Source organism: Aythya fuligula, chromosome 16, assembly GCF_009819795.1.
Source record: "Aythya fuligula isolate bAytFul2 chromosome 16, bAytFul2.pri, whole genome shotgun sequence".
NCBI lineage: Eukaryota > Metazoa > Chordata > Aves > Anseriformes > Anatidae > Aythya > Aythya fuligula.
This window is the reverse complement of record NC_045574.1, coordinates 14,486,377-14,622,391: the sequence shown is the minus strand read 5'-3', so window position 1 is coordinate 14,622,391 and position 136,015 is coordinate 14,486,377. Positions and strand designations below refer to the sequence as shown.

General features: G+C 58.0%; 7 protein-coding genes across 10 annotated transcripts in view; 2 read left to right on the top strand and 5 right to left on the bottom strand.

Annotated features, from left to right (window-relative positions):
* The window catches only part of UCKL1 (uridine-cytidine kinase 1 like 1), a 16,941-nt gene extending 8,043 nt beyond the window's left edge, over positions 1–8,898 (bottom strand). Inside the window, exons 1-7 of the mRNA XM_032198548.1 lie at positions 8,849–8,898; positions 2,863–3,056; positions 2,338–2,444; positions 2,021–2,191; positions 1,751–1,822; positions 676–865; positions 197–258 (exon numbers count right to left, since the gene is read on the bottom strand). Coding sequence (XP_032054439.1) covers positions 197–258; positions 676–865; positions 1,751–1,822; positions 2,021–2,191; positions 2,338–2,444; positions 2,863–3,056; positions 8,849–8,898 — 846 coding nt within the window. The remainder of the gene's footprint in view (positions 1–196; positions 259–675; positions 866–1,750; positions 1,823–2,020; positions 2,192–2,337; positions 2,445–2,862; positions 3,057–8,848) is intronic.
* A 4,736-nt stretch (positions 8,899–13,634) lies between these two features.
* On the bottom strand, positions 13,635–39,270 carry ZNF512B (zinc finger protein 512B). 4 transcript variants are annotated; one of them, XM_032198602.1, is made up of 17 exons: positions 39,199–39,270; positions 35,211–35,333; positions 32,161–32,240; positions 31,400–31,528; positions 30,921–31,093; positions 30,493–30,746; positions 29,710–29,781; positions 28,157–28,291; positions 26,936–27,060; positions 24,393–24,485; positions 23,453–23,551; positions 22,446–22,733; positions 21,664–21,855; positions 17,000–17,101; positions 15,899–15,961; positions 14,357–14,455; positions 13,635–14,040 (listed from the first exon to the last, which is right to left on the bottom strand). In XM_032198602.1, the coding sequence occupies exons 2-17, from the start codon at positions 35,329–35,331 to the stop codon at positions 13,744–13,746; spliced, it is 2,322 nt and encodes a 773-aa protein (XP_032054493.1). In that variant the 5' UTR covers positions 35,332–35,333; positions 39,199–39,270; the 3' UTR covers positions 13,635–13,743. The 4 variants fall into 4 exon arrangements, with proteins under 4 accessions (XP_032054493.1, XP_032054496.1, XP_032054494.1 ...); XM_032198605.1 differs by having other exon boundaries at positions 22,563–22,733; XM_032198603.1 differs by lacking the exon at positions 39,199–39,270 and adding an exon at positions 38,214–38,616.
* A 9,235-nt stretch (positions 39,271–48,505) lies between these two features.
* On the bottom strand, positions 48,506–56,106 carry SAMD10 (sterile alpha motif domain containing 10). Its single transcript, XM_032198445.1, is given in 6 exon segments — positions 48,506–48,654; positions 49,716–49,856; positions 51,323–51,491; positions 54,010–54,200; positions 55,958–56,039; positions 56,041–56,106. Coding segments are annotated over 6 exon segments (714 nt in total). The 3' UTR covers positions 48,506–48,589.
* A 10,483-nt stretch (positions 56,107–66,589) lies between these two features.
* On the top strand, positions 66,590–88,807 carry PRPF6 (pre-mRNA processing factor 6). The gene is made up of 21 exons (XM_032198269.1): positions 66,590–66,707; positions 67,171–67,339; positions 68,130–68,248; positions 68,419–68,497; positions 69,066–69,242; positions 69,858–70,013; positions 70,714–70,808; positions 71,409–71,565; positions 71,784–71,946; positions 74,638–74,756; positions 75,354–75,572; positions 77,158–77,280; positions 77,816–77,937; positions 79,040–79,178; positions 80,197–80,316; positions 81,434–81,610; positions 82,438–82,571; positions 82,867–82,958; positions 85,001–85,115; positions 87,165–87,291; positions 88,070–88,807. The coding sequence occupies exons 1-21, from the start codon at positions 66,637–66,639 to the stop codon at positions 88,220–88,222; spliced, it is 2,826 nt and encodes a 941-aa protein (XP_032054160.1). The 5' UTR covers positions 66,590–66,636; the 3' UTR covers positions 88,223–88,807.
* A 3,079-nt stretch (positions 88,808–91,886) lies between these two features.
* On the top strand, positions 91,887–95,679 carry C16H20orf204 (chromosome 16 C20orf204 homolog). Its single transcript, XM_032198546.1, has 5 exons — positions 91,887–91,892; positions 94,379–94,513; positions 94,604–94,666; positions 94,780–94,932; positions 95,545–95,679. Exons 1-5 carry the CDS (start codon positions 91,887–91,889, stop codon positions 95,677–95,679), a joined length of 492 nt encoding a protein of 163 aa, XP_032054437.1.
* Positions 95,680–101,518: 5,839 nt separating this feature from the next.
* LOC116495829 (ammonium transporter Rh type B-like) lies at positions 101,519–102,886 on the bottom strand. The gene is made up of 2 exons (XM_032198545.1): positions 101,825–102,886; positions 101,519–101,794 (listed from the first exon to the last, which is right to left on the bottom strand). Exons 1-2 carry the CDS (start codon positions 102,884–102,886, stop codon positions 101,519–101,521), a joined length of 1,338 nt encoding a protein of 445 aa, XP_032054436.1.
* Positions 102,887–122,104: 19,218 nt separating this feature from the next.
* On the bottom strand, positions 122,105–125,717 carry SOX18 (SRY-box transcription factor 18). Its single transcript, XM_032198328.1, has 2 exons — positions 125,131–125,717; positions 122,105–123,080 (listed from the first exon to the last, which is right to left on the bottom strand). Exons 1-2 carry the CDS (start codon positions 125,537–125,539, stop codon positions 122,230–122,232), a joined length of 1,260 nt encoding a protein of 419 aa, XP_032054219.1. The 5' UTR covers positions 125,540–125,717; the 3' UTR covers positions 122,105–122,229.
* Positions 125,718–136,015: the final 10,298 nt, after the last annotated feature.

The following is a 136,015-nucleotide window of genomic DNA, read 5'->3' as shown; positions in this document are numbered from 1 at the left end:
ATGGAGGCTGCTGCGGGACCACAGCGTGCAGCGAGGGTTTGTGCTCGCTGGGACGAGGCAGGCTCCTCCGGGCTGGAGGAGCAGGGCTCGGAGGAGTTGTTGGGGACAGCCCAGGAGCACGGAGGGATGCCAGCCCGTTCCCACCTCGGCACCCGGCACCCCGAGGGTCCCCCCATCCCTCACCAGCACCTCTTACCTCCTCCAGCTGGCTGTGGACGTGCTGCACGATCAGGTCGATGGCCACCGTGTTCCCACTCCCTGAAGCAAAAGCAGAACAGTTGAGGTGAGGGCCACAGCGCTAACCACGACAATTCCTTCCCCAAATTCCCCGCTATGCTCAAAAATAAACCCTACTCCTGCAAAGCATCATCCACCAGGAGACATCCCTGCTGTTACCACCTTGCTCTTTGGTAATTTATTACTGAATATCTAGAATATAGATAGATATTAGATATAAATAATAATATAGATATTAGATAGAATATCTAGATATCTTGATATTTTTTTAATTTCTAAGCTACTGGCGCTTGTAGGGCAGGACTAGCTGAGGGAAAAGCAGCACGAATTCCCCAGGAACCTGCTTTTGGCGAGTTTTTGGGTCTCTCGCCTGCAAAAACCTTTGCTTTTGCCACTCTCCTGCCCTCGCCCGCCGGGCCCCAGGCACACGGGCAGTACCTCGGGGCACCACGATGTCGGCCAGGCGCATGGTGGGCTGGATGTACTGGTCGAAGGCGGGCTTGACGAATTTGTTGTACTGCTTGATGACGCCCTCGATGTCACGGCCGCGCTCGCTGATGTCCCTGCGCAGGCGGCGCACCAGGCGGATGTCCGAGTCCGTGTCGACGAATATTTTCAGGTCCAGGAGCTGGAACGGGAGGGGAGGGAAGAAATCCCAGTGGGATGAGCATGGAACAGGAGCTGGCCTCCAGCAGGCACAGCCAGGAGGCTGAGCCCAAGGCACGGCACGGCTCTGACCGAGCTGCAATCTGCTCTGCACGGCTCCGGGCTGCAGTGAGCTTTGCCTTTACAGGCACTGCCAGTTCAGACACTGCCTCCTGCCCCCAAGGACCTGTCCTGCTCCAGATCATGCCTCTAAGCACCCCCAGAGCTTTGGTGGGACGGTATTTAAGGGCGAGGAGGAGCTGGAAGGACAGAGACCAGCGGGTTAATCCAGGAGCCACGGCTTGCTGCTGCTGGAAGGGAGCCAGGCACAGCAGGACAGCTCTGGGGCTGGGATCCCTGAGGCTGCCCCCAGCCTCCAGAGACAAAACCAAGGGATATTCGGAGGAAAAGCTCCTCGGGGATTTACCCAGCTGTCCACTGGAGGTCATCGTTGCTCCAGGAAAGCTGCAGCACAAACACTTGGCAGGGGAGCGAACTTCCTAGACTGAGCCTGGCGAAGCTTGTGCGTGGCTCACCCCCCCCCTGCAGCATTTTCCACGGACCCAAACACTTCCCAGGAATGCCTGAAGCTCTGGATGAGCCTGCCCTGGGAACACAACCCTCTGCAGAGCAGAACCTCAGCCAGATTTGCCTCTGGCTGTGCAAGCTGAGACGCGGGGTGGAGGTGTGCTATTTCTGGGCGTATTTACGCGCCGTCGCTGCCAGGGCCCGGGTCACCACTTGGCTCCTGGACACAAACAGCAGAGACCAAGGCCTCTGCTTAAATCCTGGGGCTCTTCCCCTGCTGCTGCAAGAGCCCAGGCCTGTTTCTCCCGCACCCTGAAGCTGGACGAGACACACAACTCACCTTCAGGAGCTCCTTGTCTGCAAAAGCCATGATGCCTTCAAAAATAATCACGTTGGCGCCGTACAGGGTTTTCTGCGGAGGCAGAATCGATGTGGTTAGAGCTCAGAGATCCCCCGTTCCAGCAAAAAAAAATAAATATAAAAACAAAAGAACGATCAGCTCCTTGTTTCCCAGGCTTTGGGGTGACTTTGGGGTACCCAAAACCCGCACCCTGCTCTCACCCCGGCGGTCCCCCCCCCACCCCATCCCGCGCCCCTCGGTGTCCCTTACCCATTCCTTCTTCCTGCTGTGGGTGGTGAAGTCGTAGATGGGGATCTTCACGCTCTTGCCTTGCTTCAGCTTCTTCAGGGTGGCGATGATGAGGTCGAAGTCGAAGGCATCGGGGTGGTCGAAGTTGAAATCGTTGCTGGCCGCCTGCTCCTGCTGCTGCTTGGTCAATACCTGTCCCCGGAGAGGAGTTTAGGGCTTGTGGCCGTCCCCCTTTTGGGGCAGCCTTCGCTCCTCCTGCCCCAAATAGGGCGAGGGGAAGCAGGAGGCTGTCTCTGAACCCGCTCCACGTTTCCCCATCAAGGCCACGGCTGCCTCACCTTGTAGAAGGAGTCCATGGAGAGCAGCACCACCCAGGGGACGTCCAGGGCCTCGATGATCATCGTGGCCACCGTGGTCTTCCCGGAGGCGCTGCCTCCTCCCAGACCTGCCAGAGAGAAGGGGAGGAAGCCCCCGAAATCCCCTCCAGACCCCAGGAGGGGCTCGGGGGGGCTGCTCTGATGCTGGGGGCACAGTGAAAGAGGGAGATGCTGGGCGAGGTGACCCCTAAAACGCCCAAAGGTGCTGGAAGTGCCAGCAACGCGCACGGCTCACGCGGTGCTTGTGTAACGAGGGGAGAGCTGGCACGGGAACAGCCGAGGCTAAATCCCTCGTGACCACTCAGGCAACCCACAAGCTCTGGGAATAACCACGAGGACTCTCCCCGAGGCTGAGCAGCTCAGGACGGAGCCAGCCTCCAGCTTCTGAGCAGGTTGTGGGAGCGCGGGGGAAGCAGGAACCCCAAATCAGGTCTCCAAGAGGACAGCACCGATGCTGCCGGAGAAATTCGAGCTGTTTCTGCCTACCTATGACGAAGGCCTCCTTGGACTGGGTGCCGTGCTCATTGTACCAGGGCGGCCGGCCCGCCGTGTAGATGGTTCTCTTGCTGGTCCTCAGCAGGGGCGGCTCCGACTTGCACTGGCTCGTGGTGCGCTTTCGGGGAGGTTTGGAGGACCCCACGGCCGGGTACAGGCGGTCCAAGGACTCGGCGCTGCTGTTGCTGGGGATGGGAAGAGGGAGCAGGGGTTAAATAAAAAAAACGAGGGCTCTGGTGAGCACCGAGTGCCATCACAGAGGGCGGCGGGGTGTCCCAAAAGATTTTTCTAAGGGATGGAGGCCAAAAACGAGCTAGAACTCATCCAAATTCTGCCACGCACCCCATGCACAAGCCCTCTCCTCGCAGCTTGGACGATTTCCAGCCTCAACCCTTCCTGGGGCTACAGAGCTGCTTGTGCCCGCTGTGCCGCGTGGGCAGGGCAGGGCTGGGAGCCCTGGAGCTGCTAAAAACCTCTCCCCGATCTGTCCTCCCACAGCAGGGAGCGGGGGGGAGCCCGGGGGCTCTGCGCTTGGCAGGGGCTGTGGTGTCTGCGAGGCGATAACGCGGCGGCCGGCCAGGAGATAAGCTGCAGCCCGCACCAGGAGGATGATTTCCACCCCCGGGGCACCGAGTTCTGCACAAGCAGGCTGTGCTGGAGGACAAATCCCAGCTGGAAATGCGGCTTTTTCCCCAAAATAACCCCCTGCAACCCCCCTGGCACGACCACGAGGCGCCTCCGGGAATCACCAGGTGGGGATAAAACCTCTGCCAGGGCACCGAAGGGTCAGAAGGGTTTAAACCTTTTTTTTTTTTGCTTGGTTTTAAGCCGTTTTGGTACGCAGATTAGTCCCCTCCTCTCCCGCAGCCCTTTTTAGGGTAATTCTCGATAATGACCAAAATTTGAGACCGGCCATCTGTGCGCAAAGCCGCCCGGCACCTCGCAGGGGGGCGAGGGGGGGGGGGACGGCCGTGGTGTGGCTCTGTGTGATCCTCCCAGCACCGTGCAGCGCCTTCCCCAGCACCAGGAGCTTCCACATCAGTGCCAGAGCCGTGAGCATCGCATCCGGAGCCTCGCTCAGCACCTCCAGAGCCTTGCTCGGCACCCCTGGAGCCCTCTCCCGTTTTCCCCCGAGTCTGCAGGGCCTCGAGGTGCCAGCTCCTGTCCCCGGTGTCGCTCAGCACCAAGCCCAGCCCCTGGTTTCTGGGGCTGAAATCACGATCCCCAAACCCAGGCACAGCCCCTGGATTGATCCTGGTCTCCGGAGAGGTTTCTGGCAGCCAGCAGCAGGCTGGGCTCTGCCTCCAGCTCGGATCCACGCAGCTCCGCTCCAGGCGGTGACAAGGAGGCTCTGCCCCCACGGCTTCGGCTGTGCCCCAAATTTCAGGCTGCTGTCAAGGTTTTCTTCTCCCCGAGGTGCCCGCAGTGCACCCAGGCTGCTGGCACCGAGGGCACGAGCAGCAGATCCATCCTCCCCTCGTCCTCCCCAACGCAAGGAGCGTTTTCATCCAATTCCCAGAGCTCTCCTTCTTCGCCTCTTCTCCTCCCAGCACGTCTGGACCTCTGCATAAATTGTGTTCCACCTCTCCAACTGCTGCCCCCCATGATTTATCCCAGATAAACACGGCTCCGGAGGGCGGTGACTGCTCTGGACTCCTGCAAAGGTCACGATTTTGCTCCTGGTGCCAACTTCAGGCTCTCCCCTCCGAAGGTCCCTCAGTCTCAGCTCCCTGATTTCCCCGCTGGGTTCTTCTTTTGCTTTGTAGGGCCAAAACCTCGCTCTCTGCACCTACTGAGGAGGGAAGAGCCCGGAGAAAGGCCACTATTTATAGCCAGAGCCCCTGGGCTGCTTCGTGCGCCCGGCGGCGAGCCCGGCCAGACCTTGCCAGGAGGGCAGGAGGGGAGCACAGCCCTCGTCCTCATCCTCATCCTCATCTTCATCCTCTGCAGCCCCGCCGTGCCAGGAGAGCGCGTCCCTGTGCCAGAACAAGGCAGGTACAGACAGAATCCCCTCCCTCAGTGCCTTTTTGGGGGCAGCCGCCCCCATCTGTCCCCAGATTTGGGGACGTTTCCCCTCCTCGCCGCAGGTGAATCCTCCCCGCTGGCACCGGCGCTGCTTTGCCAGGGGAATCCCAGCTGGGTTGGAGACCCCTCCATGCCCGCTCCCCACCTGGGTGAGGGCAAAACATCCAAATCCCAGCACCCCAGCTGCAGCCAGCGAGGGAAAACCCCAAACCTGACCTTGCCACCCCGCAGGAGAGCTCCTCCTCGGTCCCATGCCCTGCAGACACGGCGCCAGCCTTCCAAATCCTCCCCCTGATCCCCCCCCGGGGAAGCTGATCTTCCCTCCAGCTGCCAGCCACGATTTCGCAGCCCCCCACCAGAAGAAAAAAAAAAAAAAAGAAAGAAAGAAAACCCCAAACCCGCCCCAAAAAGGGGCAGAGCTCACCTGCCTTCGGGCCCGAGGGCCCAGCAGCCCGATATGCGGACGCTGGCGTACGCCGGGGGGCTGCTCATGGCCGGGCACCTCCCGGGGGGAATTTGGGGGGGAATTTTGGCTCGGAGGCTTTGGGATGAGCCATGCGGGGAGCGTCCCCGTGTGGCTGGGGGGGCACCGACCCCAGAAATAGGGGGGGGGGACACCACGGGGCTCGGTGGGAGGACGGGAGGCGTTTTGCTGGGAGCCGCGGGGCGGTCGGCACGCATAAGAGGATAGCTTAACCCAGAGATTACGTTCATTACCTGATATTAATAGCCCTGGCTTGATTAAAGAAAAAAAAAAAAAAAGGGGGGGGGCAGCAGGGGGGTGTCACCTCCTCCAAACGCCCCGGCGGCCGACGAACGGGCTCGTTTTGGGGCCGGGGCTCCTTCAGCTGCTTCTGACACTCAGCGCACGGCTCCGGGGCAGCTCGGTGAGCACTGGGGGGGGGGGCAGCAAGGGAGGGCTCCGGGGGGGGCACCGGGATGGAGCAGGCACCCCGGGGGGGCACCGATGGGGCTGCACAAGGCTCGGTGCTGCCTTACCGGGGCTGTGGGTGCGGGTTTGTCGCCCTCCTGTAGCCCCCAGGTGGGGGCCGGTTGGATCTGACCCCCCCCCCCCTTTGCCGTCCCCGCGAGCTCGGCAGCCCCGGAGTAAACAAGCCCTGGAAACTCAACACCCCCCAGGCTAAGAATAACGCCGCCACCGCCGCCGTTCCCGCTGTCCCCCCTCGTCCCCGTCCCCAAAATCTCCACCCCGGGTGTTTGGGGAGCAGCCCGCGGATTTGTTTTCCTGCGGCGCCTGAGAAATCGCCCAAAAAAGCCACGGCCACCGAGCACCACGGCCACCAACGGGACCACCACGGGACAGCCGGACACCGAACGGGGTCTCAGCGGCTGCCTCCTGGCCCTATAACGCTGAGCTGGCCCCGAAGAGCAGGATTTGACCCGGGGGATCAAAGCAGCCCGTCCCGCGCCCTGCCATTTCGGCACCAGCTCCCCTCTCGCTGGAAAAGCGCTCGCAGGAGTTTAAAAATGAAAACCCCTCTTCCGCAGCGATTTGGGATCTTCCTCAAAAAGAAGAAAAAAAATAAAAATAAAAAATAAAAGGGGACCAGAAATTGGAACCGAAGCTCTCTTTGCCCGTGTGTCACTGTTCCTTATCGCACGCTCCCCGCTGCCTTTTTTTTTTTTCCCTGCCTTTGTTTAAAGCCTCCGAGCGGTGGCACCGATGCTCCCAGCGGCTCTCCCGACGTCCCAGACGAGCTCCCAGGTAGGATGGGAATTACCCACGCCAAATTTTAATCCCGGCAGCAACAAAAATCCCCCCGGGGGGGCTCAGCATCCGACCGCGGGCACCGGGCGCCGCCGCGGCTGCGGGCACGGCGCTGGGCAGGGCCCTGGGTGTGCGCCTTCGCTTCCTGGTTCCCCAGCTCTCACGCAGGGCGAATGTTTTGGGACTTTTTTCTTCCTTCTAGAAGATTTTTTTTTTTAAGACCGTGGTCACAGGGCTGGGGCAGCCGGGCTTGAAATTGCGAGCGAAAGCGACGCGGCGAGGGCGGATGGAGGCGTGCTGGGGCGGCCACCTCAGCTCCCCGCGCCCCGCGAGGAAATGCTGGAGGAACGGGAGGCTGAAGGAAGCGTTCAGCCTAAAAACCAAATAACTTGAGGAAAAAAGAGCAAGAACAAGGCCGTCCGAATGCACAGGGGCTGAGACGAGGACGTTGGAGACGAGGATGTTCGAGATGAGGACGTTGGAGACGAGGACGTTGGAGACGAGGACGTTGGAGACGAGGACGTTGGAGATGAAGATGTTGGACATGAAGATGTTGGAGACGAGGACGTTCTCCACAAAAGGTGGCGCAGACTTTTGGGACTTCGCCTCTCCCGGGGTGCTGGGATGAAGCAGAGCCCCAAGCAGCTCTCCCCCCGCTGCTCACCACAACCCCAAAGTCACCACCAGGTCCCTGGGAGAGCTCTGGGGGTGCCCAAGCTGAAGCCAGGCGGCGCTGGCAGGATGGATCGGCTCCGGTGCCACCCCGGGGTGCAGTTTTCTGGGCTCTGCCCGCTGGCACGGGACAACTCCAAGGCTCCTTGGGATTTGGGGAAGGGCCACGGCAAAGCACAACGACCGAGACGGGTCCGATCCCGGACGCTGCCCTGCACCCCGCGGGGCTGCGCTGCCCCAGGACCCCCTCGTCTGAGCGCTGAGGGGGCTGCATCCCCCCTGCCAGGTTTTGGGAAGCCCGAAGTGCCCGGAGAGAGGTGGCGGCGTGGAGATGGGGGACGGAGGCAGCCCCAGGGGCACGGGGTGCCCCTACAAACCCGAGCAGGGCCACAGTTGGTGCCCCCACCTCACCCCGCACAGGGATGGAGTCAGCCCCCCCGGCGGGGCAGAGGGAACACCTCCCTCCTCCGATCCCATTAGCTCGCTGCTATTTATACCCGGCACAGGCAGCTCCACCGCAGCCTCCCGGTCAGTGCCCGCGGCTTACACAACCCCGCGGTGCCCTATGCCCCACATCCCGTCCCGTTCCATCCTATCCCATTTTTTTCTGCCCTGTTCCATCCCATCCTATCCCATCCCATCCATCTCATCCCATCCCATCTCGTCCATCCCATCCTATCCTATCCTGTCCTGTTCCATCCCATCTCATCCATCCCATCCCATCCATTCCATCCTAACCCATCCCATCTATCTCATCCCATCCTATCCCAATACACCCCATCTTTTCCAACCCATCCCATCTCATCCATTCCATCCCAACCCATCTATCCCATCCCACCCCATCCCATCTTATCCATCCCGTCCTATCCTGTCCTGTTCCATCCCATCCCATCCATCCCATCCTATCCTGTCCTGTTCCGTCTCATCCATCCCAACTCATCCATCCCATTCTATCTGATCCCATCCCATACATCCCATCCCATCTTGTCCACCCCATCCCATCCCACCCCATCCATCTCACCCCATCCCATCTCATCCATCCCATCCTATCCTGTCCTGTTCCACCCCCCCAAAATTCCCCCCCACCACCTCCACGTCCACCCCCACCCCCACCCACCCCCTCCCACCCCACCCCACTGCCCCCTGGCTCTTCCCCATCCATACCAACACCGGCAGAACCCCCCCAAAAAAATTTTACCCCCAAAAAAAATTTGACCCCCCCAAAAAAATTCACCTCCCCTTCCAAAGACCAGTCCCACACCCCCACCCGGGGGCCCCCCCATACTGATTACACCTCCCACCCCCCAAAAACCCCCCAAAACCCCCCCGGGACGCGCTCGCAGCCCCCCAGAGCCCATTTTTGGGGCCGAACCCCCCTTTTTTTTTATCCCCCCCCCTCCCCAAATTTCCGTATTCCCCGGCGCTGCTTCACCCCGGGGGGGCCGAGCCGGGTTCCAGCTCCCCCCCCTCAGCCACCCCCAACCCCTCGGGACCCCCTCGGGACCCTCCCGGGACCCCCTCCCGGTGTCCCCCCCCCCCCTCCCCCGGTACCTCCCGGCCGGTGCCGCCGGGGCCCCCTCGGCCGCCGGGGCCGCGGCCATGGCGCTGCCGGGGAGAGGCCGGGGCCGGGCGGGGCGGAGCTGGCGCGGGGGGGGCCGGGACTTGTAGTGAGGGGGGGAAATAGGGGGAAAAAGGGGGAAAATGGGGGAAAAGGGGGGGAAAAGGGGGGAAAAGGGGGGTGTAGGGGGGGTGAAAGGGGGGTGTAGGGGGGTTAAAGGGGGTATAAGGGGGGTTATAGGGGGGTGTAGGGGGGTACAAGGGGGGTATGGGGGGGTATAAGGGGGGTGTGGGGGGGAAAAGGGGGGTATAAGGGGGTAAAAGGCGGGTATGGGGAGGTTATAGGGGGGGAATGGGAGGCTATGGGGGGTAAAAGGGGGGTATGGGGGGTATGGGGGTGTGTAGGGGGGGTGTAGGGGGGTATAGGGGGATATGGGGGGCAAAAGGGGGGGAAAAGGGGGGTATGGGGGGTGTAGGGGGGTAAAAGGGGGATATGAGGGGGTAAAAGGGGGTATGGGGTAGTAAAAGGGGATATGGGGGGTAAAGGGGCGGTGTAGGGGGTAAAAGGGGTGTATAGGGGTGTAAAAGGGGGGTGTAGGGGGGTGATGGGGGGTTATATGGGGGTATAGGGGGGTGATGGGGGGTGTAGGGGGGTGTAAGGGGGGTATGGGGGTATAGGGGGGTGTAGGGGGGTATAGGGGGGTATAGGGGGGTAAAACCCTATATACAGGGGGTGCTGGGGGCCTGGGGGAGCTGAGGGGTTCGGGGGGTGCTGGGGGTTTCGGGGGGGGCTGAGGGGTTTGGGGCCTTCTGAGGGGCTCGGGTGGGGGGGGGTTGAGGGGCTCCAGTGGGTGCTGTGGGGCCCTGGGGGGGTGCTGAGGGGTTTGTAGGGTGCTGGGGGGCTCTGGGGGGTGCTGAGGGGCTCCAGTGGGTGCTGGGGGGCCCTGGGGGGTGCTGGGGTCATTTGTGGGTGCTGTGGGCACGGGTGGGTGCCACCCGGGTGCTGTTGGACTCCGTTGGGTGCCGTGGGGCACAGGAACGCAGCCCGGGGCACAGGTTACGGTGCCGGGAGGTGCAGGGGAAGGCGTTCCCCTCCTGCGGGGCTTGTGGTGCTGGGGCAAACATTTTAAGGTGATTTTAAGGCGATTTGAAGAGGAAACTCAACCGGGGGAGCCCCCTTCCCAGCAGCAAACCTCCGTGCCCCTACGGGATTTCATCACCCGGGAGGGGAACGGCAGCGCTCGCCGTGCCCGCTCCCTGCAGACCCCCCCCGGCAAACTGCAAAATAACGATGATGGTGATAATAAGAATAAAAAAATCAATAAACATTTATTCGATACAGCTGCTTTTAATACATACAGTACATAGAGTTATCCCTCCTCGGTGCTCGGCGGCGCTGTGGTTAATAGCTGCTCGTTACAGGACTCTCAAACTGAGGATTTGTCCAGGATTAACAAAAGAACAGATCGTCACAAATCGGGAGTTTATTATAAGATAGTTTACTGTTAAAACAATTTTATTTTTTTTGCAAATAAACACTTTTTTAATATATATATTTATATATTTATATATATGGTTACAAGTGATAAATTGAAAATTCTTTTTTTTTTTTTTTTTTTTTCTTTTTTTTTTCCGTTTCGCTTTTTTCCCCAAAATACACTTACGCACTAATAACTGGCGTCGACGAGAAACATTCGGATATGCCGTGGGATGGGTGGCACGGGGAGAGAAAGAAAAGAACAAAACGGTCCCGGCCCCGGGGGGGTGCTCGGTGTGCCCTGGGCGCACGTGCGGGTGCGGAGCCGACCTCGCCGGTGTTTCAGGGCAAATTTCGGCACTGGGAGCTGCCGGAGACATTTTTGGGGCTGCAAGGGCTGGGTCAGAGCCCTCCCGTCCCCAAGCACGCGGAGGTTTTTTAGCCCTTTCCTCGGTGATGTGCGGGTGCAGGCGGCGTGAAGATGAATTTGGGCAGCTGCGCCCCCGAGCCCCCCGCTGACACCGTGCGCATCCAAGCAGCGGGTCCGGCCGCTTCAGCCCAACCACGTCTCCAAATCCCAGCAGGAAAGGGGATAAAAGGGCAGAAAAATAGCTCACCGTGGAGCCAGCCTCGCCCCCCACACCCTGCTGCCCCCCACCCGCTCGGTTTTAGGTGCCCACCTCCAAGCACGAAGCAGCGGCACCGCGCGCCCCGGGGCAGGCAGGAGCTGCTGATCCCGTTATTGCTTCGGGGGTGGGCAGAGAGGGGCGAGGAGCCTCCCCCAAGCGGGTAAAGGAAAGAAAGATGCTCACGGAGAAGCAAAGCAAAAGGTTTTCTCTGCCCTCGTGGGAGGAAAAAGCTCGGGTGGACCCGGGACACGAGGGACGTGCGCTCACTTGGCTTTGAGGACCCGGTCACAGCGGGCTGGGGGCTGCTGCACGAACCCAGCTCCTTCCAGGGATGCTCTGCCCCTCGCCTCCCACTTTGGCCCCATTTCTCTTGGGGTCTGAGCCCCAGCTGGGAGCTCCCGGTGCCGGGCCGGGTCGTGTCCTCACCGCCGGCTGCGTCGACGCAACCAGGCTGGAGGAGAAATGTGTCCCTAGGCTGTTATGGCCACCAATGCTTTTTGCAGCTCTTTATGGAGAAGAAAGCGGTGGGAGAACAAATCCTGCACCGAGTAATGAGTAGCAGGGGAAAAAAATAATCAAAGGGAAAAAAAAAACAACCCTGAAGAGTTCAATTCCTCATCGAAATTTCCTTCTGACCAGGGAGCTGCTTTTTGGGCAAAAAAAAAGCAACTTTTGTTGCCGATTTAATCGATGGGAATCAAATTAATCGCGTGTTAATGAAGGCGAGCCCCGGGATGTTCCCCGGGGTGGGCGGTGGGGTTGCGAGGGGAACCTGGAGCCAGCGCGGCCGGGGCCAGGACACGGAGGAGCCTTCTCCCGATGCCACCTCCCAGCTTGAGAGCTGAATTCGGCCACAGCATTCAGAAATTTCAGCCACATCCCTCGGGGAAGGCGGATTTCTGAGGAGCAGAAATTTGCTGGGCTCCCGAGCGCGTTTTGGCACGCCCTGCCTGGAGGTGGGCACCGGCCCCACGGTCACAGCCCAAGAGGAAACCACATTCAGCTCCCAAACACCCTGATTTTCGGATCCAGCAGCTCCCTCTGACGTTAGCACGGAGCTGCCAGCTTTCCAGCCCTTTTGGGGGCACAAAACCCCTCCAGCAGCCTCTAAAATGCAGAAAAAACTCTTGGGACCGCGTCCCCGCGTCCCCACGTCCCCCCTGCCCGAGCCTGGGGCACCCCAGGTCCTGCAGCTCCTCGCAAGCCCCGCGGAGATGAGATTTGCACGGGCGATAGCATCAAAGCGAAGATGGGACGAGCCAACGGGATGAGCCGCCGTGACTAATTAAGCTTTCTCGCTAATTACTTCCAAGCCCGAGGCAGCAGCAGGGTTCCCTCACAGCGGGACAGCCGCTGGGGCATGAGGGCCAGCTCCCAGGGAAGCCACCCCGGCCTCGGACGGGCTTTTCACTGACCAAAAAACCAAAAAAAGCAGAAGCTCCCCTCCCCGTCACCACCTTCCCGAGCCCCAGGCGGGGGAACAGAACGGAGGAAAACCCGAAATGAGTTTTTTTTTTCTGTTCCACCATCAGAAAAGCGCCGCGGGTGCCCCGGGGGCCGCGTCCCGAGGACGGAGGTAGCCTGGTTTGTGTCTGCGGACGGACACCGCTGGCTCCGGGGACCTTTTCCTCCAGGCCAGAGCGAGGCGTTTGGGATGAGATCCGTGCGGGAAAAACCCCGAAAAGAAAAGCCGGGAAGGGAAGCGGCGCCGTGCCCGAAGGCAGGAGCTGTGATTGTCACTCCACGCTCACCCTGTGTCCCCATTGCACGCCCCACCAAGGAGCCGGGTGCCCAAAATGCTGCTCCCCTTTTTGGGGCCATCGTTTGGGGCAGGATGGGGGCTCCCCGAGGTGCGCAGCGCGTGCCACCCGGTGCATGAAGCCTCTGGAGACGCCGTGGCCGGGCAGTTTCGGGTCCTTCCCTCCCTGCGACCTTCTCTTAAACCCACAACCCCTCTCCCATCTCCATCCAGGGGTCTGTGGGTGCTCAGCACCTCCGGAGCCCCCTCCTGCACCCGGCAGCACCCAAGGGTCCCTGCTCCGTGCCACCTCCCCGCTCCTTCCCTATAATATGACAAAAAAAACCCTACAGCCCTCGCTTGGAGGCACCACGGGGCAGCCCCCCGCTGCGGGCAAAGTGCCACCAGGTCCCCCCCAGCACCCTGCTGTCCCCCCCAGTCCCTTCCCACCCCACGGGTCCAGCATCTTTGGGAACGTCGCCCCCCGAGGGGGGGCTGCGGCCACAAAAAGGCTTCGATAAGGGCAAGGGGGGGCTCGGGGTGAGCCCCCCGGCAGGGCGCAGAGCGACCCCGTGCACCGGGGCCCTGCTGCTATTGCACTTTTCTTTCGCTCAAGCGTCACCAGTTTCACACAGGGGGGGAGAAGGGAAGGCAGGGGGACACGGGGGGGGGGGACGGCAGCAGGGCCCCGTTGGGCTGGAGGGGTTGTGGGGGGGGTATGTACATGGGTAGGGGGGGGTGAGAAGGGTCCAGCTTGCTCGGTCCTGTTTGCTTTCCAGTGTGAAACAAGGTCCATGATTTGCTTAAAGTGGTTAATCGCTATTTTCCGTCTCTTTTTTTTTTTTTTTTTTCCTTTTTTTGTAAAAAGGGGGGAAGGGAGGGGGGCTGAGCGGATGGGTGGAGGGAGTGGGGGAAGAGGAAGGGAAAAGAGGGGGGACAGAAAACCGGGAGCAGCCCCCCCCCCCCCCCCCCCCCTTTCAACCTCACCCTGTTACCCTGGGCTGTAAACGAATCCGTGAATCCTCGCGGAGGAGTCTCTGAGCTCTCATTTTTCGGGCACCTTGCTGCCCCCCCCCTTGCGGTGCTGGCTCGGGGGTTTGGGGACGCGCTCGTCCCCGGCGGGGCTGCAGCGGGAGCCCTCCCAGTGCTCGGGGCTTTTCTTGTGATTAGTCTTTGCCGCCAGGCTCTCTTTGCCTTTGGGGGATATTTCCGGAGGCCTCTCCTTGGGTTTTCTCCCCCTTTTCTTCCCGTTTGTGCTTTTCTTTTTCTCCTCCTTGCTGGATGAAAGCTGCTCCCTGCTTTTCTTTTTCCGGCTGGCCTCGGCGGCGGTTCGGAACCAGTTCTGCATCCACGGGGTGATAACGGGGGCTGGTTAGGGACCTGCCTCGGCCCCAGCAGCCCCACAGAGCAGGCTCTCTCGCCCCCTTTTCCCAAGCCCCAGCTGCCCCATGCCTTTTGGCATCACCTCCCTGGAGGTTTTTGAGCACTGAGGCCCCCCCCAGGCTGGCACAGCAGCTCCGTGCCTTGCCCTGAGGCTGTCCCAACGAGGCTGATGCTGATGGGAGCTGCTGCGGGCAGATTTAAGGGGCTGGAGAGGGGCAAACCGAGCGCGGGCGCGTGGCAGCAGGGCCCCGGAGCAGCCCCAGCTGCTTCCTTACCTCCGAGTGAGCCTTGATGATGTGGTACTTGACCCCGCTCTCGGAGCTGAACTCCTTCTGGCAGAGGAGGCAGCGGTACTTGCCCACCGAGTGGTCCCCCTGCAAAGACACAGCACCGGCGGGCAGCCCCAGGGCAGAGCCCAGAGCTCCCCGAGCCTCCAAATTTCGGGTCCTGCAGGCTCGCGGGGCACAGCCAGCGCCCAATTTCGCTGCCCCTGCGTTACCCAGGGCGGCTGCGGGGCTGCGCAGACACCGTGTGGGGCCGCACGCCCCCGTTCCCTCGCTGTCAGCAGAGCTGTGATCTACAGGGACCGAGCCCTCGGCTAATTTACGCCCCCCAGCCTCACCTCGCTGCCCTCTGAGGCTGTCAAAGAGCTGCGGCTACCGCTGGGTTCCTGTCGGCACAGCCCTCCTGGGGGTGACTGATCACCCAGAGGGGGGGGGGGATAAATGTGTTCTCTTATTGACAAGGGGTTGATGGATGGCCCCCTCGGGCCACGCAGACATCGCTCGCTGGGAATTTCTCCCTGGCTGGCTCCGGGCTGTAAATCTGCAGCGGGACAGCTCGTGCGTTTTGGAGAGGGGCAGGCCCGGCTCCGTAAACCCTCCTGCAAAAATCAGCTCGGCTCCTCGAGCCCCACCAAGGACAGGGAGCTGCAGCGTGGGCTACGCCAGGCTTGCCTCTCGTGGGCAACGCAGCTGTGCATTTAGGGAAAATGATCCCGCAGGCCCTGGCTACCTTCTGTGCACAGGCACCAGAGCAGCGACAACAGAACCAGCCAGAAAACGCCTGGTTTTCGCTCAGAAACCATTTGCTGCTGGGTGCCCGGGTCTGCGAGCTCGCAAAGGAGCTGCCGGAGCCTCCTGCGCTTGCACTTTTATCCTGTGTAAATCCTGCTTCTTCTGCCGGGTCTCTGCAGCCCATTTTCGAACTGATCTCATTAGGGGCTGATGTTCCAGCTCGTGCGGGAGGTTGTGTTTTTAATAACCGTGGGGTGTGCGTTGGAGCTGCCTCCTGGAAGCTGCGTTCAACGCAAGCTGCAGCTGGAAACGTTTCAGGGCAGAAAGCTTTACGAGCTCACCCCGTTCCAAGGCGAGGGACCTACGCTGAGCTCCCGAGCCCTCCTCCTGTGGGGGCTGCAGGCCACCGCGGCCCCCCGGCGCTCGGCAGTGCCACCGCTCTGCCTGCCCGCAGCCCTGAGGTCTCTGCAGGGCTCCCAGCGGTGCTGGCCACAGCTGCGACTAAATCAGGGGCTGCAGGAGCTGTGCAGGGGCTGCTGCGGGTTGTCCTTGGGTCAGACGTTGGCTCAGGCAAGGGTTTTCCTCCAGGAGATAAAAGCTCTCCGCGACGCCCGCTGGGCTGCAGCCTCGCCACTTTTGGGTACGCAGGGCTGGGGGGTTGATCCCGCCCGGGTCGCCATCCTTTAACCCACGTCCTTTTTTATTTTTTTTTTTTATATTTTGTCCCTTGGCCTGCTTCTTCCGAAAGGACAAGCCCAAGCCCACCTCCGAGCCCAAGGTGCGAGAGGAGGCAGGACCTACCTTGGTGCAGTTGGCCAGGTGAGCTTTCAACCCCGAGACGCTGGAGTAGATGGCTTCGCAGCACTGCGGGAAAAGAAACACAGGAGGGTTGGCCACCTTTTGCCCTCGTCTCCAGGCCTTCCTCTAGCCCGTGGCCAGGAGCCCGCTGGGCCAGCGAGGCCACGGGTCCAGGCGGAGCAGCGGGAGGTTAATGCTGTGCGAGACGCCGAGGGCTCTGGGCACACGTTTCCTATTAGAGCTAATGGGAGCCATGTGGCCGCGTTCCCCCTGCAACGGGCTGGAAAAAAAAAGTCTCCCCTCAACGTCTCCGTGGAAAACGTCCATTTGCGAGCAGTCAGGAGGCCCTGCTGGGCTACAGGAGTTCTTGGAGCCACAGCAGACGCTTAACGGAGAAGGGAAATCACCAGGGCAGCGGCATGACCAGTTTCTGAGCAACGTCTTTTCAAAGCGCCTGTGTGTGTGACATTCATTAGCCAGTGCGTCTCCCCCGGCCTTGTGGTAACAGCCCCGCTCAAAATTCCCATTGCTGAGGCTTTGTTTCATGTTATAAATCAACGGCCCAGCACGAGGGTGGAGTTCACCTCCCTGCGAGCTCAGGCCAAGGCTGTTTTACAGCGAGATGAAGCACACACACCACGTCCCGGAGGCCTTTGCCTATCCCAGCGCTTAAAAAATAAAAATAAAATAAAAAAAACACGCACGAAAATACCCAAAACGACTTAAAACCAGCCCCGGCTTTACTCTGGGAAAAGCAGGTTCTGGGCAAAAAGGGCCTCCTAGGCACAGAGCACGCAGCCTTCGCCCTGTGCTGGTGCCAGAGCTCCCCAAAAGCAGCCCCAGCTTTTGGGGAGCTCCAAAACCTGCCTCCCACCAGCACCCAGGACCTGGGGGGTGATTTCCGAGCCCCCCCACGTGCTCGAGAGCCCTGGCAGGGGACGTGTTTCCAGCCCACGCTGCGTGGGGAGAGCAGCTCAAACCCGGGGCTGAGCAGCAACAAAACTGCCGCAGCCTCGGTGCCCGGGAACTTAAAGAACTGGGGGTTTCTGCCCCCAAAAAATTCCCCTCGTGGGGTGAAAGCAGGAGAGGAGAAGCGGTCCTTACGTTGTTGGGGCAGTTGATGTGTCCTTTCTCCTTCACTTCGTTCTTCCAGTTTTCCAGCAGCCTCGGGTTGAGCTTGGGAAGTCCCGGCCGGGTGTAGTTGAGCTGTGAACAAGGGGAAGGCGTTAGCAGAGCGGCCCTGTCCCGGGGGGGAGCCCCTGCTCTCCAAACGGGGTTGGACTCCCCCCCGTTCCCCCCAGAGAAGTGAATTAGGGTCAAAAACGAGCAGGGAAGCTTCCCCCGAGGATGTCCTCTCCCCTGGGCACTGAGCAGCACGGGGGTGGCTCTCCTGGAGAGCCAAGGGGCAGCGGGAACGGGGGGCGGTGGGGACGGCACGGGGCAGGAACCGCGGCCACCTCCAGGCAGAGCCACGAGAGAAGGTTCTAGATCCTGGGGCGCGCTCCCCACGGCTGCTCGGGGCCAGGCCTCGTCTCGGAGCAGCCCCTCGGCCACATTTTGTGACCCGCACGCTGGGCAGAGGGGACAGAGCCCAGCTGGAAGAGCCCCCGTGGCTGCCTCCCACCGGTTACCGGGCGCAGCCCCGTCGAACAATGAGAGCCTCTCGCCTCTCTGCCTCTCCTTCTGGCAGCGCTGCTCCTTCCAAGTGCTTTTAATTACAGCTTTATTAGCGACTCGGAGGGTTAGCTTAGCGGGCTGGCCTCTTCCAGCTCCGTTTCTGAGCGTTCAGCCCACGCAAACGCCTCCGTGGGGCGCGGGGCCCTACCTGCAGGGCTGCTGCCACCAGGGCGCACGGGGCTGCTCCTCCTGCAGCTGGAGCTGCCCTCGGCCATGCCACGATGCAGGCAGGAGCTGGGCGAGGACCACGGGGTGCTGCTCGCCTCCCCAAACCCTCGTTTTCTCGGTGGGACCCGTGAGGCTTTGGGGACGGGGGCTCCTCCAGCACATCAACGTAACTTTGCTCAGTGGAGACGGAGCAGGCTCAAAAAACACTTGCAGAGAGGTGCAAAAACCAGGCTGTTCCTTCAAAACATGCCCCCGGGCGTTTCACGCCAACCACAAAAGGCCCCCCCGGTGCCCCCCTCAGCTGGAGGAGGGAGGAGAGAGGCTCCACACGAAGGGCAGGGGCAAAGGGACTTGCGGAAGGGACGCTGGTGAGGACGGATGTGGAAAAATCCCCCAAGCCCCGGCGTGCTGCTCCTCCGTCACGCCTCGCGGCCACCAGGATGCCAGCAGAGCCCTTTGAAGCGCTGGGATGGGGGCATCCACCGCCCGCCCCCGTCCTCCCCTGCCCGGGGAAGGCGATGCCACCTCCAGGGGAGAACCCAGGAGGCTTTTTCTTGCCATTGATACCGAGAGCCGGGGATGCCAAGCGGCCTCCTTAATTAAAAGCCAATCAATCCCATGAACGAGCAAACATTAATGGGAACCGCAAGCAGCCCCGGCAACAACCCTCTCCCCCTGCGTGTCCCCGGGGAGGAGGCGGGGGGGGGATGTTCAGAGATGCGGGTTCTGCTGCTCCGGCTTCCCACTCCGGGGAAAAAAAGAAAAAATAAAATAAAATAAAATAAAATAAATCCCTCCCCGCTCTGCTCCAGCAGGCACTGCACAATGACATGCAAATCCCATGTCTTCCCGGGGCGCTGCGGTTCTGGGAATGTCAAAGCCATCTTTATGTCTCTATTAAGCAGGAGCCCCAGGCATGGAATATTTTATTTTCTTCCATTTATTTTCCTCAAACAGCCTGTAAGTGAAAATCTTCGGGGCCAGATCATTAAAAGAGCTACAACCGGGTTTGGCCGCGGCCCATCTTCCTCGGAACAGTCGAAGGATGCCGGGCTGGGAAGGCTCCTTTTCTGTGACGGGTGGTTTTATTTCCTTAACTTGCAGATTTCGATCCTCTCCGCTGTCCCCTTCCCCAAAATACATCGCAGCAAAGGAGAACCACGCACGCCAACACCTCGGCACAGCCCTCTGACCTCTCCGTGGTCCTGCCCCGTGCAAAATGCAGCTGATTTCACCCGGGAGGCAAAGCCAGGAGCTGTGGCCGGGCTCCTGAGCGAGGGCAGGGCACGGGGAACGGTCCCGGGGGGTCCTCACCTGAGCCCCCTGCTAGCAGCCAGCTCGGCCACCGCTGAGCCGAGTCCTCGGGGCTCAGCCTGGCTCCAGGACTTGCCGGTTTCTGCCCAGATGGCTGGGCCATTGTGTTGGGGGACAGACCCGAGCCAGATTTTTCTGGTCTGGGAATGCATTCCACTCCCAACGTGGGGTTTTCTTAAAAAAAACTCAAGCCCGCGGATGACTTCTGCCCTCGAGCTCGCTGACTGGTGCGTGCCAGCGCTTTGCTGCGAGCTCCCCGTCCATCCCAGCCCCTGTTGGGCTCAGCTCCCCTCTCCCTGCTCCTGCAGGACAGCAGCCGGGTCCCCAGCACCATGCAGACCCCCAGGAGCAGGCAGGAAAGCAAACATTTCCCCAAAAAGTGCTGGAGAGAGCAGGAAGGGCCGTGGTACCCGGCTGGAGCTGGGCTCGTGGCAGAACAAGACAAAAAAAAAAGCTCCAGGAGCACAAGCTGCTCCACGGGGGAGCAGTGAAGGCATCAGCCCATCACACAGCCGGATTTCCAAGGTGTTTTCTCCCTCCTTGCCTCTTTCCTCCGCTCTAGGAGGCTGTTTCCCTCCACCATGGGGTTCCCCTACCCAAAGGCTGAAGGCACCGAGGCAGAGCTGGGCCTTGCTGCAGGTAGGGGCTGGCTCCAGCAAAGGCCGGAGGAGGGCCGGGGGGATTGGCAGCATCTTCACGGAGCTTCTGGAGAGGAGATTTTTTCCCAGAAAAGCAGCAGGGGTGTGTGCCCTTCCCCAATCTGACATCCTCAGCAAGCGGCCGTTGTGAAATCCCTCATCTGGTTCAGCTTATCCAGAGGCAAATAAAGATCGGAGCGAGAAAATCAGGCTCCAGTGTATATTTAGAAGTGCTGGATCTGGTTAGCGCAGAAGGAAGGCATTGCAAGGCCTGGGATCCGAGCAGCAATCGTTTATTCTGATGCCATGGCTTTGGTGAGAAGGAATCCATCCTCCCGGGGGGGAAGGCGAAGGCGTCCCACCACGGGCCACCAACGGGATCCCAAAGCAGCGTCCCAGCCCGGCCAGGGCCGGCTGCGGCACGGCCACGGTGGGCACAATGTGGTGGGGGGGCTGCAGGGGGGCACCCGGAGGAGATTTGGGAGAGGCAGGATGCTGCCAAAGGAGCTGCCAAAGGAGCTGCACGCCCTCCCCCGAGGAAGAGCTTGGCTGCTTGGAGAAGGACGGAGCAGGGGGTGGCTTTCTTCATCGCCTCCCTCAGCGTCTCCGCGGGCTGCTGGGGCCGTGGCGTGTCGCTGGAGAGCTCGGGGACAGAGCAGGTCCTGCTCTGAACCAAACGGTGAGCAGGATGGGTGCTCCCAGTGCGGTACTGGCTGGAACTGGGAGCACTGGTACCCTCTGGGGCCCTGCAAATCCCTCGGTGTTGCTGCGAGGTGCGGCTGCAATCTGCCACCGACCCCTGACATCTCACCTCCAAGGCAGGGAAGGGGCCTGCGGGCTCAGCAGCGTGCTCCAAAGGGTGGAAACTTCTTCTTCTTCTCACGGTTAAGCAGGATTTGTCTCTTTGCAGCCCCAGTGCCCGCTCCCTGGGAAGGACGAGCACCGTGGGGGTGCTCAGCAGGAGCACCGGGCGACGCGCAGGGGTGCTGAGATGCTGCCCCCTGCCTGAAGCCCATTCAGAGCAGAGGGGGAATTCAGGAGCAGATGAGATTTCAGCATGTTGTCAAGGCGAGATGCACCCACAGATAAACTCTCACAGCTCCACACACGTCCACTCACCGCGCTCTGACCTCTGAATTCATCTCTGCAGCGAAACCGGGTGCAGCTGGGGCCAACAGAGGGCTCGAGGTCCTTGTTCTCCAGCCCAAAAGCCTCGCCTGGCACCTGGGAGCTGGGCTTGCTCCCCACTTCTCATCTTCGACGCCAATCTGCTGCCACCAACCTCGCAGCAATTCGGTTTTCTTAGCGCTGGGATGGAGCTCACGCGTTCAATTTGAACAATTAGACCACGAACACAAGAAACGTCTCGTAAAAAAACACAAAGGGAAGTTCATGGAGCTGTTGTGCCAGGAGCTGGAACCTTTCCGAGGTCTTTGTGTGCCGGCCTGCACATGGGCATGCTGGCCGGGCCCCTCCCTCAGCTCAGCCACAAAATACCCAAAGTCAAGAGCAAGGAGGAAAAGAGGAATGCAAATACCGAGTGGGAGAAGAGAGCACAACGCCTCTCCTCCTGGGAAGAGCCTCCCAGAAATGAAGCAGGAGAGATGGAAGGGATGAAATTCTGCCTGGGGAGTCCTTGCTCTCCGACGAGGTGATTGTTTTAGACCTGACCTGCTCTCTGTGTGTGCTCCTCGCTTGTCAGCCTTCACCTTGCCACAGACAACACACCTTCCTTCGTGACATCCTCGGGGCCAGATCCTGATCTCCCCACTGCTTGTATGGAGCCTCCAGGTCATGGAAGCAGCTCCGGGGCTCAGCCAAATTTCTTCAGAAAGAAATCTGCCATCCCTGCTAATTCACTGCACACACCGAACACGAGAACGCGAGGCCTCGGCCACCTGGGGCCCCGCTGCCGTGCCGGGCTGTCTGCGCACGAATAGCTCAAAGTGAGGAGAAGTAAAAGCCTCTTACCCGCTTTGTTTCGGGTACCAGGTCGTCCTTCATCCTCCGCTTGGTCCAGTCCCTGGCGAGCTCATCCTCTGCTATCTCCTGCAGGTGGAAGACGGCCACCTGAGCCGACGTGCGACGGATGCGGCCGCTTGGGGTCCTTTCAAAATCCTCCACGGGGCTGGGCTCTGGCTTCACCTCTGGCTCCTCTGGAGGCTGCAAAAAGAGACAAGAATTATGACTAGGGGAGAAGGGGAGAGCTCTCCACAGCCCAGGGATGGGGATACTCAGGTTTGGGCTGTTTGCAGACCTGCTGTGTGCAGGGACAGCAGCACCCCAGCACGGGGACCCCAGGCGCACGCCCGCCTCCTCCCACAACCACAGAGCCCAAGCACTGAGCTGATCGTGTCCTTTCCCACTCCCGGACTTCCCACGTGTATAAAAGTCTCAATTTATTAGATTTATGGGGTTATTAGAGTCGGATGCACTGTCAGGAGGGATCAACAGCACAGAGGATGCTCCCCAGGGACACATCCTGCCACCCCCAGCGGTGGCGAGCAGCCGGCGCTTGCTGGCTGCTGGAGGAGTGATCTGATCTTATTTTTTTTTGGCTGGAGCACAGCTGGGCAGCCCCACGGGTGCTGGGGAACACCGCCCGCCACTCCCCTCGCTTCAATACAGCTCCCTGCTTTTTGGGGATGGGCAAAGGGGGCTGTCGCCCGTTCCCCACCTACACTGCAAGCGACAACGCACGCGTGAGGTGACGAAAAAGGAGAAAACAACATCAGTCCGACGTCTGCACCTGCCTTGCCCGGCCCGGCCCTGCCCGGTTCGGTCCTGCCCACAGGCTCTGCAGCTCTGCAGTCCCCTACAGGGAGGGCTGGCCCCGTTCCTCGGGCTGCGGAGGTGTCCGGGGGGCTCACCGAGGCCGGGTGTTCTGACCGCACATGGTAATCGTGGCCAGCCTTGGATTTGTACTTCTTGCCGCAGTGTGGGCAGCTGAAGATGGGCTTGTCGGCCTCGGCGAGCTGCTTGCCGCAGCGTTTCTGGTGGTACTGGTAGCCCATCAAGCTGGAGAAGTTGGCCGCGCAGCCCTGGGGAGAAAAAGGGGAGAAGAGAAGGGTGAGGGAGGGCTGTGATTTCGGGATGAAACGGTCCCGGTGCCGCTGCTCCGGGCACGGCAGGAACGCGTCCTGCTCTGCAAACCCCTCCGACACGCAGGGGACCAACAGCTCCACTCCCCTCTGGCTGCCCCGTGCCCACGGAGGTGACACGGAGAGGCAGAGGGAGCAGCCCCCGATCCCCCTGAGCTACCTGCCCTGCTCTGACACACGGCCAAGGCTCCCCGGCCGGACAGACGGCAGGCAGGGAGCAGCGAGCGCGGCGGGCACGGGTTGCCAAGTGCCCCACGCAGCCAGCAAACCACCTGCAGAGACAAACCTCAGCCACACGCCCCCGTTACCTGCTCGTGACTCGTCTGCAAGCGGCTGGGCACCGTTCCGGCGCGGTTCGGTTGGGTTTACGCTCTGTGCAAGGGGCCCACGGCAGCTCCGTGCCCCTTTTTTGGGTTGGAGAGGCTGAGCTCGGCCTGCGGCCCTCCTCACCCTGCCCTGCTGCCACCCTGCTGCTAGGACGGCCCTAAGAGCTAGCGGGACGGGGACGGGGACGGGGACACGGAGAGCTGAGCTAAGGGGGAGCGGTGTGAGAAGTGGAGGGCGCACCGAGGGGTGCCAGGAGAGCACGCATCCCCTCTGCCTCGGGGCTCACTCCTTCCACCTTTTCACAGAACAAGAAACAGGAATCGTTCTTGTACCTCATTGGGGCATTTCAGTTTTCCCATCTGCTTTAGCACTTTCCTCAGCCTTTCCCGCTCTTCCTGTTCACCAAGTCCAGCGGTTTCCACAGGCACAGGCTGGAAACAAGGAAGTAACAGAAGCGACAGAGTCAACCATTTACTCATGTCCTCTGTGCCAGGAGTGGGTGGTAAAGCCCTGCCTCGCAGCAGCTGCCCCGGGCGGGCTGCAAACCTCGCCTTAGGCAAGCTGGGTCTCCCACTGCTCCGTGGTTTCGCTGCTAAACGCCAGCTTTGCTCACGCATTTCCCGTGGCTGCACCCAAAGGGCGAACCGAGAAATCCACGAGCAGTTCCTGCACAGAGAAGTCACCAGCCAGGCCAAAGAGCGGGAGATGAGTGCGCAGGTAAAGGACAAGTCACAACTGGTAAACACGGGTCATGGAGAGAGAGGGTTCTGCCTCGCCCTGCTGTCTCAGAGGCGTACACGATCGGGTTTTTAAGAGCAGCACCTAAATCGCTGCCTGCCAGATTTTGTTCGTGGCAAATTTTGTGGCTCCTTCTCACGTGGATGGTGGAGAGCAACACGTGGGATTTGGAGATTTGTGCAAAGCAGCACCCATCCATCCCGGATTTGTGGGCACAGGGTTGGAAACAGAGCTTTGCCCCTCGAAAGCCGCCTCACCGCACTCACTGAACCTTCCCCCGTTCTGGGCTTGGAAATCCTGTTTTGTTTTTCCAGCTCTCTGCTCTACGCTCAGGGGTGAACACGAAGCTAACCAGCTGCCTGGGGACGCAGGGCTTTGCTCGGCAAGGACGGGGGAAGGCTACTGCGGTCGTGGGGATCCCTCCTTTGAAAAGACAAAGGAAAGCGAGCTGCCGATTGCTTCATCTTCTGCATCTGCATCTTTGGGGAGAGAGGAGAAACGAGGTGTGAGGTGAGAGCTCCGCAGCCCTCTTACCTTGCTGACGTGTTCAGCCATGGTGTGGTAATTCAGCCCAGCTTTGGACTTGAACTGCTTTTTGCAGTGTTGACACTTCAAGGCGTCCTGCAGCTGGAGGAATCAGAAGCAAATCATCACGGGGGCTGCCAACACCTTCAGGTTTCCGAGGGCTGCTCCTCACCGAGCCCCGGGGGCAGCTGCTGCTGCGTCAGTTCCCCCTGGTGGGACTCAGCAGGCAACTCAGCACCCGTGTCCCCCCACCCCATCTGAGCCTGCCGCTCGGTTTTCTCTGTGTTGGCCTGGATATACCCCAGTTTTTGGAAAATATTCCATTGTGGGTGCAGATTTCAAGCCCCACTGGCTGGAAACATCTGCAAATGGTGTCTTAGTCTTCCCATTAGAGGGTTAGGACAGAGAAGCAGCTTTGATCTACCGGCCCGTCAGCGGATTGTGCTCTGCGCCCTGCTACCCAGGACAGATGCTGGAATACGACGTGCTTTATGGGCACCTGGGCTGCTTGGAATCGAGATGCAGATGATGGCTTTTGCTGGGGCTGGTACAAGAATTTATTGACTCAGGAGGTGAACGCTCCGAGCACCAGGAGACAGGATGTCTGGTGGGACAGGATGGTGCTGGGATGGCCACGGCTGTTCCTGCTCTTCCTGCCCGGGTGCTGCGCCACTCTCACCACTGCCCGTTCCCTCAAGTCTGGCCTAGAAGCTGGGGAGGGGATGCAGATGGAGCTGTGAATCCTTCCTTCTCCTAGAACTCTTGGAAAATGATGAATAAACTCACAGCAGCTAACTGGGAATGACCACTCGTACCTGTGCTCTGATGGGTTAATCCTGTTCTAGACCCCAGCAGCATCCTAACGAGGTGGGTGCTGAAAGCTCCTGGACTCACCAGATGCCAGTGCCAGCCAACATGGGGTTTATATCACTCTGGTTAACACTGAAGGACATCAAACGTTCCTGTCCTGCCAAGCTCTTCCAGCTGGGATGCTGGGAGGATACACCTGCCCTCATCTCCTTTTTGCTCAAGGATGTTGCAGCCATCCCTATCCTTTATTTCCTTTCTAAAACCTACGGAAAAGGGCAGACTGCTCAGCGACAACAGGCGTGAGCAAGGAAAGCAGGACCCAATTTCGGCTGTTTTACAAGAATTTCTGGAGTCTGCACATCCTTTTCCCATTGCCCAGCTAAGAAATACTTCAATCACTAAACAGAGAGCGAGCAGAGAGGGTGCCTGTGCTGCGGGGTCACTTCTGATGGGAGCATCCTGAGAGTAAAACCTGCTGCAGGCTCCCTGCAGAGATGCAGCTGAGGGGTGGACCTGCAGCCACACACCCCGAGTCTGAGGACTGTCCTTGCCAGGCCACAGGCTGCTCTGTGAAGCTATTTAGCTCCCGAAGTGGCACGGCCACCCAGAAGGGACTAAACCTCGTGGGAAAGGGAAGAACACACCTGCTCCTACAGCTGGAGCCGGCGTGCCCACTGGGACCAGCGCTTCTGCTGCTGCAGAGGGAGAGGCAGGCACGTCCTCCCGGGCAGGCGTGACTCGAGGCCACGCTAACTCTGCTTTGTCGTGAGCTTGGCAGGCTGTGCGAGCCCCGATTGCTTGGCTGAACACCCACAGGCCTATTTATAGAGGGGAAGACAGGCCTGACGGCTCGCGCAGATTTGCACTCGGGGGGCTGGCTGGCCTCGCAGCCCACGCGGAGCCTGCCTGGCGAGGGAGCCGCTCAGAAAGCACAGGAGATGAGGGAGCTGATGGCCAAGATCCCCCCTCCACCGAAGCCAGGACGCTAGTGGAGGCAGGATCCTGCCCAGCATCGATGTAACGCAGGGTTTGGAAGGGATAAATAGCCTCTCGCTGCTGGATAAAGAGGGAGGCAAAGGCTGAGGAGGCACTGACAGAAAATGAATGTGGAATCAAAGCCGAGCCATGTATTTTCAAAGTGGGAGGCATCGATCCCACCTTGGCTTTCTGTGGCAGTGGCTCTGCAGCATGCCAGGTGACAGCTGAAGATGTAATCCTTTGCTCTGACGGATGGCGCTGTGGCAGAGGGACAATTTTTCACTGTGCCATTACTGAACTCCTGCATCGCGACAGTCTGCCCGCAGCACATCCAAGCTCGGTGTCTCTCTGAGACGTGCTCTCATTCAACCACAATTTATCTGGCCCGATGCAAGGCATGGCACGCAGCGAAACCCCACAGCCAGGTCTCTGGAGGAGGACAGATTAAGAGACAACCCCAGCAATCTCTCCGGCCTTAAAACTATTCATTTAGCTGCTAGAAATAACTGACTCGGCTGGGTACGCGGGGACAAAGGGCCCAGACCACAAAGGGAATTCAGAATTGATGAGAATTAGGTGTCCAAATTCCTCTCTGTGTTTGAAACAAAGGGAGGCAGCAGCTCTCTGAAGATGACTAGCAAGAGCTCTATCAGCCACAGCCCAGAACTGCTTTGAGAAGTACCAATATGGTTTGTGAGCAGCGCATGCACGTGGCCATTGCCTTCCAAAATCCAAAGGTGTCACTGAATACAGCAAGCCCTTACTTTCTGACAGACGTCCATGTGCTTTTTGAGCCCAACGACAGTTTTCCTGGTTATCACGCTGCAGGTTGGACAGGCAACTTCCCCCTTCTCGCTGATCTCCCGCTGCCACTGGTCCTCGGGATTTGCTGGGGAGAGGAGAGGAGAGGAGAGGAGAAGGGAGGTGTGACACCCAGCCAGAGACAAGAACCGCCGGGACTGTTCAGCAGAGAGCAGCCCTTTGTTATTCCCCTGCTGGTATCTTGCAGAGTTAAAATATCACCATGCCCCTGGCCACCTGAACTTGCCCTGCTTGGAATAACTCCCCCCTGCCAAAAAAAAACAGTGAGAGGGAGGGAAACAAAGGTGAGCGCCTCGGCTCCATCCGGACGCGTGCCTGGAAAGCTTCCTTGGCATTTCTCTTCCCAGCAGACACACGGTCAGCTAGGGGAGCGCTGGCTTCCAGGCGTGTGTTTGTTTGAATGGCTGTGACCAGCTTAAAAAAAACCACCCCAAATAAAAAGAGCCACGTGACCAAAACGTGTTCCCAGGTCCAGAGTTCACGCCGCGTTCTCAGAACGACACCAGGTTTCCAGCAAGGGAAGCCCGGGCTGAATGAAATCCTCCAAGGCTGTTTATTTGGAAGCGTTTGCATGGCTGGGAGATCAGAGAGTCATTTATTTGAATCTGAAACCAGCACAAGGCGTTGCAGCTGTGTTTATCTTCTACATCCTGCGCTCCTCCTGCTGTCAGAACTCCCAGGGAAAGCCAGCAACCTGGGCTAGGATGCAGGCTGCAGCCCGGAGGCTCCACGAAGAAACAATCATCGTTAGAATTACACACACCCAGTGTCATTTGTGGGGACGACGTTTGGAAAATGCCATCATCCCACAGGCTGGCCCAAACCGTGGTCACACTAAAGCCAGGTGGACCCAGGATTTGGCTGCCAGCTCCCAGCACTTGCAGGAAGCTGATCTGTCCTCACGGTGAAGCAGAGCTGGGACACCCCTTTCAGGATGTCAGCTGTGACTGCAGCAACGTTTTACGGTCAGCAGTGTTTTTATGCTGCACCTCAAAAAGGGAAGGAGCTGCCTGCATCTATTTCTCGTGCTGTTTTCAGCTCCTGCTTCCACAAACTGTGGAAGTGGGGCTCGTGCAGGCTCAGCACAGAGAACAGGACCGAGGCAGCAAGCAGCCAGGCTGCAGGCAGAGCTGCTGCCTCCCATCTGCCTCCACCAGCCCTACCTGCTGGTAGATGTGCAGCTGCTTCCTTCTTCACACCAGCTCCCGGAGTTTTCTTTTTCAGCTCCTCCACGTTGGTGCTCCCCTCCAGCTTCTTGGCTCGATGGGCTTTTGCCTTGTCCTCTGCTTTGACAAGACCTGAAGAAAGAAGGGATGCTTATTCAGCACTTGATTCCATACCATCAGACCAATCTGCATTCAGCAGGGATCCCTCGTAGAAAACTGGGCAAACTGGGATCCCAGACACCAGATCCCACAAGGTCTCATCCCACAAGGGCTCTGTGCACAGCCGTCATGATGGATGCAGGCCTCTCCCCATCCTGCTGGCTGCTGGGGAGGTGAGGAAGGACAGAAAGAGAGGGAAGAGGAACCCCCTGGGCTGCTGGCACCATTCTCGAGCTGCCTGCAAAGCAGAGAGGCTGGGAAATGATGGGCTGGGAGAGGGATTTGAAGGCAGGGCTCTCTGTGCACACACAGACAGCATCCTGTGACACCGGTGGCACCCTTGTCTTTGGGGAGTGACTGCCTTGTGGTGTCACAAACTGCATGTTGAACCAGGGGACGCAGGCAAACGCCAGCTCTGTCTCACTCTGTTGGAGGCAGAAGGTCACAGGGGGACCAGCTTATTCACGAGGAACCCGCAGCAGATATTTCAGTCTGCAGAGGTGCCCCTGTGGGGAACTTAAGGAAAACGACCCCAGCCTTCCCAGGAGGCAGAGGCCAGGAAATCGCAGCGCCCACATCCTGTCTGCTCTCTGCTGAGCGTGTTTAATTCCTTCAGAGCCATCAGTGCCTCTCCTCCAGCGCCTGGAAGCCCATGTTTAATTCCCCCAGTTGAACAAATTTCAGAGGCAGCACGAATCCAGCTGCTCTCATGCTGGGGTGCTGCAGGTTTCCTCCCTCCACACCCCGCTGGGTGTGCAGAGGGAGCGTGGCCACGGTCCCACACAGCTCTGCCAGGCTGAAGCAGCCACCTCCCGAGCCTCCTCTCAGCAAACACCCCGGGAACAGGGCTCTTCCCCCCCGAATTCATTTTCTGTCATGTGGGCGACCAGCTCTGAGACAGTCTGAGGGATGGATGCGTCACCCAGCCTCCCTAAGCAGCAGAAATCCCTCGCAGCTCCACGGGAAATACCGTGGCATCCCAGGCCAGCGTTTGCCTGTCTCATGGCTCCCTGGTGTAAAAAGCTCATTCTTTTTGTGTTGTGGCCTTTACCACGTCCTTCCCCCTCTTTCCTCATTCTCAGGACTGGGTTCCTGAGCAGAGCAGACGGGGTTGTGATCAGTGCCAGCAGTGCTACTGCCCCGCAGTTCCCTTTTGACACCTTTATCCACCTGGCTTTAGCGTGACCACAGTTTGAGCCGGCCTGTGGGATGATGGCATTTTCCTAAAGTCATCTCCACAAGGCATCAAATCCTCCAGAGAGAGGTTCCCGTGGCCCGGGGGGCTCCCACGTTACCTCCACCACGGGGAGGGCTCTTGGGGAAGGGGCTTGCCTGAAGTGTGGCAGGGAGAAGTTACGACCCTACAGCTGCCCACGGCCATCCCGCGTTACCTTTCAGTCCAAACGTCCCCGAGATGGATGGCTGCTCCCCCGTAAACTTCTTAGGAGTTTTCTGTTTCCTTCCTGACTCAAAAGAGAGAAACAGAGAGAGAGATTTGGTTAAATACCCATACTGCTGGGTGCTTTTCAGCAGTCCCGGGGCCAGGGGTGCGCACACTCAGTGTCAGGAACAGGCAGAGGGAAATCCCAAGGCGGCCTTCACCACGATGAAATAAAAGGGGGTGCTGAATGAAACAAGCAGCCCAGCAGCCACTAACACCACAAAACTAGAAGGAATAACGGTACCCAGGGCCAATTCAGCGACTGCAGGCATGGCTCTGCCCGGTGCCAAGAGCCTCGTGGTTTCCCCACCCTCACGAGCTAAGGTATTTGTTGCTGGTTCACTTTGGAGCTGCAAGCAGTGTAAACCCATGCTCTGATGGATAAGCAGGGCTCAGGCAGTGCTAACAGAGACTCCTCACTCCCCATAAGCAAGGAAAATGTGTTTGCCAATCACCCCGGCTCAGGACGGATGAGCTGACAGAGCAGCGTGCTGCGCCGCAGGTAATTCAACCCATTTCCAGCCGAGGGGCCCTATGGAAATATCCCTGCCACAGCTGCAACCCTTTTTTTTTTTTTTTTTTTAAACTCCCAGTGGAGTTCAAAGCAAGAACCCGTGGGGGCAAATTCTCAGGATGTGGAAAAAAGGCTTCAGAGAGAAAAGCTTCGGAGCAAGCAGAGCCCCAACCCTTCCCGGGTTCCCCGACCCAGCACAGCCCCGGGCTCTAATCTTACTGTGCTTCATCCTCTCGGGGTCTTCCTCCTGCAGCGAGGCCTGGCTGCCCCCCTGCTGCCCGGCGTCCTTGCCGCTGGAGGATTTGGCCGTGGGGGTGGCAGCCGCGATCGCCTCGGCCGCCGCGATCTGAAACTCCTTGCTCTCGCGGCTCTCCGCCGGGCACTCGCCGTTCTCGGCGCGCTCCTGGGCCGCGGCTTTTTCCGTCTTTGCCTGTTTGGGATGGATGGTGGGGCAAGCTGAACTCTCAGCAGCTCTAGGGCAAAGCACAGAGGGCTCGTTTAAAGAGGGCTTGAAAGGCAAGATGTCCCTGACACCTCTCCCCCACTCCCTGGCCCGGATGGCGGGGATGGAGGTGGGGACGCCGCCCTCCTCCCGGCTCCCAGCCGGCCGGGTGCCACCACCACGCAGCCCGGCCGCAGCCTGCTACCTTTTCTTGCCGCCGCTCTTCCCAAGGGCTTTCTGCACTTTGTTTTCTGCTTTGCTGCTTGGCACCGGCCGGTCCAGGTGATTCCAGAGGCGATGCTTTTCTAGCTGGGTTTTGGAGGTGAAGGCGGCTTCGCAGTAGGAGCACGAGTAGGTCAGCTTCTCCGAGATCGCACCCTGCGCAGGGCGAGGAGAGACAGGCAGGCAGAGGTGTTAGGCCACAAAAGGGCCAAGATTTTTCTGGTGCAGGGACTCCCAACCCTTCCCGATGGTCCAAACTCCCTCCAGGCTCCAGGTCCTGCTGCGCTGCAGGGCCCTTGGTCCCCCCTGTGTGCACCTCACACCGTCCCCAACCCGTTTGTGCCCTCCCCGTCTTCATCTCAGGTTTCTCCTGGGGTTTGCAGCCCGAGAGGAGCTTTACCTGCAGGCAGTAACGGAAAAGTTGGCCGCCAGGAGGGACACGCAGCCCTCAGGTCTCCTTACCCCTTGGCAGCGCTGGTAGTGGTACTTCAAGCCGTAAATGCTGGGGAACTCCAGCCAGCAGCCGGAGTTGGGGCATTTCACCCTGGAGTGGGCTTTGAATTCGTCCTTCCACTGGTTCATCAGGGGGAGCTGGGAAGGAGAGAAGAGAAACGTGGCTGAGTGAGAAGTTTCCCGTTCCCTGGCTGTGTCCGGAGGGCTGGGGTCACACGTGGGACCTCTGCCCACCACCCAGAGCTGCTTTTTCTGCAGCCTGGTAGTTCCTCCTGAGCATTTACCTTGCTCCCAGCCAGGCTGGGGAAAATAAATCAGGCCAGAAGCCGCCCGGGTGATTTAACCACCCCACATTTCATCCGGTCGGTAAATCACCACCCCCCCCCCCCCAGTGCCCACGCTCTCCTGACAAACTGCTCGGCGCGTTGTCCACGCTGGAAATGAAACTGCACAATTCTCGGGGGAATAAATCAACCAGCCCCTCGTGCTCTCTAATCATCAGCCAAACCCGAGGCGGCTGCGAGAGCTTATCTGGGAACGACACGGGGAAGGGGAGGTTTGTGGAGGGTCCTGATCCCCACCAGGGTTTTGTGGGGTGCTGGGTGATGCCGTGCACCCCCACGGAGGGGACAGAGGGGCTGAAATCTTGCTGAGCTGAGGAAAATACTGCTCTGAAGAGCGGGGCTGGCTGTGGTGGGCAGTGCAGCAAACTTTGGGGAGCAAACCAGGGGCTGGGGTCGGATCCGGAGCCAGGGAGCGCGAGGTCTTACCGGGATGTCCTTCAGCGCCTGGTTCTCCGCCTTGGGTCGTCCTTTCTTCTTGCCCTCGGTTTTGTCACTGGTCGCATTTCCTGCAAACAGACACGGTGCTCGTCACCCGCTGCCCCAGCCCCAGGCTGCCCTGCCGGGGGTGCAGATTCCCCTCGGGAAGGGGATTGCAGCTTCCCCACGGCTCGGAGCACAGCCTGGTACCTGCAGGCACCCGTACAGGAGATGGCTGTGCCCAGCTTCTCCTGTTTTTTGGCTGTTTTTTTTTTTTTTGACCCTTCTCCTTTTAATCGCAGAAGCAAAGCGGAGCAGTTGCAGCACAGCTGGGGCTTGCTTTGGAAAACCACACTTCCACTGGGGTCGGAAGAAAGCCTTCCTTAGCAAAAGAAATCCGTCTGGGGCAGGGGCTGGGCACAGAAATCCCCCGGCCCCTTTGCTGGGGGATCCTACAGATGGAAACATGGCCCCATAAAACCCAGCACAGCCTGCTCGGAGCCAGCAGCCGGGCCTTTTTGCCATGTTCACTCATGCTGCTTCTGCACAAAAGTGTTTTTGGGCACAGGATCTGTTTATTGGGATGATTTCCAGGCACCCCAGAGACATGCTCGGGTTCGTCTCCATCACCAGAGACCTGGCAGCCCGCTCACAACCCCGCCAGGCTCAGGAGAGCTCTGGCAGGTGCCGAATGCTTCCTACCTCACCTGCAGCTCTCGCTCTGCTGGCCGCTTGGGTTTTGCAGGTTTTTCACCTGCTCCCTTGGGTGCAGCCCCACGCCGGGGCGGCGAGCACACGAAGCCACCACGGCCACCACGCCGGGTCCCTGCGAGCCCAGTTTGGCCACAAGCAGCCTCCCCTGGAGGCTTGCAGAGGGCTGCCAACCTCAGCAATCTGCTGCTTTGGTTATTTCCAGCGTGCTGTTTGCTGCCCTGGGGACCTGGAGGCGTTCGTGGTGCCGGCACCGTGGGTGCTGCGTGCCGCCCGGTCCCTCCGTCGTGCTCTGATTCCCCAGCCTAAGAATCGCTAGGAGAAACATTCCAAATCAGGGCAATTTCTGAAAATACAGGTCAGGCAGCAGAGCCGAGGGGAGGGGAGCGCAGGGAACAGCACTGGCAGATTTCTGCCAGGTCTTCTGGCTTGGTTCGTGGCTTGGCTGCAGCCGTGCCAAAGCCACCACCCTGGCCAAGGGAAGGGCACCGGTTCCCGGGCCACGTTTTTAACCCTGCTCCATCCTGGGGCAGGCACAAATCCTCGTGCACAAGCTCTCGTTGGCACAGCTCGAAAGAGGGAAGCAAAAGCAACGACTGAGGGGAATGACAAGTGCCTGGTGGCAGCAAACTCCTCCTCTGGGTGCACGCAGCGAGCGCTCACAGCAGCGGCGTGGCCGCAGGAGAGGGTGGCTGGTGGTGGAGGTGTTGCTGCAAAGCTCCCGAGGCTGAGGGCTGAGGGCTAACCCAGAGCTCTGAGCCATGCAGAACATTCACACCGAGATCTGAGAGGGCTTTCCTGGCGAGAATCAGATAAAAAGGGGCTGGAAGCCGAGCCGGCAATCCCCCCCCAAGCTCCCGAGGAACCGCAGCTCGGCTCCGAGCCTGTGGCTGGCTGCGCTCAGAAGCCAGCCCAGGATTTCTGAACAAGTGAGAGAGATTAAACACAAAGCCGGCCAGTTACCTACAGAGGCGCTGCCAAAAACATCCAACTCTCTCCTTTTTTTTCACGCCTCCTGCCCCAGCAGCCAGGGGTAAAATGGCAAAAAGCAAGACAATTTCCTCATTTCTTTCCAGCCCTGTGAAGTCCGGCCAGCTGGTTCGCTTCGCTTTGAGAGCCACGGAGGCGTCATTTGGAGCTCCTGCACCCCCTGGGAACTCCGCTAGCCATGAAGGCCTGCAAGAGGTGGCTCCCAGCACTGCTGCTCCCTGCTATTCCTCCCCTTTTTTTTTCCTGCTTTCTCTCTTAAATGCTTCAAACTAGCCCGAATTCCAAAGATCCCAGAGCAGCAGGAAGAGCACACCCCCATCCAGAAGCTTGGCACGCCTGCAGCCACAGCTCGCTCAGGCTCTCCTCTCCTTTTAACACCTTCCCCAAGTCTCAAAACTTTTGGGGACGCTTCAAGCCAGACAAGTTCATGACAGCTTCCAGGCAAGGCACCTCCCAGTGCCCTCTGCGATCAGCTGCTGGCTGGGGTCAGCGAGGGCAGGCAGGGAGAGCAAGCAGGAGGAACAGAAAACGCTTCTCCTTTTCCAGCACGACGCCTGCGGTCGCTGTGGTGAGCCGTGGTGTGCCACGGTGCGCCGTGCTGGCATGCAGCAGGCACCACAGCATGCTGGCTGCTGAACCCCGGCCTTTCCAGGCACTCCTAAAAGGCACAAACCTGATTCTGAGGGTATTTTCGGGGCTGGCACCGTGGCTGTGTCCCCCTGCAGCGGGTCGTGCTGTGTCAGCAAGGTGGGACCGGCGCGCTCTTTAAAAACGGGGACTGGGGATGGCTCTCGCCAAGAGATTTAGGGTTTCTTTGGAGCAAGACCGAAAGCACAGCACAGAAAGTGCACTCCCTGCCCTGCCCTGGCCATGTGGGGTCAGCAAAGCAACCGCAGGAGAGGCTCCTTCCTCCCCAGCCTGCGCTGAGCCAAATTCGCCCTGGCACAGAGCGCCCTGAAGCTGCACCCCGCGACGTTGAGGAGCTCCGAGAGCCTCTCAGCATCACAGAGCGGATTTACCCGGCGGAAAGAGACAGGAGAAAAATCTCCTCGGGCTCCGGGATTCCAGGATAGAGCAATCAGCCATCCATCAGCGCGACAGCCCTCAGCACGAGGGTCCCCCAGGGCTGGTGCGGCGGCGAGCAACCTCCTGGGGGGGCGCGACACGGGAGGCAGCGGATGCTCTGTGCTCCTTTCAAGCCTTTCCAGCCTTTTCATGTAGCACTCGGCTCCCCGACGTGACAAATAGAGGGCGAGACACCCGGCTCGTTAGACTGGCACGTGTTCCTTTAGAGGGAGAGACCTCTAAAGGGAGAGCCCGGCCCCTCCGCCCTGTGGAAATAAAGGTCAGGTCCTTACCGAGCTTGGGGAGCTCCGCCGGGGGGTTTATCCTCGTGTCTGTCCTGCTTTCTTTGCTGGCAGCGGGTTTGGTGGATCCTGCCGTTTTCCTTCCCCCTTTGCAGGTGTAGGGATCCGCCATCTCTGCAAGGAGCAAGGGACGGGTTAGGATTCACGCACGGGGCCCCTCGGCGCCGCGAACGACACGTGGGAAAGGCGAGGGGAGCTGCTGGAAAGGAGGCAGGGAGGGAAATGAGGGAAAGTGTCCCACGGCTGGAGCGTTCCCACCAAGGGGAGAAGCGGGGCAGGTTTCTGAGTGTTCGTTGCGCGGCTGAGCAAAGCCACAGACATGGTCGAGAACCTGCTTTCATTATCGGCTGCTTCCCTCTCCGCGTGCAACAGCCAAGATTTTATTAAAAATTACGGGCTGGCTCCGTCGGGGGAAGCAACGAATAAATGGCTTTTCCTCCTCGTTTATTTCTCCGCTTTCATTGAAGACACCAAAAGGCAAAAAAAAATAAAAAAAATAAAAAAAAAATAGTGAGTTTTAATGAGCAGATGTAGTGATAAATTTCCAATTTTCCTTATTAATGGGAAACCGTTATAAACCGAGGATTGTTAATGTTATCTAAATTTTCCGTATTAATAATTCAATTTGGCTTCTCTGGAAATAATGAACATCAGAAATCATCGCAGAAGGCCCAAGCTTGCTCCCAAGGGCAGCAGGCAGCAGGACACCCCTCGACTCCAGCCGTGCCGGGACGAAGGCCGTGGAGTGGCCGCTTCTCGCCCAAGCTCCTCTCAAGCACCCCGAGACATCGAGCCCAAACCTTGCCGTGCTCTGGTTAACGGGGACACAACGAGGCTCCAGACAGAGTGAGGACAGGTTTTAGTCCCACAGCGCTTCATTCGTTCTTGTTTCTTCATTCCCGGGCCCATCTTCACGCCCCTGAGCCCACCACCTGCTTGCACCCGTGGGTGCCGGCTGCCGCGGCGCTTCCTCCCCGCCAGACGTCTGCGGATCCGTGCTGACGAGGAGCAGCACTGCTCAGGGGGAAAAAAGTGCCCCAGAACTCTGCAACGAGGCCACCAGATCCTCGGGAGCGAGCCCTGCTCCCCACCAGGGCTGTGTCCATCCCCGGAGCTGGGAAATCGACTCCGGTGCTCAGCCAGCACGTCCCCTCCCAGCACGTGCGCGGCCGGTGACAAATATCTGGTGCTCTGCACGGGCCCAGAGGTGAAGCAGATCAAACGGGAAAGCCCAGCCTTGAAAACAGGTTCTCTGGATTCCTGCACTCAGGAATCGTTTATTCAGCTCGTTTTGGCTGGCTGGGAGCTGCGGCTCCCTCCCCAAAACGGCTCCTCCACGTGCGCGCCACCGGGGACAAAGCTGTCCCCATCCTCCCCTGCCACCTCCTGCCACCCCCAGGCCATCCTCGCAGTCGAGAAATAAAATTCCTTGCTCGCAGAAATAAAAGATCTGAGAGATCCCAGCTAAATGGAAGCTGAAGAAGAGCCAATCTTGGGGAAAACCCCGCTGTGGTCCACGGCACCGACGTCCTGCTCGCGTCCAGGAGCTACTGGTTCATGCCCTGCTCCCGCAGCTCATCCTTCCTCCCTGTCCCCTCAACGGGGTCCTTTCTGGCCAGCTTCGGGGGTTTTAAACTTCTTTGCTTTCCACACCAAACACTACTTTGATTATTTTTTCTCCCCCTCCTCTTATTTTTTTGACTACACGAAAAATAAAAGCAAAAAAAAAACCACTCGGCGAGAGCCCAGCTCCGCTCCCCGGCCACCGCCACAACCCCAGGGCTCCCGGAGGAATTGCCCCAGAGGCGGAGAGCAGGAATCAGCCCCATTGTTTCCCACCACGTCCAAACTTCTCACTGGGTTTTGAGGAAGGCACGCTGAGAGCAGACACCGGCCCGCTCCGCGAGCCTTGCCGCCATTTCCTTGCGTTTTGGTGAAAACCCTCCTGCAGCTGGGGACGGGGGAGCAGATCCTGGTGGGTCCGACTGCGAGGGCGCACGGGGAAAAGCGGGGCTGACCCCACAGCAGCCGAGGGCACCCTGAGCACCGACCCGGCTGCTGCAGCAGCTCCGCAGATCGAGCTTCCAGCTCTCCTTTGGGTACCTGGCGCAGAAGTTAGCGGCGGCGTTTTTTTAAGCATCCCCGCTCCAGCATCCGGGGAAAAAAAAAAAAACAAAAAAACACAAAAAAACAGAGTGCCAACGTAAGAGCCAGCACGGGATGAGCAAGGAGGAAAGCTGCAGAGCCTCACGAGGTAACGGGGAGGAAGCACGTGGTGCTGGAGGGTGAGGAGGGAAGTTTGGGAACCCGTCCCACGCACGTTTCTCTGCTGGGCTTCAGCGGGGACAGCAGCGTCCCCGTGCTGGGGACTTCCCGTGCTGGGAAATTCGGCACAAACTGGAGACGAGGACGGAAATCCACATAAAAATACCTGCCCGGCACCCGCTGGGTGACACAGCCCTAAACGGGGCAGGACGGCCGCCCAGAGCCCTGCTCTGCGGGGCCAAGAGCTCTTTTGGGACAGAGCCACGCATCAGGGGACGTCCCCCTCGGGGTCCTTCAGCCCCCCGAGGAAAAAGCAGCAGAAAACTGGTGGCGTTGCAGCCAGAGCGCCTCTTTCTGGGCGTGGGCGCAGCTTTTTTTGATGGTTTAAAGTTTCTGTCGGGAACGCGTTCAGCAAGTCCCTCCCCCCCCTCGCCCATCCTCGGGCACAAAAGCAAATGGGGAAAGCGCGCACACACACATAAAAAAATAAATAAAAAACACACACACACAAAAAAAAAACCAAAAAAACAGCAGACAATGAGCAGCAGCGGCGGCTCCGTCCCCAAATCTGCTCGGCCTCAAAGCCTGGACGGAGCCACCACCCTGCCCCGGTGACAAGCAGGGGACGTGGGGACAGGGTGATGGAGGGGCAGCGGGTGGCCGTGGCGGTGACCGGGGTGTCCTCGTGCTCTGGGCATCCTCGGAGTGAGAGGACACGGGTGCTGTCACCTCACTGGGCTGTCCTGTCCCCTTGTCACCTCGCTGGGCTGTCCTGTCCCTTGTTGTCACTTCTCTGGGCTGTCCTGTCCCCTCGTTGGGCTGTCCTGTCCCCTGTTGTCACCTTGTTGGGTTGTTCTGTCCCTTGTTGTCACCTCGCTGGGCTGTCCTGTCCCCCTGTCACCTCTCTGGGCTGTCCTGTCCCTTATTGTCACCTTGTTGGGCTGTCCTGTCCCCTGTTGTCACTTCTCTGGGCTGTTCTGTCCCTTGTCACCTCACTGAGCCATCCTGTCCCCTGTTGTCACCTCATTGGGCTGTCGTGTCCCCCGGTCACCTCACTGGGCTGTCCTGTCCCCTTGTCACCTCGTTGGGCTGTTGTGTCCCCTGTTGTCACTTCTCTGGGCTGTCCTGTCCCCTGTCCCCTGTCCCCTGTCCCCCTGTCCCCTGTCACCTCTCTGAGCCGTCCCGTCGCCTGTCACCCCTCTGTGCCACCACCTTTCACCCCCTGAGGCCGATGCCACCCTCCTGTCCCCTCCCCACCCCTTGTCCCCCCTCCTCCTGCCACCCCATCCCCCTGTCACCCCGTCACCCCCTCCCCGTCCCCTCAGCACCCCCTGCCCCATCCCCATCCCACCCCGCTGCACCCCCCCCACATCCCACCCCCCCCCTCATCCCCTTCACCCCCCCGGTCCCTGAGGGGCCACCTCCCCCTTCGGTGCCCACCCTGAGGGCTTTGGGGACCGGGGGGGACCCCAAAAAAACGGCCCCAAAAGCGGGGCCGAGCCGCGCTCCCCGCTAGGGGAAGCGAGAGGCAAAATGGCGACGGGGCTGCGGCGGGAGGAGAGCGGGGGGGGGGGGGGGGGGGGGGCTGGAACCGGGGATCCCCGCACCGGAGCCGAGCTTTGGCCGCAGCGGAGCCGGGAACCGGAGCTGCACCGTGAAGCCGGGAGCCCAACCGTGAAGCCGGAGCCTTGGCCTTCCCCAGCCCGGTGCTTACCTCGGCGGCCGCCCCTTCGGCTGCGGGGCTCCCCGGCGAGCCGCCAGCCGCGGAGCCGAGCTCCGGTGCCGAGCTCCCCGCCCGCCGCCGCCGCCGCCGCCTCCCCTCACCGCCCCTCACGGCTCCTCCGCGGCTCATGCGCTTTTCCCCAGCCCCCGCTTTCGGTCCCCGGTTTCTCGCCTGGCTCCGCCACCGGGCCGCGGCCACGGGGCGGGAGAGGGTGGCGGTGGCGGTGGCGGCGCCGCCCCGGTAGGGCGGGCCCCGGGGAGCGCCCCCCTCATGGCTCCGGGACACCCGGAGGGGGTTAAAAGGAGGCCCCGGTGCTGTCCCGGTGCCCTCAGGGGGCGGGGAGGCTTCCAGGCCCTCTGAGGCCTCCTCACGGTGCCCCCCGGTGCCCCCCGGTGCCTCCCCGGTGGGTGGTGGGGGGCACCCGAGGGTGCGCCTCGAGTGCCTGTGGTGGGGGCTGGCACCACCAAAGGGGTCCGGTACCGACCCGTCAGGGGGACACAGCCTCACTCGGCCTCATTTTTATGGCCAAAGTTGGTGCTGGAGGCCCCAAAATGTGTTGTCACGCACCCAGCACACCCACTGGGACCATCCCAGTTAGAAACTGGTTTGGGTTGTGGGAGCGGTGCCGCTGAGCGTCACCCAGAATCACACCGAATTTCGAGGTTGGAAGAGACCCCACGATCATCGAGCCCAACCTCTGTCCTAACACCAACAGTCCTCCACTAAACCATAGCCCCAAGCTCTACATCGAAACGTCCCCTGAGGCTTTAAGCACCCACCCCACACACGAAGCCCCCGGCACACGAAGCTTTCCCCCCGGTTTTCCCAGCTCCGTGTCACCCCACGGGGCTGGTGGCAGTGCCGCCGTCTCAGTGTCTGCCCACAAATCAGGGGGAAATCCGACAAATTTCGCCACGTGGGGTTGAAGCCCGGTGTGTCCATCATCTCCAGGGCTGCCCCCAGTCTTCCCGTGCCCGTCGTCACACATCACCGAGACAGCTCTGGGCACGGACCAGCAGCACATGACGAGGCTTCTGGCTCCGTTCCTGCTCCATTTCCCCTGTCCCCAAGGCCACGTGGACGAGCAGCCGCAGTCTTTGGGTTCAAAAGGCTGCAAAACACCGCTCTGCCCGGCAGGACGGGGATTTCCCAGCGCCGTTTTTACGGAGCAGGGACCCCACGAAGCCATCCCCAGCTCACGGGGAAGGTGACGAGCACCTTGCAGCCGAGCTGTGCTCCCAGGCACGTCTCTCCTGCTGTCTCTGGCACCGTGGCGTGGTCCCATAACAGATCCAAGCCCCTTCAGGCATGCGGCTCCTCGGTGCCACCGCTGAACACCAGCCTGTGCGAGCAGGGTCCGGCCGCGCCGCACCATCGCAGCACTAAAACGCAAGCTGGGATTTCCCCCTCCCCGGTTCCCCTCTTTGTCTCCGTTGAGGGGAAAGAGCTTAATTAATGTCTGCGGAGAGCATGTAAAGCTTTGTGTAATTGCTAGGTATTATTATCAGCGGAGCAGAGGGTGAGCAGCGGGGTGGGAGGGAAAGGCACAGCCCACCTCCTTTGTACGAAACGCGGCGCATCCGAGGGAGCTCCGCTTCCCAGCCAGCGGCCTGCCTGCGAGCAGAGCTATTAACCTGCAGCGGGGCTGGCAAGAGCCTTCATGTGCCCGGGGGGGACCCGGGAGCATCCTGAACACGTTCAACATCTCCTCGTCGTGCGGCTTCAAAGTGCTCCTGGATGCCCTTGAATGCCCCCGCGCATCCTGCACGTGCTCCTGCCGAGCGTGCCGAGCTGCAGCCCCAGAGCAGCAAAAAGGACAGCAAAAAGGAGCTTGGAAGGGGCTCCTCGTCCCTGTCCCCGTCCCTGTCCCCGCCACGATGCTCCTGCTGAAGGCTGCGCTCGTTTTCTGCGTTTGCAAAGCGTGGTTTTACGGCCCAAGGTGCGGGGTGGGGGTGAGAGGGAGAGGCTGGGGAGCCCGGCGGCCTCGGAGGTTGTAGATGGGCTTGGAGAGCGGCCAGCTGCGGCTGGTCGAGGTACAGAAACTCCTGAATAATGCAGCAGGAAGGCGACCACAGTTACTATTTTCAGGCCCCGCTGAGAGGAGGGGAGGGGGGCCAAGGAACAAACTTGAAAAGAACAGCAAATGCGGAACAGATGCGGAGACGTGCTTTGTGGTGCTTTCCACGCACGGGGTTGCGCCGGTGTGGGAGAGCCTGGCTGGGAAGGGCAGGGGAGACGAGGAAGAGGAGGAGGAGGAGAAGGAAAAGGAGGAGGAGGAGGACGAGGAAGAGCAGGAGGACGGGAGGATGAGCGCTGCCATCCTTGGCGTGCTGGAGAGAAACCATCGCGCTTCCTCCTGAGCCGTGGTGCTGCCAAAGGGACAGTTTGCAGAGGGGAGCTCACGCCGATGGCGTGGGGGTGTGAGGGGGACACCCGTGGGGACCTGGGGTTCCCCCGTGCTCTGCCCTGCAGCTCTCCGTTTCCACCCCACAAGGCAGGAGGAGGCGGAGGGGAGGCGATCGGGTGCGCGCTGCGGCCGTGAAGGTGTTGGGCGGTGGGGGATGAAGCAGTCAAAGCCGGCAAGCATGGAAATTAAATTGATACGGACCCCAGGAAGAGGAGAGGAGGTGGGGGGGGAAGCAATTACAGAGCAAGGATCGGATAAATATTTGTGCAGAGGCCTTTTCGTTTCAGGTCTTGCTCCGCTGGGGTTGCTCCCTTGGTGGGGCTGAGCTGAGGATGAGGGCGGCAGCAGCAGGGTGGGCAGGGGGGGGCTCTGTCCCCTCTGGAGGGCAGGGGAAGCTCCAGGCAGCTCCTGCTGGGGCTGGGCACGGCCTCATCCTCTGTCAGAGGAAGGATTTGTTCCCAGACACGTGTGGGTCCCCTCCTCTCTCCGTTTGCTGGATCTGTAAGGGCTGGGGCACAGGACGCGAGGACAGCCCTCCTGCCACCGCTGGCTCGACGGTTTGGTGACCTCAGCCAGCTTTCACCGAAATGGGTCTGGCTGCAGGGCCACCAGAACAGCGACACATTTCATCCACATGTCGCCAAGAGGCTGACATCCTCATCGGGACAAATCCAGGGGGCTCGGATGCTCCTGGAGCAGCCCCGGTCCCGGCACAGGAGCAGCGGTGGCGGAGCAGCAGTGCAGCGAGCTGCTGCCATCCTTCGTGCACTTCCCACACTGCTCGCCTGGCCGGGCAGGGAGCACAGGGTGCCTGTCCCGTTGGTGGCAGGGAACAAACAAGCAGGGTGAACCCCCCCCCAAAAAAAAATCCCATCCTGGGGCTCAGCAGGGGTCAGTCTGACCCAAACGGCACCTGGCCAGCGGATTAAAATGTGCAAGCTCCCCTCTCAGATGAAAGGTAGGAAATAGTTCAGAAATCAGTGGGTTTTGGATGCGGGTCCTCCCCAGGTGTTGAGGCAGTCGGGGACACGGTGCTGTTTGTCCCCGAAGCCATTTGTCTGTCCCCACACCCCAAATGGGGCCGGCTGGTGAGCGGGCACTGCCCCGGTGGGTGACTTTGAAGCGCGGTGACACCAACAGGCTGCAGCAGCACCCTTCAGACCATTAAATCTGCGGAATCAAACTGGCACTGGATTTACAGAGCCGCTTTCATGTGCCACCACTCTTGGGGCATGGCAGAAAAGCATGCAGAAAGCTGCCAGAGCGGGGAGAAGGAGCCTGGGGCCAGGACGTGCACCCGCACCGCCAGCCAGCACCAGCCTCAGCTCTAATGGGGCACTGGGATGCACGGGGATGGGACTGGGAGCGACTGGGAGGGACTGGGAGCTTGGATTTTGCTGAGCAGGGCAGGACGAGGTGAGGGGAAGGGCACAACCGCGGTGCCCGGGTGCATTTTGGGGACACCCACATTTCCCAGAGCCGTCCCCAAACCGCTGCTGCCGGGCACAGCGCGCGCAAACCCCCCTCCCCGCTACCCTCGGAGCAAAACCCCACAGCTCCTCTCTCCTCTCCGCTACCCACGGCAGAGGCCGGGCTGCTTTTTGGCTGGAGCAGAGCGATCCCAGAACAAAGGGAGGATGGCTGGTGGCTGGCGAGGCAGCATCCGGGCCATCCCCAGCCTCCTTCTGCACGGCGCTGGCTGCGCAGCGTGGGCCTCTGATTGGAAACGGGAGCCCGAGCCGAGATGGCTGCGCGAGCTATGAATTATGCTGATGGCTTTTTTTTTTTTTTTTTTTTTTTTTTTTCTCTTTCTCTTTCTCCTCCCGTGCTTGAATACATCCAGCAAATATAAGCAAAAGGGAAAAAAAAAAAAAAAAGAGCGAGAGAAAATCCGAGCAGATTTAATTTCAGATACGGCGAGGAAGGAAAATGGCTGCGGTGCAAAGAGGGGAGGTTAATGGGGGGAAGGATCCCGCCTGAAGAGGAACGATGCTCCCAAAAACCCTACAGCTCTGCTTGCTGCTATTAATTATTTCATTATTAATTATTTACACGGCCTTATTGGATTTGTGGGGAGTCTGCCCCAAGCCGGGGGGTCGGGTACGGGGGCTGGCCCCTGGAACAGCGGGGCAGGACGGGGACAGTGGGTTTGGGGATGGAGCTGTGAGGTGTGAAGAAGCCCCCTGATCTCTGCTGGTTTGAAATAAACCCAACAACGGATGGGAAATGAAGCTCCTCGCTTCAGGCTGGGGGTCTGGAGGTTTTTACCTGAGCCTGGAAATGTTGTGGCGAAAGCAAGCACCAAACTTTCCAAAAAGGGGCCAGCTGAAACACTCCGGTGCCTGATGCCACCTGGAAGAGTTTGGGGGCATTGTTCCCCGCGGTCATTTAGGAGCGGAAAATGAGAACCTAAAAGCGAAGGAAGTTACACGGGCAAAAAAAAATAAATTATGAAATGAAGCAATTATCCCCGCTCCGATACATTCTAATTACGGGAACTGTCACCCTTATTAAGAGCCTATTAATTCGCCGTCATAAGTCACCATCAGGAGTGCAAGCACCAAAAATGTGCCCGGGCCGTGGGGACGGCTGCGAGGAGCTGCAGCATCCCCTGGTCCCTGCCTGCCCCGGGCACAGGAGAGCTCTGGCTGCTCCCTTGGGAGGCCAAATGCTGCCGAGCCGCGGTGCTGAGCCTCCTCCTGCAGCTCCAGGTGGGGTCGGGCTCATCCCTGCCCGTGTCCTCGTGCCGTGCTCGACCCCTTGAATGGTGTAAAGGAGGCAGAAGCTTCTCAGCAGGGAGCAGCCGGGGGAACCAAAGCCCCGGGAGGTTGCCAAAACGTCCTCAGCGCCGCGTTTCTGCCAGCGTCACCTCCTGCTCGTAGCCAGCTCCGTCTCCGGCAGCCTCTCATTACGCATTCCGCGTGGAGGGCCCTGCATCAGCTTAATTAACAAGGTACGAAAGACAGGACCTTTGAGGAAATCTTAATTATATTATCCATCTCGCCCTGAGTGGCACCTGATCCAGCCTGACGCCGTTCCCAGGTTCGTTAGCAATGATTCAGGATTGATGAGTCCTGGATGCGCGGCGCGGGCACGGCCAGGGGACAGGGAGTGGAGCCTCAGGATGGGTTCTGGGGAGGGAAACGGGGCTTTGGGATGGGGACGGGGCTTTGGGGATGTCACAGCATCCTTGGAGGAGCCGTTTTGCTGTGCCTCAGCCCCTAAATGGCCTCGCAATCACCAGCACGCTCCTTTCTGAGGTGCTTTAGGGGTGCTGAGCGCACTCACAGCCCTCGTGGGCAGCCCCGGTGTCCCCATTTGCCTTCTCCGCTGCTGCCCCAGGGCTGTGGGGTCTGGTGATATGCCACATGCCACCAGCACCTGGGACTTCTCCTCCCTGCCCAGTATCATCATCTTTTCTTTGTGCAGGTGCCCACAGGTCTCCAGCACAGGGACCTTCCTAAAGACCTGCCCGGGAGCACCAGGAGGGCGATGTTTCGGTGCGGGTGGCGGTCCCAAAGCCACCCATCAGGTGGAGAACAGGTTCCTAATTCGGGTGAGCACATAACCTGCCAGGGAAGGATCCAAACTGGCCTCTGTTCAGCAGAGCCCTTCAGCAGCTGCTGACACCCACCAGCAAATCGCATCCCAAAAGCCCGGCGCAGCCAGGGAAATGTACGGCTGCCTCCGGAGCCAAGCACGAATGCACTTGTCGGGGGAGCGTTTCCTGAATCAGAGCAGCAATCAGCGGCGTTTCAGACCTGGAGGTATCTGTATCATCAAGCCAGGCTCAGTAATTACTTGGACAAATTAGGCATGCATTTTCTATGTGCAACTGTGTTGTGGTTGTGTGTGTGTTTTTTTTTTTTTTCTTCTTTGCTTGAAAAACCTCGCCGCAATCTGCAAGCTGCCTCTGCCACTGGGAAGGGATTGCTGGATTTTTCTTTTTTTTTTTTTTAAGGCCAGAAAAAGCCGGCCGTTATTTTTTATGCCAACAGCTCATTGTCCTGCAAAATAAAAAAATAATAATAATAAAAAAAACAAACAGCCAAGAGCAGAAGAAGTGAATCAGATGCATCCAGGTCGTGTGCGCTCTGACCGCGGACGTTCCCTGCCCGGCCACCGCATCCCCCTGCCCGCTTCACGGGGCTGATTTATGCTCGCTGCTGTCCTCTGCCTCCTTTAATTGTTGCCTGGTTTTAATATTCCACGAATCTGAGCCCTGTGAATCCACCTTTCATTGCCTGGTGCTGCTTGGTTTTGGGCAGCGCCTGGAACAGCAGTGGCAGATGAACGCCAGATAAATCGAGGGCGTTTTTCTCGCCCAGCCCGAGCACCCTTCTCCCTCTCGTGCCCGTGATCCCATTGCAGCACCCACCGGCCCAGGGTGCCCCCAATTTGTCCCTGCAGAGCCCAGCCCGGCTCCCTGGGACACCCGGGGGCATTAGGTGGCGCCAGACACTTGCGCAGCGCAGGACCCGTGTCCGGAGCCGGCTCAGGGGATGCTCCGCGCTCCCCATCCTCATCCTGGTGGGGATGAAGGCTCAGCCGGCGCTCACCCCATTAGAACAGCTTTTAGGGGCGCCGGGGCACCCCCTTGCCCTGCCTGCAGCCCTGTCCTCAGCAGGAAGCCCTCGGTGGGCCATAGGGACCCCGCAGGAGGGCCGTGCTTTGCGCTCAGCCACGGGTGCTGGTGGGGTTCCTGCCTCCTTCTTCCTCCTCGTGTGAGATCCAGGCTGCTCCAGCTGCAGCAGGTGCAGAGAAAAAGCAGAGATATTGCCCTCGGCACCCCAGAAATGAGGTGGGCACCCCGGTATCTTGGGGTTCTCCATGGGGTCCCTGCGCTCGGTGGCAGGAGAGGAGCCAGAAGGAGCCGGAGCGCAGCTTGGAGTGGGTGGACGTGGCAGAGGGAGCTGGAGCAGGGGTCCCAGCAAGGGACAGCGGGGCCTTGGGGATGGACTTGGGGGGCTCCATGGGGTCACGGGTGGCCCCACACAGCCGCAGCCCCGCTCTGTGCCCCCTGACTGCAAAACTGCCACCGAACCGCTGCGCGAGCGCAGCCCGAAGCAGCCCCCCAGAGAGAGAGAAGCCATTTCTCCTCCTCGCCTCTCTGGAGCTCTCCCAAAAAAGCTCAGCATCTCCCTCTAACGATGCTCGCCCGCAGCAGGAGCCCAGCAGCCAGGGGCTGCTCCGGGACAGAGCACCCGGCCCCATGGGGACGGTCACCAAGTGCTGGCCACCCCGGTGCCACCAGCCGGCTGCCTCCGCTCCCTGTACCCCACCATCAGGGCAGGGACAGGGTGGAAAAATCAAGCTGGCTTTTCTCCACGGGTTTTCTTACCCAATCTTTAGTTAGCCCTGATCTGACCAGGCTCAGAGATTTATCAGGGGATGCATCAGGAGGTGATGGGGCCGCATCCTGCTCAGGGCTCTGCTGCGCACCGCGGCCGGCTCGGCACAGCCCACGGCCAGGAGCGCTGGCACCAGCCCTGCCGCTGCAGGAGAGATCATTTTTCCCCCCCCCCCCCCCGATTGTTTTCTTTCTTTTTCTTAAAATTCAATAAACTCGCTCGGCTTTGTTGCCGGTGAAGTCCTAGCGAGGTGAGGGGAGCCAATTTGGCTGCATTTTTGAAAAGGTCAGCAGCAGCTGAAGAAATTCAGATTGCTGTGCGCTCGCAGGGAGGCGAGGGGCTGTGAGCGGCGGAGCCCCCGAGGCAGGGGGGCTGCCTGCAAACGGGTCCTGGGGCTCTCTGCCTGCAGTGAGGGCACCACACGAATGGACATCAGCCACCTGCACACCGGGTGCCACCCTTTGGGCACCTCCACGTGCCTGGAGCACCCTGAGGAACATTTATCTTGGGGGTTTCAGCAGGGAGACCAAAAAACTTTGGGTTTCATCACGATTTTTGCTAGTCCTGAGCAAACAGCAATTTTTCTGCTCGTCCACCTCCGTGGAAATCTGCTGCCAGGTGTGCCAGGGAACGGGTCAAACCGTGGGACGAGCCAGGAGACCAGCACACTAAAACACCAGTCTGATTTTATTCACACAGCAGGAGGCGGTGGTGCACGGCGGCCACTGGCTCCCGGGCACCCACCTCTGCCAAGTCCCCGTGGCCCTGGGGTGCTGCCTGCCGGCTCGGCAGGAACCCAAAAAATCATCAGCCGGGTTATCGGGATGCTGCTGGCATCGGTGGCACCGCCACCAGCCCCAGGCTTTTGCAAAAGCCCTGTGGAGGCAGAGCTCTGCAAGGAGCCCGGCCAGCATTGGGAGGGGGAAATAAATAAAACCCTGGGACTGGAGGACGGGAGGCTGGGCACATGGATGGAGAAGGACGCGGAGAGCTCCTGGCGCAGCGTCCTCTGGAGCACGGCCACGGCGTGCCAACCCCTGGGTTGCTGCCCTCGGTGCCTCAGCTCCTCTTTAATTCACAAAGTGGAGCCAGGCGCTGGTGACTCTGCTCTGCTTCTTGTTTTTTTGCCCGATGGGGTCACATTATTTGCTACCAACGTTATCTCCCAGGTCACTGGAAGACAGCCCAGCCTGAGGAGAAAGCTAAAGCTCCCCGAACAAGCTCCAAGACATTGACACAGGCAGAGCCTGGAGCACTCCCCAGCCGTGCCGAGAGCCTCCAGGTGCTGGGACACCACTCACGTGCCCGAGGTTTCAGCGTCCCGTGGGTGGCTCCAATCTGTCCCAGGGGTGGCCGTGCTCAGGCTGTCGGCACCGCTGAGCCCCTCTCGTCGCCGCCTTCTCTCCGTAATTTCCCCCTACGAGGGGTCAGGCTCAGACGGGCAGGAGCTGATCCATCCCCGGGGCTGTTCTGCTCCTCTTCCTCTGGCTGGGAGCCTCGTCTGCTGGAGGAAGCAGCCCAGCTCTGCGCAGCGACGTGTTCGTAGAAAAGAAAAGAGAGGAGAAGAAAGAGAGAAGCCCCGGAGTGGCTGGGAAGCTGCCTCTTCGTATTCCAAGCACGCGGTTCAGGTCTCGTATCTGCGGTGCACAGTCCATCCCAGAGGTGCTCGGTTCACAGTGCTGGTACAATCTGCCAAACAGACGGAGCAGCTAGGAGACATTTCCAAAAGAGGCTGGAACAAGGAGGGGAGAGGAAGGAATAAACAGCCTGCAGGGTGGCACGGGGGAGCCAGCCCTGGAGAGCATCGTCCTCTCAATGCCAGTTGCCACCAGGGGAACCGGTGCTGTGCTCCACGGCCTGTCCCTGTGCTCCACGACCTGTCCCTGTGTGCCACAAGCTGTCCCTGTGCACCACGACTTGTCCCTGGGCATTGCAACGTGTCCCTGTGCACCAGGACCTGTCCCTGTGTGCCACAATCTCTCCCTGTGCTCCACTACCTGCTCCTGTGCACCGTAACCTGTCCCTGTGCTCCACGACCGGTGTGCCACGACCTGTCCCTGCGTGCCACAAGCTGTCCCTGTGCTCCACGACCTCTCCCTGTGTACCACAACCTGTCCCTGTGTGTCACAAGCTGTCCCCGTGCTCCACGACTTGTCCCTGGGCATTGCAACCTGTCCCTGTGCACCAGGACCTGTCCCTGTGTGCCGTGACCTGTCCCTGTGCACCGTGACCTCTCCCTGTGTGCCACAATCTGTCCCTGTGCTCCACGACCCGTGTGCCACGACCTGTCCCTGCGTGCCACAAGCTATCCCTGCGCTCCACAACCTGTCCCTGTGCTCCACAACCTGTCCCTGGCCATTGCAACCTGTCCCTGCGCTCCAGGACCCGTCCCCGTGCACCATAACCTGTCCCTGTGCTCCATGACCTGTGTGCCACGACCTGTCCCTGTGTGCCACAAACTATCCCTGTGCGCCACGACCTGTCCCTATGCACCAGGACCTGCCCCTGTGCTCCACAACCTGTCCCTGTCCTCCACCACCTGTCCTATGTGCCACAACCTGTCCCTGAGCACCGCAACCTCTCCCTGTGCACCACAGCCCACCCCAGCTGCAGCATGGGCTGGATTTGCCCCAGCACCGTGCCGGTGGCTGGGTGGCCGTGGCTCTCGCCACCACCGCTCTCCTTTTCACCCACCTGGCCACAGAGGGGCACGACCTCCCGGGGTTCTCCTCCCTGCCCTCCCCGCCTACCTTGGCTGAGCAGCTGCAGGTTTCGGACCTCCTCGCGCACCTGGAGCTGCAGGACCTGCTGCAGGACCTCCTGGCGCTGCGCCTCGTGCGCGATGCCCATGCGCTGCAGCTTCTCCCCGTTGAGCCGCAGCAGCGCCCGACCTGCAAGCACAGCGCTGCTCAGCACCACGCCCCCGGGGGGGGCACACGCACGCACACACGTGTGTGTGGTGGGAGCAGGGAAAGGGGAGAGGGGTGAAGTGTTAAAAATCCTAAATGTTTCTGGCCTATGGAGACGGTCTGTAGGGAAGGAGGATGGGATGGGATGGGGTGGGATGGATGGAATGGGATGGGATGGGATGGGATGGGATGGGATGGGATGGGATGGGATGGGATGGGATGGGATGGGATGGGATGGGATGGATGGGATGGGATGGATGGAATAGGATTGAAGGGATGGGATGGGATGGGATGGGGTGGGATCATATGGATGGGATGGGATGGGATGGGATGGGATGGATGGAATAGGATCGGAGGGATGGGATGGGATGGAACAGGATGGATAGGATAGAATAGGATAGGATAGGATAGGATAGGATAGGATAGGATAGGATAGGATAGGAGGGGATGGAAATGATGGGATGGGATGGGATGGGACAGGACAGAAGCCTCAAACCGTGTGCCCTGGCCTCACCCCAAAAATGGGTGACCCTGTTTTTGGAGCGCACGGGGTGGCAGCTCGAGGTGCCAGCCCCAGGACAAGGTGCTGGCTCCAGCGGTCACGTAACCCATCCCTGCGGGCAGGGGCTTTTTCTCCCTTTCTCCATTTCTCCATTTTTCTCCTTTTCTCCGCTCCACCTCCCGCATCAGGACGCATTCTCCTGACCCCACGCACAGAAACGGGGCACCCATCAAAACCCATTAGCACCGCTGCCCCCCCGTCCCCACGCAGCCACTCTCCTCCAGTCCAGGGGCTATTAGAGGAGGGATTCACCACCAAGCTTTTGTCCTCGCTTCCCGGCTAATGCTCCCTTTATTTCCCACACAAGGGCTCGCTGAGCTCTTGCATTAGGGCTTGACATCCCTCAAGGGCACGGAGCTGCAGCTCTCTATGCTGCCCTGACCCTACAGAGCTCTGAGGAGCTGTGCCCGGCCATGGGTGTGTCGTGATGGGATGGGGACAAAACTGGTAGTTAAGGGTCAAAACCACCATCCCAAAAACACCATCCCAAAAATACCACCCCAAAAACACCATCCTAAAGCCACCATCCCAAAAACACCATCCTAAAGCCACCATCCCAAAAACACCATCCCAAAGCCACCATGCCAAAAACACCATCCCAAAAACACCACCCCAAAAACACCATCCTAAAGCCACCATCCCAAAAACACCATCCTAAAGCCACCATCCCAAAAACACCATCCCAAAAACACCATCCCACAGCCACCATCCCAAAAACACCATCCCAAAAACACCATCCCAAAGCCACCATCCCACAGCCACCATCCCACAGCCACCGTCCCAAAGCCACCGTCCCAAATCTCACCATTTAGGGGGGCAGGAACAAAGCCTGCCCCAGACCCCAGTCCCCCAAAAACCTGCGCGAGGAGACCCCGAGGGGCAGCACCTGTGATGGCGTGGTGCGAGAAAGCCTCGACGTAGACCAGGTAGTTGTGCGGGCAGTGCTTCTTCAGCCATCGGCACACATCCTGCTGTGTCCAGAGCACCACAGGCTTGGTAAGGCTGCCCAGCGTGGGGCTGGTGTGGTAGATCCCATAATGATCGCAGCCACGGCCCTATAGGGGAAAAAAGGGGGGGAGAAGGGAGGCGTCTGTAGGGCTCGGCGCCACGAGGAGTAAAGCATCGAGGTGGGATGCAGCCCGTCTGCCGGGGATGTTCCCTTCAAATGAAGCAGCAGGAATCCAGCCGCAGCTCTCTGGGAGCCTCGTGGCCCAGCGGGGTGTTGCACGGGTTTAGGGCCACCCTTGGGTGCCACCTTGGAGGTCCCAAATGTCCCCCCGGGGATGCTAACGGAGAGCTGGGGCGCACGTTGGCATCCATCACTCCGCAGCCCGGCGTGGTGCTGGAGCATCCAGACCTGCTGGCTCCCCGTTTCCTCGCCCGTGTCACGGCACCTGCAGCCTCCCCGGGCTGCTGCAGCTTGGATTTATCTCAGCGTGCAGCCAAATCAAACCCCAAAAGCTGGAACAGCACGAGGAAACGAGGCTACTTCTGGCACAGCAGCGCCTGCCCGGGCGGATGCCACATTCTGGGTGGGGAAGGGGCGCGCCAAAGCCCGAATTTCTCGGGTTTAGCCCCTGGGGGAGAAGCCAGGGGGCTGCGGAGAGGGGCACAGGGTCAGCGCAGTGATGCTGAGGACTCGTCCTCATCCTCTGCACGAGCGTGGGGCCGGTGAACATCGCTTCAGTGGGCTCAGTGTGGCACCGGGGGCACAGCTCACGTGGAGCTGGGGCTGCAGGAGGAGCCCCATCCGTGCTGGTGCTGAGCAGGAGGGGACGGGGGTCCCGGGGTCCCTCCAAGGATGTTTTTGTCCCACGTCCAGGGCAGCAAAGGGACAAGGAGCCGACACGGGGACCCGGTGGCACCGCTCGGACCGCGGCGCGCCAGCGCCGACCTCGATGTGTGAACATCGGCTAATTAAGCATGCCTAATAGAGGAGCAGAGATAATTAGTGTAACGGGGGCTCCAGACATCCTGCGGTTGCTGAAACTAATAGCACGTCCCCGGGTGGTGGCGAACAGGAGGTGGCAGAGGGTTGGAGGGGTTTGGGATGCTCCGGTGCGCCCCGGGGTGCGGGTGGTGCTGCATCCCCTGGGCTCAGCAAAAGCAAAAGTGCAGGAGGTGCATTTGGGGCCATAAAGGGACCAAGCAGCCCTCGCTGTGGCCACAGGAGACAGGAGGGAAGAAGGCAAAGCTGGGAGGTGGTGGATAAATACCCAGAGGCCGTCCTGCAGCAGGGTACGGCCACGATGTGAAGCCCGAGTGCTCCTCGGATGGGCTCTGCAGGGTTTCCAGCAGAGGAAATTTCCCACCCAGCTTCAGGCTGGCGCAACGGGGGTCCTGGGGGGTGGGCTCCGGGGGGCTGCGTGCTCGGGGTTCCCTTCCGAGCCACGATGAGAAGCGCAGAGCCTGCCTCCACCACCGCTACCTACGGCAGCTATCCGAGCGCGCGGCCGCGAGCTGCGGGACGCGGCCCCCGCCGGCTCCTGGAGGCAGGGACGGGGAGATAACGAGCACCGGGCTGGGTTTTCCAGGCGGCTGAGCCGCGCTGTCTCTCTGATGAAGCCTCAGCCGTGAAGGCAGAGGCTGGCAGTGGAGGCGAGCAGGCAGGAGCGGTGCCCAGGAGCCGGGGGTGCCCGGGGGGAGCCGTCCCCGCGCCGCTGCGTGGGGACCTGCAGCCAGCAACTGGCGTCACCTCCGGTCCCTGGGGCATTTTCTCTTGTTTGTGGCACGATTAAAGGCTTTATTGGTACCCCTAAACCCCGCTGGGAGGCACTTGGAGGCAGACAGGGGGGACAAGAGAAGCGCAGCAGCCTGGAGAGCGGCTGCTGTGTCACTCTCCCCGTGCAGAGGTGGGGGACAAAGACCCTGCTGCTGCTCCGGGAGGATCCCGGTGTGACCATGGGGCCCTGCTCCTCTCTGGCAGGTCCCCAGCAGGTGAACGCGTCCCCCCGTGGGGTCTGTGCCCTTTTATCTCCCAGGTTTTCTCCCCAGCAGTCACCGGCTGGATTTGCAGCCTCCGAACACCTCTCCCGAGGGCTCCACATTGCTGCTGCCCTGTCCTCACGCCATCAGCAGCTCGGGTTCAAGAAGCACCAAAAGCTGTGAAGCTGTCGACGTTTGGGGTTTCCAAGCACCGGGGACCCTTCCTGCTCCCTCCCACGGCAGCACAGAGGCAGGGAGGGAAGCGAAGGCTGGGAACTTGGGGCTCGCTGCTTCAGCCACGCGCATTCACGCAATAAAGTCCAGGATTGTAGCCAGGTTTGGAGCGTTTCCTCCTAAACGACATGCCAGAACGCTCCGGGATTTTAAGGCAATATAAGAAATTCGGTGCTGGCACATTTCCTGCGGAGCCGTGCCAACTTCCACCTCCGAACGTGGAATCAGCGACGCGCCGGGCTCACCCCACACACCCCACTCCCCTTAACCCACCCCTTACCAAATAACCCCCAAACCCCAACCCCCTAAAGGCCTGACCCTGCAAAAAAAACACCTCCCGGGGGGGGGAAAACGAGGAGCTCACTCCCCCTCAAAGCCGTGGGGACGATGGCACCCCCATAACCCCGCGGGTACCTGCGCGCCCTCGGTGCCCGGCTGGCGCAGGAGCTTGACGGCGCGGGCGCCCTCCGAGCGCTGGCTGCGGCCGTCGTGCCAGGTGAGGCTGGTGCCGGGGCTGCGCTGCAGGCGGTAGCTGAGGTTTTCGGCCGACACCGTGTGCTCCAGGAGGCTGCGGCAGAAGCTGAAGTGAGCGGCGGCGGCGGCGGCTGCTGGGGGGGGGTGGAAAAAGGGAGCGAGAGGTGGCGGCGGCGGTGGTGGCTGCGTCCGTCCGCGCCGCGCCCCGCGGCGTTGCCCAGAAATGCTGCTTTTTGCCCCAGGGCTGCAGCCCCGTGTCCTGATGGACCTGGTTGTCCCCAGTGTTGGAATCCCCTCCCTCTCCATCAGCACCTCGCTAGGGGGGAAAAAACCATCAGAAAACCCTTTTTTTCTCATCGGTGTGGCACGTAAAGGGGAAGAGCGCAGCCGGTTTCCGCAGACCGAACTGGATCCGTCCCCACCGAGGGCTGGAGAGGTCCCGGGGGGACAAAACCCACCCTGGGCACCCCGGTGGCGCTCACCCAGGTGACAACCGGCACACACAACCCATCAGCAACGGCCACTTGTTGTCCCTCGCCCCTTTTAATGAGCTCAGACTACATCTAATTGCATGGTGATGAAGGTGCAAAGCTCCCCTCCGGAGCTGGGGGGCGAAGGGGCCGCCTGCTGCTGTAGGATCCGCGTGGATAGGGGCAGCCGGCTGGGGATAAGAGACCCGAGCATCCCCCAGCACCTGCTTTGACCCCAGTGAGCCAGGCACAGCAAAACCCCACAAAAAAACGGTGATGAGATACGATCCACGGTGAAAAATAACCAAGGGTGGAGGGTGACGGGGCTTGGGAACAGCCACTGCTGCTCGTCCCCAGGGGTTTTAAGGTTTCACGGGGTCCTCCTGTGCTCCTTTGGGCAGGGGGGAAGCGGGATGTGAGCGGTGCCCCTTGGATTTATGGCCAGGACAGAAATAAACCTGCCTGAGGACTGGAGGTGCGGGATCAGTGCGGGAAGCGGAAAATGAGAAGCCGAGCGTCAGACTTGGCTCCGCGAGGGCTTCAGCTCCAGAGCAGCCTCCCAGGAGGAGAGGCCGGAGCTGGGGATGACCCAAGGGGATCTGAGAACAGCCCAAAGGGGGCACCTGGCAGGGGACCGAGGCTGGAGACGTGGATGGGAGCCGAAAACAGCAGGCACCCGGCTCTGGGTGCAGTGCCCCTTCCCGGCACCGCCACCGAGCTGTCCCCTGCTAACCCCACCGGCAGGAAATTACGGCTTAGCCATAAAACTTTGTGCTCAGCCGCTCTCATACGGCAAGGGCTTGCCCTTGAGCAGGGGATTTGGCAGGAGAGAAACGGAGCCGAGCCCCACGGGGACGCTGAGCACCAGGGGGACGCGGGGCTGGGCTGGGGGACCCGTGGGGAGCAGCTGGACGTGGGCATCTCCACCCCCCCCCCCGAACAAACGGGGCTGGAGGCGAGGCAGGGGAGACAGAGAGGGAGCAGATGGGAGAGGGGGGAAGCAAGGGGGGGAAACCAGCCTGGAATATGGCAGAGCAGGGAGCGTCGGAGGCTCTGCTCCGTGGCGGGGGCTGCAGTGGCCGTGGCGCAGCCCAGAGCCCCCCCAGCACCTCCCCAGCTCCTCACGCCCACCTCCAGGGACCCCAAATTCCTGGTGCAGGTGAGAGGAGAGAGCTCTAAGCCATGGCACAAGGCTCAGACACATTGAAACAAGGAGGGGTCACAGGGAGAGGAGCCCCCATGCCCGCCACGAGCCCCCCTCTCCTCCCCGTGCCCCCCCAGCAGCGCACCCATCCTTCTCCCCAAAACCCCGCGAGCCTCTCCATCCCCTCCACCCCTCTTTCTGCTGAGCCAGAGGCTGCACCCGCACCCTGGGGTGCACCAGCAGCCCCCCCCCAAAAGCCCCGTGCCCCCCTCACCTGGCTCAGGGGCACCCCGCGAGCTGCGGACAGCGGAGACGCAGCAGAGGGACGGGCGGCCCTGCTGCATGCTGGCAGGGGGGAGGGCTGCGCGCCCGCGCTCGGCACCCGGCTGTCACGAGCGCAGCTCCATCCCTTCCTCCCCTCATTGCCTCTTCCACACCTGACTGCCTCCTCTCGCTGCCTCCCCGTCCTCCTGCCAATAAGCGGCGGCCGCACGCTCGCCCCAGCTCCGGCTCGAGGCCGTTTTGCTCGGGGAGGGGGGGACACGCACACAGGAATCGCCCCCACGCAGCCCCCGTCCCCAGTGTCCCGCTGGCTGCGCCGCCAGCACCTCCCAAAAGCCTTAATTCCCCCCCCCTGGTGTTGTTTGATCTGAATCTGCTCCGCGCTCGCCCCGCGTGCCCCTGCTTAATCCGGGGTTGGGGGGGGGTTTGGGCAGCTGGAATTGGGACGGGAGGGGGCTATGGGGTGGGGGCTGAGCGGTGCCAGCAAGTGGCCGGGCATCAAAGCGCCTTGGGATGGGCAAAACCGTGGCAAAATCCCACATGGCCCTGAGCCACCCTGCCCCCAGGACCCTAGGGGTGCTCCTTTTGGGCACATTGGGGTCAGGGGGGGGTTCAGCCTTCCCGAATTCCCACGAGCCAGGCTGCTGTCCCCTTTCTGGTTCTCCTGCCAGCTCTGTGGGGTGGGTGCCTTGCTGCTGGCTCGGTCCCCCCGCAGGCTTGGGAATGGCTGCGGGCTCCTTTTCCCTCGGTGGCTTCTTTCTTTTCTTTTGGGCACCCCTCCAGGAGCGCGGGGCGGGCAGAGGGAGGGCGCACGGGGGGCAGCGATGGGCACTCTGTGTCTGCCCCCTTCTCGGCGTTTTTAGGCTGGGGAGAGGTGGATGGGAACCTCCTGAGACTGAGACCTCAAAAAAAAAAGGGGGAAATCGGCCAAAATCAGCCAACTTCACACCTTAAAGGTGCAAGGAGCGAGGCGCAGGGGTGCGGGGAGCCCAGCACCAGATCCTTTTGCCACTGGTTTCCAGCACAGCCTCGTCCTGATCCTCTGGTGTCCCACAGACCTGCCCTGCTGCAGGGATGTGTTTGCAGGCGAGGGGCACGGGGAGAAGTGGGGGGCACGGGGAGAAGTGGTGGGCACGGGGAGCAGAGCGGAGACCCAGGGGAACCCCGCTGCAGGGAGCAAACCCCGCTGCCATCAGCGTGCCAGCTCCTGCTGCCTCCCAGGGGAAGGGACATGGGGCACCAAATGGTGCCAGAGGTTTGCTGGCAGCCACGCAGAGGGATTTGGGGAGGATTTTGCAGGAGCTGCTCCCGGGACGAGGGGGACAGGACGACTCAGCACAGGTTCTGCTCGTGGGGCTGCTCTCCAGGGGTTTTGTCGTGCTTTCGGCAGCACCCACGTGAGCCACGAGCCCAGCTGGTGCTGCCATTGCCCCGCTCCCCTGCGTCGTTTCCACGTGGTGCAGGGCAGAGGTGCTGCTCGCAGGGATGGAGTCCCCCAGCCCCCAGCCCCAGGGGCACAGCACCGCTCCCCGGGACCCCTGGGGCACCCCATGTGTGAAGCCGTCCCCGTGTAATGTCCCTAGGGACCGGGTCCTGCCCTGAGCCATTCCCCAAAACCTGCTGGTCCCGAGGAGGACAAGACAAATCCCAAGCAGAGGATCGACACCCAGGAGCTCCAGCCTCTCCGTGGCATCCCCGGGGCGTGCTTGGCTCAGGACCTCACCGCGCTGAGCATCATCCCAGCACCTTCCTCGTAATTAATTCCCTGCTCACGGAGCTCAAATCCTGAGCCCCTCACGCGCCTGGGGACAGAGCTCGAGCCCACAACTGCTCTCTGCAGGAGGAGGAAGGGGACAAAATGCAGCTGCCCCTTCCGTGCTCCCCCTGCCCATGAAGCTGGGGGATCCATGGGGGTGCTGCCCACCCCGGAGCAGGGCTTTGGGGTGCACAGCGCTGAGATGGGAGCCCTGGGGCACAGCCTTTTGGGGCTGTGTGTGGTTTTGGGGGTGCTCCTGCGCCCCGAGGGCACCGCCAGGAGGTCCCTGAGCACCCCAGGATGGGGTCGGGTGTCCGGGGGGGGCGTGCAGGCAGGGAAGAAGCCCAATGGCACGGGCACCCTGGCCTGCAGCGAGCCCCTTCCACCCCCACGAGCCCCTCCTGGGGGTCCCATCCTGCTCCAGCCCCCCTCTGGCCTCCCCTGCCCTGGCACCCACCCCTCTCCGGCCAAATTTCCCATCCCGTTTTATTGGTGTCCCCCCCCCAAAAAAAAAATAAATTGGGGATAAGGCTGGGGCCGGATGGTCACCATGGATGGAAGGGGCAGAGCCCAGGGCTGGAGGAGGGGGCACGGAAAGCAAAATCCCCAGGGCTGGGGACAGACCCCTGGGGTGGTGGGGACAGCTCGGGGGGGGGACAGGCAGCACCCCCGGGATGGAGAGGGCAGAGCCCAGCACAAAACACACACCGGGGACAGAAAGGAGGCGGCTGGGGGGGGCTCTGAGGCTGGGGGGCACCCCCCGAGGATGGCCACGGAGCCCCCCTGCGTTCCTGCCGGGGATTTTGGGGGGGTCCCGCTGCGCACCTGAGCCCCCCCCCCTCCACATCCCCATCCCCATCCCCGGCTCCTCCATCCCCGCTACCTTCCATGTCCTTGGCGTCGCCGCAGCTCATCCTCCGCTCCGGAGGGGGGGGACGGAGCCCCCGCGCCCCCCAACGCCGCCGCCGGCACCGGGAGCTCCCGGCGCGCCCCGCCCCGGTGCCCGCTCCGGGGGCGGCGCCGCGCTCCGCCACCCCCCGGTGTGCGCTCCGCCCGCCGATCCGCCCCGAATTCACCCCTCTGCTCCCCTCCCGGGGCTGCCGGTGCCCCCGGAGACCCCCGATTCTCCCCCCTAGCCATGTAGCCCGGGGTCCCCCCCTTTCCAGCATCAGCGCCCCCCCAAGGAGAGGGATGGGGTTTGGGGACGCGCGGGTGGCACCGGGCGCGTCCCGTGGGTGCAGTGGGGAGAGGAGCAGCGCCCTCAGCACTGAGCACCGACCCCAGCTGAACGCCAAACCCCCAAAAAAACCAAAATTCCCTTCTCCCCCGATGGGTGCCGGAGGGTGCTCGTCCCCATCCAGGCTGTGCGCGCCCCGGTGGGTGGCCAAAAAATGTCCCCGAGCGCCTCGTGCCAGCGTTTTGTGGAACAAGAGCTCGTCGTTGCCCCGCAGTAGCAACCCCAAGAGTATTTTTGGGGGTGTCCACCTTCACCTGTGGCACGTGGATCTCAGCCAGGGGTTGATGCTCATGTGCTGGAGGGGTTTGGCCACGCACCCACAGTGGGATGGGGACGAGGACAAAGCCAAGCAGGTGCCTGTGCCATGGAGCCTTGCCACTTTGCACAGTGCTCCCCATCATCCCAACACCAGGTGATGCTCTGTCCATGGTTTAAAACCAGAAAATCTCAGGTTTCTGGGATGTTGGCCCCAAAACCACACATCCTCCTCATCCAGGAGCTCCGTTGGGGTGAGAGCACGTCGGCACCGCGGGCAGGGGCTGCGAGGCACCGGGTGTCACCAGCTGTGTGCGGGGGCTCTGCACCAAATGGCACCGCTGCGATGGCGAAGTGGCTCAATTTGGGGCTGCTCAGGCTCGTACCTGGTCAAAAATGAAGCTGCAGAATTTTGGCTGCTCGCTCAGGAGCTGCTGTGGAGGGGGCTCAAGCCCCAACGTGGGCTCACCCCGCTCACCCGGTGAGGGTGCATCCTTCCTTCTCCAAGCTTTCACCTCTTTAAAAAGGAGCAGGAGCCACCGAGCAGGAGCAGAGGTGGCCCCACATCCTCCCCAGGGTGGCACAGCCAGGACAGGACAGCACCGAGTGGCACTAAAACCCCCCCACAATGCTGTTAGCACAGCTCCTATCCCTGCTGCAGGAGAGGAGCTGGGGCAATTTTGCTCAGCGCAGGCACCCGGCTCCTTCCAATAAGGAGCAGACCCATTTCCCATTACTCTTAACCCCCCAGTCCTCCTCAAATCTCTGTGCACGGAGCTTTCAAGCCGTGGCAGAAATCTTCCAGGAGAAATACGGTTACGCAGGGGCCTTGGCAGGAGAAGGCTAACGTTGTTTGAAAAATGTGTGCAGATTGCGCCAAGCTGTTATTAAAAATAAGCGCCGCGCCGCTCCCAGCCGTTGCTTTTCCTGGTTTTTCTAGCGGTAATTGCACTTCTCCAGGAAGGGTTTAATGCGCACGGGGGGGGAAAGAATTTCTTCCCTCATCATCGTTTGCAAACAGCTCTGTGCAAAGCCGCCCGTCCTCCTGCTGTGCGGCGATGCCCAGCTGTAATTCCTCACGGTTTTGGAAAAAAAAAAAAACATCCCAGGGGAGCTGCAGAGCTGAGGTGCCTGTGTGAGGCTTGGAGAGGGTCTGGGGAGAGCTCAGGCTCCTTGATGCTGCCGTACACCTCAGCTTGTGTCCCATCCCTGCCTCTTTTTGGGGTCACCGACTCAGCTCCGTGTGTGGCCGAGCATCTCTTGGCCTTTCAGCTGTAAACCCAGTTTTTTAAACAGCCATTTTTCTCAGATTTGGAAGGAAAAAAAACGTGATAACTTGGGAAATATTCAAATGAGATTGCAGGGGGTGTGGGAAGGTCGGAGGGCTCTGGTGTGCCAGCCCCGTGTGGGGCTGTCCGCAGGGGGATCCCTCCCCTGCCCCAAAACGGAGCCGCCACCCAGCCAAGGTGTTGCTGACCCCGACTTTCCCGTTTTTTTTTTTCCCTTTTCTGCCCCAATTTGGCTCAGGTGGGATTGAGTTTGATGCTGTCAGCCCCACAGCTCAGCATCTGAGAGAAGGAACCGGCCCTGGGGAGCTGGCTGTAAGATTTCGGGGTGAAACAAGCGGCTGTGGCTGCGGGTCTCCACCGAGGGCTCGCCACAGTCAGAGAAAACAGGAGGAAAAGAGGATGAAAAACCCCACGTGTGGAACCCAAACACAGAACACGGCTTGGAAAGCTCAAACCCAGGTGCCCGTGCCCCCTGCTTTGGGGTCAGGGCTTTGGGTCGGGGCACCGATGTCACCGTGCACCTGTCCCTGCGCCTCTCCGGCGGGTGCAGGTTGGGATGATTCAGCTGGCTGGTTTTGCAGAGGAAAAAGGAAATTAATTACCCACCCGCTCTCCTCCTGACGAAGCAGCCCGGGAAGGATAAAGAGGAGATAAAGAGACTTCAGAAGGAAGTTATTTGTCGTAGGAGAAAAGGGGGCTCTGCTCGCTGGAGCTCCGCTCGCCCGCTCCTTATTGGAACCCACAGAAAAGGGACACGGGCAGGGGAAGGACGCCCAGCACCACTCGGTGCCCTCAGCCCTGGGCTCAGGACCAGTGTCTGGAAGCAAAACGCTGCCAGGGCTTTTCCTGAGCTCCTCTAAATGTTCCCAGGAACGACCCCAAAGGATTTTGTGAAGGCACTCGCAGGGAGACAGAGGAGAAATCTGCTTCGTGCCCACCGCCGGAGCGGGGTGACGGATGGTGCTGAGCTGGCCGGGCGTGGAAATACTCACGAAAATCCTCTCTCCTGGAAAATAATTGATTTCCACACCGATCACAGAGCCGCACACCTCACCGTGGCAGAGCTGCCACCGACGTGCCACCAAGGCCACGTGGATGTCCCCGCGGCGTCCCCAGCACCCTGTGGCCCCGCAGCTCCCAGGGGCGGGTGCTGGATGTGCTGCTGCCTGCTCAGACACCCCACAGACGTTCCCTGGGTTTCTTGAGACTATGGGAGCTCTTCTACTCGGAGGTTTCTATAGATATATTTAATTGGATTTTTGCACGTCACAGTTATTTTCAAGGCAGCCTGTAATTATTTGAGAGCACCGTTTGCCTCCTTTCTCCCTTTTTTATTTCTTTTTTTTTTTTCTTTTCTTTTTTTTCTTTTTTTTTTTTTTTTAATATTGTTTCCCGAAACGAAACTGTAAATTTGCAACTTAATCCAATCAGGGGACGCGCACACACACACACACACACACACGCTGCCACCGTCTACGAGGGCAGGAGGCAGCGTGATTCATGTTTCCCTGCTTCGCGATCAATTTGCAGCGAGAATAAAAGACTCAGAGCAACATTTTAATTCTTTCCTGTAAGAAAAAAAAAATAAAAAAAAATGTTTTAAGGATGTGCACGGTGCTCACGGATGCTTTATGAACCAAAGAGGCACGTGGCGGGTCGCGTGCACCCCGTGGGGGGTGCTGTGCATGGGGGGGCTCAGCCTTGCCCAGGAGCCTCCCTGCACCCCCAAACCCCCCTGATGCAGGTGTTTATTGCCATTATTATTACATATTTTTGTTTCTTAATGTGTTTTTCATTTTTTTGGGCCCAAATCGTTTTGGCTGAGGACTTTCCTCCAGCTCCAGCTGGGCTCCACGAGGCGTCCGCAGGGGGAAAATGGGTGTTTGGGGCCGTTTGTGGGGCTGGTGCAGGGGGAGGTCACGGCTGTGGGGTGCACGGTGCTGGTGCAGCCAGGGCTGGGAACCTGGCTCTGGGCTTTGGGGTCCTTCATCTCCATCTTCAGCTTCCTCCCCACCTTCACCTTCCTCCCCGCCTTCACCGTCATCTCTGCAGGATCTCAGGTGGCTTCGGGACAGAGGCTGAAGGTCCCCCGCCACCTCCCCGCCACCTGGCTGCCCACATCCTCGGGGCCCCTCCCCAGTCGTGCATGGGACTAACGACAACGCCAGGAGGTATTTACCTACCGGGAGCTGATTTCACTAAGTAGGACATCCTGTCTTCAGAGGATTTCACGGCACCGGGTGATAATCAAGTGAGAACCAGGCTCCAAAAGTGTTAATTCGGTAGCTGAGCAGGCGGGGATTAAAGCCAGCCCCCGGTCTAGTCTTTTTCTCTCACTTCCCCAGCTGAAATCCAAATAATCATCCCATTTTTGGGTGCGAAGCGGCGACACCTCCGCACGGCCGGCACCGCGCCAGCCCGGCGCAGAGGGCGGCGGGGTCACGGTGCCCAAATTTGCTTCGCTTTACCCGTGTCCCTTGGGACTGGGACACCCCGAGTCTGGGACAGCGAGGTGGCAGAGGGTCCTGGGACGGGGACAGGAGGCTCCACGCCGTCTCCACGAGCCCTGCGGGTGTTTTGTCCCCGTGGCTGCGTTCTTGCCGCATGACGTGCTGCTTGAACGCACCCAGCGTGGGGACAAACCGGGTGCAGGGCAGCCCTGTGGCCCCGGCATCCCCCCTTTGTCCTCCCCTTGTCCCCGGAGAGGGGACAGAGGCGGCTTTGTGCGGGCACGGGGCTGTTGGCGACCCCTCTGCAGCAGCTCGGGGCCGTATCCTGCCCTGCGGGGAGGCTGGTGGAGCTGGCCCGGCCCCCAGCGGGATCTGCAGTAAATGAGCTTGGCCTCGCTCTCCCATTTAAGTGATTATTTTTCACTTTCAAGCCTTTGTGAGCGATTACCGCGCGTGTCTGCGCCTACGTGCGCTGCATCCCCTGCGGACGCCGGCTTTTATTACCGCGCTGTGCAGAAATTGAACTTGAAAAGCCCTGAACCGGGCTGGGACAACTCTGGGGCTGCTGGGGAGGGAATGACCCTGATGGTACTGGTGTTGTTCCCTTGGGGGGGGTATTGCCCACCCCAAAAACCTCAGTCTAGGGTGTGCAAATAGGGTCTGAGGTCTTCAAAGAGCAAGACCTGGCTGGTGAGGGGGCTGAGGGACAGATCCTGAACCCGCTGCCCTCCAGCACCACTGGAAAATCAAACCAGAGCTCCCAGTGCCTCCAGTTGGTGGTCGGGTGTGGGGCCAGAGGCTCAGGCTCCATCAGAGCCCGGCTGCTGGCTCCCAACTGCGCTCACCGGTCCGTAACGAGCAGCGGGTTACGCGCGCGGAGATGATTAAAAATCATTTAAGATTGATTTTACCAAACCTATAAAATTACTCTGAGTTTTCTCCTTGGCTGGAGCGCGGACGGGAGCGGGGAACCCTTGGGGGGAGCGGCTGCTTCTGTAGCTCTGTGTCGGTGTGGGGGGAAAAGAGAAAATTCAGAGCAGAAAATCAGCCCCTGGATGGGGTCACCCCGCGCTGCCCATCGCGTCGGCTGTGGTTTTGGGGTAATAACCCCCAAAAGCGGAATTCCTGAAGCTTCCAGAGCCCTGCTGGGATCTTTTTCCCTCCCTCCTGCTCCCCCACCAGGCACGTTCCTGCTCTCCCCACCGCTCCCAGCTCAGCTCCCAGCTCCCTGCAGCCCCCATCTGAGGCCAGACGTGCTGGGACAGCGCTGTCTTTTATCAGCCCGGCCATAAAAAAACACCAGAGCTGGTAGGAGCTGATGGGCTGGGGCCAAATCCTGCCCCAAAAGCAGGGAGATGGAAGGAAGGGGGCTGGCGATGTTCCCACTTGGCAGGTGCTGGGTGAGGGCTGGGGGTGCTGTGCCCGGCCCCGCCACCCCAACCGCTTGGCAAAAGGGATTTTTAATTATTATTTTTTTAATTTTTTTATTTTTTTTTTGTCTCCAGCCAAACCCAAAAATAGACGGATGGGAAGCGGCTGGGGGCTGGGTTTGCCATTAGCATGCAAAATGGGGCCATTTGTCTTCCTGCAGCTGGTTCTGCTCCGGCGCGGGAGCTGCAGCAGCCGGGCTGGGTGCGGGGACGCGATGGCCCCAAAAAACCTCCCCGGCCCCTCTCAACCCCTCTCGCTGTCCCTTTTCCCTGTGGGACAGGGGGGATGAGGTGTCCCCGAGCCCTTTGGGGTGGGCAGAGCGGGTTGCTGACCCCGCTGTGCATCGAATCCATCCCGTGGAGGGCAGGAAAAGCCGTGGGGTACCGAAAAAAGGGCAGAGGAGGTGGAAAAGGGAGGCCCCGGGACCTTATTGAGGCTGGGGGATCCTCATTCCCCGTTCCCTGTTAATTGCCGCCTTGGTAATTGCCAGCTCATCCACGCTGCTTTAGGAGCAGCCAGGAGCACGCAGACATCCTCCTGCTGAGCCCCAGCGGGGATCAGAGCCGTGAAAAGGCCGAATCCTGCCCCAAAAATCCTCAGGACCACCAACACCAGCTCTTCCTGCCCCAAATTTGTTCCCTATCCAGGCCCCGGTGGTGCCCGGTCACAGCAGGGCCCCGTGGGCTCCCAGCGCGGCCTACACGGCCTGCTGTGGTGGTGGCGGGGGCAGAGAGGAGGAATTGGGCCTGTAATTAATTAATTAGCAAAGATCCTCACTCCTTGCTGCCTTTATGGGCCGTTGGACAGGCACGGTGCTGATGGTGGGGGTTTTGGGATCGGGGAGAAACAGGGAGGGTGTTCAGAAACTGGGGGGCGTTCAGAAATGTGGGGGGAATTAGGAAATTTGGGGGGGAATTCGGAAACCTGGGGGAAATTTGGAAACCGGGGGGGTGTTAAGAAACTGGGGGGCATTCAGAAACGTGGGGGGAATTTGGGAACCTGGGGAAAATTTGGAAACCTGGGGGATGTTCAGAAACTGGGGGGCATTGAGAAACCCGTGGGGAATTTGGAAACCAGGGGGGCATTTGGAAACCTGGGGGGAACTTGGAAATGTGGGGGGAATTTGGAAACCCAGGGGGTTGCTGGTGCAGGGGGTGCTGGTTCTGAGCCTGGCACACTCTGTGCACACCCTGTAGTGAGCATTTGGGGTGAGGGGGGCACAACAGGGCTGTGGCTCCTTGCACACGCACGGGGGGCAGAGCTGTGACGGTGCAGGCTGGACGTGTGGGCAGCGTGGGGACGGGCGTGCTCTGAGCATTGGGGGGGAGATGCACGAGTGTGTGCAGTGTGCATGCACGTGCAGGGGTGTGGGAGCACGTGGGTGAGTGTGCGTGCGTGTGCATGTAGGTGGGTGTGCACACGTGCGGTGTGTGCATGGAGATGTGTTAGCACATGCAGTGTGTGCATGCAGATGTGTTAACATGCACCGTGTGCACACAGATGTGCATTAACACGCAGTGTGTGTGCATGGAGATGTGCTAACACCTGCACTGTGTGCGTGCAGACGTGTGTTAACACACAGTGTGTGTGCATGTAGACATGCATTAACACACTGTGCGTGCATGCAGGACTGTGCAAACAGTGTGTGCATGCATGTGTGCAGCCGTGCAGTGTGTGTGCATGCACAAGTGTGTTAACACACATACTGCGCACGCCAATGTGCATTTACACATGCAGAGTGTGTGCATGCAGGAGCGTGCTAACACAATGTGTGCATACACGTGTGCAGCCGTGCAGTGTGTGCACATACACAAGTGTGCTAACATGCACACTGTGCACACCGATGTGCATTTACACGTGCAGCGTGCATGCAGGCGTGCAAACACCCCCCCTGTTGCACACCGACGTGCCTTTACACATGCAGTGCGTGCACACAGATGTGCAAACACCCCGTGTGCATGCAAATTTGCATTTACACACTCAGTGTGTGCACACAGGCGTGCAAACACCCCCCCCCCGTTGCACGCCGCTGTGCATTTACACGCGCAGTGCGCGTGCAGGTGCCGCGCGCTGTGCGCATGCGCACCCGCCCCCCTTCTCCTCCCGCTCCCCCCTCCCCTCCCGGTCCCGCCGCCGCACCGGGAGGCCCCGCCCCTCCCGGAAGCGGAAGTGCCGCGCTGCCCGCCGGGTAACCACCGCGCTTCCGCCGCCGCCGCCGCTGTTGTTGTCGGTCTCTCCGCCGCTGCCGCCGCGATGAACAAGAAGAAGAAGCCGTTCCTGGGCATGCCCGCGCCCCTCGGTTACGTACCGGGGCTGGGACGAGGGTGAGGCGCTGCACCGGGCCCTGCTCGTTCACCCCCCGGTACCGGGCCCGGTTCCCCTCACGGCCGGGCCTGCGCGGCCTCAGGGTCCGGTGAGGCCTGGGGCTGCCCCGGGGCACCGGGACCGGCTGCGGGAGGGGCCGGGACCCCCCGGTTACCCCCCCGGTTACCCCCCCGGTTACCCACCCGGTTGCCCCGTCCTGCCCCGGTACCGTGCAGCCTCCGGGGCTCCCCTTTTGCCGTGCCCAGCTCGGTACCGGGTGGGGGCAGAGCCGGGAGCCCCACAAACCCCAAACCCTGCAGGGAACCCCCCCCCAGGGGGTGTGTGCGAGGGGAGCTGCCGGTGCCCTGCCCGCCCCGGGGGTCCCGGTGGCGGTACCTGGGGTCGGTACTGGCCGTGGCGCGGTGCCCGTGCGGTGCTGGGGCTGCACCGTGCTCAGTCCCGGCCCCGTTTGTGTCACCGCAGGGCCACCGGCTTCACCACCCGCTCGGATATCGGCCCCGCTCGCGATGCCAACGACCCCGTGGATGACCGCCATGCGCCCCCCGGGAAGAGGACGGTTGGGGACCAGATGAAGAAGAACCAAACGGCCGATGACGACGATGAAGATTTGAACGACACCAATTACGACGAGGTGATGGGATGGCGATCGCCCTGGGGGTGCTCTTCCCCAAGTAGAAGAGCAGTCCCGTAGCTCCCCGTTCCCTGCTCATAAAACCCTTCATTAGTTGAGGTTTCAGGGCCAGGCTTGCCTCACAACGCTCCTTTTTATCTATTTTTTTATTGAGACTCTGTTATACAGAACGATGTGGTGCTCACAGACCTCTTGTTCTGGCGTTGGTCCAGATGTTGAGGTTTAATTATCCACACAGAGCACTGAGCATCTTGGGAAGAAGCCCATAAATAAATTATTAGTGGAAGTACTCTGGGATATGTTTTTTTAGTGTTCTTCTGCACAAATGACATCAGAACTCTTGTGATTTGATGTATATTTGTCTTCACGTGGTCTGTGTAGTCTCTGGTGTTTAAATCCCGTTTTGGTTAGTTAAATGTGGCATTATTCCTCTTGTTTGCTTTTAGGAATTAAAAAAAAAAAAAAAGGCTGTTAAAGGAGGGAAATGCTCATTCTGCACAGGCAACCTGTTTATTGCTTAATAGAAGCAATTTTGAAGCATTTTTTTTTTATTTTAAAATGCTTTGGGAAAATAAACGCTAGGGGTGGTAGAAGAAAGCTGCTTTTATTGAAGGGCTGTGTTAGGTGCTTTTATTTAGGGCTGTGCAAGATTAAGACTCACCTGCTCTGGCTTCTTTGTTTCCCTGGGTGGCAGTGGCAGTGCTAGGTGTGTAACAGGAGCTTAAAACTGACCGTTCTGCTTTTCTTTTCTCTTTTTTCCTCCTTTTTATCTCTCCCTTCACGTTCTTAGTTCAATGGCTATGCTGGGAGCTTGTTCTCAAGCGGTCCCTACGAGAAGGACGACGAGGAAGCAGATGCTATTTATGCAGCTTTGGATAAAAGGATGGACGAACGGAGGAAGGAGAGGAGGTAGGGTTAATCCAGCGCTGCTGTGGGATGCTTCCTAATTCGTTTGTGTTTCAGAGTTTTCCTCTGGAAAAAGTGTTTTGTGTGCTTTCTGATCAAACCCCATTTTCTGTAATACTTAAGGCCTTGCGCAGTGTTTCTTTGAGCATAACTTCAGTGCTCCTTTCTCCAAGGGAACAACGGGAGAAAGAGGAAATCGAAAAATACCGTATGGAACGACCCAAAATTCAGCAGCAGTTCTCAGACTTGAAAGTAAGGACAAACTGACAAATGTGACTTTACCTCTGCTTTGGGGGAGACGGGCGTGCGATTGCATGTATTAGCTCAAAATCTGCATGTTATCACACAAGTACTTTCTGTTGGGGAAAAAAACGAGTATCAAGCTGGTAGCTGGTGGTGCAGAAGCTCTTGTAGGATTGAAATGCTCCCTAGTGTAGTTCTCAGTCACAGTTGCACACTCAGATGGTAAAACTGCATCTGCTGACTAAATCTTCTGTTCAAACAATAGCCAAAATGATGCATTTTATTCATGATTAGTAATAAAACAGTGCTGCAGTCACTGAGGTTAAATCTGCATGTTTGTAGCTCTGGGTTTAAGAACAAAATTGGTTTGGAATCTCAGTCTGGACTAAAACCAAATTCTAATTAAATGCACCTAATTCTTTTCTTACATTGGATTAGGGGAAGAAAAAATCTGATCTTTGACCTCTAAGTCTTTTTTTCTTGAAAGAATTCAAGATGAATTAAATCCGTTAAGGACTGTGAGTAGCTTAAAGGAGCAAATTTCTAAAATAAATAATGACAACTCATGTTTGAGTAGCGGAAGCTAGCGGAGGTCACAGAAGAAGAGTGGCTGAGCATTCCAGAAGTTGGCGATGCCAGGAACAAGCGTCAGAGGAACCCTCGGTATGAGAAGCTGACTCCTGTACCCGATAGCTTCTTCGCCAAACATTTACAGTCGGGGGAGAATCACACCACTGTTGACCCACGCCAGACAGTGAGTATGGCCTGGCGATCTGACCTGTTCTTTGTTAAGCAGAGACAAAGGTTAATCGGTGCGTTCATTAGTGGGATTTGGAGAAAAAAAAAAAAAGATCCTTGTCAAAAATCTTGCTGTAGTTTGCAAGTCTGTCAAAGGAATTGGGGATGTTAAATTCCTGTCCTTGCTGGAATCTTTCAGTGCATACCCATTGCCTGACAAAGCCTAAGGATGGACAGGGAAGTCTGTTTCTTGTGTTAAAAGTGGAAAAAAAGTGTCTTTTGCTGTAGTGTTTTTGGATGTAGAATGGTGATAATGAGTTTTGGTGAACTTAACATCATTTTTTTCTGTTACACTAATGTCTTGCAAAAAGGGAACAGAAAACAAAGGTCGACTTCACCTAGGGGTTTGCTCAGCCCAGGAGCTTGAGTTAAAATTACTGAATTTTCAGTTGATAATAAGTCAAATACATTTTGCTTGTTGCTAGTGTGGTAGTAACAGTTACAGAAGAAGCTGCCTGGCCCTGAATTGGCACCAAATGCCCATGCGACTGCTTTGTAGATATACAGCCTGAATTCTTTTAGAAACTTCAAGAGGTTTTTAGGAATATGTTCCTCTCACTCTTGTTTTTAGCAATTTGGTGGATTGAATACTCCCTATCCAGGGGGCTTGAATACTCCATACCCAGGAGGGATGACACCAGGCTTAATGACACCTGGGACAGGAGAACTGGACATGAGGAAGATTGGCCAAGCCAGAAACACCCTGATGGACATGAGGCTAAGCCAGGTAAGCATGTTGGAAGGTGAGATCTGTCATAAGTTTACTTAGAATTGGTGGTGTGCTGCTATTTAAGACCTGGTTTTAGGAAAGTCTTTTGTTCTCGTGGGTGTTAGATAGGAAAAATAGCTTAGTTGTGACTAGAAATAATTTTTCACTCCTCCTTTCCCCATTTCATGCTCTCTACACTAACAATTTCCCAAGTAGTAACAGTTTGTCATTGGAAGTCTTGGTCGTGATGGGAAAATGAACTGCACTGGTACACCAGAGGTAGGCTTCAGACAGACCATGCTGATAGCTCTGTCAGGGAAGACATCTCTTTGGGATTTATTCAGGAAAGAAAGCTGAAAAATACTGCTCTCGTGTAGTTGACTTCCATTCCTTTTCATTGATTTTCCCATCCAAATCTGGTTCAAACTGAGAAAGATGAGCTTCAGCTGCCCGGGCTGCAAGACCTTGTAGTGGCTGGCAGCCAAGCCGCTTGTTTTCTGGCTTTGCAGTGGTTCTAAGTTTTGAACTGCAAAGCCATGTGTTTTAGAAATGAGGACAAAAGCTAATCAGGAAGAGAAGGGCTTGTCTTTTCCATCTTCTTCCTCAGTCTTGGTAACAGATAAATGTCTGAAGATTTTTTGTGTAGCAGCGGTGCCTTGTGCAGGCAGGTTTGGGGCTGGGAGCGGTCATTTCAGCAGTGCTGGCTTCACTTTCCCAGGTGTCAGACTCTGTGAGTGGCCAGACTGTAGTGGATCCCAAAGGATATCTGACAGACCTGAATTCCATGATTCCCACACACGGAGGAGATATCAAGTAAGTCTAAGGGTTGGCTGATTTAGCCTCTTAAGGGCTGTGATCCTGCATAAAAATGGAAATCTGCCTGAATGAGTGCCTTGCAGGTAATCTTTAGTTTGTAAAAGATGGTAGGTGAATTTAGGGGATGAATTCTTTTAATGTGAGGTCCAGTACATTCTCTCAGCTGATGTGTTTAGCATCTGACCTGAATGAATTAATCGTGGGGATTGTTTCTGTTCTATCCCTGGATTGTATCCAGAGTGATGGTAGTGTGCAGCTGCCTGCCAGCCAGGAAATTAGCACTACACAGGTACAATTAGGCTTGACCGGTCACCTCCAAAGCCATGTGTCAGGAAGGATTGCCATGAGTCAAAACAGTATGAGCAAATCTTGGTCATAAGACCTGACCTAAATCAATGTGGTGAGTTATTAGCTTCCAATTGCAAGTGCCCAGCTGCAATTCCTTTAAAATAAAAATGTATATAAGTATATTTAAATACTAAGCCAATTTTTTACTGGCATCTGAGTGTGGCTGAGAAGAACTGATTGTGCATACTGATTCAGGAGAATTGTTTGCTAGGATGCTGAAAACTTCTACCTGTCTTTTCCCTTCACTAGCGATATTAAAAAGGCTCGTTTGCTCCTGAAATCTGTACGAGAGACCAACCCTCATCACCCACCAGCTTGGATAGCGTCAGCCCGATTGGAGGAAGTCACTGGCAAACTGCAGGTGGCTCGGAATCTTATCATGAAAGGAACAGAGATGTGCCCCAAGGTCAGAATTGCTTCACTTCCCTGCTGGCCCTTGCAGGACAGTAGGAAAAGGTGGTGGTGATGAGCAGCATCTGTCTGTCAAGCTAGTATCAGCTACAGCCTGATACTGCTTCTTTATCTGCAATATTAAAAACACATTTAGCTAAAAGCTCTGGTTTTAGGTTCTCATACTACTTTTTTTGATGTAAAGGAAAGCTTTTTATTTTTTTTTTCTGACAGAGTGAAGATGTTTGGTTAGAAGCTGCTCGGCTTCAGCCTGGGGATACAGCCAAGGCTGTCGTGGCCCAAGCTGTCCGCCACCTCCCCCAGTCCGTCCGGATCTATATAAGAGCAGCAGAGCTGGAGACAGATATCCGTGCAAAGAAGCGTGTTCTTAGAAAAGGTGAGAGCTTCTGCAGCACCAGGGAACAAAGCCTTAGAGTCCCTCTGCATTGTCTTGTAAATTGCTCGAGATATGTCCATAAGATTTTTAAAAAAATGCTTTTATTTTTTTCCTCCTTGGTGAAAACACGGTTGTTAATAATGTATGCCTTAGCGCTGGAACATGCTGCTGTTGAATCAGAGTGGAGTGCTTCTAGTATTCGTAAAACAGCCCCCAGCAGAAAGCTGCTCCTGCTGAGCAATTGCAAAATGACATCTCACTGAAAACAATTCCATCTCGGTCAAGGTTAGAGAGGTAGATGGAAGCAATTCAAAAAAAACATGCTCTAAGGGGAAAAGGGTGCTTTAACAATCTTCTTGTGATATGTTTTAAAAAAGATGTCAGGCTTTATATATGAGTTTTGGCTTGTCTATAACCTGTTAGGGACCACAGTGAGATTTGGTGGGGGAGCTTTAAAGGCCTTGGGGTTCTCATATCATTGAGCCTGGTGAGCCTTGGGATTTGCTTTAGTGTAGCAATTTCTGTGTTCTTGACAAACAGCTTTTCTCTGTGGTGCTTACCCAAAACCTTACATCTTCATTGTATTGAACTTGGAAGTTTCCCTTTTGTGGAATCGCCGTCTTTTCCCGAATCTTTCTCTTGTAACAGCAGTTTGTGCTGTCCTGGGCCTGGGTTTTCCTCGCAGGTTCACGGTATTAGTGAATTACTTTGATTGATGTGCCTGTCTCAGTAGGGATTAGATCCTTCCCAGGTATTCAACTGTATCAATTACATCTCACGACTTTAATCTAGACAGGGAAAAGGGTCTGGATTTAATATGTTTAATCTCTGCGATGCAGTCTACAGCATTAAATAACTTGGCTTCAAAGGGAGTAAATTGCTTCCTCCTTACTTCTGCATGCAAATTGCATATCGGTGTGAAATGGTCTCTTACCGCGTGTGACAACGCGTGGATGAAAGGCACTTCAAGATTACTGGAGCTGAAGTTGTGGGACTTCAAATATTAATTATTCGGTAGCTTTATTTTCGTTGGCCAAGCAGCGCAGTGTTGTCTGGAGTGTTGCTCCTGCAGTATCTTGTTCTTCTGCAAGAACAATAACAGGTGTTTAACAGGGAAAACACTTCTACGTGAGCAGAGGTAGGTTTCTCAGTCCAGCTCAGGTAGGAAGGCATCATGTGTGAAAGCAGTGACTTGTGCATCAAGTCCTGAGGCTGTTCGTTTGCTGTAAGCGTTGTATCTTACTCCAGTTTGTGGAACCACCTACTTAATCTCTGATACAAAGCTGTAAGTGGAGTGGAATATGATTTACCGTGATGTTTCCACTCTCTGCATATCAGCAGTCAGCTTCACAGTGCTCCTGTGCTACCCGGGGAACACCAGTGACAGTGCTTGGGTGTGTAGTCTTAACACAAGTGGCAGGTTAACCCAGTATTTGTCCAAAAATATAAAAGGCTGACTGCCATTTAGTAATGTCACTAAAATGTGAGCTTTCATAATGCATTTCTCTCCTGTCTGTTGGCCGTGTGCATTTCTGCCGTCTAGCGCAACGTCTGGAGTTTTTTAAAGCTTCTCTCTAGCTACAGAGACAGCAAGCTGAGTGTTTAAAATACATCTTGAGGTGTAAAAATCGAACTCTCTATCTATGAAAACAGGCTCTGTCTTGCTGAGTGCTGCTTTCAGCTCTCCCACACTGATATTACTCACTTTAAGTGAATATGCCTCAGAAAAATCTCCTGCTGCTGTAGGCTCTAGGAGGAATGGTTAATGCCCAGACGCTCGGTGCACACTACTTGTAAATGCTCTGTGTGTTTCTGTAGAGCTTGGATGTGCTCTGAAGTTCATGCTCAGCAGTGTGCCTCAGCCTTTGCAGGAGTGCTTAAAGAAACAGCATTGCCTGGAAGCCTGGCAAGTTCCAAAGTACTTCTAGATGCATCTTCTCCTGCTCGTGTGGTACTTTCATTATTGATAAAGGATGTGTTCAGTCTTCTCTTCCTACGTCACGTTCATGTATAATCACCAGGGAGGCAATGAAACCAATGCTGCACCGTGTATGGTTATCTAAGCTGTAGTGACAAAAGGATTTTTTAAAATCTTTTCACTAGTAGAAGTAGAAAAAAATGGTTTCTCATTACTTTTGAAGGTACGCTTGTGGGTAAAAATTTCAGAGAAAATAAGGGCTTAATGGTTTTGTCAGATGAGCCCTGTTTGCAAGGCATTTGTCTTAATGCGATTTAATGAGGCGTGGAAATCCTAAAGAGTGTGAAATTCTTTATTAGAGTAATGTAGCCTTAACCCTCATATATTTGAGATTTTATACCAGCCTGGTATGTATTAAGGCAATATATTTGGAATGTCTATCAGCATCCAGAAACCCTTTGACCATGCTGAGAGTTGAGGCTTTGTTCAGCTAGGTGTTTTACTGAAGAGGAAGCAATTACAGCTTGTAATGAGAAAAGCCCTTGGCTTGCCAAAACCTGTTTCCAATTAAATTTAATTTTTTTTTTTAACTTATTTTCTGATTTTAAGTTTCTATCATTGAAGCAAGAGCTAGCATAAGGACAGTTCCATCCGTTCTTCCAGGAAATTTCAGCTGTAGTAAAACAAGGCCCTTAACGTATCATCTCTGAAAACAATATTTCCTTTGGGGAACTTCTTTATCGTGATTTACATAATTATTTTTGCCTCCCTAGCCCTTGAGCATGTTCCAAATTCAGTGCGTTTGTGGAAAGCAGCTGTGGAGTTAGAAGAACCTGAGGATGCCAGGATCATGCTGAGTCGAGCTGTGGAATGCTGCCCAACTAGCGTTGAAGTAAGTTTTTTTTAAAAAAAAGAGGAAAATAAAGCAACCTCCTACGTTCTGTTCTAGGTTAGCAGTAGAGCTTTGACAACGAAAGGCAGGTAAGTGCGCTAGTTTTCTACTAGGCATTTTATGAAGGATATGATGAGTAGAAAACTATTTTTCCCCCAGACTTAATTGTCTGGTAGTCATTATATGCCTCATTTTCCTGCGTAATTTTTATGTTAGTTATGCCAGTGTGCTGCTGTGCCTGCAGTGGCCAATTAACCATGTTTACATTCATGTTTAGTGCCTTGACAATTGTGAAAACAAGCATATGTGTAGCTTGGGGAATGTAAGACAGAGTTGCTTGCTTCTGAAATGTTGAACCAAAGGGCGTGTGCAGCAGCCTGGCAAATGGAGATGGTATCTTGAGATGATTAGGATTTAGCTCTAAGGACAGTCGTAGACTCTGGTTCTACTGTTTCTGCTTTGGTATTCTGCAGCCTGCTTATACTACGTGAGGACAATTGCCAACTAGTAGCAAACAGAATGAAGCTGCTTATCTCTTTGGGCTGCCACTGTCATCTCCTTGTTCTAATCTAAAATGCGTCTTCTGTTGCTCTGCAGTTGTGGCTGGCTCTGGCGAGACTGGAGACATATGAGAACGCTCGTAAAGTCCTCAACAAAGCCCGTGAGAATATTCCAACAGATCGTCACATCTGGATTACTGCTGCCAAGTTGGAAGAAGCCAATGGAAACACCCAGATGGTGGAGAAAATCATCGACAGAGCCATCACATCCCTTAGGGCTAACGGGGTGGAAATCAACAGAGAGCAATGGATACAGGTATGGGCTTGGTCTTGGTTAGCGACCCAGGTGAACCCTTCAGGTTCTGTTTTGAAGGCTACTGGTGCTAGGTACTGTGGGATCGAGCTATTCTGCACTAGGTTTACCAACGTTAGAGCCCTGTGGAAATACAATAGGTGAGACTAAAACACAGAGGAGGGACAAGGGCAGATTTAAGCAATACTCTAGGGTGTCGTTATGTGTGCTGAGCTGAGGAATATCTGGTTTACTTCTCTCTTGGAAAATAACCAGCTTCAAGTTGAAGCAGCTGCTGCCTCAGGTAGGATGGAGGCCTTAAACCTCCGGGGAGTTATTTATACGTATTTTTGCATATGTCGTTTTTGGCTTAAAAGGTACCTGTTTGCCAGTTCAGTCGGGTGGTGTTGTAAGAAGTGAATACAAACATCGTGTGTGCAGCAGATGGGAAATACTCTGCCCGTCCTTTATTGGCTCACACTGCCTCCTGAGGCTGTGCAAAGTACTCACAGCTGACATAGGGAACCCTGTTACATGGTAATGTTTACGAAACATGACCTCTGCAGGTTCATTACGGTGACACATCATCCTATTTTTGACCTCCTGTACTAGAAAAGCAGCAAGAAGTTTTATGTATGGCTTTTCAGTGTTCTGGTCGGCTTTGAAAGCTGTGGTGCTTGAGCTTCCTGAGTTAGTAAGACACTTCAAAGGCTGTTGCCATTTAAATCGCTTGATGTTCAGGTTAAAATAACTTTTTTCCTCCTGAATGTGTCCTGTTGCTATATTTAAGCATAAGCCTTTTAAAACAATTTACTACTGAAATAATTCACAGGGGGTCAAGGCAGCAAAATGTTCTTGGCACAGTGCTTAAAAGAGTATCGGTAGCGAACAAAGTATTTAATACTAAACGGATATCCTCGTTAACATCTAAATGAATTATAACTTTCTTTTTACAATTAAAGGTTAATTTCAACTTCTGTTTAAAAAAAAACAACAAAAAACTCTGCATCTGTCTTCTCGAGTTCCTTTTTGGTACTAGAACTGTTCCATTTCTGTTACCTGATCAGGGAGCTTTTTAACAAGTTTAAGCAAGTCACACGAAGCCTTCTGAAAGCTTTGTCAGACACTTTCCTATATGTACTCCAGTGACACAGCCTTTGCAGCTGTAACTTAACAGTGGTTGAGGGTATTTGCTTAAGACCAGTTCTTGCTTAGTTCTTTTTCAGACTTAAAAACCAAAGCTGAAAGCAGGTCAGTAGCTTTGATGCTACAATTTGTTCTTCTTGAATTCTTGCATTTCTTTTATTGGACAAATCTCCGCGTGGCCCAACCCAGGGGAAGTCAGTGCAGCAGTAAGACAAGACCTTACAGCCTGGAGAGAGGTCACGCGTTGTCACACTTTCTCTCCTTCTCTGACTCTGTGCACAGCTATAGTGCATTCCTTGTGGGTGTAGTCTCACTGGTGTCAAGATCTGTTTGAGTAATAGGATACTCGTAATGCACAGTGACCCGCGGTGTCCCCGTGTTTGTGCCTGAGGAACTGCTGCTGCAGAATCTGACTTACTGTGCTGATTTCTCAAAATGAGCAGGCCGTTACTCTTGTCTCTAGGATGCTGAGGAATGTGATAAAGCCGGAAGCGTGGCCACGTGCCAGGCAATCATGCGAGCTGTGATTGGGATTGGGATCGAGGAAGAAGATCGGAAACATACCTGGATGGAAGATGCAGACAGTGTACGTCCTGCTGTGATACTCATTTTTTTTTAAACTGGGGGAAATGGAACTGGAACCAGGGAAATTAGGAGATTCTAATCAGTGAAAGCAGATGTGGTTCACATGTTATCTGCCTGCATTTGGCCATTAAACATGCACTACTAACTAAATTATATCTCAGCATGAGAAGTACCCATTTCAGTGGCCTTGAGCTGGGTTTACAGCAGTAGGTGGACATGCTAATGTGCTTATTTTTTCATGTAAAAAGCAAAGTGTGAATATGAAAGCCTTTACAAAGCCTTGCTAATTTTTCAGGCTGGCCTCTGAGCGTCAGTCCCTCAGGCCAGTGATGCTTGTGCACTGACAGAGGAACTCTTAGAAATTCCTCCCTGCTTCCCTTTTAAAAAGCTGATAACAACTGCTCTGTTATATGGAGTGACCTAATTCATACATTACTCACTGAGTTCTGTATTGAATTATGAATTGTGTCATTCTTTCTTGCCCTTGATTTCAGCGCAACCCTAAGCTGACTTAATTCCGGTCTGTTTTTCCTTAGTGTGTTGCTCATAATGCTCTGGAGTGTGCCCGAGCAATTTATGCGTATGCCTTGCAAGTTTTCCCAAGCAAGAAGAGTGTGTGGCTGAGAGCAGCGTACTTCGAGAAGAACCATGGAACAAGGTACGTGGACTCCTCTTTGTGTGGCTCCTTAATACAGCCTGCTAGACCAGGGAGGTAGAAAAGCTACGAGATCAGCAATAAAGTGCACTGTTCCACAAAAGGAGTGAGTTCAGCTGGTGAAAACTCAACGGCATTGTTTGCTGGTCTGACCTTCTTTGTTGAGGTTATGGTCAGAGAACCTTAATTTTTTTTGTAAGATCATAAAAAGTTCTTTGACAAAAGGAGTTACTTATTCATAGCTATTTTTACTAGGTAAAGTAGGGATAATGATCTTTCAGAAGGCATTTCTGGAAGAAATTGAGAATACAGAATGACAAGTCGTCATGTGTTTCATTTAATTTTTGTAGGTAAATTGCTCAGACACAGTGCTAAAGTATCTCTGGCATTTTCTGATTATACTGTGAAAGTGTATCAGAATCTGAACTAAGATTGGCATTATACTATCACAGCCTGGGGCTCTTGTTTTGATTATTCATAAAGTACTACACATGTGAACCTGTTTGCCCAAGGTTTATAATAAACCAGTCTGTAATAGACCACGTACAGATGTGGAGTTAGTCCTATTAAAGCTTATTGTGTGGAAGTGACTGCAGATGCTGAGTTCTACATCATTCAAGGCTTACTTTTGAACAAGTATGTCTTTGCTTTTGATGTTGTTCTCCCATGTTTTCCCAGTGGTGGCTTGTTTTTTAAGCCCCTTATTCTACCTGAAGTCCATTTTCTAGAGGAGGAAAAAAAATATTCAATAAGATCAAGCCAGCTTCATGCAATAATTCTGAAAAACTTCCTGTCTTGGTTTCTGCTAAGGTTTGTTTAGAAAAGTGGCTCTTTCCAAGACAAATGAGCTGTTTATGCACAGAGTCTTTCCGCAAAAGCTATCAAACAAAGATGTCTGAACAATGAGCCGTTTGTGGAGTGCTGATTTCAGAACCCTTGTGAAAAAAGACCTCACCCTTTCCTTGTTAATGAAACAACTTATCAAGGTTTACAATGTTGGACTTTGCAACAATATTTATAGCATTGAGTGATAGTGGAAATGGTGTGTGAGAGCTCGCCTCTGGCAATATTTCCAGTGATTGTAACTTGCTCTTTCTTGTCTCAGGGAATCCTTGGAGGCTCTTTTGCAGAGAGCTGTGGCTCACTGTCCCAAAGCAGAAGTGCTCTGGCTCATGGGAGCCAAGTCGAAGTGGCTGGCAGGAGATGTGCCAGCAGCCAGGAGCATTCTGGCCCTGGCTTTCCAGGTGGGTATGTTACATGTGTGATGGTGTTCAGTGTGACTGCTAAAGAGAGCAGAGTAGGCCTTTTCTGTCAACACTCACCTGATTTTTGCTGTCTTTCAATATGAGGGGTTTTGCAGTGTTGTTTGATACTTTTACGTGGCAAAAATGTCATCCTGTAAGATAGCAGCAAGCTGGAACCCAGACTTTGTTACTGCTCTTCCAGTATTCCCCACCAAGCTGTGAGTTCACAAGACATTAATGTTACTGTCACGGTTTCCACCCATCCCAGTCATGGATCAGAATCCTCCTGTGCTGGGTAATGTCTTCTCATTAAAAAGGGTAGTGATCTGCTCTAATTAGTGAGGTTGCTCTATTAATTATGGCTTTGACCAAACCCACTAATCCACGGCAAAATGAAGGGAATCCATGGATGCTGGAAGACGGGCAGAGTGGTACGCTGGGAATGAGGCCCCAAAAGCTAAGTGACAGTTAAAAAAACAAAACAAACAAAAAAAAACTAATAATAATTAAATTACAGCTTCTGAGCAGGGAGGTAGAAGTGAGTTACTTCCTAGACTTGTTCTTGGCATTTCGTGTTAATATCCTGAAGACTTCTTGACGTGGTTGTCACCGAGATGACTTGAATTGGAGAGCTTGTTCACAGATTTCAGCTGAGAAGCTGAGCTCCAGCTTCTTTGTTCACGGATAATAAAGTGAGGGTCTCACTGTGACAGACCCTGTGACTTCTTCCAGTATTTTAACTGGAAGTTCAGAAGATCAAGCATTAATGGTTTTCAACGACTGAGAAGTATCCAGCTTCTCAACTGGCATATATCTTTGTGTTGTGCATCTGTTTTGTAGAATTTCTGTAAACTTCAAAGGTCAAAGAAGACTGGGAGGAGCTTGAACTTGAAAAAAAAAAAATATCCTAGTGTGGATTGGCAAAGCTCTGATTTCAATTTTAATCTGGATCAAATGAAGGATTAAATCTGCTGTTGATTCACTGTATGCATTTGTCTGTCATTTTATGTTCTTGCAGGCCAACCCCAACAGCGAGGAGATCTGGCTGGCTGCCGTGAAGCTCGAGTCAGAAAACAATGAATATGAAAGAGCAAGGAGGCTGCTGGCAAAAGCTCGCAGCAGTGCCCCCACGGCAAGGGTAAGGATGTGTGAAGGGTGGAGAGACTTAAACTTCTCGTGCCCATGGGGGAGTTGAGTCGGAAGGAGAAGTTCCTTTAGTTCTGTGGCCTGAGTGATTGACCAGATGGCTCCCTGCCATTGCCTTTTGCAGGCACTGTAGCGCTTCTCCAGTGAATTGCGACACAAAATCCGGGCATGATGGGAAAAAAGGCTAGGATCAAGGGAAGGGTTTTATTTTTTTTCTACACAAATGGCAAAAGTCAGGAAATTCCCAGTTTACAGCTGTTTGTATAATGTTCCTGTTGCATAAAAGCGTGTCTTGGAAAAGAGAGAGAAAATACTTTCACAGAAGACTCACTTACGCTTGCAGTGCTAAAGACAGCACCAGTCAAGTTTGTTTAAAGTTACACACTTGGGTTTATCTCTGCCCTTACTTCTGGTATGATAAACTTTGCCAATTTTTAGCTGCGTGTACAGAACCGTTTTAATTTTTCCAAGTACGAGAAAAGATGTGGTTTGTTATGTGGAAAATGAGATTCCCCTTGCCCCCGATTTGTACTTTATTCTTGATCTTTTAGACTGGCCTCTTCCTTCTTTATCAGTCAGGGAGCTTCTGTCCAGCTGGAGTTTGAAACTCTTGCTGCAGACTTGATGCCTCTCTTGCAAAGTCATGGGGGGGGAGTACGGGAATTGGGAGGACAGGGATTAAAGAGCAGCTAAATGGTTGTCAGTCTGTAATGTATTTCTAACAGCTGTAAGCAAAAAGGAAGGTGTTCGGAGGCAGAAAAGCAAATTTACCAGTGTGGAATTAGCAGGAAACTCTTGCAGCTTAAAGCCATAACTAGGAATAGGTGCTCTTGGTGGCTCTGTGTCAACTTTTTGTTAAATGTTGAGGAAGAGGTTGATCACTGTCCCAATTCCTTTAATACTTGTGTTTTACCTTTCTCATTGCTATCTGTTCCTGCAAGTTAACCCTGACTTTTTTTTTTTTTTTTTTTTACTCCAAACTGTAGCTAATGAATAACATGCTAATGAATGTATGAATGTGGGAACCCACTGCGTTGACAGAGTAATGTTGACAGAGTAATGTTTCTTCAATGGCTGCTAGTGATAAACGGCTACGCTTTTTTTCTCAGGTCTTCATGAAGTCTGTGAAGTTAGAATGGGTGCTTGGAAACATTGCTGCAGCCCAGGAGCTCTGCGAGGAAGCCCTGAAGCACTACGAGGACTTCCCCAAACTGTGGATGATGAAAGGACAAATTGAGGAACAAAAGGAGCTGGTAGAGAAAGCACGGGAGGCTTATAATCAAGGGGTAAGACGTGTGTTATGGCAAGTTTGCTTTGTGCTTCTGGCATGGACAGATATCTGTCCCTCCACTTTGATTTGAAAGGCTTCAACCCAGATTAAATGAAGAGGTGATTTCTGTTCTCTCCCTGTTATTGGTTAGAACAGTAACAGAAAAATACTAGGATCTTGAAAGAAGCAGCAAAAATACCAGTATCCATGTTCACTTTCTTGCTTGAGAGAGTTTGCTGTATGCTTGACTACTCACTAGTATGAAAAAGTCACTGCACAATAATCCTCTAAGACCTGTAAGGACTAACGGTAGAACTCCTAATAGAAAAGCTTGCTAATGAGCTTAGATACACGCTGTAAAAGGAGGTGGGCTGCAGAGCACTTGTCTCTTTTAAATGGTAATTGGTGTCCTCGTGTATGAACGCTCCCGAAACTCATCAGCCATGAAAGTAATGTGGAAGCAAGTTAATGACTTCCCAGGCTTCAAAGGCAGTGTGTTTGCTGCATGTTCTGTGACTTGGTTATGGATTAGAGCCCTCCATCTCCAGACAGAGCACAAATTGTAGGTGTGCTGTTAAGGGAGGTGTATTCTTTCCTTTCTCTTGCTGCTGGAATAGCTCAGTGCTAGCTGGTGTGCTGTTATCTGGCTGTTCTGGACATAGGAGAAACTAATTTTCTGTACTGTTCAGTGCTGTAGGATTAGCTAGAAGTAATTTGAGTGATGTAGTCAGCTTTATTTCACTTCCGAAATCCCCAGGAGAATGTAAGGAAGGAAGTGGATTTGTATAGGGATTATAATATGTTTTCAAGTGTACATAATATGCTTTTTGTTATTTTAAACAGTTGAAAAAGTGTCCCCATTCCATACCCCTGTGGCTTTTGCTGTCCAGGCTGGAAGAGAAGGTGGGGCAGCTGACCAGAGCAAGAGCCATCTTGGAAAAGTCTCGCTTAAAGAATGCAAAGAATCCAGATCTCTGGTGAGTTGTAGCCCAAATTCCGTTCACATTCACTTCAGGATGGCTATTTTACATCTTAGCTGGGGGTCTTTTGCTTCTATTATTGTCGCTTTTTTTATATAACTTTTAATCTAGGCCATTATAAAATAAAGGTTACATTTCTTTTTGAGTGGAGAGGAATGGGAAGATGTCAGCCACCTGTATGTATTCAGAATATGGGCAAACATTTGTAATTTCTTGTAACTTCCACGTGATTTGGTGTTGGTTTCCACACAGTGGATGTTGTCATAAATATCCTGGCTCTCTTCCTTACCAGGTTGGAGTCTGTGCGACTGGAGTACAGAGCTGGGCTAAAGAATATTGCAAACACTCTGATGGCCAAGGCATTGCAAGAATGCCCCAATTCAGGTGAGAGGGATCTCATTTTTATCTTAAACACGGCTATATTTGCTTGGAAAAAGATAAGCCTTTATCAGCTAAGATGTCCTTTTTGGCCGTGTTTCAAAACACTGCGTTGCAGAGAGGTGTCAGTCATCCTCCTGCAAAGGAGATGTCGAGGGTTTTTGTGAATAATCCCAGTTATTTTCTGGGATTTTCACACCAGAGGGGCCATGGGTTGGTGTTTGTGTCTTGGGGTCTGTGGTCCACGGCTTGTTCCCAGCTTTCCTGGTAAAGCATCTTGGGTGGCTTTTCTCTGAACCTGATAAAAAAAATTGGCCAAGGTTTAAAGTTGAAGAAAGACTCAAGGGTTTGCAGTTAGGGAATTCAGTGGAAAAAGAATGGGTTTTTCCCTGTCTCGTTGGAGTATAGCTGGCCATAGGAGACTTCTGTTGGTGGCTTGCCCGCGCTGGTTTCACTACTACTCAGGCCTGTGTGCTTAATAACGTGCCCTGACAGCAGCTTCAGTCAGTCATGATTAGGGGATCATGTACCATAAATGTTTAGTCCTGCTTTGTCATTATTTTAACATCTTTAAGGAAGGGCAGATAGGTCATATAACATAAGTCAGTTGGTTCTAAGTAGCATTTGCCTCTTGGGATGGGAGGCGGAAGTGCAGAATGCTTCCCTATTTTTTTGGCAGAATTAGGCAAAAAACTTAATCATCTAAACATGTTGACATCTTTGGAGAGAAGATGTCACAAGTACAAAAAGTAGTAGCCTGCCACAGGGCAAGCCTCTTCTGTTTGCCTTCAGGCCCGGTTTTGGAAGGTGTTTAATTGGTGGCTGCTGAAGTCCCAGTGAAATAATGGGAATTAAGTGGCTTTTATGACATGATAAACTCATTGCAAGCTGCTCGCTGCGCGAGTGGGTCAATAAAGCTACCACACAAGCCCCACTTTGTTTTGGGAATGACCTAATGCTTCGTGTGTGTGTGCCACCACAGGCTTTTTTACAGCATCTGCCTGTTGCTATGGCAATAGGCAGCAGGGTCTCAGATTTTGTTTAAATAAAATAGCTCCCAACCCTTATCTTAACACTCTACAAACAAATAAATAGAAAGCCTGCAGGAATTAGCTCATCGGACACCTACAGTCATGGAAACCAGAGACTTGTGTCCATCGGTTGCTGAATTGGTCACCATTCCTTACGGTTGATGGCACAAAGAAGGAAACCGAAATACAGCGGTGTTTGTGTCCCCAGCTGGCCTGAAAATAAACCCATAAAATATGGTTTGACCCTGCATGTAAAGAGGAAACAGGCGAGAAGGGAAGAGTTCTGCTCCAGTCTGTCACTGCAGTCATCAAAGTTTGTATAAATTCCCGTGGTGCGGTTTCTGGGAAGTGAGAGCACTTTGATAGAGTCCTGGCAGACACCAGCTCTCAGGCTTTGCTTTGAAGTGATCAGCAGGTATGGCTGGCTGACATGAGAAACTGGAGATTTCATGCTCCTCTGAGCGTGTTTCCTTTCTTGCTTTTGGCAATGAAAGGATCTAGGGATTAAACCCAGCTTTGCTGGGCCTGCTATGTCCTTCATCGTGTGCGCGGGGAGCCAGCAGCAATAAGGCTGCGGTGCTCCTTGGCACCCTTGGAGCTGCTTCCAAGTGGTTTACTTCTGGGACTTCTGCTGAAGCTACCTGCTCAGACAAATGCAAGTCTTTCACTTGGTTCCTGCTGAGTTGCCCTCCACTGTTCCACTGCTTCCAGTGCCTCCTTGGAAAGCCACAAGCTTTCTGTGCACGCCAGGTAGGGAGTGTGGAAGCTGCAGTTGGGTTATGGCACAGAAACGTTTAGAACTGAAGGTCCAGTGTGGAGCTACCTGTAACTCAATTTCAGAGTCCTGAAGGAAATACAGGTGCTGAAAGAGTGATTTAAGGTGGGGTGGAGGCATGGGGATAACTCCCAGGGTGGGGGCAGCAGCGCTGCTCTCTTTGGAGAGCGCTGGCCTGCTGGCAGGATGGGGAGTTGAGGCTGCAATACCACTGAACAATCTTCCTCCTTGACTTGATTAAGGAATCCTGTGGTCAGAGGCAATTTTCCTTGAAGCGCGACCGCAACGAAAGACCAAGAGTGTGGATGCTCTGAAGAAGTGTGAACACGACCCACATGTCCTGCTGGCTGTGGCCAAGTGAGTTCCTGTGCTTCGTGTAGTAAAAAAAAAAAAACACCAAAAAAACGCATTTTTGTGTGTGGCTGCATCCGTGATGAAACACTGCACTTGAGCGTGACCACATGATGCTGGCTGCAGCAGTTTTAATAAGCCTCAAAGCGGGTAACAGCTCTCGAGCTGTCTCCTAGTAACTGTGCAAATCTGCTGCTCTGCCTTGATTCAAAGCAGGGGATGTCAGCCTGCCCTCCAGCTGTTCTGGTGGGTCTGGGGCTGCGGCACGGAGAGTGATCCATTCACACTGGGTCCCTTTTCAATGCTGGCTTTTGGCAGCCTGAAAACTGCATCTTTGTTTCCCCTTAAGTGCAGTTTTAGCCTGTTTTCAGATAAGCTAGGCTTCCTCTAGGTTTTATAGGGTGTGTTCTCCCTATTTTTGAAAATACGGACAATTTTTGCTGGTGGCTGTTCACTTCTTATGTAGCTGACTTTCTGTGTTCTTGATATTTTCTTTCTATCCTAGATTGTGTTGGATTTTTTAATCTTGATCTTAGATTGTGCTGTTCCAGTCTTCTCCCTTCCTTGAATTTCTGCTCTGTCAGTTTTTCTTTCAGTTGTGGCCCTTCCTGGAATGCAGACTACAAGTCACCCTGTAGTTTGCTTCTCTGGAACAGGAAGATAATCCACTAGGAATTGTCTTCTTTTCTAAATCAAGTTGTGAGGCTTCCAGGGATGGAAAACTACTATTAGTTTTGACTCACCATATCCCTTCTGATCAGATGCGTAGATGGCTCTACAGCAGTAGTGATTGGAGCAAACTTTCTTCTCTTCCTTTGTGAAGACCAGAAGAGGTTAATGCAGGAAGCACGTTGCCCAGACAGTTGCCCAATTCTTTCACAACCCTTTTTTATAGGCCAAAGAAAACTGTAGGATACACTCCAGTGACTGCAACGCTGGCTTCTGCCAGATAACAGCTGCCTTGTTCTGCTTTAGCAGCAAGTGAGGAAAAAACGTTAACTTTTGCTTTATTGAAGCTGCTTCCAGGCCCCTTCTGGTACAACCTCAGGCAGTTTTCGCAGCTAATCCCAACACAAACAGCTTCCACCTCCCATCACGGCTTGCATGGAGGTATGGTAATACCACGGCCTGTCACACGTTTGTGGAAAACTTTCAATCTTGCTGAAAAAGGCCACTACCTGCAGGTGTTTCGCCTCTGCCATCGTTGTTCGTGCTCTTTTAAATCGCAGTTTATTTAACACGGAACAATCAAGGGTATTATAGGGCTTAAAAACAATCACATAAGCTGTATAATTTTATGGCTGGCTAAGCTCTTTATGAGGGATGGCTGTTTGATTTGATAAGGACCTTACTAGCTCAAATGAACTCTTTAATGCAAAGGAATGAAACCAATAGACTATTGATTCAGCTGGTTAATTACCGGGGAGAAATTTAAGAATTCGCAAGCACCTTTTTTTGAAATGGCAGCAGTCAGGCTGAGTGCCAGGGTGCGATTTGAGTGTGGGACGTTGCATGCTTGCCTTTCCTCGTAAAGTGGAGGTGGAAGGAGCAAGGTTAGTGTACCTGAGCCTGTGACCACATGCGGTAATGGCTCCAGTGCTTATAATTTGCAACTGCTTAGATGTTAATTGCTAGATGATAAAATGAACTTGAAACCTTAGAAAATTGAGGGAGGGGAAAATAGATGGAGGTAGGTGATCCTGTCCCTTTCTACGCTACGTCTGGAACAGCAAAATTAAACAAATGATTTAGCAAAGATAGACCTCAGGGTAATCCTTCCCCTCTCCGGGAGCCTGTCTCTTCCTTTAATTGGGACTGTCTTTACCTGTTACAGTGTGCGGGCAGTAAGGAGGAAGCAGTGGATGTTCTTTCCACTCCTCTCCTGTCTCTTCCACTCCCGGGGCAAGTGCAGTTTGCAGAATACTACAAAATCTGGTGTTTCCTTCTTGGGAGAACAAAGAAATGAAATATCTGTAGTGCCTTGAAATTGGAGTGCCTGCAGACTGCTGTGTTCCTCTGAAGAGGTTCTCTCTTCCCTTCTGCTTTTCTCACCAGGTTATTCTGGAGCGAGCGTAAAATAACCAAGGCCCGGGAGTGGTTCCACCGAACAGTGAAGATTGATTCTGACCTGGGGGACGCCTGGGCTTTCTTCTACAAATTTGAGCTTCAACATGGCACGGAGGTGAGCGTGCAGCTGGGCACGGGGAGCAGGGAAGGCAGCAGGAATCCCTTGCTGGTTACTCTGTCCGGGGAACTGCTGCAGCACCACGACATGCACGCCGCTGCTGCTCCCCTGTCTGGCTCCCAGATGAGGAGGCTAAAGCTGTCACGCCTGGTCTTGAGCGAGCAAGAACAGGCATGTGTGGTGCTTTTTAAAAGACACTGTCATTAGCAGGGCTGTCTTTCAGGCTGCTTTGCCATCCACAGTTGTGCTGGTTCGTGCAAAAAAGCTCTGAAATCAATCTTGCTTCTGTAAAACGCAAGAGGAGACTTTCTCAGAGGAGACTTTCCTGTAACTGCGGTGCTGGATGTGTGTAACTCACCCCCACGTCTGCACAAGTGTCAAGTGCAGGTTGCACGTGGACACAGCTGTAGGAACAATCTGTTCTAATCTCTTACGGTGGTTTTTACTGCCTGATATTACTGAAGTGATGGGAGTGTTTATCTTCTGACTTCAGAGAGACCTTTCACTTGACCTGTCTCATGCAGGTGGCAACACAAAGGAAGTTTCTGCTGCAGTTTCTTTGGTGTTTCCAAAACTTGCTCGGCTGTTATTAGGCCACTTTGTTCAGTGAGGCAGGAGAATTTCAACCCAGGTTTCCAAACTGCCTTTAAGGGAGGTTGGGGGAAAGCTTTTGATGAGTGTTTGAATTAGGGAGGGGACTTTAAATTTTCATCTCTCTGCTGGAACAAACCAGAGCATTAAGAAACCTGCAAACTGTTGTTTCTCTTCCTCACAGGAGCAACAAGAAGAGGTAAGGAAGCGCTGCGAGAACGCTGAACCCCGCCACGGAGAGCTCTGGTGTGATGTCTCCAAGGACATAGCAAACTGGCAGAAGAAAATCGGAGAGATTCTCGTGCTTGTGGCAGCCAAGCTTAAAAACACCTTCTAGAGTCCGCTGCCTTCAGCTCAATCAGCCATCTCTGTAGGACCTGCCTGCTTACCTGCTTTCAGTTCATTTGCCTGCAGAGTGGCAGATTCCAGAGGACAGGAGATGGGTGGCAATGCGACAGATCTTCCTTCCAAAAAGCAAAGCTGGGTCCTCCTCCTTTTCCTGGTGATAGTGCTCTTGGCTCTCACAATGCACTAATCAGCTTCTGCAGCACAAGTGCATCTAATTCCCCTCTGAATGTCGCTGCTGGTGTAATTGTAGGGGAGTTTTGTGAGGCTGTGTTGGCATTTTCATTTTGATGCCTGAATCCCCTCTGTAAATACAAGCCTCAATCAGCGCTTGTATGGTTTCTGATGTTAGCAGTTGCTCTGGATTCCTCTGCAGCATGAAGTGCCCGTCCTGTCCTTGTCCTCCTTTGTGCAGTTTCTTTAGTGTTTGGCCCACCTGATGCGATTTCTTTGCCAGCACCTGTTTTCTTGCTGTTTTTGAATATCCTCAGAGGAGATGGGGTAGGACTCTGCTGGGGGGAGGAGCTGGACAGCTGAGAAGAATGGCTGGGCTGAGCCTTTTTTAAAAAATATTCCTTTTTTTTTTTTTTTTTTTGGCCAATGGTCTGGTCTAACTTCATCTCCTCTGCAGGCAAGCTGCAACACAGCTCGAGTACTCCTCAAACCTGAGCAGATGGAGCATTTTGTGAAATCCCAGAGCATATTTTTAGAGACTTCCTTAATTTTTTTAAATGTACATAGTGTCACCTTATTCTTCTAGGTGCCCAGTTGCGTTAAGCACGGCGGTATTTTAAAGTAATAAGGGAGAAGGCAGCAATCCCTGAAGGCCCTTTTAAAGGAATCACCTTTTGTTAGAGCCATCGGGAGACTGCGCACTTAGTGGCGACTGCTTTTTCAGTGTGGGTGTTTGGGATGGCCGTCTTCAAGTGCAGATGGCAAAGAGCAGATTAATTAGGGCGAGATCTTTGTGTCTGGGACCCTTTGAAGGTTGTCTTCAATTCTCTATACTCGCCACCTGTATTGTTTTGACCTAACGACCCTTACTGGCTCGTGATCATTCACTGAACTAAAAGGTGTAATACCTTACGTGTTAGGATTTAGAAGAAGTATCCAGGTCTGTGTATGTGCATTATGTAATGTATTTAGCTAGAGGAAAAAAAAAAACCTTTATTTGTCTGGAAAATATGTATAAAACATGGCTTGTGTTTTGTTTCCTTAAGTCCTCTTTGAATGTAGTCTCGCCTTTGTACTCTGACTGGGAAGAGTGGCTGTGATAGCAGAAACCTTTGAACTTGCCAGGCTCTCACCACTCTGGGAACATTTCTGCCAGGGGTGGTTGCACCAAGCAGTGCCGCATCCTTCTGCCAAAAGCAACAGTGCACATGAAAAGTGTTTTAACACTGAACCAGGCTTTTCCTCCAAGGCCAAACGTTTCTATCTTTTGGATTTGTAAGAGAAAACTTGTGAACTCTTGTCCTTTCCCTTGAGCAGCTGATGGACATGTGTGAAGCTGCACTTTCAATAAGAAGGGTGTAAATCCTGGATGTCCTGTGGGCTTGTAGTTTCCCAAAGGTGAGTGAGGTTTGCTCAGGGATCTGTGCCATCGTTGGCATCTGCCCTGAAGGGGGGTCTGATGCGAAGGTGAAATGGGACAAGATTGGAGTCGATCCCTTGTGAAAAGGAGAGGGTGGGCGTGTGGGAAGGGGACGTGGCTGGGCCAGGGTTTCAAGACTGAGCCAAAAGCTGCAGGAGAAAGAAATCAACAGTTCTCAGCGTGGTCAAGTCCTTGTGCCTCTCCCGTGGCTTCTCCCTTTCTTCCATAACGTCACCTCTGGAAGTGCTGGGAGGTGAAAATGGAGCTCCAGTCCTCCTCAGCCCTGCGGTGCCCTCCTCTTGGTGCTCGTGGAGGTGAGGTGGGGAGGACGGCTGGAACCACGGTGGCACGGCTCCTGCTGGAGAAACTCCTGAGCTGTGAAGTGTTTGGGGCATCTCCCTGGAGATAAATGCTGTGTGCTGGTCGGGGTCAGTGCGCTTTCCCTGCCGCTTTCAGGTGGCAGCATCGTATCTAAAGATTTTTGGGGCAATGCCCAAGAACTGAGAAAAGGCAAGGGAGGGACTCGCAGGGGAGATTCCTGTGGCAGGTGAGAGGAGAGGTGGTTTTCCTGGGCTGGGCTGAGAGCCCTGGGCCAGGGGACCTGCACCCAACTCCTTTAACCACCTGCTCCTTGCATCTTCAGCCTTCCCTGTCCCGGGGTTTTCAGATTGTTTTCCTTTTCAGAAAAAAAGCATCATCCATCTCGGAGCCTTTTAGTGCTGGGAGCCGGCTTTGTGTTTCCAAACGGCCGATGGCACCTACCCCATTTAACGAGATATAGAGCTCCGTAAAGAAGTTATATGGGCCCTGTCCTCAGCGGTATGCTCTTGTGTACGCCTGCTCGGACGCCTCCTGCACACACTTGCCAAGCTGCGAGGGGTCGGCTCCTCGGATCCTTCAGCTTTATTTCACCTCACGCCAGCGGAGCCTCGCGTGTGAGGCTGGCTCTGAACGCATCCTGCGTGAAAGCGGCTGCCCCGGCGAGTCAGGGCTTTGCTTTCCCTGCCTGGGCTTGCGAGCTAAAGGGCGATGTGCCCCTAAAACTCGGAGTGGGGGAGCGGGAGGATTTATTTTGGCTGCGTGCGGGTGTTTGAGCGGCGTCCCCTCACCTTCTCCAGGTGCAGCCACGATGTGACCCAGGGGCAGCAGCAGCCTGTGGATTTAGAATGATGATTAAGTCCTTTAATGAATTAAAGGACTGCTAATAATGAATTAAAGGACTGCTAATAATGAATTAAGGGACTGCTAATCGTGCTCACGGTGCCCTGGGGGTGCATTTTGGTGTATTCCTACAGCACGGCCCTGTGCAGGAGCAGGGCAGCGCCTCCCTCCTGACCTCCGTGGGGCTGAGCCCACGCAGCGCTTTCTCTGCGAGCCCTATTAGGGCCCTTCAAGGAAGAAGGGAGCCTCCTGTACCCTGACCCTCCAGGCACGGCTCCTCGGCACGAGCAGGACGCTGGGTTTGCCTCCTCCACCTCCTCCCCGAGCCCTCAGCTCCTCGCTCCTTTTCCTTTCCCCGGCTTCTCCGCTCGCCCAACGCCTCCTGCTCGTCCCGGGGCTGCCCGGGGGGCTCCATCCTGCGGGTTTGGGGGGCTTCATCCTACGGGAAAACAGCCGGGGCTGGGCCCAGAGGTGCCCCCCCTCGCTGTATGGGGCCGGGCCCGTCCCCTCCCACCGCGGCCCCGCGCGTGGAGCCAAGTTCAAACCGCGAGCCCCAGCGCGGCGGCGGCGGAGCGGGACGCGGAGGGGGGCCAGGCTGTGGGGGCCCCCCGGTGCCTGCGGGGCTCCATGGTGAGTGGGCTGGGGCTGGGGGGAGATGGTCCTGAGCCCCCTTGAAGGATTGGGATTGGGGTTGGGGGGGAGCTGTGGGGATTGGGGTAGGTTTGGGTCTTGGGTTGGGATGGGGTTTGGGAGCTGTCGGGACGCGGTTGGTGTTGGTCTGCCCAGAACGGGGCTCGGAGCAGTGGGGTTAGGGATTAGGATGGGGCTGGTCCGGCCCTAAAGGGGCTCAGAGCGGGTCAGGATGGGAGTAGGGTCAGGATGGGAGCTGGAGCTGGTAGGGATGGAGGTCAGAGCTGGTGGGGAAGGGGCTGGTCTGGCCGGGAGGGCGTGGAAGCGCTCGGGAGGGCTGGGCCGGGGCTTGGACGTGGGGACGGCTGCGTGGCTGGTCCCAAAAGTGTCACTGGTCCCGAGGTGCAGGGTGGCTGCTCTGCAGGCACGGGGTCGTGGCAGGATCCCTTTGGAGAGGAAGGTTTTAGGGGACAGGGATGGGGACAGCCTGGCTGAGAGGACCTGGGGACCCCAGCGCCTTGGAACTGGGGTGGCCGAGCCTCGCGCGGTGCCACCGGGAGCTGCTCTATCTCTGGAGGTGATTTCCCTTATCTGCCGGTGTTTGCAGGAGGATTAGAGCCGGGGAAGGGATTAGCTTTCCTTGCCAGGTGGCTGCAGCCCCGTGGCCGTGCTCCCCAGCTCCTTTTTCCCTGCCAGCCCCAGGGGACGAACCCGACCCCAAATCCAGAGCAGCCAGCGCCGTGCCCAACCCGGCCCTCCTGCTGCGGGCACGGGGGTGAGGGGAGCTGGGCTGACCCCAAATCAGCCGCACACCTCATTTTCCCCCATCCTGGGACCTTCCCCCATCCTGCAGGAGGGGAGCAGAGCACGGATTTGGGTTCCTGGGCTTTATCTCCCCTTTATCTCCAGCCCCCCTGCTCTTTATGGGGGCAGTGGAAGCGCCCACGGCACCCTCCTGCCTCCTGCCCCGGTGCCTCTCCGAGCTTTTCAGCTGCTTGCTGAGCTTCCTCCCGTGCTGGGGGCTGAGATCCCGGTGCCATCAGCTGCCTGGAAATGCTGCCGAGGGTGTGCTTGCTCCTGGAATTCGGTCCCAGTTGTTCAACAAAGCGCTGCGGGGAACTCGGCTTCCCTGGCTCGGTGCTCTGAGCAAAGCTGCGTGGCCACGGGCTTCCCGAGAGCAACCCTTAGACTTTGGACGGGGTGTCCCCTTCTCCTTCGTGTCCCCGAGGAGTTCTGTGCTGAATCACCCCTCGGCCAGCTTTGCTTTTGCTCTTCCCCAGCCCTGGGGATGGAGCCCAGCGCCAGAATCCTGCGAGGTGGGCACGGGTTGGGAGCGCTGGAGGACTCCCAGTGGGATTTGCACCACTTCCATGGGGATTTGCTTGTTTTCTTGTGCCTGTGCCTGCTCCAAGGTGATGCCCCCGGGTTCACAGCCTGGCATGGTGCTGGGTTTGCTGCAGGGTGTTGATACTCCCGTCCTGCTGAGCCTCAGGAGCAGGAGGGTGGGGAGAGGTTTCCTCGCCCTTTGGAGCCAGAACCAGCCTTTAATTGAGCAGGGAGCAGACGCAGGTTTTGCAAACAAACCCCCAGGCTCCCACCACAGGGCAGGACGGGTGGCATCTGCCTGGCCTTGGGCTTCAGCGAGGGGAATATCTGGTGCTCCTGAGCCAAAAGCCAAGCCCAAGAGCCAGATATTTGGGATGGCAACAAACCCACCCAGGTGTGAGCTGCGCCTTGGGGCGGAGAGCTCAGAGATCCAGAAAGGAGAAAGGGGAGCAAAGCCCTAACCCAGAGATGAAATCCCTCCCGTGGCTGGAAGCTGTGAAACCAGCAGCCACCAGCCCTTGCCACCAGCTTTTTCCTTCCCGTGCGCACTCCGGCCGCGCACAGCAGCTGCTTTTGGAGGGTGCTGAGCTGCTTGCTGCCTGCCCAGACCTGATGCTTGGAGTTGAGGGGGGAAAAGGTGGAGGGAGTTGGACTTCCACGGCCAACAGGAGCTGATAGAAACGCCCGGTGCCAGCCTGGAGCCCAGCACCGTGCCATCTCGCAGCGGTGTGCCGGGGAGGAGAGCTGCTGGGCTTCTTTCCCGGCAGCTGCAGCGTGCGTGGGGCTTCCCATCCTCTTCCCCTCCTCACCCCGCTGCCGGGTGCTCAAATATCCCCGCTCCCGGTCACCTGAGGCTGCTCTGGCTCCTCTCCAAAGCGCCTGAACTCAGCCCTCGGAGAGGGTCCGGGCACCCCCGCCCAGCGCTGCCAAGCTCGGATGTCAGCTTTGGGGTTTTCCCTGCTCCGCCGGGGCTGCCGGGAAGCTTTGGGGTTGGGAGGCTGCGGGGCCGTGTGGGGGCTTGGAGAAATGCTGAGCGGCTGTCCAGGGGCAGGACGGCCACATCCTTGCCTTGGGGTTTGTGGAATTGCAGGGGGCACCTTCCCAACCTTCCCAAAGGGGGCCTGAAGCTTGGAGCTGTGTTGGGGAAGCGGGCGGCTGCGCGCCCCCTGCCCCTCTCCAAAGGGCAGAGCGGGTCTCGGGCAGCTCCCTTTGATCTTCGGTGCTCGACAGCCTGGATTTGGGGAGCTGGGGAGAGCCCCCGAGGTCCCCACTGGGGGGGTGCCACCCCCAGGACCCAGCTGCTCCCCCTCCTGCTGCATCCCCAGGGGCAGCTCCGCCTGATGCCCGTGGCGAGGAGCTGAAAGCAGATCCCTGACCCTCCCTGCATCCCCTTTTGTGTCCCATCCCCGGCTGACGCTGAGCCCTTTCCCTGCACAGATTCTCCCCAGGGCCCTTTCCTGCGCTGTGCTGCTGCTCCTGCTCCTCGCCGTGCTGGGCCGGGGCAAGAGGTGCAGCATCGCCAGGATCCTGCGGCAGTACCGCGCCGTCATCTTCCACGAGATCCAGAACCTGGTGAGCAAGAAGGGTGCTGGCGGGCTGCTTTAGGCTGCCCGACGGCTCTCCTTGCTTTCTCTCCCTCGTTATTTTATTTTATTTCTGCAGAAAAACCTGAGCGGCTCGGCGGAGAGGAGCAGCCGGGCAGGGCTGGCTTGCCGCTCGGACAAGGTGAGCACCCGGGGCTGGGGATTTGTGCCACCTGAGCCCCCCCAAGGAGCTGTCGAGCCCTCTCCCCGCTCGGGGCTGCTCTCCCCTTTCTCTTTTTCCCCCCCCCCCCAAAGGACCAGAAGATCCTGCTGGCCATCTACAACATCAGCATGTCCCTGCGGGACGTGGCGGGCGGCACCCTGCGTGGCCCCGAGGAGGTGGCGGTGTGGAAGGTGGCCAGGAACACCGAGTTCGTGCTGAGGGAGAACTGCAGGAGAATCGGCAAGGTGGGAGCCCTGCCCCTTCCCAGTCTCCCCAGTAGCTCCCAGTTTCCTGGCCGTGCGCTGGGAGCCGTGGCGAGAGTCGTTCTGCTCCCCTTGCCCAGTTGCTCCTGGGCCAGAACTGGGATTTATCCCCAGGGCACCAGTCTGGGTGTCCCCAGGGCTCCGCTGGGGAATTGCTGGGGAAACCCCAGCCTGGAGGCTCTCCTGCCCAGACAACTCATTAACCGGGCAACTCATTAACCAATTAAGCAGTGGGGAAACCCCCGGGGTGGCACTGGTGAGACTGGGGGCATCTCCCTGCCATGGTGGGGAAACCACCTGGGGTTAACCCTTCCTGGCTGCGGGCTGGGGGGGGCTGGAAAACCACTTCTGCCCCACACGTGGACGTGCCATGGGGTGTCTGGGGTGGGTGCTGCAGGCTGGGGGGGGGTCCCCAAATCTCCTGCAGCCCCGGGGACCCCACCTGCCCATAGGGCACTTCCTCGCTGCGGGTGGTTTGGGCAGCCTGCAGCTCCAACCCCGATGCGCACGGGGTCTGCGCCCTCCCCTGGGGCTCAGCATTTTGGGGTTGACTCCCTGCTGGGGCTATTTCTCACCCCTTCGGCACCCCGACAGCAGAGCCCACCCCGCGCCCCGGCGCAGCCCCGCGGGAGGAGGAAGCAGCTGAAGGAGATCTCCAGGAGGGCGCAGAGGCTGGCGACGTGCTGGGAGAAGCTCTACGCCCTGCACGGCCCCCGCCGGGGCTCCTAGGGGTCCCCTCACCTCCTCCCCGCTCCGCTTTCGTGGCTGACGCCGCCTGGTTTTTGGGACCTGGGGGAAATTCAACCCCGAAGTCAGCCACAGAGGTACCAGGGGGTGCCCGGATTTAATTCGTCCTCTTGTTTCGAGTGGTACCCCCGGGACTGGCCCCGGTGCACGGGGTGGGGGCTGGAGGGGGGCTGCAGCCGCCAGCTGGACAGCCCCGAGCTGGGGGAAGAAGAAGGGGAAGCCCAGAAAAAAAAAAGAGAAGAGAGAGACCCTGATTTCTGTGATGCTCCTGCCCCTGCATCACCTGCTGCTTTTTTTTTGGGGGGGGGACAATGGCTCTTTTGTGGTTTTTTTGGACCGAAAAAGGACAAACGGGGCCATGGGGCTGAGGTTTCTGCTGGCACTGGACTTCTACGCACCCATGGGTGCCCGTGGGGTGCCTGCAGGGTGCCGGGGTGAGCTGCTGCCCTGAAAACACTGACCCCCCCCCCCCCCCCAGGACTGCTCAGAGCCTCGCTGCAGCCCTGGCTGCTTGGAGCAGCGGGGCTGGGGGGGGGGGAGCCAAAAATAAATCCCCTCCTTCCCTCGCAGCCTCCTTGGCTGCTTTCTCTGCTGCCTTGCCTTGTTTTTGGGGGTCTCACAGTGCTCCTGGGGGACCCTTTGGGGTCCCATCCTGCCCCCCCTTTTTTCGGTGGGGGTGCTCGGTGCTGTGCGCCCTGCCTCAGTTTCCCCATCCCCGCTCCCGGCTGCGGCGCGGACACGAGGTGGCAGCAGCGGGCTAAAAAAAAACATTCCCCGGCCCCAAAACGCTTTGGGTTCCCCCCCCCCTTTGTGTCCCTTTCCCTCTGTGTCCCCCCCAATCCCCGGGGCTGCGGGTGGCCCGGCCGGGGGGGTCCCCTCCGTGCGCACGGCAGGGGCTGGGGGCGCTTTGCTGGGGGCTTCGCGGGGGCTGCAGGCGGTTCTGTGCCACGGGGGGAGGGAAAATTGGGGAGAGAAAAGGGGATTTGGGGGCTGTGCCCCCCTCCCTGCCTATGGGGTTGGAGCGGAGCCGGGGGGCTGCGTGGCTGGGGGGTGGGAGAGGGGTCCCTGGGCACGCTGCTGGCCCCGGTTTAATGGGAAGGGAGCAGGGTTTTTGCTTCGGGGGCACAAATCGGGCCTTGCTTTTTGGGGGTGGCGCTGGGTGGCGAGCAGGATCCGGCCCTGGGAGATGCTGTCCCAGCCTGGCAGGAGACAGGGTGACGCCAAGCCCTGCTTGTCCCCCGGTGCCACGCTCCTCCCCGGCCCGGTGCTGGCCTGGGCCCCTTCCTCCCAGCCCCATCCTCCTCCTCCTCGGGTGGTCCCCGGGGGGCTCGGGGAAGGGACTCCCGCAGAGCCCCCCAGCTCGCTGCGCCCAGGCCCTGCCTTGTTTTGCTCGTGCCCTTTTTGCTGCCTCCCTGGGCGGCTTTGCGCTGGGATTTTCTTTTTTTTTTTTTCTTTTTTTCTTTTTTTCCCCTCTTATTCCCCCCCCTTTCCTTGTTTTCCTAAACAAAAGATCAAATGCGGACAGTGGTTTTAATCAGGTTGAAGAGAGGAAAGAGGATAAATAACGATAATAATTAAAAAAAAAAACAAAAACCAACACAACCCAACCGCCCCCACGCGTAACGACACCCCGCCAACCCTCCCAAAATAACCCTGCGCCCCCTGCTCCGCGCGGGTGCCCACCAGCGTGACGCAGACCCCCCGAACGAGCAATTTTCCTGTTTTTTCTTCCTTTTTTTTTTTGGATGATGGGTTGCAGCCGGGGCTGGGACCACTTTTTTTTATTTCTCCCCAAGGATGGGGTTGGGGGTCCCGCTGGGGGCGTTGCTGCCGCCCTGGCCGTGCTGTGCAAACAGGACCGTGTCTCGGGTGATTCACTGCCATTTCTGCATCAAGGCTGGAGAAAAGAGACCCCCCCCGATCCCTCAGCACATTCCCAGATAAAACAGAGCCGTAACCAGCCCCTTTCCTAGCAGCGAGGAGCTGGAAATCACCCCCGGGGGTACCCGGACCCTGCTGCAGGGGATGGGTGCAGCTGCTCCGGCTGCTTGTGCAGGATGGGAAAAGGGATTTGTGCCCGGTGCTGGTGGTTTTGCAGCATTTTCCTGGTTTGGGGTGGTGGCAGGAGGTGAGCTGTGGTGCCCGTGGCCGTGGCAGCACACGCAGGGGGTGTTTTGTTGGGGTGTTTGTGAGCTTGCCGCGCTCTCCGGTGGCTGGGGGGGGGGGGGGAGAGGGAGCCCGGTGCGGCGGCAGGAATGAGTGCATGGAAAGGAAGGAAAGAGTGAAGGAAGAGGCTAAAGGGAGGGAGGGGAAAAGCGAGGTCGAAGCTTCGGTGGAATCACAGCAAAACAGCCGGAAAAAGGAAACGGGCCTGAAAAGTCAAATAAAAATAGCAGCGAGGCAAACCCAAGTGTGCAGCACATGGGAGTGAGCGCATTTCCTTCGAGGGCAGCGCCACACGCTCCCGGCTGCTCCGGGGGGGCTGCTCTGATGTGGCTCCAGCAGCCGCCACCGAGCTGCCTCCCTCCTTTCCTCCTTCCCTCCCTCCTTCCCTCTTTCCCTCCGGCCTCCGCGGCCGCCCCGCGCGGTGCCAGGCGCTGGGCATCCCGTGGGCACCTCGCCAGCTCCCACCTCGCTCCGGGCAGGCGGGCGCACGGCGAGGAGCCCGGAACACATCCCCACATCCCCACAGCACCCCAGGATGCAAGATAAGGGTGCTGCACCCCACTTTTGGGGGGCTGCGCCTCGTGCCGTGCGCGTTTTGCTGCGTCCTCGCGCGCGCGCGTGCCGCGCTCCCACCCGCCGTGCCGCAGGTGTGTGCGTGCCCGGGGCTGCTGGCTCTGATCGCCTTGCCAGATGCGTCCGACAGCCCCACAAACAGCGCGGCCACGGCTTCCTCCCCTCGCCTCTTGTTTTGCAATCAGCGCCCGGGGGATCGGGGTCAGGGCCGCGGGGACGGGGTGCTCCTCGAGCCCGGAGCGCAGCGCGCTGCAGCACGGACCTGGCCGCGGGCTGAGCTGGGAGAGGGGACAAAAAAACAAGAACACACAGAAAAAAAAACACAAAAAACAGCATCACCCAGGACAAGGGGGAAAAAACAAACCAGCATCACCCAGGACGGTGGCTGTCGTGCTCCTGCGGAGCCGATGAGGGGGGCGCTTTTCGCCCCTGCCCCTTCGCAGTGCCACGTCCCAGCGAAACGCGGCTGTCCCTGGGATGGAGCAGAGCTCTCCTCGTCCTAGCACCAGCAGCCACCTCGCTGGCGATCGGGAAACCCGCGCCCTGCTTCGGTCCTCGTCTGCGTTATGACCCAATCTGGGGTTTGGGGGGGTCGAGGCTGGGGGTGCCGGCCCCTCGCAGCCCCCGAGCGCGGGCACAGAGCGAGCGCTGGGGGCACTGGCACACGCAGGCTGTGTCTGAGTGAGAAGAAGAGCGTTTTGTTCTCTCCCATCTCCCTGCAGCATCGTAAAGCTGTTGAAAGCCCAGATTTACGGTGTGATAAACGCTAGGGGCTCTGGTTAATATTTTACTGCTCCATCCTTTGGAGAGCGGCTGTTTTGGAGGAGCAGGGAGAGCTGGGCTCGGGGCGGCACACCCAGCGGCATCTCTGCCCGGCTCCAGCTGGAGGACAGCCGGTCCCGGGGGACGGGGACAGTTGGGAATGGGGCCGCACGGAGCCGTGCCACGGCCCAGGTGGGTCCTGGCTCCCCTGGCCGTGAGATGCCAGGATCCTGAGCCCAGGTCCTGCACGGAGGCTGCGGGCTGGAGGTGCGGGCCGTGCGGTGCTGTGACGAGCAGAGCCCCGGCGAGCCCTCGAGGGAGCAGCGTGCTGGAAACACTGACAAATATCACCGGGGTCCCGCAGCGGGGAAGGGCAGCTCCCCCCCCCTCCAAGCCCCAGCTTCCCAGCCTCTTGCTGGTTTCGGAGGCATCTGCCGACCAGATTGTGCCACTGCGTGCCCGTGCGAGGACGTGCCACCAAGCAGCGGGGTGTGCCCGGGCCCAGCTCCGGATGCTCCCCTCCTTGTGCCCCCCAGCCCGTGGCCCCACTGCCAGCTCCCCGGCACGCTGCTACAGCCCCATGGGTGCCGGGGCCGTGCTGCTGGAGCAGCGCCCGCGGTGCTGGGTGGCTCTGCAGGAGGCTGAATCCTCGCAGGGAAGGGTTGGGTGATGCTGGGAAGCAGCTCAGGGCTGGGGGCATCCCGGGGGGAGCCTTGGCGAGGGGGCTGGGTGGCCCAAAGCACGCAAAACCCTGAGTATGGAGAGGAGAAGGGGGGCTCTGCACCACCGTGCACGCATGGGAGAGGGGTCTGCAGCCTCGGGGCCGGGTGTGCGTGCGCACAGCTCCGTGTGCCGGCACAATTCCTCCCCATGGCAGCTCCCCGAGGGTGCCTGCACCCTCCTCGATGCCCTGATGGAGCCGGAGCCACGCGGTGCAGCCAGCAGGCCCCAGAACACTAGGAAGAGAGCAGCACCAGCATACCGGGCTCAGCAGGAGCCCTGTCTCACCCCAAAACAAGCAGCAGCCCACCCGGGCCCCCGTGGCACCGTGGCTCTGCAGGACGGCGCTGGCTCCGGCGGCTCTCGACGCCCAGCGGGAGCCGGATGGGGGGCGAGGGGCCCGGCTGCCCCCTTCTCCCCTCCGTGCCCTCGCCACGGGCACCTCCACGGGGCCGGCGATGCCGGTGGGATGCCGGTGGGATGCCGTGGTTGGGCTCGGGGCCTCGCTGCCTCCCGCCGCCCCCCGGCCCCGCTGCTCGGCCCGCGGCACCCTCCGCCGGGGCCCATTGTTCTGCCGCGCCGGGCTGCGGGGCAGGATTCCTTTGTCAGAGCTGAACAATATTTTATTCTAACAATTAACCAAACACGCCCGGGCTCCCGAGCCTGTTTGTGATTATTGGAGGACGAATTCCCCAGCCTCGCTCTTGGTGTCGGCTCCGCCTGGGGCCGCGCCAGGCAGAGGGGATCCAGCCCCGCCGAGCCCGGCTCCGTGCGCGAGGGCCACCGTGCCCACAGCCCCCGTCCCCGCAGCGGGTGGCGGGGGGCTTTTGGGCCCCCTCGGCCCTCTCAGGAGCCCCTGAGCATCTCCAGCGTTGTCTGTGTGGCAGTGGAGCAGGGGCGCGGTGACTCACGGAGCCGGGGGGCTCTGAATCACGGCGCTCTCCGGGCAGGATGTGGCCCCGCGCTTGCGGCTTGGTGCCTGTGAGCCTCTGGTTTTGTCCTCAGTGGGGTGGCAGCAGCTCGTTCCCTGCCACGTGGGACGGGGCTGCTGCTTTTCCTCGGGGTCCCCAAACTCCTCTGGCCCCCTCGCTGCCTTCCTGCTCTCCCAGTCCTGGTTTTGGGGCAGGGAAAGGTGCTGTGGGGTGTGGGTTCTCCGTGTGTCCTGGCTCTCTGAGCCCCTCTCCATGCTCAGGCCTCATTGTGGTGAAGAAGGGAGGTTTCTGCAGCAATTCGCCACGTAGTCCTGGCAGAGGTTAGATTGTCCAGTGCAGCACAGGTGATAAAATCTCTTAAAAAGTCCCTTGCTTGTGGTCATTTCCTCTCCACCCCGTTGCTGTTCCTAGCCAGGAGCGACGCGGCGGAGGAGCCCCAGGCAGCAGGGGGATGTTTGCCATCCCAGGCCAGCACCCAGGGGCGAGCCATCCGGGGAGATAAACCCTGAGAATGTTTTTTCTGTGGCTGTGGAGACGGACGGTCAGCTCCTGGGGTTTCCAGGCGCGGAGGAAGGGATCTGCAGCCTCGGGGTGGGAGGATATTGAAGGGGCGCACGCTGCAGCACTGCCTTGGCGCTGAGTGTTTGGCACGAGAGGGCACCCAGTGCCTAAACCTGCTCCTTCAGGGCCACCTCCTCGGCTGTGTCCCCCATCCCTGGGCTCTCAGCCTGCTCCTGGATCCTGAAATTCAGCGAGTCCTCGAAGCACAGCGGCTCGGGCGGCGGGGCCAGGCAGGGCAGGCGCAACACGGCACCGGTGAGCATCCCGCTGAGCAGCGAGCCTCCAAGGGCCACAGCCAGCCCTGCCACTTGCCACAGCGCCTGCCTGCCACCACCGCAGCCCCACGGATCCCCCGCCACCCCGCTGCCATCGACGTGGGACAGCTGGCACCTCTTGGTGTCCTCGGAGGCCACCAGGACGGCCACGGCGCTCGCCACCGCGCCGAGGATGCCCGGCAAGCCGTGGAGGTTGTGGATGCCGCACTGGTCGTGCAGCGCCAGCCTCCTCGCCAGGAACGGGGTGAGGAATCGGAAACCGAGCAGGCAGACGAGCGAGGAGAGGCTGCCCAGGGCCAGGGAGGCCGCCGGTGTGATGGGCACGTCGGCCAGAGCACCGATGGCCACCCCTCCGGCCAGGCTGCCGTTCTGCAGGTGGCCCGGGCTGAGCTTGCCGCCGCTCTCCAGCAGGCTGGAGGCCACCACGGTGGTGACAGCGCCGGCGCTGAGGGCTAGGAAAGTGTTCAGGATGGCCCGGTGCTGGGCATCACCAAGTTGGCACGGGGCAGCCACGAAGCTGGGCCAGAAAACCCAGAGGATGAGCGTCCCCACCAAGGCCAGGAGGTCGGATCGGGGCGTCGGGGTCTCCTTGGGATGCGCCGGCCGCCTCTCCGTCCCGAACAGAGCCTTGGACACGCCGAGGCCGAAATAGCAGGCGAAGACGTGGATGGTGATGGTGCCCCCCACGTCGCGGACGCCCAGCTGGGTGATGACGAGCCACTCGCTCGCGAGGTAGACGGGGACCTCGCAGAAAGCCACGGCGAGGAGCTGGCAGGGGCTCGTCCTGCCCAGGACGGCCCCGACCGAGATGAGGACGGTGACGGCGGCGAACTCGGCGGCGAGGACGTCGTGGAGGCCCAGGCGGAGCCGGCCGTGGCGCACGCCCTGCAGCAGCAGCGCCCACTGCGTGGAGACGTTGAGCAGGAGGAAATTGTGGGCGAGGGCGCTGAGCCCGTAGCGGGGCAGGAAGGCCAGCAGGAGCCCCAGCCCCACCGCCAGCATCACCTGGATGTCCTGGAAGAGGGGGAAGAGGCTGGGGAGGTGCTCAGCAGCCCGGGTGCCATCCTCTGCCTGCGTGGCCGCGGCCGAGGGCTCGTCGTAGGTGGCGAAGAGGGCGAAGAAAAGCAGCAGGGCGCCCTGGAAGAGCCCCAGGGAGAGGGGCAGGAGGCGGCGGGCGCTGGCGGGGGGCGGTGTGGCCATCCTCGGATGTGGCAGGAGGGGACGGTGACTGCGGTGCCGCGGTGCAGGGGGTGGCACAGGAGGGGACGGTGACCACGGGGCAGGGGACGGCAGCCCGGCCGCGCCGGGAGAGCTCACTGGGTGAGCCGTGCTCTGCTGCTATCTCAGGGGTTTTATGGCCAGGGTTAATTTTTAACCGAGGAAGAGGGCTGATGTGCCACAAGGAGAGACTTTTATCCCCCCCCTTCTCTCCTCCTTCAAAGCAATGCTCAGACGTCGCCTGTGCGCTCTTGCTTGGCCACCATAAAAAACGGGCGCGAGGCTTTTAGGAGTTTGAAAAGAGAGAGGAAAAGAGGAAAAGCCTGCTGGGGGGCGGCGGAGGAGCCCATGGGGCCGACAGCAGGACTGGAAATGAGGGGGGCACCGCGGCGTGCGCCCACTTCCCCCCCTCTCCAGCCCCTGCGCCCACAACGGGACCTCTCCAAACCCCACAGCCACGGCTTGGAGCTGTGCAGAGCCCCCGGGGATGGGGCCGGGGAGGGTCCCACGGGTGCTCGGTGCCATAGCAGGGGTGGGGGCCCACTCGGGCGCGCTGCAGGAGGCGGGTGAGCTCTGCCAAGGCTCCCGCGCTGCCTCCGGCCGGCCGGGGACGGCTCCCGGCCCATCGCAACCCAAGGCAGCGCCATGCGTGGCTTGGGGATGATGTGCGCTCTGCTCGGCAACTGCCCGGCCTCCGCAAAGCCCCATAAAGCTCCGAAATCAGGCCGAAAAGATCATTTTCTCACAGGTTTGTGTTGGCTTGAATGGCTGGAAATTCATTAACAATTAGCGCGCGAGAAAAACAAAGCCCAGAGCAGCCAAGCAGCTACCCCGAAGTTTCTGGGTTGCTGTTTAATGTGACATTTTGCCAGTGAATGTCTGGAAAAAAAATATGAGAACCACAAGAACAAAAGGCAGAAGGGTTGGTAAATATTTGTTCCAGAGAGAAGATATTTTTGTGCTGTCCCTGATCTCAACACCCCTGCCGCGGGCGCTGGCTCCACGCCGCTCTTCGTCATTGTTACTGGAGGATGAGGCAGGCGAGGGCGCAAAATGGGAAACAATTGTTGAATAATCTGCGCGAGGCTCCTTTGCCAAACCCTCCCCTGCCATTTTTCAACAGCAAGATGCTGGAAATCAGGGCAACGTATAGGAGGAGGAGGTGCTTTGAAGGAAGCGCCGCCGGGCCTTGCGTTGGGGTTGCATCGTGCCGAGCCGCCTCTCTCCATAAAGAGGGGCAAAGAAAAACCCTGAAGGGTTTTTTTTTGGGGTGGGACCTGGGGATGCTTCATCAAGCAGAGGCCTCCGTGCTTGTCCCTGCCATGTGGGCAGAGCAGGAGAATGCCACCACGGGGACCCTAGGGACACATGGGGCTGGGGTCCCCATTGGGCTCGCTCCGGTGTCCCCAAATGCCGGTGGGGGACGCGGTGGGGCCGGGAAGCACAGCGGGATGCTCTCGCCCACCTCCCCCCCAGCAAACACGGGCTGAGCTCCCACCCCACAGCCCCATCCTGCTCTGGTGGGCCACAGGGGATGCCTCATCCTCCCCCACCCCCTGCTGATGCAAAAAGGGGAAAGAAAGGCAATTTCAGCACTGCTGACCCCATTGCATTACATCCCGGGTGTGTGCCGTACCCATCGCATGCCACATCAGCCCTCCAGCGGGATTTTTCAATGGGATGGCTCGACACAGAGAAAAGCTCGACCCAGAGAAAAGCTCGTTAGCTCCTCGTGTTTAAGATAAATCCTGGTCCCTGGCTGGAGCTGCTGGCCGTGGTGGCGCGGTGGCCTCGGCTCGCTGCTGCCCGCTGCCCCTAGCCAGGAACTGTGGGGTTTGGTGTGGGGTTTCCAATGGAAGCACCTTGGTTCAGGTCTTTTTTTTGGGGGCAGGGCTGAATAAAACACTGATGGGAAAAGCTGCACAGAAGGAAAGCGGGGTTTGAACGGGTATTTAGAAAGGGGAGAGTTGTAAAGGTTTGGGAATCGCAGCAAAGAGCCTTCTGGGAGGGGTGTGCTGCAGGAAAAAACCATCTCCAGAGCATCTTAGTGCTGCCGAAGCACCACGGTGCGTGGAGATGTGGGGAGATTTGAGAGGAAAAGCCCTTCTGGATCCAGCCGGTGCCCGTGGCAAGGTTTGGAGATGCGGGGTTGGCACGGGCGGCTGTGCCGGGTCCATAAACACCGTGTGGGTGCACCCGGGGAACACGGCACGGGGTCAGGCTGCCGGGCTGCGTGCCCGGAGCTGGTTGGGGAGGTGACAGCTCCTTATCTCCATCTGCGGCTGATAGGGAACTGCAGGCTCAGCGGGGTGGAGCTGGCAGGCGCTGGAGCCGGTGCCCGCCCTGGGGCCAGTGGGTCAGGGTGCTGCGCCCTTGGGTGCGTGCCCTTTTCCTCCTGGAAACCTTACCCCGGCGGCGTCTGGGGATTTGGGATGTGCACGTGGGTTCCCAGAGGGGCAAAAACCAAGGGCAGCCACCAAGAAGCTCCTTTGCCGAGCCGTTTGGTACCCCAGCACCTCTGTTGGCAGGCGGGATGTTCTTTTTAGCCTTCCAAAAGCAGATGAGGGCGAAGAGCAGCGCTGCCCGGCTGCCCCCCCCCCCGGGCCAAGGACCCCAGCGCACGGAGCGAGGGACCCCGGCGGGGTGCAGGTTAAAGAATAACCTTTATGGCCCCCATAAAGGAAGGTCGAAGTTCCAGGAGGTCAGCGGGGAAGGCGAAAGTCCCCCTGCCCCACGGCACCCCTGGCCCCAAAGAGCAAAGGGGGGGGGAAATGATTAACTTGGGGGAACTGGGTGCGCCCGTGGGATGGGGTGGGGAAAGTTTGGTCCCTCCAGGAACCCTCCGCGGGCACCGGGGAGTTTTTTTTTTCTTCGGCACCAAAGGAGCAGGGCCTGGGGACGGAGGAAGCATCTGGAGAGGGCCGGGGCGGCGGGGAGGGGACCATTGAATTCCACCCCCCACGTCCCCCTTTCACTGTGTGGGCAGTTGTTTTATGGCAGGAGGGCTGGGGAACCATTTTAGCATGATCCACGCTGAGACTGCTCGAGGAGTTCCCTGCTGAGGGCTGGATACAAAGAAAAGCTGAATTAACTGCGGGTCATATAAGGCAACAGGATCTGACAGATCCGAGCCAATATATGCTGGCAACAGCCAGTCCATGGCACTGTGAGAAAACACTCCTGCAAATTTAACAAATCCCTATGGTCTAGAAAGTCATGTACAAGAAATTACTAATGAAGGGATCTAGTCATATCTGGATTTCCAGACGTTGGTCATACTCCCACCGCATTTTGCAGGCCATATAAGTACATGGATCTGAATCCAGGGCGCTGGAGACCAGGAGAGGATTGTTCCGACCGTCTTGCCTGACCCTCCTGCGTCACACCGCGTCCTGCGCCCGAGCCCAGCGCTGCCGGCGAGGCTCAGCCGGGAGGGGATGCTCAGCCCAGCCGTGCCGTGCCGTGCCGGGCGGTGGCGGCCGGATCCTGCAGCTGCCTGGAGGAGCCCCAAGGGGTTGGGAACCTTGATGGTAGCGGGGAGGTTGGGATCGGGTCCCCTCCTGCCCCGTGGTGATGCTCCGGTGCCCGGGGATGGGTGCTGGGGACCTCTCTGCGCGGGCAGGAGGGAGAGGGGGCTCCGGCTTCATCTCCACGGGGCTGCCAGAGGATTCCCAGCCGAGGCACAGCACGGAGGGGAAGAGCTGCTGGTCCCCCCTTATTTCCCAAATTGTTGTCAGCCCTCTCCCCACGGGCACCCCGAAAGCCCCGTTCCCTAAAAACCTTTGCCACCCAGCTCCCCGCTCCCTCCCCATCCATCCCCGAGCCCCCGTAGCTCCTCCACAAGCACACAAACACACGCCTGTTTTCTAACCCGTCCCTTTTATTATATTTCCCCCCCCCCCCTCTTCTCAATTCCATCCCGGCGATGCCGCCGGCGGCCGCGAGCCGTTAAAAAGCCCCCGGATGGTTCTGACCCACGGAGCCCCGGCGCTCGCGGGGCGGCTGCCGGAGCCGGGCAGGTGGCCAGTTCCCCCCCCAAAAAAACAAAAAAACCTCCCCCTTCCTTGAACCCCTGGCGAGTGGGGGCTCTGCCCGGGGACAAAAAGGCACAGACGTCACACCCGCATCACGCGGCCCGAGTGGCCTTCTCCATCTTGTTAGCACATTGTGTAACACAACATGTGGAGGCGCTGGGACCGCACACACATGCGCTCCCCAACAGCCCAACGAGGGGGGAAAAAATAAAAAAAAAAAGAAAAAGAAAAAGAGAGAGAGAGAGAGAAAGAAGAGAAAAAAAAAAAAAAAAAAGGAAGCAATTTAAGCTTTGAATCTTTCTCTTTAAAATGTTCTCATGGCTTCATTAGAATTTGCAGCCACAGAGGCTTTGAAGACCCTGGTATAAGGAGTGAAACATCTGGAAAAATTAGGATTAATGAAAACATAATTCCCAAGACTAAAGGAAAGATTAATCCTGCGTTACCACTTGTGTGTTCCACAGCTTTTCCCCAGCTCGTAACGCTGAACTTATTAAATCGCCTTGAGCTGAGTTTTCCTTTTTCTCTCTCCCTCCCCTATTGAGCCGAATGGAAGCGACTGATGCCAAATGTAACGATAACCAACTGTGCCGAGCAGCGCGTGTGCGAGCGCGCCGCCCGCCCCGCTCCACTCCGCTCCCAGGTGGGCGCCCGTGGCCGGCAACCGGGGGTCCCGGGGGGGGGGTCCGAGCCGAGGGGCCGGGGGGCTCGGAGAGGGGCGATGGGCGCTGCGCCCGGCTGGGCTGCACCTGCTCCGCTCCCCGCAGGATCGGGGCCGGCGTGCCGGCGAGACGAGGGGGGATGTTGGCAAGTTAAGGGCCGAATTTGGGGGTGAAAGACCCCGTTTCAAAAAGCTGGGCTCTCCCCCCGAGGTGCTGGTGCTGGGGGGGGGGCGTTTTTGCCAGGCTGGCTGCGGGAGGGCAGCGCCGTGCCGTGTAGCCCTGCGCCGTGCCGTGCCCGCGTTGGCACCGCCGCTCTCCGCTGCGGCACTGGCCGCGTTTTGTCGCCGCTGGGGCGAGGCTTTGAGCTCGGCGTTGAGCAATGCGAGCCCCGTGCCAGCTCGCTCCGTGGGCGCTGCTTCTCCGCGCGGGGCTCCTGCAAGCGCGGCCACCCCGCGGGGAGGCCCGGCCGCAGCAGGGCTGGGGCACGCTGCAGGGCACAGCCCCCACCACGTCGAACCCTGCTCGAGCCCCTGCAAAGTCCTTGGAAGGGTTGGCCATGATTTGGGGCTGCTCCGGAGCTCGGCTCAGTCGTGTTGGGGCTTTGCACGTGGAGGGACCGGCTGGGGAAGCTGCCCTTGGGTGGAAAACCCTTTGGCCCTATAAGATCCTGCAGCAAATTCCTATTTATTCAGGGTCCTAGTGTGATCTGCAGGCAGCAGGGAGGTGGTGGTGTTTCTGGGGGTCATGTCAAGGGTTCATCCCTCTTTGTGGGCCTGGGCACGGCACAGGAGCTCCCTGACATCAGCTGCCTGCTGCTCCAGGTCCCTTCTTTGTCGCCGCAAAGCCCGGCGAAGCAGACGCTAACTCGCGGAAAAAAAAAAAAAAAAAAGCCTGCGAGCAGGGTCAGTGCAGTTCTCTCCCCAAATTAAACACCAGTACATATGTCTATATAGTGGTGTTTATTTAGAATAATAAAAGGAGGCAGATTTCACTTCATTACGCCTTAATCCGTCCCACGTTTGGCGCGGGGGAAGGCCGGGCAGCGCGAGCCCCGCTCCGAGGCCAGCTGCTCCGCAGAGCCGCTCTGGCGAGCAGCTTGTGCAGCCCGTGAGGTAGCAGGAGCCGGCTACCAGCTGCTCTGCCTGGCTGCTGATAGCCCCCCGGGTGGCTCCACGGGGACGGGGATGCTCCAAGGGCTGAGCTGGCCCCAGGGGTTGGAGGAGCAGCGGGTGCTGGGAACGGTGTACGGGGCGCAGCGCGTCCTCTTTGGATGTCCCTGCTGGGGGTTTGGGTAGCACCTCGCCCTCTGGGTGCCCCCCAGGACCTCTGTTTGCCATCAGCTCGTGCTGGCAAGATGTGGTGGTCTTTGGGGGAGCCTGGCGGGGATGTGCATGCAGGGCTGCAGCCTCCACGGGCCATAGTTGCATTTGTGCCATGCGCGAGGGAAAAGGGCACGTCCGCCCCACGCACGGGGCGCAGGAGGGGGCAGCGCACTCTGACCCTATCCTACGGGGTCCTGGTGTAGGGAAAGGCTCCCAGGACAGACAGAACGGACAGGACTGGACAGGATGGACAGGATGGAGAGGACAGCCCATGGGATGCACGACAGATCAGTGCCCACACAGCATCCTCCCTGCAGCACCACGAGGGTGACAACCGGGGCTGCTTCGGGGCTCTGCTCCCTCCTTCCCACGCCGCCGCCTCGCTCGGCGCTCCCGGTTGTTTTGCAGAGAGGAAATCTGCAACCTTGCTCTTTTTTTTTTATTTTATTTTTTTCTGTTTTTCAGTGCATGTGTGCGATGGCGGGGCCCAGCTGGGGGTGGCGGCGGTGCCGGCGGGCGCCAGGTGCCGGCGGCGCGGGGCGGGAGGTGCCCGGCGCTGCGGGGACAATGCCGGCGGCGGCCCGCGGCGCTCGAGTCCGCATTGTGTGAGCGAGGAGGAGATGGATGAAGGTCACATCCTGCCCCCTCTTCCCATGCCCGGCACCAGGAAAAAGCTGCGCTTTGTAAATACGAAAATAAACAACAAACTCTTCCCCCCATTTACCACCTTTCCCCCCAACCCCTCCCCCAAAAATACACCACAACAACAGCCCCGGCGGTATCGGAGCCACCTGCTCGGGGAAGTGATTTTTCATATAGGCAGGAAGCGGGGGTCTAATTAAATCTCGGGTCAAGAGCATAAAGGGAGAAAGAAGTTTATTTACAAGCCCTCGAGCGCAGCCGGAGGGGCGGGAGGGGGCTGCAGGGGTGCACACACCTCTGGCTGCGCGTCGGAGTTTCGGCGTGCCGGGGAGGGAGCGGCGGTGTTTTGGCACCGCACGGGGGTGGCAGGGAGAGCCGGGCACCGAGGGTGGGCTGGGGGCAGAGAGGAGGAGGAGGAGGAGGGATGAAGGCAGCCGTGGGGACCCTCTGCCTGCTCCTCGTGCCGCGGTGGCAGAGGGCAGCTCTCTCGGAGCGGGAGGGCGCAGAGTCCCCACTGCCCCCTTCCCCTGCGTGTGGAAAACCATCCCGGCCAGACCTACAAGAGCGTCTCCAGCCCTCAGCGAGATCATATGAGGTTTCTGTTTCACAAGAAGGAGGATGGCATTTCCATTGTGCTCGCTGGGGATGTGTTGCAATGTGCAGCCGCTTCCATTCTTTGTCTTCCTCCACGCAGAGGAGGAGTCTCAGCCTCTTCCAGAGTGACCCATCACACCCTTCCCCCCCACAGCCGCGAAATTCGGCTCCGCTGCCCTCGGCAGCCCTCGGCGCGGGGCGAGCGGCCCTGGTGTCCCCGTGTCCTCGTGGGGTGGCACCTCCACCCGTGCCTGGGCATCTCCTGTGCCACCGACGCTCTCGGTCTCCAAAAATGCCCTGGTCAATGCCCCCCAGTGGGTTTGGGGACACGCGGTGATAGCGGTGCCACGTCGTGTGCCACTCGCACTCTCCAGGGTGCCCCAGCTGCAGAGCCGCTGCTTAATTTTCACAATAAATTAATGAACCGGGGCCTGACTCCACCAAAGACCCAACACTGAGCTGGGGATGGCTGCAGCAGCCCCTCTCCCCCAGCACCTTGCTGCCTCCCGGCCCACTTTTGGGAACCGCTGTGGGAACATCATCTTGGGGCAGCCCGGACCCCTTTTCTATTCCCCAGCCAGGCTCTGTGTGCTGAAAGCGAGTCACTAACGGGACATTATGATGAAAAATAATTCAGAAACAGGCAAGCACCAGCTGGAGGGGCTAGAAAGGAGCAAACGGGTTGGGGGTGCTGGTGCATCGCCATCGGGATCCTTCTGCAACCACCATGGGGACACAGGAGCCTCACCGATTGCACCCAAAACCTGCTCCAAGGGCACCCATTGCAGATCCAGGAGCAGGGATCCCACTGTCCCCATCCCTCCCCGTGCCGGGGACGTCCCCTCCTTGCCACCAGCACCCCGCCACCGCTCCCGGTGCCACGGGACGAGGACGCAGCCCCGGCCCCGGTGCCGGCCGCGGGCCTCGCTCCAGCTGGGCGCTGTTTTGTAAGGACTCCTGGGCCTCTGTGGCGCAGAGATAAGCCCAAGAATTCGCCGGCCGTTCCAAATATCCTGTCCGCTTCCGCCCGCCGTCCTCGCGGCCGCTCCAGCCCGTTTGTCTCATTTCCGCAGCCGCACGCTGGGGAGAGCTTCCTGTTTTCCCCCGGCCCCGGGGCGGGCGGGAGGAAGGGCAGGACAATGGGCGCAGGCTGAGATGGGGACGGGGACACGGGGGACACGGGGGACACGGGGGACGCGGGGACCAAGCCCTGGGTGCCTGGCATGGGGTCGTGTTGGGGTTTTCCTTGGTGGCCCCGGGTGGGCGCAGGAGGGGGGTGGGCGCGCCGCTGCGCCCTGCGAGGGGAGAGGCTGGGCTCTGCGGGGTGAGCTGAGATTGCAGATGGGTTTCCTTGCCTTTTTTTTTTTTAATTGTTGTAAATCAAGCCAGAGTCAACTCTCCAGAGCTCCCCCTTTGCACCCCAGTGGGTAACAGCACTGCTGGGGGGTGAGGACAGACGTCACCCCCGGTGCGGGCACGCACAGCGTGGGACCGGGGCTGGGAGCAGCACCCTGGGATGTGGGGGGCAGGGGGGGGGGACCCTGCCCTCCACGTGGGGACAAAGCCACCGCCAGGCACTTCTCGGGGTCCCTCCAGGAAAACCACACGTCCCACCACAACACCCAGGGCTGCATTCCCCAAAACCACAGCGCTGAAGGGCTGCAGCCCTCCGGGGGCTGCGACGTGAGGGGGGGTGAGGTGCTGGCACCCAGCGTGGAGGGTCCCTGCTCCCAAACCTCACCCGTGGGAAAACGGGGAGGTGCTGGTGGGCTCTGCTCCCTGCCAGCACCATCCGGGGAGGGGGGCAGCTCCTGGGCACCCCAATCCCCGCTGGCACCTCGGGTTTGGGGCCGGGGGCTGCGGTGGGGTGGGGAGAAGGGTTTTCCTCCGGTGCGTCCGCCCGGCTCGCGGGCCGAGTGTGAGTGTTTACCCGCAGCCTTTCTCATCGCTTGCAGCATGGCAGGAGTTATTCAAAGGCGGGCGGAAGCGAGCGCAGCAACTGAAACAACAATGAAAAGGAAACGGAGCTCGAAAAATTCTCCGTTCATAAATCAGCTGAACTGCAGGTGATCCCTGGGCAGGGGCGAGCCAAGGAAAAGAGGCGGCTGGAAGCGGCCGGGCAGAACGTCCCCGCCAGCAGGGATGGGGAATTTGGGATGGGGGGCGACAGGCAGGGTGCCCCCGGGTGGCTTTGGGTGGCGGGGATTGTCGTGCCCGTGTCCCTGGGGCTGTCAGCCTCGGGTGCAGGGCCAGGAGAGGTGCAGGAACCGGGGGAGGTTTTGTGGTGCGTGAGCGAAGCCGGGTGCGAGAGGCGAAACCATCCCGGGTGGGGCCGCTTTCCGCAGTGGGGCTGGCATCACACGCACACGAGCCACCAAGCCCGGGGAAATGCAAAGAGCTGCAGCCAGCAGAGACCAGCTCGGGGCAGAGAATCTGTGTGCAGCTGTGCCACGGCCCGTGGAGGCTGGGAGATGAGGTTATTGGGGTGCTCGAGGGGTGCAGAGCCAGGGGACCCCACAGCCTCACCGGGGTGAGCCCCGACCACAGCTGGGATTGCCCTGGGAGCAACCCTGTGTTACCCTCACCTCCTCTGCACCCCTGCTGCCTTTTGGGGACCAGCACGTCTCTTCTGAAGCATAAACCCAGCAGGATCCAGGCGAGCGTGGCACCGAGCCGGGAGATGCCAGGGTTAACAGGAGGCGATTGCGGGCTCTCAGCGGCCCCGGCTCCTTGCTGGGATCTCATAAAGGCCTTTTCCTCCTTAGGAATTGGAGCTGCTGGCTTGGGATGGGCTCTGCTGCGCGCTGGCAGCATCCCATGGAGCTGGCATGGCGAGGAAACAGCTCTGCCTGAGCCGGGTCCCGTGTCTCCAAAACCTGGGTGTCCCTCTGCATGTCCCCCCGGGGTCGCAGCGGGTTTTGTCACTGCTTTGCCAGCCCGGGGTCCCCACCTCATCCATCACCCTCACGTTGCTTCTCCAGGCTTTTTAGCCCCGTGGATTGAGCGAGGATATTGTAGCCGCTCCCCAAACACCGCTGTGAGCCAAGACCCAACCTCAGGGATGCCAAAAAGGGGCTGGCGCCTCCAGACCCGCACCCATGGGGCACCCAAGGGTGGGCAGACGGCCCCAGGACCAGCCCGGTGGCAGCAGGCTGAGTCCTACATCGGTGCTAATGGGATTTTTCCTGTGCTGGAGGAAAGGACTTGATCATGTTCCCTGCACTGGGAAAGGCAGACGGGATCGCTTCTCCGTGTCTACCGCTATCGTCTCCCCCTTCCTTGATTTCCCTGTCATCTTGTCTTTCAGCAGAGCTAGAAAACCAGGAGACCACCATAAATAAATCCTGTGTCTTTAAGCAGTTTTGTACAGTACAAGAAAACGCACTCGTTGAATTACAGCTTTTTAATCAAATACATGTAACCATGTCACTTAAAGTGCTCGCGAAAAGCAAAAAAAAAAAAAAAAAAAAAAAAAGAGAGAAGCAAAAAAAAAAAAAAAAAAGAGAGAAACACAATTGGAAGAGCACGATATTAAAACCAGCTGCTTTTTTACCCCCACCACAGTTAATAGTTTTTGAATGTTCTGAATGAGAGAGAAAACAGAGCCAAGCTCCACTTTCATGTCCATCTTTCTGATCAAACCCCATCACCGGGGGGAGCCGGGCAGCCCTGGCACAGCGGCCGGGCGGCGCGGGGGACGCGCTGCGTGCAGCCCTGCGCTCCCCGCTCTTCTGCAGCTCCTCTCCGGCTCCTCGCAGCCACCTCGACGTGGGAGCCCGTGCTCCTGCTGCAGCCCGAGAGATGCAGCGGTGCGGAGAGGCTGGGGCTGAGCCGGCGGAGACACAAGCCAGGTCCCCAAAAAGCCGAGCAGCACGTGGGGCAGGGCCGGAGCGTGCCCTGCTGTGCCGTGCATGCTGCTCGGCCCGGATACATCACCGAGCAGCAACCCCGTCCATCAATTTTAACCCTGATCCACCTCCTGATGCTGCTTTTTTTGCAAATTGGCATCGCTAGGATGGAGCTCATCCCCCGTGGGTACCAAGGTGTGTCAGTTCCTACAGCATCACCTCCCCCAGTTGTGCCGGTGCAGTCCCCATGTCCCATCCCCGTGCCTCGTCCCCGTACCCTGTTCCCAATCCCCATCCCCGTGCCCTGTCCCCGTGCCCCATCCCCTCAGGGCACGCACTCCGGGACCACCTCGACGTCCACCTCCGGCCTCGCTGGCCGCCGGCCCTTCCTCACGTCCTGCCAACCACCCCGAGCTGCGCGGCTCCCCTGTAGCATGGACCAACGCTCATTAAGCGCGAGGCAGAGACCACCAAATATGTCAAAACACACTTAAAATTTATTGTTTCATACCATACGTTTGAGTCTCTTGAACGCCGGCCAGTGTTTCTCCCTCTCTGCGATGGGGCCTATCTGCTGTCACTGATGCTTCGCATATATGTATAGCCCCTTTTCTTTCTGTCTCCCCCCCCCTCCCCTTCTTTCTTTAAATGAAAAATACAAACAATTGATGGAAAATGTACATTCGTTCCATATGGGACGGTCGGAGTGTGGAGAGGAGCCAGGAGAGTCATTTTTAGGCAGACTCCTCTCTCCAGCGGATGGCTGGATGGCTTCCCAGAGCGGCCCCGCGCGGCCTGGCCTGACTCTCCTGACGAGCCTCAGACAGTCTGTGACGCTCCCGCTCCGGCGGGGGGGACGTGATTCAGCTCCCCACCAGCCTCAACCCCCTGGGGTCAGTGAGCACGAGGAGGGAGAGGTGTCCACCGAGACCCTCGCCGGGTCCCAGGAGGGCTGCGCGGAAGGAGATGGGTGGACGTGGTCTGTGTGGGAGATGGGGTTGGGTTGGGTTTGTTGGGTTGGGTTGGGTAGGCTAGGATGAGTTGATTGGGTTGAGGTAGGTTGGTTGGGTTGGTTAGGCTGGGTTAAATTGGTTAGGTTAGGCTAGGTTAGGTTAGGTTAGGTTAGTTAGGTTAGTTAGGTTAGATTAGGTCAGGTTAGGTTGGATTCAGTAGGCTAGGTTGAGTTGGTTGGGTTGGGTTGAGTTAGGTCAGTTGGGTTGGTTAGGCTGGGTTAAGTTGATTAGGTTAGGTTAGGTTTGGTTAGGTTAGGTTAGATTAGGTTAGGTTAGGTTAGGTTAGTTAGGTTAGATTAGGTCAGGTTAGGTTGGATTCAGTAGGCTAGGCTGAGTTGGTTGGGTTGGGTTGGGTTGGGTTGGGTTGAGTTAGGTCGGTTGGGTTGGTTAGGCTGGGTTAAGTTCATTAGATTAGGTTAGGTTTGGTTAGGTTAGGTTAGATTAGGTTAGGTTGGGCTCAGTAGGCTAGGTTGAGTTGGTTGGGTTGGGTCGAGTTAGGTTGGTTGGGTTGGTTAGCACGGGTTAAGCAGGTTAGGTTAGGTTGGATTAGGTTAGGTTGGGTTAGGTTGAGTTAGGTTGGTTGGGTTGGTTAGGCTGGGTTTTGTAGGTTATTTTAGGTCAGGTTAGTTTGGGTTGGGTTAGGTGGATTGATTTGGTTGGGGTAAGTTAGTTGTGTTGTGTTGGTTGTGTTGGGTTGGTTAGGGCTGGTTAAGCTTGGGTTAGGAGGTGTTGGCCTGGTTGCATTGCATTAGGTTAGACTGTGTTGGTTGCAACAGTTGTGTTGAGTTGGGCTGTGTTAGGTGACCTCCAGAGAACACTCCCAACCTTCCCCATGACCCTACAGCCGCTGGGTGCATTGCAGCATCACCGGCTCAGCCCCAAAAAAGAGCACAAGGTGGCTCTGGCTGGGTGTCTGTGGGGCTGAGCCCAGCCAAGAGCTTCTGGGTGGAACAAGCCCCCAGAGTGCCCCATGAGGCACGCAACGAGGACCAAACCTGGCTCCTTTTTGGCCCAGAGCATTGGGTTCCCACTGCTGGGTGAGTGGTGGGACCTGGGGGCTGAGGGGCCAGGGGCTGGTGGTGGGACCTGGTGCAGGGTGTGGGCAATGCCAGGAGTGAGGAGATGCTGAGGAAAAATCAGTTCCAGGCTGCAAAGCCTTTCAAGGACGGGCTTAATGACTCCTTGCTGACTTCTTTTCTTTTTCTTTTGCAAAGGCTGAAGGTTTTTTGACGCCTCGGACCCGTTTTTCTGCTGGCAGCTGCCCCCATCTGCCCACCACAGCCACAGCAGAGCAATGGGGAGAAAAAAATCACCCTCTCTCTAGCTGTTTTTCAGGAAGAAGGCTCAGAAATCCACGAGCAAACCTCAGCCTCTGCTGAGCCTTCCTCTCCCTGCTGAGCTCAGCCCCAGGAGCTGAGCCCACACCCACCGAAGCGGGCAGAATTTAGGGAATATTGCCCGGGAGAGCTCCTGGGGGGGTTCGGGTGGGCTGGGGACGGGCAGGAGCTGCAGCTCAGCACCGCTCATCGGGGCCGCGGAGGAAGCCGTGGCTTTCCTGTCCTGCAAGAAGTGTTGAGATTTTAAAACATTTCCTTTCCCAAACTGGGCTGCAAAGCAGAAAGTTTGGGAAAGTTTGGGAGCTGAGAAACGGAGACAACCTTTTCTTCAGCTCAGTCGGGAAAGGCTGTGCTGGGAACATTTTAAACCTTTCTTCACACTTCAACCTCTTCCCTTTGGTTAACCTTTACGGCGCGTACCGCAGTTACAGTTCCGAGTAACTTGCTTCCAATCTACAAAAACTGGAAACTTTTTTTTTTTTTTTTTTTTTTTCCAGCGCTCGTTTTCTCGAGCAGTCAGGAAATGTTTTGGAGCCATTTCCCACAAACAGGTTTGGTTTTGATAAATCTTCATTTCATTATTATTATTATTTTATTTTATTTTATTTTTTTTCGGTGGACCTTTTTCTGCGTCAAAACCTCCGGAGCAGCCGCCTTGTGCCACGGGGTGGGACAGGGACCCGCGGCACTGCACCGACAGCATCCTCCCCTTCCCTCCGACGCAGCGACGGGAGGCTCCGAGCACCCAAAATAAGGGTGCCCCTGCCTGCTGCAGGGGTTTGGGGCCCTGATGCGGGACTCGGCATGGACTGAGAGGCTCAAACTCCCCCTCCGAGTCCCAGCAGAGATGACTTCATCCAGGCTGCGCGTCCCCGGGCGCGTGCCACCGTTCCCTCCCCTGCTGCTCTCCACCGAGGACGGCTCCGGCCGCCCGCGGGTGCCCCGGGGCCGCTGCTGGCTTCAGCCTGGGGAGCGCCGAGCCCGGAGCTGCGCGTTGCCGGGACGGTCCGGCTGGCACATGCTGTTTTAATATTTGGGTGATGTCATCGAGCACTCTATAATGCCATAAAAAAAACCAGAAGGGCTATAAACCTGACCAGCGAGCCTCCAGCAGAACACACACACACACACACACACACACACGCGTGTGCACATGGCTACAGATGCGTGCACACGCGGGTGCCGGGAGACACGGATGCGCATCCATGTGCTCACACGGATGCGCGCACACACACAGAGGCACACGCATGGATGCACGTGCAGGTTCACACATGTGCAGATAGAAAAAACAGATTAAAAAATAAGACAGAATAAAATGGACACGTGCTTTGCACACACACACGCTCAGCTGCATGCACACCAAAACACGGGGATGTGCACACATTTGTGCACGCGTGGGCGCACGCAGCAATGCGTCTACGCTCAGATGCACACGTGTTGGTGCACACACACACACGTGCTTGCACACACGTGTTTTTGGATGCACACACACTCATGATCACACCGCAGCACCGTGGCAGGTGGCACGGGGAGGGCAGGGCGGGTGTGCGCGGTGCACACAAGTGCACCCTGGTGCATGGGAGCAGCGAGTCCAGGGGGAGCCACAGCCCCAGAGCCCCAGGGGACGTGGAGCAGCCACCACCAGCCCACAGCCATGCAGGTCCTGGGGCTGCCTCCCCTTCCCGACCCCGCAGCCGTCCCCAGGCAAGGCGGCAGGATGCGCCTGTCAGTTTTTAGATATACCTGTCAAATTCTTCCCCCACATTTCTGCGGTAACGACCTGCTAAGAGCCCCTCGCTCCTCCTCCCCAGTCCGAAGCCATCAGGCACGGAGCTTTGGAGAGATTAAGTCATAAAAATCAGAAAGGGGCTGCGTGGTAACAGCCCCAGCCTGAGCCATAACAGCAGTGAAATCATCCCCAAACTATTCCAGCAAAGTCCATTTCCATTTCCATGCAACACCTGACCACCCCTCGGCCGGCTCTCAGCGAAATAAAACGCCCGCCTGTTGTTTCCTGGCCTCGGCTGGGCCAGAAGGGGCTGGGGGCAGGGAAGGAGAGGATGTTAAAAATAAAAGCGCTCGCCCCACGTGCGCCGCCGGCCCCAGCGAGCGGCGCAGGATGCGCCCGCAGGACAGAGGGAGGTGATGGGGGCGGCCAGGCTGAGCCTCCCGGGTGCTGCGGGACACAGATTGCCTCCCTCCTGAGCTGCCCGCATCGTGGCTCTGTTATCTGGCCCCAAAACTGAGCAAACCCACACAAATCCAAAGGGCTGATGCCAGGGGAACGCAGGAGGTGGTTTTGCCATCGGTCCTAACGCAACGGGTGGCTGGAGCGAGCGCCTGTGCTAACGGGGCTGGAGCAGCCTGGGTGCCATGCAGCCCTCCTGCCTCGTGCCAGAAATGGGGCCGGGGGGGCTGAAACCTCCCCCCTGCTGCCAAAAACGCCGGTGGTTTGGGATCAAGCTGCCCACAGAGGCACCAGGCTGGAGGGCAGGTCCCGGTCCAGCCGCTGAGGATGCTTCTTGATGTGTTTGACACCCAAAAGGCAGGGTTAGGTGAAAAAAGCTGCACAAAGCAGTGAGCAGCATCACCGCAGGGTCTGGCCAGAAACCATCGTCTGGCACCAGCCCTTCTGCCTCCTGTTATCTGACCCAAACCTGGGCTCCTGTTTTCTTCCTCGCTCATTTTCCTTCTTTCTCGTTTCCCCGCTGGCCGCGACCTGGCGTAGGGCTGGCCAGCGGGATGGGGGGAGAAGAGCATTGTTCACGGGCTCGCTTGCAATTAGGCTTTATTATTAATAAAAACACACGGCTCGGGGCGGCGGGGGGTTGTGCAGGAGGAGGCAAAGGTTTTGCTGGGAGCTGTGGAGCGGTGTGGGAGCATGGCACGGGGAGCTTGGCTGAATGCAGAGCCAGAGCCACCAGCGAGGTATCCTGGGCTGGTTGTCTGTCTGTCCAGGGACAGCTCTGGCTGCTGCAAATCACCCCAGCACCACCACGAATTGCCCCAGCACCACCACGAATTGCCCTGGCACCACTGTGTGCGTTCAGAGCGCCGCAGCAGCGATGGCACCGCGTTGTGTCTCTGGGGCAGGGTGCTGTGCTCGCTGCTGTCCGTGGGCATTCAGCAAGGAGGGAACCCCGGGTGCCACCTGGGGGTGTGCAGGGCAGGGATTTTGGTGCTGGGGACCCGTGTTTGTACCTGAGTGATGTATTTGTGGGGTGATGCTGAGGAGGGATAACGGGATAACCAGCCCTCACTGCGGGTTCCTGCCTGCTGGTACCTGCCCTGACTTTGTGGAGCATCCTTGGGCACAAAGTGAGGACACCCCACTCCATCCAGCTCACGACAGGGCCACATTTTCAACAATTTTACAGCACAGGTGCTTTGGGAAACCAGCGCACACCCAGCCCTGGGCACCCCTAAAACGAGGGCACGTCGGATCCCAGCGTCTCCAGAGCAAAGAGCAGCAGCTGAAAACCACCCCGGGGCTTCCTGCCCTGCGAGCTGGGAGCCTGGCACGGCCCGAGGAGCCAGCGACGGGGAAGGCAGGGGATTTCTGCTGCAGAAAAATCACCCGAGGCTTCCTCTGCGCCCTGCCACGCCGCCGCCTTCCCCCGGGCGCTGCGGGCAGAGGGGCGCGGGGCGTTTGGAGCGATGCTCCTTAATCGCAGGAAATGATCGCATGCTCGCGGGGAAGGTACCTGGAAAAGAAGTCAGGGCTTTTCTTTTTTATCCCTCGTCTCCTTCCTCTCGGGCTGCTGCTGGGACCGGCGCGGGACGGAGCCTATAGAAGGCTGCTTCCTTTCATAGTCATCGGCGGCGGCACAGGATGCTTCTCATTTCGTGTTTTGTTTGTTTGTTTCAGCTCCGATTCTGGCACACGTCGGACACACCACTCGCGGCCGGCCGCCAGCCCTCCCGTGTAGGTAATGATGTCATTTTTCCATGTATTCCCCCTTTTTACATACTGTATATGGCAACACAATGAGGTTCGTTTCTGCCGTTTAATGGGAACGCATCGCCAGCCCCCAAACGGGTTCATTTTATTAGCACTTCACATAAAAAAAAGTGAGTCAGGATTTAGTCCTGTTAACACTAATGTGAATTTAATTTAGGAGAAGCTCGAAAATTAATGTCATTTGTTAAATATCCATTTCCCCTAAAAGGCAATTCTTTGCCAACAACAACAACAAAAAACTCTTCTTCTATTCATTTTTTTTTTTCTTTAATAGCCTTTTTTGGCTATATCAGCCTGGTTTAAATCACTCATCGTTCAAGGAACGGATGCCACCAGCGTTTTATGCAACAGATTGTCAGCTCTGCTTCTCCGACCTGGGGGTCGCAAGCGCTGCCTTTAGCACCAAGAGCCGTGCGCAACGGGGCGTGCAGGGCCGGGACGGGGGGTGCTTGGTGGGGACAGGAGAAGGGAGGACCCTCTGTCACCTGGGCAGGAAGGCAGCTGGGAGGGTTTGGGAGCTCCAATGAGGATGCTGTGAGTGAATGCGTTGAGAGTTTGGAGAGAACGGACTCGATTTTGGGGCAGTTTCGCAGGAAAACGGGGCGAGCGCGCGGCGACGCCTTCCCCCTCCCCACCGCCCCGCCGGCTCAGGGTAATAACCACACGAAGGCATGGCTCGAGAGGAGGATATGGCAGGTTTTATTAGATGCCGTGTATCTGAGAACAGCTGCTTTCTCCCGCAGGGCGCATCGGTGGGCACGGGGGTCGGCCACGAGCACCCCCCCGGCCCCGTAGGGCGCTGCCGGAGCCGCGGCCCCGCGCCCAGCCCGAGGCGGCTGGCGGCAGCCCCCGAATCCGCGCAGCCTGCCAGGTTGTCAGAACATTCATCAACGGATACAGCAATCTGGAAATGGTTGGGACAACATGGATTTGCGGAAAATATGTGTTCACACAACAAGCGCACAAGATGGGAGCAATTAGCTGAAGATGTTTTAATAATTAACCAGTATCAAACAGTTTGCTCTCCTTACAGTTCTAGACAATAAAAGTGTTTGCAGTCGTATTTTTCTTTTGTACAAAATTCCAGTCGATTGTTCCACAATATTTACATTGTCATTCCCTTTTCACAAAATATCTCCTTTCCCCCCCCCTTTTTTTTTTTTCTTCATTTTTTTTTTTTTTTTTTTTTTTTTTTTTTTAAATCCAGCTTTGCTACATAAATGCTTTAGATCTCATGGATATCCCTTGATTTATTTTTTTTAAAAGTCTAATAATAAAAAAAAAAAAAACAAAAAACCAAAAACAACGACGAAGACATTAAATATCATTTTATATATAAAAAAAATGCTTAGTAAAAATATAGTTTTGTTGCCCAATTAAAATATATTGCTGAGAATACAGTAAAAACTGTCCTAAAGACCACCACTACTGGGCACCGAGTCTTCCACGGCCCCTGCAAAGGCTTCCTAAAGTCTCCCCCCCTGCGTGAGTTCGCCTGCCCCGGGGTTAGATAGTGGGGCAGGCGGCTCTGGTCGTCCTGTTAGTAGTTGTTTCAGGCAGGATTCACTGTAGTTCGCCTAAAAACGCCCCCGAACTGGTCGGGAGCTGCAGCTGAGCCCCGCCGAGAGGGCAGGGAGAGCAGCGGGCAGGCTAGTGCGTGCGTTAACCTTGCTTTGGAAAGGCGTCTATGTGTTATATAGGCATACGGTATATCAGTGAGTTCAGCATGATTGATTGTTTTTCTTTAAAAAAAAAAAAAAAGAGAGAGAGAAAAAAAGAAAGCGATGCATTTAATGAGATACTCTAAATATTATGGAGCTCGTGGTTAAAGGAGGATGGCTTCTCGGTTCGGATGGAGAGCGGGCGCTGCCGGGGCTCTCGCACGGTGAGCACGTGGCACGGTGGGGCCAACCTAACCGGTGATGCAGGGGCTGTAATAAACGGCGCTGCTGGCGTCGGACAGGGCGGATATCAAGCTGCTCTCCTCGCAGGAGATGCTTCTAGGAGTCACTTTGGAGAGGGAGACGTGGTAAGGGAGTCCCGAGGCGTCGGGACGAGTCCTGCTCATGTTCAAATACTGATCGAACTCGTTGCGGTCAACGTCCGTCCACAGCTCGCTTTGGTTCAAGTGATCCACGCTCTCCATGTGGTGGGCTTCGGGCGGGGGCGAGAGCTGGCCCAGGTGGGCGGAAAGCCCGTTCTGAGTCCCCGAGCACATCTGGTTGTAGTATATGCTGGAGGGATGGGGAGTCCTCATGGCGTCGGCCAAGTGCGACGGGGTCTGCGCATAGGGCACGGCCACGTCCCGCCCGATGCACTTCTCCTGGGGAAACTCCATCTGGTGATGGTGGTGGTAGCCGCGAAAGGGCATCATGTTGCAGTCATCCTGCATGTGCGGAGGGAAAAACGCCGGCTCGGTCTGTTCCAAGACATCCAAGGGAGACATCTCAGGAGTTGGCAAGCCATAGTTTTCAATATCCGACCCCATGGAGTGGAGTTCTCTGAAGTGGTTAAGTGGGGGAGGCTGGGGGTGGCCCGGCTGGCTGCCGCCGTGGTGACTCATGCTGAAGTTGTCACTGCAAGGCTGGGAAAGGTTATGGAGGAGGATATTGGGTTCCATCCTCTTGATTTTCTTGGCTTGCTTCTTTCTCCTCGGGCGGTACTTGTAGTTGGGGTGATCCTGGAGGTGCTGGATTCGCAGCCGCTCGGCCTCTTCCACGAAGGGACGCTTGTCGCTGGCGCTCAGCGCCTTCCACGACTGGCCTGGAAAGGGGGAAACGAAGCTCTGTGAGAGCGGCCGGAGGGGGCACACGAGGAGGGGGCACCCACAGGGTGTTGGGGGTCCCTCGACAAGCTCTGTGCCTGAGCTGGGTCCCGGTGCTGGCACAAATTGGGGACGGGGAGCGGGACCCCGAGCGGGGTTGTCCCCGCGTGCCCGGTGCTTTGGTGCAGGGGGGAACAGGGGTGCAAAACCCCGGGGAACTGGGGGACCAGATTCTGCCTCCTGGGGTGTCCGATTCCCTGCATCCCACCCCACAGCCCTGCACCTCTGCAGCCCAAAATCCTGTCCCCAAATGTGTGCCCTGCAGCCCCGTATCCTGAACCCCCCGTCCCTGCGCCCCGCAGCCCCGTGTCCCTGCATCCTGCTGCCCCAGCTGGCCATATCCTGCTTCCCGTAGCCCCGCATCCTGCGGCTCCGTCTACCCATATCCTGCTTCCCGTGTTCCCACATCCCGCATCCTTTGCTCGTGTACCCCGCATCCTGCAGCCCCGTATTCCCGCATCCTGCATCTCCCCAGCTGCGTGTTCCCACATCCCACAGCCTTCCCTGCATCCCCGCATCCCACAGCCTCGGTGTCCCGCATCCTACAACACCAAATCCCACAGACTGTTAGCGCTGCGCCCCGCAGCCCTTGGTCCCACAGCCCGACATCCCTGCATCCTTTGGTCCCATATCCTCAGGGGCTGCCTGCCACAACCCTCTAACCTCACAGCCCACATCCCGCAGCTCCCCGTCCCTGCAGCCCTATATCCTCAGTCGCCATCCCGCAGTCCTGTCCCCTTCCAGCCTCTCCCCTGTCCTTCCCCTAATCCCACTGCCTCGTCTCCTCGCAGCCTGCACTCCACAGCCCCGTACTCTCACAGCCTACATCCCGACACCCCGTACCCTACAGCCTGCGTCCCCAGCCCTGTATTCCTGCATCCCGCTGCCCCATACCCCTGCCATCCACAGGCAGCTCCGTGTCCCTGTATCCTGCAGCCCCGCACTCTTGCAGCTCACGTCCCCAGCCCCATAGCTGTGTACCCCACGTCCCCAGCCCCATATCCCTGCATCCTGCAGCCCTATACATTTGCAGCCCATGTTCTTAGCCCTTTACCCCAGCAAACTACATCCCCAGCCCCATATCTTTGCATCCCACTGCCCCATACCCCTGTATCTGTGCATCCCAGCCCCATACCTTGTAATGCACATTCCCAGCCCCTTATCCCTGCATCCTGCAGCCCTAAACCTTTGCAGCCCACATCCTCAGCCCCATACCCCAGCAACCTACATTCCCCAGCCCTGTATGTGTGCATCCCACTGCCCCACACCCCTGGAGCCCGTGTCCCCAGCCCTGCACTGCTTCATCCCCAGCCCCATACCCATGTAGTCCCCATGCCCAGCCCCATATCTGTGCGTCCCACAGCCCCACATCCTACATCCCCATACCCCGTACCTCTGCAGCCCACATCCTCAGCCCCGTTCCCTGGCATCCTACAACCCCAGACCTGTATCTGTGTCCCACAGCCTCAAATCCTACATTCTGATATCCCGCACCTCCACAGCCCACATCCTCAGCCCCATACCCTGGCACCCCACACCCCCAGCCCTTTATCTGTGAGTCCTGCAGCCCCACATCCTACATCCCCATTCCCTAATACCTTTGCAGCCCACATCCCCAGCCTCATACCTTGGCATCCCACACCCCCAGCCCCGTATCTGTGACTCCCACAGCCTCAAATCCTACATCCCCTTACCCCATACCTCCCCAGCTCACATCCCCAGCCCTGTTCCCTGGCACCCCACACCCCCAGCCCCGTATCTATGAGTCCCACAGCCTCAAATCCTACATCCCCATACCCCGTACCTCTCCAACCCACATCCCCAGCCCCGTTCCCTGGCACCCCACACCCCCAGCCCTACATCACAGCTATCCCGCCACCCCAAACCGGCAACCCACACCCCCAACCCCGCACCCCACCAACCCCATCCCCGCGATCCCGCATCCCCCATCCCCGTCTCCCCTTCTCCGTGCCGCCCCAGCCCGCTCACCCAGCATCTTGCTGAGCACGGCGTTGTGCAGGTCGGGGTTCTGCTGCGCCAGCCGCTTGCGCTCATCCTTCGCCCAGACCATGAAGGCGTTCATGGGCCGGCGGATACGGGAATCCTCGCCGGCCTTGCCTTCGGTGCGACCCGCCGGGGGGCTGTATCCATAGCCCGGTTCGGGACTGGGCGTACGGCTGGGGGCCGCGCCGGGGGCCGCACCGGGAGCCGTAGCACCGGGGCCAAAGGCGAAGTTTGGCTCGGGGCTGGGCGTGCGGCTGGAGGGTGATGCAGCTCCCGGGGGGCGCGCGAAGGCGAGCCCGGGCTCAGCGGCCGGCACGGCGGCGGTGACCCATGAACAGTCGCCCCGGGGTTGCGATATCTCCTCTCGGCAGTAGTTTGACTCAGATATATTCATTCCAGCTGGACAGCACTTTGTGTCCGACCCGAGCGGGTGCCGGAGAGAGAATCGAGTCCCCGCTGCGTCCCACCGGCTCCAGCAGCCGCCGAGCAAGGAGCGCCGCCGCTCGCTTCCCTCGCCTTCAGGGGGGGATCTGGGGGTGGGGTTTTTTTTTTTTGGTTTCTTTTCTTTTGCCCTTTTTTTGTTTTTTTTCTTTTTCTTTTTTTTTTTTTTTTTTTTTTTTTTCCCCTTTCCCCCCAAAAAAAAAACTTTTGGGATGATGCTGGGCTGGAAGGGGCAAAATATAGCCGGGGTGGACCAATCAGCGGGGCGAAGGGGAGGAGGAGGAGGAGGAGGAGGAGGAGGAGAGGGAGAGGGAGAAGAGGAGGAGGAGGAGGAGGCGATGAGGGGGAGGAGGAGGAGGAGGAGGAAGAGGAAGGGGGGCGTCCCCAGGCACAGGCAGGAAGAAGCCGCCTGGGGAGGGCTGGGTTGGGACCGGTGTGGACGCCGCTACCCGGTTCCCTTCCTCCCAAGGAGGAGGGCTATTCATTTTTTTTGTCTCCCTCCTTTTCCTTCTTTTTCTTTCTTTATTTTTTTTTTCCTTCTTTTTTTTTTATTTTTTTTCCTTCTTTTTTTATTTTTTTCTTTCAAGCCCCTTTTCTGGCTACTTGAAGTCTGCCAGAGCCTCCCGCAGCCCCGGGGAAGTGTTTAGATTTGCTGCGTGTTTGCAGGGGGACGGGGATGCCTGGGGCTTGGCGTTTATTTTTCTTACGACTCCTTTCGTGTGTGTGTTTTGGCCAGCCTTCGCCGCTCGGGGTCAGGAGCAGCCTTGGGCTGGAGGCAGGGGCGAGCCCTCTTCCCCCGGCAATACCCCAGTGGGGCTCTCGGGGATGGCTGGAGAAATTTCCCCTTGATTTTCAGATCCCTTCACATCCAAAGAAACGCAGCCCTGGTGGCTTAGGCACTTTTGAGGAACGGTGGCATCACCGGCAGGACGAACAGCAGCCAAAAACTGCCCTGAGCTGCTCTGCTTGGGGCTGGCACGGCCACGCTGCGGCCGCACGCGCCGTGCCCGTGGCACGCTGCCTCCCGGCTGCTTGTTCCCCCCCCTTCCAGCCCACGGATATTTTGTCAGAGATGTGCCAAGAGCCAGGCTAGGTGGTCTGAAGTTTCCTCCTGCCCTTGGCACAGAGCTGTGAGCTCTGCGGGAGCAGCTTGCTAGCACGGGGACCTCTCCGTGCTCCCCGGCACCCCCAGGCTGGGTGCGAAAGGTGCCCACGGCCACGGGTACCCGGCTCCGAGCCCCTCTCCGAGGGGACGTGGCCGAGCCCCCAGCCCGAAATGTGCGACGTGAGGTGAGGGAGATGTGGGGCACCGGCTTGCGCAAGAGCCCAGCTGCCAGGCTGCCGGCAGCGGGGTGTTGCATGCCACGGTTTCAGCGCGTCTGGAAGTGATTTGGAAAAGCCAATCTGCCGTTTAACCCTAAACAAAACAAAGGCCTTTAAAAAAAATAAATAAATTAAAAAAAAAAAATAAAAAAATCTCGTCTCGCTTATTCTTCAGTCGCTAGCCAGGAGTGAACAGAGGTTTCAGGCTAGATTTCCTTCACACTCCTGGAGGCTCTTCATGTTTTGCAAGAGCGGATCAGCACCAGTGCGCAGGAGAGCCGGGCGGCCGCACGGAGCCTCCTCTCTGCTCTGCCCCGTCCTGCTCCAGCAGCACAGCCAGCAGGCTCCCGGAGCAGCACCGTGCTGGAGCAGCAGCCAGGTACTGCCAAACTCCCGAAAAAAAGGGTTTTTGCCCTTTTGTTTCTGCCCCAGGAGGTGCTGCGGGGTGTTGGGGACCCCCAGCTCGTGCCCTGTGGCTGCTGGTGGGGTGAAGGGCAGGACGTGTGCGGGGCTGTGCCAGGACCCTTCCTTTTGGGTCTTTGGCCACCCTCCTGGGTTTGGCCAAGCGCCCCTGGTGCTGGGGCTGGACCTGGTGCCACCGATGGCATTTGGGAGCTGGTGGGTGGTAGCAGGAGCAGCTCGGCTGTCCCCTGCCTCCAGAATCAAAGTTGAGCCCCCCAGGGGGAGAAGGACGCAGAGCCTGGCACCAGCACAGCCGCAAAGCGTGGGCACCTCCGTGGGTGAAAGCCGTGGGCTCACGATGCAAGCGAAGACCCCCCCTGTCCCACCTTCTGCTGCTGAGAAGGACAAAGCCACCCCCGTGTCCTTGGGAAGGGACAGAGAGCTGCAAAAGGGGATACAGCAGTGGGCAGGGCACCCAAAAACACCTGAACCAGCCCAAAAAGGGGACAGAGGGGTGTGGGGATGTCCATGAGGGTGTGAGGGCACCCGCTGGCCTGGTTATGGGGTCAGGGTCACTGCTCCAAACCGGTGCCCACAGCCAGCATCTGCCCTGGAGCGAAATCTCAGACCGGGGGCAAAGTGCCTGTCCCCAGCCCAGCGTCCCCACGGGGAGTTTTGGGGGGCACAGGGCGCTGCCAACCCTCCCACCCCGGCTCCAAATCATCACGGCAGCACGGGGAGGAGGATTGGATGTCCCCGGGGCAGCGATAACATCGAGGAGATCGGCGCACCCAGCCGGGTGACCTCTCCCCGCGCCCTCCTCTCCACCCCTGGCGTCGGACGAGCCGGACCCCAGCCTGGCGCCCGGGCTGGGGGTTGCTTTTTTATCCCTTTTCCCTTTTTTTTTTCCCACTTTTATTGGTCTGGCGGCTCATGGCCCCCACCCCAGCCCCCCGTTTCCCTTCCTAGCGTCCCACACCTCGCAGAGGAAGCGTGGCGGGGGCCGGCAGCCTCCGCTCCCCCCGTGGCACAAAAGCGTTTTCCCTCCCCGCCCCCAGCCTGCGCCTCCTGCTGCTGCTTATTCCTCCTCGCCAGGGCTGCCCCGAGCTCCCACCCGCCTAAAAATAGACGGGGCACCACCGGGTCCATGCACAGGGGGCTTGGGGGGGGGCTCTGGGGAGGGTGTGAGCAGGTAGGAACGAGCATTGCTGGATGAGCCCAGCGTTATTTCTGCTGCTTGTGGCTAGGGGTGCATGCAGGACCCCAGAAAATTGATGCTGTGCAAGCAAATGCAAGGGATTTGTCCCCAAAATTTGCGCCCAGGTTCTGGAGGAGGCAGGTGGGTGCTGGCAGGGCCCCCCCCCGGGTGCAGCCAGAGCAAGGCACTGAACCGTGCCCAGCAAATGGATTTTTGTTCTCATTTTTTTGTGGACAGGGCTCAGAATATTTCACGGGAAGATATTGATGATCAATTATAGCTATTAATTAGCATCAGGCCACACCTCGGTGCCCCACGGGATCCGAGGCGCACTGTGCACGGAGCTGTGCCACCGGGCAGGGATGAAGATGCCCAAAGGGTGCGGGGACACCACGGGATCAGGGCCACTCCGTGCCACCCCTGGCACCCCCAGAGCTGCCCCCCCATGCCCGCAGGTCCCGTGGGCTCCCCTGGGGCCGTGGCTGCTGCAGCCAGCGTGGAACAAAGGCGCTTCCTGCGGGGCAAAGGACGCGTGGCCGGGGCTGCGTGAGAGCCCTGGCGGGGCGCTGGAGGCGGCTGCTGGGAAACGCTTTGGGTTTCGGTGGAGATTCCCTTTTCGAGGGCCAGGTTTCCTCGCAGATGAACGCTCCCCTGAGTCACGCAGAGCCCGGCTGAGCCCTGCTTCGGGGTTGCAAGCACCAAGCTCCCCGCGGCTGCTTGGCCTCAGGAGCCCGTGGCACCGCCGTGCGTCCTGACCCCGCCGTGTCCGTGCCCCGAGAAACCCCAGAGAAGTCCCCAAGGCAAAGGGCTGGACCCCTTCCCGCCCCTAAAGGGGAGATGGATGGGGAAGGATGAGCCCAGGAAGGTCTCCCCGTGGGGAAAGCTGCTGTTTTGGCCTGCTGCTTTTGGCTCATTTGCTCCTTTTCTTCTCTTCCAGGTCAATCTGACCGGAGACGAGCACGGATGATGCTGGGGAGATGCGTCCTGGGCCACAGGGGCTTTCTGCCCCGGGACTGGGTACCCTGCATTGTCCCTGCTGCCACCCACCCACATGTGCAAGTCCCCAACCCCTTGGCAGGAGCTTTCCCACTTGCCCGAGGCACCGACGATGGAGCTAAGCTGGAAAAATGGAACAGGCTCAGCTGGGCTGGGACTTTGCTTCTGTTCCCTCTCTCCCTGCCACCAGGGCACTCTGTCCCCACTGCCACAGCCCTAACGGGGGTCCAGGCTTTGTGGGGGGGCCGCCAGCCCCCCATCAAGCAGGATCCCTTATCCTGGCCATGCTGGCACAAGGGGACGGAGCCGGGGGCGAGCACGGGCTGCGCCGACCGAGCCAGCATCTGGGCCCCGGGTCCGAGGAAGCAGAGAAAGTCGTCTTTCTCCTTCAGCTCGTTTCAATAAACAGAGGTCAGCCTTGTTTACGCAGGATCACGACCAGAACGACAACAGCAGTGCCCATTGTCTGGGGAGCGAAACCCGCGGCTAACCCAAAAAAGCTGTCGCTCTGCACGGGCGCAGTCCCGGCCGCAGCCCCTTGGTCCTGCACCCCTGGCTCCTGGTCTTTGCTCCGGCACGGCCCCTTCTTGCTCAGCCCTTGTTCCCTCGTAGGGATGTCCCCGAGGGGATGAGAGAGCCACCGGGTCCTGTGTGCGCCTCGGGGTGTGCACAGCCAAGGATGTGCCCGTGTGCGGGGTGGGAGGTGGTGCTTTTGGGGCAGAAAAGCAGAGGAGACCCCATCAGGGCACCCCTAGCAGGGCAGCCCCGCTCCTGGGGGCAGCAAAGGATGCAGCAGGCACACGGGGGGTGGCTGGGGGCATCCCTGTCCGGGGACCACCTCCTGGAGGGGCTCTTTCCCATCGCGCCGAGCCACGGCCACATCTGTGCTCCCGGACCCGCTCCCCAGGACATCAAAATGCGGCTCCCATGCTCCAAAACGAGGGAAAACGCTGCAAAAAAAATCCTCCCCTGCGTGTTCAGGGCGCTGGGCACACGTGGGCTTCCCCGGCAGCCAACCGTGCCGGCGGCCTCGGTGCCGGGTTCCCATCCCGGAGAGCGAGCAGGCTTTTAGGAAGGAAAGTCTTACACTTCTACCAACTATTCCAAGCCTCCCATAAACACATTTTTGGTTCAGCATTAATGAATTACCTCAATGCGGAGCTTGCTCATGCCAAATACATGAACGCAGAGTGTGGAAAAGCCGCCGAGAAGCAGATTTGGCTGCCATTCAGCTGCTCCGATCGGCGCAATTTCTTTTCTTGATTATAGCCAGCAAACGCTCGCCCTGCCTGTGGCACCGCGTCCTCCTCCCAGGAACAAGCAGCTGGCCGACAGTTGGGCTCTGCGAAACCCGGGCACGTGGGGGTTTTTCTCTGCTCCCATCACCCGAGCTGGCAGAACGCACAGCGCACGGGCTGGAGGCGCATCCAAGAACCTGGATCCCGCTCTCCGAGAGCCTGGGCGCGCTGCTCCGGGCTGCCTGGCCCCTTCTTGGGTGCTGGAGGAAAGGAAATGAGGGGAAAATTGTGATTAGGAGGACTTGTGAGCCTGCTTTTTTGGGGAGGGGGGGTGGGTCTGGGCCAGAAGTGCAGCCACGCTGTAGTAGAAACCCTCTGGGGCTCTGCTCTGCGGGTCCCTGCTCTCCTCTCCGGGCGTTTGCTCATCCCCTGCTCCTCGAGCATCACTCGAGTGAAAGCATCACAGAGAAATGGGGTTGTGCCACCCCACGGCTCAGGGTGCCACCTTCAATCAGGGGACAGGAGGGGAATTAAGCAAGAAAACAGCGATCACACCTTCAGCTCTTCACCCTCGGGAGCTCCTTATCCCACCACTGCCCCTCCGCTCCCTAAAACCAGGCAGCAGGTGAGCGGCTGGGGGGGGAGCAGGGCGCACCCTGACCCCACAACTCCACCGGGACCAGCTCCCGGGGCACCCACCGAGCCCCCCCAGCTGACAGCCTCGTCCCCAGGAGCCAGCAGAGCCTGCATCTGGGAAAGGTTTGCCGCTGTGCAGGGCTCCCGACATGGTTTAACTTAGCGCAGGCATTACCTCACCGCCCGGCGCAGATGGCTGCTGGCTGCGCCGCGCTCCTCTCCCCTCTCCCCGCTCCGTCTGCAGCCCCTGGACCGAGCACTTTCCACTCGGATTTTCCATCCCCTGCCCGATTTGATCAGCGGGGAAGCGTGCGCCCGGGTTGGGAGCACCGCACCAGCCCGGCTGGGGAATTTCTAGCGCCTGGCAGCAGCTTTGCAGCAAGCCCACCCGGCGCTCGGAGCCACCTCCTCGCCCATCACGGCCTCGTGGCTGCCTCTCTGCTCAGAGCTTGCAGGGAGATAAATAATAATAATAAATTATATATATTAAAAAAAAAAAAAAGGGCCTGGGAGCTTTCTATCCTTGCACGTTCTGAGCAGGGGAGCAAATTTTCCTTTTCGGTGCTGCACCAGGGACACAAAGGGAAGGGAAATCAGAGCACAAACACACCACGCCGGCACCTCAAAACCCCAAGAACCTCTTTTACACCCCATAAAATGTCTTAAAAGTGAGATTTTAAAGCTTTTTCTCCCCTCTCTGATTTCACAGCCTCATGCTGCAGCTCGGGGAAAACGCCAGCGGGGGTGGCCGCGGTGGCGGAGCTGGGGCTCGGCGATGCCGCGAGCTGCCTCGGCCACGGGGTTTTGGGCGCAGGGCTGCGGGGTGGGAGGAGGAGGAGGGCGCAGCCCCCGGGGAGCAGCAGGATGAAGGCCGTACGGGTGACGGTGGCTGGACGAAGCGGGGCTCCCCACGGGGCAAGGCGCGGGGAAGCGCACGGCTTTGTTCCCGCGCCAGCCGGCAGCGCGCCCGAGGGCCGCCGGGTCCGAGCGCTTCTCCTCCGCTCCAACCCTGCTGTGTCGGGAGCCCGGCCAGCTCGGGGAGGTGGGGCAGGTCCCCGAGGACAGCACGGCGGGGGACGGCCACGCATCGAGCCCTCTGCTTGCCTGGGAAAAGTCGCTCTATCTTGGCATCTCCCTCCAGGGCTCCTCCGTCGCCCTGCCCGACGCCCTTTCCCAGGCCACCCGACCCCGGTGTCCGCGTCCCTGCCCTGCTCGTCCCCAAATCCTCGCCCCCTGCCCGGCCACCTCGCCCCTGCCTGCGAGCACCGGGGACGGATCGGCAACAATCCGAGCCAGGGCAGCCTTCGAGGCGTGCTCGGGCTGGAGAAATAAGGGTAAAGGCTCTTATCTGATGGAGCCTCAGCCTTGCCAAAGCCTGTTGCTATCAGCTCAGGACACATGTGCTATTGGCAAAGCTTCGGGGACACAATAATACAAACAGTTTTCATTGTCGAGTCAACAATGATGGGAGAAGGAGCCTGGTGCTATTACCGGTATAAAAGGCACGCGGTATGAAAGCTCAGGACGAGAGGATGCAGTCGGGATCAACAGCAGGGCTGAGCAGATTATATTTTTATTCAGGGAGGAGAAAGCTTCCATCCCACGTGGGCTGGAGCCAGGAGGATGGAGCCCAGGGCAGGGGGGGTCAGGCTGCAAGGAAAACCCCTCCGAGCAGCCCTGGCAGCAGCCGCAGCGAAATGCTGACTGTAGCGGGTTTGGACGAGGGCAGGAGGCAGCTCCGCAGCGTGTCAGCCCCTGGATCAGGAGAAATTACCCAGGGAAAAGCCTGGCTGGGGCTGGGGGGACACGGGGGGCACGGGGAGAGACCCCCACGGTGACAGACAGCAGCCAGAGGCTGCGCTCTGTGCCCTGCACTCTGCATCCCATAACCTGTTGCCTTTGCACCGCCGTGCAGAAGGGCACAAAATCAAAGTAGGCTTGGCTGGGGATCCAAGGCGGGGTGAAATTCAAGCCCCACGTCTCCCGGGGGGCTGCCCATGGGGTCAGGAGCCCGTCCTGCGCTCCTGCTGAGGCCGGGGGAACCCTTTGGGGTGCGCCGGGCTGGTGGTGATGGGGCCACCCTCTGTCCTCAGGGATTTTGCAGCCCGCATGGATGCTTTAGGGTCTGGTTTTGGTAGGTTTTGCCTGCCGCTGGCTTGGAAACGCTCTCTCCAGGTGAAGGAGGAGAAGGGTTTTACTCCCATAAACTCAGCGTGAGGACGGGCAGCCCTTCAGGTGCCCCTCTCTGGGTGCTACCAGAGATGCCAAACGGGTCACGGCCCCCACCAGGACAAAAAAAATCTCACCCCGGGTTGCAAACTGGGGCAGAGGGACGTGGAACCTTGCTCGGTCCCCCCCTTGGCATCCAAAAAATGTCCCGGTGCCATCCTGCACCCTCGGAGGTGGGTGGCACAATGTCAGGGCGCATCGCCTCGGCCGTGCCCGTGCCACCGAGGAGGCTCAGGCGGCTCTGCCACGGTGACAGGGGGACAACGGGCATGACAAACCCCCCTCCACGGGGCTGCGGGGGGCTGGAAAGCGGGGCAGGAGGTCAGGAGCTTATCTCTGCCATCGGCGGGGCCGGGGCCGCCGTTCCCACCGGGCGCAATGATGTCAGGCGGCGGCCGCGCCGCGAGGCAGGAAGCTCCCCGCAGCCAGCGAGTCTGTCCTCCTCGGCCTCCCCATGTGGTTTAGTGAACAATGCTCCCCGCCAGCCTGGCCCTCCCGCGCCAGCCGGGAGCCCAGCGGGGTGGGCTACGGGATGGGGTTGGCCCCGTGCCCTCCGCGCGGGGTCTGCTGCCTCGCCGCGGGGTCGGGGGGGAGGTGGGGAGGAGCCCCCGGGGGGCTGCAGCTGGCACCGTGGTGTTGGCATGCGCATGGGGCTGCTGTGGTGCAGTGGGGCAGAGGGCACACGTGTGGGGGAGAAAGGTTGGAGTGCCCCCAAACAGGTTGGAGAGCCCCAAACAGGTTGGTGAGCCTCGAACAGGTTGGTGAGCCCCAAAACGGGCTGGCGAGGCTCCCCCAAAAAAAAACCTTGGAGAAAGGAGAGCCGTGCTGGCTGCTGGCCTGGGGGTTTCGCCTTCCCGGCTCGGCTGTGGCAGTGCAAACACCCACCCTGAGCACCCAGCCTCGCCTGCTGCTGCCTTTCACATCGGGGCGAGGCAGCAGCGAGCACCCAAGGGTGCAGAGGGAAAGCTCCGGCGCTCCCAGACGCTTCGGGATGCCGCGAGGCACAGAACTGCTGCTGCTGGGGCTCTGCTGGGGTACGGGGGACGAGAACCCCATCTCTGCCCTCCCAGCCCTCCCAGTTAGGGCTGGGCTTTGCCTCCCAGCCCCTCGCAGCCCCCCAGACCCCAGCAGATGCTCGGGGCCGGCAGGGCGAAGGCGACCGATGTGCGCTCCCGGAGGGCCGGCGGTGCCGGGGGCACGGCGCCCGTCGGGAGAGGGATTTCCTGAGCACGGCGGCTGAAGGATGGCCCCGAGGGCTCGGCCTCTCCCTCTCCTCTCCTCCGCCCTGCCCTGCACGCCCTTGTTTTCGCAGCGGGCAGCGGCGCGAGGTGCCCCCCGCGCCGGGGAGGCACCCGGCTGCGTTTGCCAGCGGCTGGCAGCGCCGCTCGCGCTGGTGCCGACAGGCCGGCTGGCATGCTTTCCCCCCAGGGAGGCTCTAGCAGGAGGCTGTGCATTTCTGGGAATTGTGTCGGGCAGGGAAGGAGGTTATTGTTCGAGCTGCAAGTGTGCGGCGCGCTGATGAGATCAGGGCTCGCTGCTCGGCGGAGGGGCAGCAGCCGAGCCGGCTGCCCGACGGGGCGATGAGCGGGGAGATGGGCTTATCCGCGGGGCCATCGCTGCGGGGAGAGCTGGAGGGCAAGGGGACGTGCAGAAATCCTGGTGACCCCGCTCTCTTCAGCCTCGTGACGTGGTTAAAATGAGGCAGGAGGAGAACTGTTTTTTTTTTTTTTTCAGAGAAAGGGAGCAAACGGCGAGGTGGGGAGGGTGCTGCTTCACCCCAGGGCTCTGCTGCGCCCTGGCCGTGGTCTTCCTGTGGGGACGCAAAGTTTTTTCTTCCCACTGACCCCCAGTTCATCCATCAGCCCCACAAATGCAGCCCCAACCCAGCCCCGATGGCTTTCAGGTCTCCGTGGGGGGAACCTGCCATGCCAAAAGGGGATTTTGCTCCTGCTGTGGCTGGAGGAGGCCAAACGCTGCCGGGGTTGCATCTCTGCCTCCTGCTGCTGCTGCTGGGAGGTTTGTGGCCACGCAGCCCTGCGCAGGCACCGTCCCCGTGTCCCCATGGTGCTGGTCCCCAGCCCATGGCCAAAACCCTGAGGATGTTACGCTTTGGCAGGGCAGCTCAGGAGAAGACATTTGGGAGCTATTTCTGCTCTTTCCCTCTGTGCCGCCCTGGACCTCCTCACTGAGCTTCGAATCCACCGAGCCGTCCTCACTCTCTGCCAGCCCGTCCCTGTCTCCAGCCCCTCGGTGGTCCCAGTCCTACCCCAAATTCTGCGGAGGCAACCCCAGAGCCCCGTTTGCAAACCAGGGTGACGAAGCGGCCGTGGGGTCAAAGCCGTGGGTGAGCCGAGGGATGCCACCGTCACCCACCAGCTCGGAGATGCGAAGCCAACCCTCCTCCTCC

Bases quoted from the DNA above. Each gene is read 5' to 3' on its own strand.
- LOC116495829 (XM_032198545.1), bottom strand. From the start codon at position 102,886: ATGGCCACACCGCCCCCCGCCAGCGCCCGCCGCCTCCTGCCCCTCTCC. The intron at 101,795-101,824 runs GTGGCCTCCGAG...AAGAGGTGCCAG, and splicing joins CGAGCGCCGTGGCCGTCCTG to CTGTCCCACGTCGATGGCAG.
- PRPF6 (XM_032198269.1), top strand. From the start codon at position 66,637: ATGAACAAGAAGAAGAAGCCGTTCCTGGGCATGCCCGCGCCCCTCGGT. The intron at 71,947-74,637 runs GTGAGAGCTTCT...TTGCCTCCCTAG, and splicing joins GAAGCGTGTTCTTAGAAAAG to CCCTTGAGCATGTTCCAAAT. The intron at 82,959-85,000 runs GTGAGAGGGATC...GACTTGATTAAG, and splicing joins GCAAGAATGCCCCAATTCAG to GAATCCTGTGGTCAGAGGCA.
- C16H20orf204 (XM_032198546.1), top strand. The intron at 94,514-94,603 runs GTGAGCAAGAAG...TTATTTCTGCAG, and splicing joins TCCACGAGATCCAGAACCTG to AAAAACCTGAGCGGCTCGGC. The intron at 94,933-95,544 runs GTGGGAGCCCTG...GCACCCCGACAG, and splicing joins ACTGCAGGAGAATCGGCAAG to CAGAGCCCACCCCGCGCCCC.
- ZNF512B (XM_032198602.1), bottom strand. From the start codon at position 35,331: ATGGCGGATCCCTACACCTGCAAAGGGGGAAGGAAAACGGCAGGATCC. The intron at 27,061-28,156 runs GTAGGGCTGGTG...TCCTCTCCCCAG, and splicing joins AGCTGCACATCTACCAGCAG to CAAATCCCGAGGACCAGTGG. The intron at 23,552-24,392 runs GTAAGAGGGCTG...CCTTGTTTCCAG, and splicing joins TGGCTGAACACGTCAGCAAG to CCTGTGCCTGTGGAAACCGC.
- SOX18 (XM_032198328.1), bottom strand. From the start codon at position 125,539: ATGAATATATCTGAGTCAAACTACTGCCGAGAGGAGATATCGCAACCC. The intron at 123,081-125,130 runs GTGAGCGGGCTG...CCCCCTTTCCAG, and splicing joins CGTGCTCAGCAAGATGCTGG to GCCAGTCGTGGAAGGCGCTG.